This window comes from Hibiscus syriacus, unplaced genomic scaffold, assembly GCF_006381635.1.
Source record: "Hibiscus syriacus cultivar Baekdansim isolate YM2019G1 unplaced genomic scaffold, ASM638163v2 tig00110944_pilon, whole genome shotgun sequence".
In the NCBI taxonomy this organism is placed as follows: domain Eukaryota; kingdom Viridiplantae; phylum Streptophyta; class Magnoliopsida; order Malvales; family Malvaceae; genus Hibiscus; species Hibiscus syriacus.
The window spans coordinates 1,145,799-1,289,977 of record NW_024062925.1 but is presented as its reverse complement, the minus strand read 5'-3'; the positions used below and the strand labels follow the sequence as shown (position 1 = coordinate 1,289,977).

General features: G+C 34.6%; 3 protein-coding genes and 1 pseudogene across 4 annotated transcripts; 1 reads left to right on the top strand and 3 right to left on the bottom strand.

Annotated features, from left to right (window-relative positions):
• Positions 1-68,765: 68,765 nt before the first annotated feature.
• On the top strand, positions 68,766-82,383 carry LOC120147866 (annotated as a pseudogene).
• Positions 82,384-94,160: 11,777 nt separating this feature from the next.
• On the bottom strand, positions 94,161-109,106 carry LOC120147829 (serine/threonine-protein kinase EDR1-like). 2 transcript variants are annotated; one of them, XM_039161115.1, is made up of 13 exons: positions 108,661-109,106; positions 107,277-107,717; positions 107,008-107,111; positions 105,720-106,687; positions 105,062-105,102; positions 96,711-96,779; positions 96,494-96,594; positions 95,795-95,873; positions 95,552-95,650; positions 95,344-95,412; positions 95,180-95,229; positions 94,917-95,093; positions 94,161-94,560 (listed from the first exon to the last, which is right to left on the bottom strand). In XM_039161115.1, exons 1-13 carry the CDS (start codon positions 109,045-109,047, stop codon positions 94,455-94,457), a joined length of 2,691 nt encoding a protein of 896 aa, XP_039017046.1. In that variant the 5' UTR covers positions 109,048-109,106; the 3' UTR covers positions 94,161-94,454. The 2 variants fall into 2 exon arrangements, 1 of the variants encoding a protein (XP_039017046.1); XR_005518324.1 differs by lacking the exons at positions 94,161-94,560; positions 94,917-95,093; positions 95,180-95,229; ... (3 more) ...; positions 96,494-96,594; positions 96,711-96,779 and adding exons at positions 99,425-99,493; positions 99,593-99,720; positions 102,292-102,392; positions 102,509-102,577.
• Positions 109,107-113,571: 4,465 nt separating this feature from the next.
• LOC120147874 (glycine dehydrogenase (decarboxylating), mitochondrial-like) lies at positions 113,572-131,402 on the bottom strand. Its single transcript, XM_039161133.1, has 14 exons — positions 130,335-131,402; positions 129,992-130,237; positions 116,702-116,779; positions 116,520-116,620; positions 116,239-116,434; positions 115,999-116,124; positions 115,701-115,886; positions 115,346-115,612; positions 114,856-115,044; positions 114,612-114,689; positions 114,398-114,523; positions 114,219-114,317; positions 113,974-114,091; positions 113,572-113,784 (listed from the first exon to the last, which is right to left on the bottom strand). Exons 1-14 carry the CDS (start codon positions 131,172-131,174, stop codon positions 113,690-113,692), a joined length of 2,745 nt encoding a protein of 914 aa, XP_039017064.1. The 5' UTR covers positions 131,175-131,402; the 3' UTR covers positions 113,572-113,689.
• Positions 131,403-140,094: 8,692 nt separating this feature from the next.
• Positions 140,095-142,049, bottom strand: LOC120147824 (GATA transcription factor 21-like). Its single transcript, XM_039161111.1, has 3 exons — positions 141,854-142,049; positions 141,207-141,602; positions 140,095-140,602 (listed from the first exon to the last, which is right to left on the bottom strand). Exons 1-3 carry the CDS (start codon positions 141,980-141,982, stop codon positions 140,249-140,251), a joined length of 879 nt encoding a protein of 292 aa, XP_039017042.1. The 5' UTR covers positions 141,983-142,049; the 3' UTR covers positions 140,095-140,248.
• Between the last annotated feature and the right edge of the window lie 2,130 nt (positions 142,050-144,179).

Genomic DNA, 144,179 nt, shown 5'->3' with positions numbered 1-144,179 from the left:
CATATTTTCCTATTATTACATATTTTATCTAATAACCATATATTCACATAATCTTATATTTCATTATCATATGACTTATATTTGTTCTCCTATAACTCTTTATTGACAGCTATTTCCATTTCCATATATCACTTGACTTATCTTCTATATTCCTATAATTTCATAACTTATTTTATATTCTCTCATTAACACTTAATAGTGTTTTTACGTAAACCACATAGTACATACAAAACATATCAATTCATATAATCAAACATACATACACTTCATGTTGTTAGCATACTTATGATCAAGACTTAATGAGCTATTACTATAGGAAATAGACTTATCACAAGTCCAATTTCCATATAATCTTATAAAAATAAACTGCACTCACCTTGGCCTCACTATGTTCCAATCCACTTATGATTTCCTCTTTTTCGATCAAATCTTAACTTGATAATCATTCTGGAACTTGTTCATGTTCGATATCTACATAATCGTACATTGATACATATCAATATCCAATTGATATACTCTAATCTATCATTTCTTAGACCAAAAGAAAGGTATATTTCTATTTCCCCTTTGAAGTGCATCGATACATTCTACAGTGCATCGATGCACTACCCATGCATCATACACCAATCACATTCGATGTTTTCATTTTAAAGGGGTGCATCGATGCACTAATTGCATTCAATGTTTCTTCTTTAAAGAGTGCATCGATTCACATTGAATGTGCATCGATACACCTTGCCCAGAATTTGCATTTTAAGCCCGAAAACCATCAACTTTTCACTCAATTCTTCTATTTTAATCCCCTATCATGTCATTAAACTCAACTACCATTACTTAAACCAACTTATATCCATATAAACCATCTTTATCTTCCATATCTCATCATGATTCGTAAAATTTAAGAATCTTTCTAAACTTTCAACTTTATTATTAATCCTTTCTAACTTCATAAATCTCTTATTCTTATTGATGGCAAGTCAAATTCAACTTTCAATTCTTATTATAAACTCTATTTTAATATTTCTCCCAAGAACTCCAAATCTTTAATCTTCCCTAACTCCTTTATCTTTTGATTTTAAGATAACTTAAGCTTTTCTTAAGCTTAGTTATCATCTAATGATCATAACCCAACTTTAAATTTAACCAGAAATTATCTAAATAGAAGACTCGCCTTTTGTTCAAGCCTTCACGTATAAAGAAGGAAGAGAATAGAACTCTGGAACCTTCTCTCTTCCCACGTGGTTTCCTTATCTTATAAGGGAAAATAAAAATCTTCCTTGTCAAATGACCATTTTACCCTTTACTTCATTTAATAATTACCAACAATCCCTTAAAAATATTTACAAATAAGTCCTTGCATTTTCAATCTTTTGAAATCATACTTCAAAGTTATAAAAATTCCATTTTAGTCACCCACCCTGATTTTGGGATATTATCCATAGTGTGGAAACAAAGGTAGTAGACGTAGACTTTGGTTGAGAAAGTCGAACCACTCTAAATCGCTGTGCAATTATTTTCTATTTTTTGCAAAAACTTCCACCAAAAGTTTTATTGCCAATTCACCCATCTTGGCTATTTCGTCGATCCATTAACTCAAAAAATGTTTTTTGAAATAATTTTTACAAAGTATTTCGAACCATAATCGCTTCAAAATTGAGATTTCAATAGGGTAGTACCGATACTGCCTTAACAATATCGATACCCCCAAACATCGAATGTAAAATGGGTACCGATACCCTATACGGTATCGATACCATTGCATATAGTTGTACCGATACCATAGTCATGATACCGATACTACCCCTTTGGTTTTGACTCCGAGAAATAACAGAATGCAAATTTGGTACCTATACCATGACCGATATTGATACTACTTTATAGTAGTATTGATACTCATTGGACGGTATCGATACTACTATACATAGTAATATCGATACGTTGATTTGCAACGGTCGAAATATTTGAATTTATAACAGGTAGTATCGATACTCATGAGTGGAGTACCGATACCCATACGCTCCTAATAACTTTTTGTAGTGGAAAACATACAACAACAACTATATTGACTCCATGATCATTCCCAACGTTCAGAATTCATTCAAGGGGTTTTTAAGCAAGTGTTGAAGCCATTGATGATCAAGAATTGAAAAAAAACAATAGAGAAAGCCTTAAACTTATTGTTTGAGCAAGTCAAGTCAATATCCATTCAATATTCATTTTGCTTTCAAGAACACCATTTGTGCTCAATTGTATTTATTTTTTAGTGTTCTTTCTTTGTTCTAGAATTTTGCAAATAATCTTACCTTGTGAGGTCTTTCTTCTAAGTTTGTGAAATTTGTAATTTTCTCTTTGGGAGAGAGTGTCTCAAGAATTTGGGGTATAATTCTTGAGGGGGTTGTAAGGTTACTCTTTGTCCTCAAAAGAAAGACAAATTAGTGAATTTGTGGAAAATCCTTAGTAAGGATAGCTAAGGCAGTGGACGTAGACTTTGGTTGAGAAAGTCGAACCACTTTAAATCGCTGTGCAAATATTTTTATTTTCTGTCAAGCTTCCACCAAAATTTTAATATCCAATTCTCCCACCCTCTTGGCTATTTCATCCTATCGATTAACTCAACAAAGAGGAATTTAAATAGGCAAGAAAATCGGGCGTACATATATGTCTATTATTGACGTGGTAGTGAACTCACACCTTGCACAATGCATGGTCCATTTCATTTCGTACGTAAAACTGCCAAGTCAAATCAGCTACTGCCACGTCAGGAATATCTACGAAACTCGCTTTATGCAAAAAGCGAGGTGTCTACAACTTCACATCAGGAATATTATTTGCATGCCCATGTCTCTTCCATATCACGTCAAGAAGTTATTTTATTAAAAAATGAGACTTCTATTCGAATCTTATTTCAAGCAAATGAAAGTGAACAAGCAAACCATACACAAAAAGTGAAAGCAAAAATAAGGGAATTGATCAACAACTGTTTTAATAATAAGTTTATTTGACGTTTCTCGATAATTACATAGTTTGAAGCCATTATAATTTCATGCATATTTTGTTCTTTTTACATGATAATATATATTTTCAAAAGATGTTGAAAAGAGGAAGTGTTACTACTTTGTATACTATAATGGAAAAAAGATGCGTGATGAATCTCTCAGCATCGTTTTTCAATTCGTACATACTATGACGATAATGTAGTCGAAGAAATTAAATTATAAGAATTTGATGAAAGAAGTTAAGAACAATGTTCCATATTCTTGCTGGAAAAAACTTGAACATTGAAGTATCGACTACCAATATCTTTAGATCCTATAACCTACTTGATATATAACATCGAGGACGATAATGATATATGTATGATACTCGATTGTCACATACAATATTCATTAAAGGGGTCACTTGAGCTATATGCAAATTTTTAATATGATAATGATGTTAATAGTGTCCCAAATTAAGACGGTTTGATTTTGACTTCAATCCTAATAATCATGGTCTAACAACTAATTTATGTAACACCATCAACTTACTAAGTACAAAAAGTTAGGGCAATGACTTGGTGCATCATCGTCTTTGATGCTAAGTCATTCTTGCTTTGCTAGCTTGGACTTTGACTTGAATATGCCATAAACACGACTTTCAACGTACAATCCATACAATAGTGGTATAGGTGCATCATCTTCTTAGTAGAAAATGAGGTTTCAAAAAGATAAAGTGTTTGGCCCATTCGACGATTTTCAGCATCTATGGGGAGACATTCTTGTGCTGGTACTATCGACTTTGATCTTGGTAGTATGGTTCATGAGTGATCTCATGATCGATGCATAACTACTACTCTTGTTATCCCTGTGGTCGACGACACTGAACTATTGTAACACCTTAAACTCGATTAGGCCTAAAGTGCCAGACTAGGCTACCGAGGCAACCACTGATTTTCAAAACTTATTAATTTTCCTTTCAAACACATTAATGATATCATAAATAAAACATAAATAACTGTTATAAAAATATTTTAAAAAACCGGAGCTCCGTGACACATAATTTAAAACCAAAATAATACAGACTCTGAGTTTAATAAACTGAATACATGAGTAAGGTTCTATGAATACATATGCCCACTAAAACTACAATACAATACTTTGAAGGAGATGCTGGAAGTCCTACTGTGATGGTGCTCCACGAACTGCTCAAGATACTAACCGAAAGGAAAATATTTAAAGACTGAGCTTACAAAGCACATTAGTAAACTCGGTAATCTAGAGTAGCATAAGAATTTCATAAACACAAGCATGCTAAAGACATGCACTAAGCAGTATGTACATGCATGATCTAGATCAAGTGTTACCTACTTAAAGCTTTACTGCTCTATTACTGAAGTAAGGGTCTCACGCTTCCCTTAATCCTCTGCTAAGGGCCTTGCCATGAGTACACCTCTAAAGGGTCTCTAACCCTAATGATTATAACTACTACGCATTATCTAAATGTGACACTGATATTTTGTGCATTATCTAAATGTAAACCTGAACATAGTGTTCATTATTTGAATACAAATATGAACATATTGTGTATAATCTGAATTCACCCTAACTAGTATTTGGTCTCACATAGCCATTAGACACTAGTAAACTAAGGGAACCCAATGTCACATAGCATCGATACAATTCCCACTAACATACGAAAAGATCTCTGGTTCTCACATAGCCATCAAATAGATCACGGAGGGGGAACCCAGTGTCACATAACATCGGTATAATTCACATAGCTCGGTTTCACATAGCCTTCAAGCCAAGATTTAACATATTTAATGTATTGAACTGATACAAATATACAAACATGTATAAGGCTCAAAGGCCACACAACACTGTCATCGCTAACCCACTCCTCGCGAATGCTCGGGCCTCACGCCCTAGTTAGCTCATGAAGTGTCTCGCACACTGACAAAGTCCCACTAGGCAACTAAGCTAACCTATTTATACCCTAGCATAGATGGACTAATTAAAGTGGGTTATCCTCTGTCCGCGTGTGTGAGTACTATAAAATATACGCAGATAATGTGCAAGTATACACAATCGTTCAAGTAATATAATGATGAGTGAGTATCGTCTCCACAGGGATTGGTTGAAATTACAAAAGTTTAACTAAAGCTAAACACTAATCTATCTAAGTGTAGTTAGTCTTTATATATACAAATGTCACGGCAAATGAAAATGTGTATGCTGATGGATGCAGATGAATGGTTTGATGGTGTAGCAGATGGAAATGCAGTGGCAATATAAAATGTTTAGTGTTTAAAATGGTGCAATATCGAGGTAATGAAAATGGTAAATAAACAGTAAATAAACAACAAATAAAAAAAAGATAATCCTCACGCGACAAGCTCCAATGGAATGAATGGTAGGGATTGATCTAAGGATGCTAAACTTATCTCTCAGACATATTTAAGCTATCTAATCTTTACTTGCTCGACAGGGCTTTCCTAAAATGTTCTCAAAGGAACCTACAGAATAGGATGCCAAGGCATCTTCTCTCACTCAACGATGTTGGCCAGCCTACCCTATTGATAAAGACACCCTTTTTAGTCGTTGAAATCCTATCCTAGTCTCTCCCGAGATCTAAGGGTTTAGGTTATAATATTCCTAGGCTGGTTCAAAGCCCCTTGAAAATACTATAACCCATTGCTTATGAGGATCTTGTCTTGCGGTTCTCTCGAATACTTACAAGTATTTTTAGCTTAGGTTTCTCCCGAATACCTAAACTTCATCTAAGAAATGGACATTTCCATGCCTCTTACAAGCCTAGATGGTGAAGCATTCATAAGCAAGTAAATAAAGAACCAAAATAAACTTAAATATACAATTAAAATAAAGTCTAAACATCCATTAAACCAACCACCACCAAATAAGTTAGTTCATGGTGGGGTTTGAAATATCCAAACACAAAGTCATACAAATATTCATTCCAACAACCCACAAATAAATATAGAAATAGTAGCAAAAAGGAAGTGAGAAGTAGCCTTCGACGCGTCACCGGAGGTCTCCTCGGCCACCACGAACCATCTTAGCTCGCTAGCTCCTCTCAGCACTTAGCTCGCCACTCCTTGGAGCTTAATCAATGGAGGAAAACCCAAGGAAGAAGAAAAGGAAAACGAAATAAAAATCTATTTTTTTCTGCTCTATGCGTGTGCCTCTCTTCACGTGTTGTATATTGTCTCCCTTGAGGTGTAATATATAACAAAAATATCTAAGGGTAATGATGAGGTTATTGGGTGCAAAATACCCCTCATACCCCTATAATCACATGTAGCGCGTGAATCTTATCCTCCAGGTGGCAGTGGTCCCATAACAGCTCTGGCAGGCGGTTACAACAATCATTTCACGTGCAGAGCCAGCTGTCCTCGTACAGCTGTATCTTTTTGTCGTTTTCTACACCAGAAATGCCAAGGCATTTTAATCTGCTTTAGCAACGTGTGATGCCACATTACTTCCCATCTAGTCCTTTTTGCTTGCTATTCCATGCACACCACAGACAAACTGCACCTTTCCTTCAAGCAGCATCATTAAGAAATAAAATAGCACTACGACCACAAATGCAACTATATACAACTACATGATCCTAAAATGCCTAAAATGAGCTTTTAAACAAACAATAACTTAAGTGAAAAAGGCCTTAAAAGTAGCCTTTTTAGGAAGTTAACACACCCCCAAACTTAAGTTATTGCTTGTCCTCAAGTAATGGATAGCAATTATATAAGCAAAATGTCATGGCAATGTTCGATAATAAGACAGTAGGAAAAATTGGATTTCAACCCTAAGCAAAATAGGCTTCAACATGCTAGACTTGTTAAGAATTCAAGTACTTTTCCCTAGGTCAAGATCCTTTGTGGTAATGTGTGTGTGGTTGTATCCAATCTATACTTAGCAAACTTAGACAATTTCTACTCAAGTCCCTAGTTTTTGTCAAGGCATTTACTTATTCATTAAGCATATTTTCTTTACTCCCTTTTTGTTTTTTTTACTGCTGTTACGAAGGGAGTCAGCTCATCACACCTACTCTCCCACACTCTAGTGAAAGGAGCATACCTTCCACCTCGAGCTAGTTAAGTAGAGTCATCCCATGACTTCTTTCATTCACTCATATGCACATGGCTGCCATTATTAAAGAGAGTTCCAGGCAATTCCACGGCAAAGAGGAGTGTCCCTCTACAGCTATGCCTAAGTATTTATTCACAGTTTCATATATAAGGGAGTTGTTTTTTATTTTCTTTTAAGCACAATACCATATTTCAATGCCAAAACTAACTAGAGTTCCTTCATAAGAATTTTCCAAATTTTCTAAGTATAGAGAACATACAAATTGTGTAAAAGTTTTTCACAAAGCACCAAGCCCTAGAGTGAGTTCTATCATTCTCAACAGTCATTTACATTCATATTCTAGCCTAACAAGATCATCATCATCGGGTATCCTCAAAACATTCTATTAACTATCCTACCATTTACTGATGCCATGGCATAATACTACGCTAATGCTATCATGCATATGTCCTAGCAAGAACACTACCTCCCCCAAACTTAAGGGAAGCATTCTTCTCAATGCTTAAAGAGAACTAAATATAAACTAAATGCCATGAAATAAAATGCAAACTAAATGAAAATGAATGCAAGTGAGGTACCTCAATGTTTTTGTGGTGGTGTTGCCTTGGAGGTGCTAGCAGTTCCTCATCGGGTGCGCTTGCGAAGGGGTTCTGGGCTGGACTATGAAGAAGTAGATTAATAATACGCAATATTCTTACGTCTAGACGTGGTCTTGGTGCGTCGACCACTATGTGGTGCAGGAACGGGACTGGGTGTTTCTTCGACAGGGATAGTAGGCGGATATTCAGGGGTGTCAGAAATGTTGATCAGAAGTCGGGTCATCAACTGGAGGATCTTCTTCATCTTTTCAGGCTCTGAGATGCCTCGGCATTGAATGTTGGCAGAATTTCTTCTGGGAATCCAGGGAAATTCCGTTGACCGTGGGGAATAATTTCTTGAAACATGGATTCCACCACAACATCTCTATGCTTCACATACCCAAAGAAATTGCAGATATCACCGTGTAAAGTATGCAAATGAGTCTGTGTCTGCATCACAGCTTCCTTGAGAGCAAGTAACTTTGCCTCAGCATTAGTTCCTGCAGATTCTCATGAACAGGGTCTTTAGACTTGGGATTTTCAATTCCTAATAGCAGTGGAAGTCTAGCCTAGTAATGCCAGATAATCCAGGTAAAATTTCATCAAAAGCATTTTCCTTAACCTTTTTCTTACGACACAAACAGTAATTAAGTTAGGAAACACTAAAGCATTTGCCTTTTTACTCAAGCAGTCATGAACTTGCTGAACAATAATACGACCAATATTAATAGGACGGGATATCCTTATCGAATGTAAAAGCAGTAAGCGAGAAAGTGATACCGTCGTATTGTGAGAAGTAGGCATGAGTTTATGCTTAAGAAGTGATTCATAACTTGGACGCAGATGAAGACGTTCTCGGTTGACCGAGTATCTACTTGTTTGGTGCCCATTCCACTCAGTGTTTGCAAAGCATAAATCCTCAAGAATGTCATCATAAGTGTGGCTATCGGCTTCATTTTCAAACGCGGCATGCTCATCCACTACATCCTGCAAATGAAAATACCTATTAATCGTAGTGGGTGTAAAACGAATCTTCTTACCTCGGACGAAAATGGAATGTTGGTTGGGTTGAAATATTTGCGTAAAACTCCTTAACCAACGAAGCATTCACGAGCCCGGATGGCGCACGAACTTCTTCTACTTGAGCGGTGTCATAATGTCCATTACGTTGGGTCCAAAGCCGCCATCGGTCTCCTCAGTAAAAATGAAACCCAACTCGAAGAAGAGTTTACGGTTCTTGAAGTTTTAACCGAGCCTTGGCCTCGTCATCCTCAAACTGTTGCCAAACGGAAGCATTGGTTGGAGCCGGTCTTGAACGCACCATTTTCAGTGTTGTTAAAGTAAGAAAAATGAAAAGGAAGTATCTTTCAAAAGCTTTGTGAAGTTTCAGCTATGGAGAGAAGAGTGAAGAAAATGAAGAATATGAGAGATAAAAAGTAAAAGTAAAAAATAAAATAGAAAAGTTAAGGAAGAAAGAGAAAAGAAAAACTTAAAAATTTGAGAGGGAAAAAGGGGTGATATGACGGTTAAGAGATAAATTAGTGGGTGGGGAGGTTATGCGTGTATGGGAGGAAAATTGCCAAAAGAAATGATGATGATGGGAAAAAACTGTGGAGAGAGAAAATAAATGTCAGAAATAAAATAAATTAAAAAGAACAAAATCAAAGAATATCTCTCCCATTAATGCGTTGTCCTTTCCTCCATTTGGGTAACCGCTCCCTGCACGATTTGCAGCAATGTGGTCCCTACAAATCATATCAAAAATTAATTACAAAATAAAATAAAATGAAAGAAAATCTTAATTTATGCACAGACACAAATTCCATGCCGTTGCATCGAATTTTGGTTATTCTCTTAGCACGCTTCAGCATCGTGTAGACGTAACACGTCCTTGTTGTGCGGTGGTGGAACTCCATTATAGGCTTTCAGATGCTGGCCGTTGACCTTGAAGATCATCCCATTGTCTATTCTCTTGATGTCAACAGCTCCATGGGGGATAAACATAATGCACCTCAAATGGCCCTGACCATCGAGATTTGAGCTTCCCAGGAAAGAATTTGAGTCTGGAGTTGTAAAGCAAAACTTGTTGTCCCACATGAAAATGACGTGGCATCATTTCTGGTCATGCCACTGCTTGGTTTTCTCCTTGTAGATCCGAGCATTTTCATATGCTTGTGCTCTAAACTCTTCTATTTCATTAAGTTCCAGTAATCTTTGTTCCCCAGCTAGTTAGCATCAAAATTCAATCGCTTGATGGCCCAATATGCCTTATGCTCGAGTTCAACCGGGAGATGACAAGCTTTACCATACACTAGCTTGAATGGTGACATTCCAAAGGAGTTTTGAACGTTGTTCTGTACACCCAAAGTGCTTCATCCAACTTTGGCGACCAATCCTTACGCCTTGGGTTCACCACTTTCTCTAAAATCTGCTTGATCTCTCATTGGATATCTCTGCTTGGCCATTTGTCTACGGATGATATGTCGTGGAAATCTTGTGTCGAACTCCATATCTCTTCAATGCCTTGGCAATCAACTTGTTATCAAACTGGGTTCCTTTTTCACTAATAATAGCACGAGGTACTCCGAACCGAGTGAAGATATACTTGTACAAAAACTTGAGTACGGTCTTGGAGTCATTCCTTGATGTCGCTATTGCTTCCACCCACTTTGACACATAATCCACAACAAGCAAGATATATAATTTTCCTTCAGAAATGGGAATGGTCCCATGAAATCGATGACCCACACATCAAACAACTTATCTCCAAGATATTTTGCAGCGGCATCTCATGTCGTCTGGAGATATTTCCAATCCGTTGGCATCGATCACAAGCTTTGTAAAATGCTTGGGCATCTTTAAACAAAGTTGGCCAGTAAAAGCTTGATTGCATGACCTTAGTAACAATCCTTGCTCCACTAAAATGACCTCCACTTGGGGCCGAACGATAATGGTACAAAATATCACGATGTTCCTCTTCGGATACACATCGTCTAATGAGCTGATCGGCACAATGCTTGAACAAATATGACTCATCCCAAAGATAGTGACTTGTATTGTGCTTGAATATTTTTTTAGCCTGACTATCTAAATCAAAAGGCATAATTCCACTAACAAGAAAATTAACAAAGTCAGCGTACCACAAATTGCCGCGGCATATAAAAGTTTCTCATCAGGAAATTCTCTTGGATATATACTGTGTCATGGGATTCTGAATTGTTCTGTAGCCTAGATAAGTGATCAACAACTTGATTTTCAGTTCCTTTTCTATCTACCACCTCTAAGTCAAATTCTTGCAAAAGTAAGATCCACCTAATAAGTCTAGGCTGGGCATCCTTTTTGTTCACTAAGTATTTTATAGCCGAATGATCAGTGTGAACAATAACTCTTGTGCCTATTAGGTAAGGTCTAAATTTATCAAAAGCAAATACCACAACAAGTAATTCTTTCTCAGTGGTGGTGTAGTTCAATTGTGCTTCATTTAAAGTGCGGCTAAGTAATAAATAACATGAAAAATTTTACCTCGGCGTTATCCCAAAACAGCTCCTACGGCATAATCACTCGCATCACACATCAGCTCAAATGGTGATGTCCAATCGGGATGAACTACAATGGGTGCCGAGATCAGTTGTCTTTTTAGCTCAGTAAATGCGCTCGTCAACACAAAGGGTTGATTTTGTTGAAGCAATGTGCACAAGGGCTTAGAAATCTTGGAGAAATCTTTGATAAACCTTTATAGAATCCAGCATGTCCAAGAAAACTTCTTATCCCCTTTACCGAAGTTAGTGGTGGCAATTTTCAATTACTTCAATCTTCGTCTTGTCCACCTCAATACCCTTTTGTGAAATTTTGTGGCCTAATACAATGCCTTTAGTCACCATGAAGTGACATTTCTCCCAATTTAAGACCAACTCAGCCTCTTCGCATCTTTTGAGAACTTTTGCTAATTGCCGAGGCATCGTTCAAAATCGTCCCCACAAATAGAAAAGTCGTCCATGATGATCTCCAGAAAATCCTCAACCATGTCTAAAAATATAGCTTGCATACAGCGATGAAATGTTGCCGGGGTATTAAGAGTCCAAAAGGAATCCTCCTAAAGGCAAAAGTGCCATAGGGACAAGTGAATGTAGTCTTTTCTTGGTCCTCTGGTACGATGGCAATTTGATTGTACCCCGAGTACCCATCTAAAAAGTAATAGAATGCTTTGCCGGCTAATCGATCCAAATTTGGTCGATGAAAGGTAGAGGAAAATGGTCATTCTTTGTAGCTTTATTGAGCTTTCTATAGTCCATGCATATCCTCCATCCGGTAACAGTGTGAGTGGGTAATAGCTCATTATCCTCATTAGTAACCACAGTCGTGCCTTCTTTCTTCGGAACATACTGGACAGGGCTCACCCATGAGCTATTGGATATAGGGTAAATCACTCCATTATCAAGCCATTTCAGAATTTCTTTCATCACCACTTGCTTCATAATAGGGTTGAGTCTTCTTTGTGGTTCGATTAAATTGCCGTGGCAATCTTCAAGCAGAATATTGTGCATGTAGATCGTGGGACTAATGCCTTTCAAGTCGGCCATAGTCCAACCAATTGCTTTCTATGCTGCATCAAAACACTTAACAAACTTTGCTCTTGATTAGCAGTAAGGTTAGCAGAAATAATCACCGGTAAAGTCTCATTGCTACCTAAGTAAACATATTTAAGATGCCCTGGCAAAGTCTTAAGCTCTAAAGTAGGTACATGCAATAATAAAGGCTTAGGAGGAATAAATTCATCAAAATTCAGAGGTTCAAAATTTATACCTGATCTAGCTTGTAGTAAGCTAGACTGCTCCTCCAAAATTTAAAAGTTTCGGACTCCACTAAGCTTTCATCATCCACCCAATAATCATTTTCTGCTAGCTGAATGAAATTGTTCTTGAAAAGATGTTTAGTTTCTTCTTCAATCACTGAGTTCAATTCAAAATGCCTTGGCATTCTTCAGTGTCATCAACATATTTGAGTGTTCGAAACACATTGACAGTTACACACTGATCAACCACTCCCATGGTGAGTTCACATTTTTCACAGTCGATCAATATATGTCCAGTGGCTAGGAAAGGTCTTCCCAGAATAATCGGTGCCTTGGCATCAACTTCGTAATCCAGAATTAAGAAGTCGACTGGAAACACAAACTTATCCCCCTCACTATGACATCCTCGACTCTCCCTTCAGGTTTAACATGAGATCTGTCGACAAGTTATAAAATAACCAGGTGGGTCTTGCATCTCCTATGCCAAGCTTCAAGAATATAGATTTTGGCATTAAGTTGACATTTGAGCCAAGATCATAAAGTACCTTTCCAAAAAAATTAGCTCCAATCGAACACGGAATAATAAAGCTGCTGGATCATTTTTCTTTGGTGGCAACTTACTCAATGAATAACAAAATTTGTTGACGTGGCAACAGTCTCTACTTTCCTCTTCTTGGTACAGATTTCCTTCAGAAATTTGGCATACATCGGCATTGTTTAATAGCTTCCAAGAAAGGTACATTGATATAAGCTGATCAAGAATATCCACGAACTTCTTAAATGAACTTCATCATTATACTTCTTCAATCTTTTCGGAAAGGGTGGTGGAGGTCTATTTTCCTTGACTAGTAGTAGGAATTGCTTTTGCCTTGGCATCAGAATCTGGTGCCTTAGTAGAATCCTCCTCCTTGTCATTCTCATAAATGCTATCATCATGTAATTCAGTTCACCTTTGTCATTAGTGGGAATAGATTCTTCATGTTGTGCCCCACTAACTTTAACTTGTTGATTGATTTTGTTCCACTCCTAAGAGTTAACACATTGCAATACTCCTTTCCATGCCCTTTAGTGACTTCAGTATCACTTGGAAAACATCCTTGCTGACGCTCTTGCAATGCCGTAGCAATCTGACCAACTTGACATTCCAAAGCTCTCAAAGACGAGCTATGGCTTTGAAGTAAGGCGCCTTGACTATGTAGTAAAGCTCCTTGATTCTTATTTGAACTAGAATGGTCTTGCAGCATTGTCTTCATAGTAGATATGAACTCTTGAATCATAGCTTCCAAGGAACTCATGCTTGCTGAAGTTGAAGCTCCTTTGTTAGTATTATGCCAAGGCATAGAATTCTGGTAACTTTGAGGCTCATTGCGATTATGCTTCTGAGTAGGTTGATTAGCATTGTGGGCTCCTTGATTTCCCCATAAAAATTGGGGTGCTAACGCCATCCAACATTATAAGTGTTAGAGTAAGGATTATTGTTGCCTCGATTGTAATTGCCTACAAAGTTGATGGACTTGTGATTGCTCGGGCATTCGCTCTCGTGATGATTGCCTTGGCATAGCAGACATTCCAAGCTAGTTGTTTTCACTTCCTTCACCTCAGTAGAGCGTTGTAAGTTTTCATCATATTGGTGATAGTTGTGAGTTGAGCGGACACCGAATCCTTGGTATCTAACTTAAATGCTCCAGGTGCTCTCCTCCCACTCCCAAGTCTTGAGGAAGGAAACTGATAATCATTGTTAGCAATTCTGTCCAAGATAGCAAACGCCTCAGTAGGTGATTTATCCAACAATATCTCATTTGCCGAGGCATCCAGTAACATCCTCGTGGGTGCATTGACTCCATTATAGAAATGACTACTTGAGTTAATCGTGAAAACCATGATTTGAACACTTTCGAAGCAAACTCTTGTAACGATCCCAACACTCATACATGGATTCGTCGTTGCCCTAGCGAAAAGATGATATTTCATTCTTAGCTACGTATTCATGTTCGGTGGGTTGTACCTCAATAAAAAACTCTTACAAAGATCAATCATGATTCCATCAAACCGGCTGGTACACCACTCAACCAAGCCCTTGCTCGGTTACGCAATGAATACGAAAATAGCTTTAATTTCAGAAAATCCTCATACACTCCTTCTTGGCGAAAAGAATCACAAACTTCCAGAAAATTTTGAATGTGCTGCCTGGCATCTTCATTTGACATACCCCAAACTGCCCAATAGAATTCAACATGTTGAACATGACTGGTTTCAGCTCGAAATGTGCAGCTTGAATTTCGGGTGCAACAATCCCAGGATTCAGATCATCCAACATCGGATTTAATTGATCACAAATAACGAGCGGCCTAACAGCAGGATCAACATTGTCTAATGCCGCGGTATTCTGATTTCCATCATCCTGACCAATGCCTTGGTTTCCAATCTGATACATGTTTCCTCTAGCGCGTTGAGCACATCTCCTTGTCTAAAGAGTCTTTCAATCTCAGGTTCTATCGGTTCCAAAGGCTCTTCAGAATTTCTTCTAGGCATACACTAAATAAACCTGAAAAATAAAACAAAAATATGAAGTAAACTACAAAAAATAAAAATGCAAAACAAAATAAAATGCTCTGGAAAAACTAAATAACTTCAGGCTGCCAATCCCCAGCAACGGCGCCAAAAACTTGTCCGCGTGTGTGATTACTATAAAATATACACAATAATGTGCAAGTATACACAATCGTTCAAGTAATATAATGATGAGTGAGTATCGTCTCCACAGGGAGTGGGTGAAATTACAAAAGTCTAACCAAAGCTAAGCAGTAATCTATCTATGTATAGTTATTCTTTATATATACAAATGTCTCGACAAATGAAAATGTGTATGCTGATGGATGCAGATGAATGGTTTGATGGTGTAGCAGATGGAAATGTAGTGGCAATATAAAATGTTTAGTGTTTAAAATGGTGCAATGTCGAGGCAATGAAAAATGGTAAATAAACAATAAATAAACAGCAAATAAAATAAAAAGAAGATAATCCTCACGCGATAAGCTTCCAATGGAATGAATGGTAGGGATTGATCTAAGGATGCTAAACTTATCTCTTAGGCATATTTAAGTTATCTAATCTTTACTTGCTCGACAGGGCTTTCCTAAAATGTTCTCAAATGAACCTAACAGAATAGGATGCCAAGGCATCTCCTCTCACTCAACGATATTGGCCAGCCTACCCTATTGATAAAGACACCCTTTGTAGTCATTGAAATCCTATCCTAGTCTCTCCCGAGATCTAAGGGATTAGGTTATAATATTCCTAGGCCGGTTCAAAGCCCCTTAAAAATACTATAACCCATTGCTTATGAGGATCTTGTCTTGCGGTTCTGTCGAATACTTACAAGTATTTTTAGCTTAGGTTTCTCTCGAATACCTAAACTTCATCTAAGAAATGGACATTTCCATGCCTCTTACAAGCCTATATGGTGAAGCATTCATAACAAAGCAAATAAAGAACCAAAATAAACTTAAATATACCATTAAAATAAAGTTTAAACATCCATTAAACCAACCGCCACCAAATAAGTTAGTTCATGGTGGGGTTCAAATATCCAAACACAAAGTCATGTAAATATTCGTTCCAACAACCCACAAATAAATATAGAAATAGTAGCAAAAAGGGAAGTGAGAAGTAGCCTTCGACGCGTCACCAGAGGTCTCCTCGGCCACCACGAACCACCTTAGCTCGCTAGCTCCTCTCGGCACTTAGCTCGCCATTCCTTGGAGCTTAATCAACGGAGGAAAACCCAAGGAAGAAGAAAAGGAAAATAAAATAAAAATCTGATTTTTTTTCTGCTCTATGCGTGTGCCTCCTTTTACGTGTTGTGTATTGTCTCCCTTGAGGTGTAATATATAATAAAAATATCTAGGGGTAATGATGAGGTTATTGGGTGCAAAATACCCTCATACCCCTAGAATCATATGTAGTGCATGAATCTTATCCTCCAGGTGGCAGTGGTCCTATAGCAACTCTGGCAGGCGGTTACAACAATCATTTCACGTGCAGAACCAGCTGTCTCGTACAACTATATCTTTTTGTCGTTTTCTGCCCTAGTCCTTTTTGCTTGCTATTCCCTGCACACTACAGACAAACTGCACCTTTCCTTCAAGCAGCATCATTAAGAAATAAAATAGCACTACCACCACAAATGCAACTATATGCAACTACATGATCCTAAAATGCCTAAATGAGCTTTTAAACAAACAATAACTTAAGTGAAAAAGGCCTTAAAAGTAGCCTTTTTAGGAAGTTAACATCCTCTCACTAGTTGTTATCTCGCCCGTTCTCTCATTTAGAACGTTATGGGAAAACTTATTAGTCTATTACTACTATTTGTTATTAACATATTCTATTTTGGTCATTCGTTACTTAAAAATGCTTTAGTCACTTGACTCAATAGGATTCTCTACACATTTTGTGATTCAATGGTGATTATGAGTTTAGTGGTCATTGTCTGAAGAACTAGTTAACTTGATACCTGACTCAGGTTTATTACTGAGTAATGCCACTCTAATTGTTCTTATCGTATTTCCCTTCAATACCTCATGGATTGAAAGGGACGACTTACACTTCTCGGGTTCACTGAAGTTCTTAAAGCTCACATTTTTTGCTATTACTGAATCTGACTTATTCATTATACCACTTGTTGGTATATCCTTTGTAATGATCCTCGTCTTAACAATCGAATACGTCCTCGACTAAGGATATTTCGATGTACGCTAAATAAGGTTACATATATTATAACATACTCCTACGAGTGTTTCTAGGCATGTTCTGTCATTTATGTTCCTCACTGACTAAGTCTTACTATTATGGATCATCCTTAGCTCTTACGAGCCTTAAATGGGCCAAATTTAACCATCCAAAGTGAGTAGTACTGATACTCTACTTGCAGAATCGATACCCTAGGGTCAAATATTGATATCCCTATTAGTATCGATACCAAAAATGTATTTTGTTGTTAAAAAGGGGCATTATCAATACTTCCAACTTGAAACCTTAATTTTTTCCCCAATTCAACTAGTATCGATATTGTTCATCCTAATATCGATACTCGAACCCTGAAATGGTTATTTTATTCTCATAAAACACCAAAAATCACTTTAAAGGCCATGGTTTGATTCTAAATCATGTATTGAAGTTTTAGAGAGTTAACTAGGGTCTTAGGATGTCAAAAAAATACTTCCTTAACACATAAAAACATCTTTTATTTTAAAATCAAGTTCAAACCCTAATATATTTAACTACAAAATCTTATCAGTTTCTCGAAAATATGAAAGCTCATTGCTTAGCCACATTACTTTTCTTGGTGATTTGGATGAAACTCACATCTTTTTCTTTAGCTATAAAGAACCCAAGGCTTTGTTTCAATAAAACAATGTTGTTGAAGGATTTAGAACAAATTAAAGTATGAAATGGGCTTAAAAACTTACCTTTGTGTAACAGAAATTTTGGAGAGGAAAAATGAGATGATAATGAGAAGATAGGAAGCAATAAAGAGAAAAAGATGGTGAAGAGAAATAAAAAGCATTTCATCTTTTTAGGTAAGGAAAATTACTCAGTTGGTTCTTCCCATCTTTCATTGTTAAAAAATATCATTTTATGGTTAATTGGGCCCGAATTAACCTAATTAAGCCCAACGACTTAAATTAATTTTTTTGCGACATCTACTTACCTCTCCAGTAAACCCGAAACTACTAGCCCATAATTTGAGGTGTTACAAATATTCTAGTTTTAGGGGAAATTTCTTATAAAGAACTAGTTAGAAAGATCGACGCAATGGTGAAGAGTTAGACCCTTCAATGAAGAACCAGAAAACCTTGACATGCTGGAGGGTACGAATGATGATGAAATTCCACATGTTATGCCTCGTCCACCATCCCACTTCATAATAATTGAGATGGAATCTTTTAACACTCCAGACTTTCCGCAACTCTCACATCTTGATCAATATAACCAACGTGGTGATATCAAGCTCTATATTAGAATGACGTGCAGAATAAAAGAACTTGTTGTAGCTGCAATTAAGAACTATAATATACGTCGCTCGGTTACATCGATTGTAAAAAAATTAGATGTGAACCAGTACATGGCTGAATGTGTCCACAAGTATGAAGGATGTAATTGGAGGTTCGTGCATCATGCTTGAAGAGGATGAACAACATATGAAAGCTGATAAAATACGACCAACGTCATACTTGCACCACCAGTTGGCTCATTCAGGATCATCTAAACTTAGATGTTCATGTGCTTTATGATACCTTCATACCACTGGTTAAAGCAAATCCACATATAACAATTTCTAGTTATATTGTTGCAATTACATCTCAATTAACTACCATAAAACATGGTATGCTAGGTATCATGTAAAGTGTATGACCAATGAGAAAAATGGTACAAAGAGTTATGACCATGGCTGATATTGATGAAGAAAAACATATCGGGAATGGTTGTCAAACTATAAACTGTGATGGCATATAAAAACAATCGTGTCATACAAGGTATGTGCCAATTTCACAGCTATTTTGGACATTTTTTTACAGCGTGTTAATGCATTTCACCACTGCAAGCCAATGGTTCAAATCGATGACACTTGGTTGTACAACATATACATACAAATACTCTTATTAAAGTTGCACAAGATGTCAATAGGAAACTATTCCCACCGCCTTTGTAATAGTAAAAAATGAAGATATATACTCTTTGGAATTATTCCTTAAGTGCTTATACAAATATGTTCTATCACATGTTTTGCATGAGCGTTATGGTGGGATATGTCTTATTTCTAAAAAGGGCAAAGATCAGATATGTAATCGAACATATGAGACCGTCTTGGCAACCTCTCTATATTTATCACTGGTATTATTTACACCATATTGCTGCAAATTATTTGAAAAAGTTTATGAACAAATATGAACGTGTAATGGTGCTTTGAATGGGTATGTATTTTACTTTTTTGGAATTCAAATATCTTTTCATTTATTATTCATAATTAACTGTTGTGTTTTTAATGGGTAAGCCACTCACATTCTGTACACGAGGTTAAGGAGCTGTTTCAAGAATTGAGACATAGGAATCAAGAAGGCTACAATTACCTTGCTAAAATCTCGAGGGATAAATGGCTTCGATCATTTGATGGGGTAGATGATATGGTCGTATAACAATGAACTTGGCTGAGGCAATCAATTCATCATTGAAGGGAGTGTGACATTTGCCTATCACTTCTGTTGTCAAAGCGACATATTATCGGTTGGCAACCCTGTTTATAACCTTGGGAAGACAAGCAGTTGATGGATTGCAGGTGGCCACATAATCCACCCAGACCTCCATAGAAAATTGTAAACTTTCTGTAGTACTCAAACGTGATGAATGTGACATGCGTCTCTCACGAACAAAATAAATTTTATGTTTAGAAATATTCGAGGCCATTAGAAGACATACAACACAATTCATACTTCGTTAATCTATGTGACAACCTACAACTGTGGAGTATTTCAAACAATCAAATACTTGTGTCCACATATCATTGTTGCTTGTTCTTATATACAAGTTGACAATATGTAATTCGTTGATCCCATATACTTGAAACCGTATTGAATGTGTATCAGTATGAGTTTTCTCCCATTGGAAACGAAAGAGATTTGGATGAAGTTGACGATGAATCTACAATACGGACAGATTTTGCACTACAACGCGAAAAAATAGTCGTCCACGATCAACGAGAATTTACTGTAATGAGAATTTGATCGAACATAAAGAAAGAACCAGACAGTCGAGGCTATGCAATATTTATATGAATCCCATACACTTGAAGATGTCCTAATCGATCACCCACGTATCGATTAGTTTGTTTTGAACAAAGACATTTTTATGTTTTAAATATATAATTGAATCGAATATAATGTTAAAATTTGTTTAAATTATTAATTAAGTTTTAATTATTAATTTGTTTAAGTTATCCTTCAAGAATATGATTTTTACATTGCCCTGAACATGCCTATCAAGCCATGTTAGCTTATTCTTCATGTTAAAAACCAAGTTTCGGAATAATTTTGAATGTGATTTTAACTCCGCTTACAATGTCTTGTATGTGCCGATATTACTCTCAATTGAAAGATAAGTTACAATACTATGCCTATAATCTTATAAATCATGCAATTTTTCATATTAACTACCCGAAAACCCCCTAAATATGCTTACCAAACAATTTTAGCACTTTCTTCATGCACAAAACAAGATTTGGAACCATTTTCAACGCGATTTTTAATCCTCTTACAATATCTTGTATGTCTCGATATTGGCATCACCTAAAAGATAAATTCCAATACTACGCTTCTAATCTTATAAATTACAAAAAAAAACTAAGCTTAAATACCCAAAAATACCCGTAGAACATGACTATAAGCACTTTCGATTTGGTTGGAAAACTATATACATCACGTATTGGAAAACACAAGGTATGTCAAATACTACTCGCGATAAATTTCTCGGTGCATTTCAATATCTCAAAAACCGCATAACGCGAGGCCATTAATACCAATATTAAATTGCATTCTCTGAAAAGCGTGTCCACGTTGGACGTACCTCGCGCCTTGTACAAAGCAAGAACATTTCCTCGTGTTAGTTAGTACGCGAGTTAATCCTACATGTGCGTTTGGATGTATTTTTCTAACAAATCTAGTGTGGGGTACTTTTCCAAAAAAATAATTTTTGGGTTATTATTTTAATAACGCCCATAGGGGGAATTATGTTATATATGTCAATAATTTCCTTTTTCTTCCTCAATAGTCCCTATACTATATAAGGATTATAAATTTAATTCTTATATAATCTAATTGATTTTAGTTTTTATATTTTTAAATTTTAATAATATCATATAATATAAAGATAACATAATTAAAAAAATTAAATTAGAGTACATAAATTAAATTAATAACTTATGTATGATATAGAGATTAATAACATAATTACTCAGCAAATTTAGGATGTGTTTGTTGCTCAACATTACTTTTCAAAAAAAAAATTTGTTGATGAATATAAATTTGTCTCGATCATTGGTGATTTATTCGTTTTAATTTAAAAAGAGATATGTGATTGATGAGAAAACGACCATTGACCGATATTTTTTCTATATAAGGAATAAAATTATATAGAGAATATCTGAGTCCATCTAGAGAATATGGTGGAGAAAAAAAGTCTCTTTCTCTGCCGTGGTTGAAAAGTATTTATAATGACTCTAGTTAATGGTGTTAGACAATAGGTCGTTATGACTACTTGTATATCAATAAACTAAATAAATCTGATGATTAAATTCTTGAATTTCATATTGATAAATCACGTGAAATTGACAGAAATCTTATCCGTGCACTTAGCTTAAGGGTTATTAGTTCCTTAGAGTTGATAATTTCAACAACAACAAAACTATGAAGGTGTAACACTTTCAAAATCATAAATAGATAATGTTAAATATGTAACTTTTCAACTTAAAGTATAAAGATTAAATCAATAATTTATATACACGATAAAAAAATTAAAGGCATAATGGTAAAATTACTCTCAATGTTTGCACATATAGTCACTTTATACCTTTTTTTGGGAACATTTTATTCCCTAACATTTTAATTTTTGGTCAAAACAGACTCTGTTTGATGGAAACTGTTAGTTGATTAATGGTCAACATGTATTGCTAACATGACAGATGATATATCATCATTTTTTGGTAACATAGTAAATGCCACATCATTACTTTTTGCGACTTGACACATGTTACATAATCACTTTTGATTATATAAAATATATTATATCATCATTTTTTATGATATGATATGTCATATTATTAATTAAACACATGTAAAAATGTTACATCAATAACATAGATTGAATGTCATTCAACTAACGATTTTTATCCAACATGACCTGTTTTGACCAAAAATTAAAACGTTGGAAAGTAAAATACTTCAAAAAAAGAATAATAGACAAAATGATAATTTATACAAATATTACGATATTTTTGTTATTTTGCCAAAATAAAAAAATTAACATTTTCTTTCTCGTGATTTTGGGTCACCTTATTAAACATCAAATTTCAAAAGCATTTTCTTTAAAATATATGGTTATTTATGTTCAATTAATTAAAATAATTATCTTATTTATGTGAAGTGATTAGAGGAAGTGTCGATGGGTTTTTTTTTTATTTAACATTGAAATCGAGTTTGAGTTATGAGATCATCATTATTAAAAAAACTTTATTTAAATATTATCAGTTGAGAATAAAATTATTCTCAACCTATAAAATCGATGAGACTGTATGTGATTATATATTAAAAAATTCAATATATGAGTTAAAAAACTTCACAAACAAGTTCTAAAACTAATTTGTTTCCTTATATTGTTAGAATATAAGCTCTCCATATAGAAAAAATAAATGTATTTATAATTTGATCTAAATGTTTTGAAAGTGTACCATGTCAAATTCTATTTGGCATTGGATGCCTAAATCGTCGTTTAAACTTATGGAAATACATGAAAATGTAATGACTCAATTAGAACGTCTGAAAGTTTACGACTTAATTTGGAATCTTAATAACAGTTCAAGGATATTTGTTGCAGTTAACCTTATATTATATTTAAAAAGGTAAATTACCTGTTTGGACACCAGCTTTCAGACTTCTTTCATTTTAGTAATTGAAAAAAATCATTGCAACCACTATTAGAGAAATTTATCATTTTAATCAGGGTAAGTGTTCAATTGGTAGAGTTATAAAGTTTAGAGTTATTCGAATTGACGAATCTTATTTTATAACTCAAACTTTATTTTAAATTTTTGAGTTAAGTTGTTTAAGTTTAAATTTAATTATAAATATTTATAATATTGTGGTTGTAGACGTCGTTTTCGTTCGGACTTAAATTATTTATTTAATTATTATTATTTAAATATTAATAATATTTTTTCTTTTAAGCCTTAAACAAAACCCAATTACAACACAAAGCAGACCTTATCACCCGGGCCCAAACCAGATTACAACCGGCCCAAACCAATGTCAACCCAGACCCAAATGAAATCTAGACCTAGCCTGTCGCCGCCGCGGTCACTGTTAACTGAAAATCCCGTCGCCAACGTCACACCTCCGCCGCCTCCCGTCATCATTGCCTATAGGGAAGAAGATCCGGTCAAAAGAAACCAAATCAAACAAATATAACAAATAAAATCCCGAACTTTTTGGAGCCCATGCCCCTCTGCAGGAACAAGGTTTGGCTTGTCCCATCGCTGGAAACCCACTGCCTAAAGCTTCCCAATCTGGAAACATACCAAGCTGAATAAGAAAAGCAAAGTATAATCTGTCTACTCCATTTGCGGTAATGCGTGCGGTTCACGTTGAAAGCTGGCTGGTTGCTAGGTGGCTTGATGAAACGGATGACGGATCTCCGAATCCTTGGAATTTTTTAAGAGGTTCTAAAAATCTTGAAGATTTCTTTTTTGAGTAAAGTCAAAGATTGTTTTCCCCAAGACATCATGTGGAAAATCGTAACACATATGTCGTAGGATATCTTCAATTTTCTAAGTTGTATTCAAAAGAAGGAACCAGTCAATGGTTAATAATCTTTTCATCTCGGTACAACACGGTTCAAGGGCCGATGTTCGAAGACCTCAAGCACACAAGATCCGCTGCCTTCAATCAGTATGGTGGAACCCATTTTCTTCTCATCATATTAAATTCTTATCCCTTTGGTGATTGTTGGATTCTTCCTGATAAGGACGTCGAGGCTACAGAGGCGGGTGGCCTTATTAACTTGCCCGATACAACGACGGAGGTTGCGGAGTAATCCCGCCGAGAGTCATGATCCTCGGTTGCTGGAATTGTCGCGGGCCTAGGAACCCGTCGACAATTCATGAACTCAAAAGGCTTATCGCCCCTACAAGTCCCTAACTAGTGTTTCTTAGTGAAACTCGTCTTCGGAAGAAGAAAATGAGAAACTCAAGCTTTGGTTGGACATGCAGAATGCATCTATGCTGAAAGCTCTGCTCAGTGTACATGTTTAGTATTGCTTTGGAAGGAAGATGTTAGTGTTGAACTTATTGCTTTTTCCAACCACCACATTGACGTTGGAGTCCGGTGGGAGGATGAGTACTGCAGATTTACGAGTTTTATGGATTTCCTGACCATCGTCTTAAAAACAAAAGTTGGAATATTCTCTGCCGTAGACTCCTCTCTTCTTCCTTGGGTGGTCGGTAGAGTTTTCAATGAGATTCTCATGCATAACGAAAAAAAAAAGGAGGTCGACTACGTCTGGCCGAAAATATGGATTATTTCCAGGCACTTTAAAGGAGTGTGACCTCTGGGGCCTTAAACCTAGGAAAGGTTGGTTTACTTGGCACCATAGGAATTCTGCTACTAACCATATCAGAGAATGGCTTGAAAGGTTTGTGGCCTTGACTAATTAGCTAGAATGCTTCGGGACTCCTCTGTTACTACGATCATGACTTTTAACTCGGATCATGCGGCCATCTTCCTTGACTCACAAAGTCTTAAAACAATTAATTAAACACCTCCAGGCCCGATTATTTCAAGTTTGAAATGTGTTGGGCGCAAGAAAAAAATGTAACAATATTGTGGAACAAACTTGGACCGCTCCTGGATGTTTGGTCTTGGAGAAAGACTCGCCTGTGGGTCTCAGATTGAACAAATGGAAAAAAGATCTAAGGATTGAGGCTAGAAAACGGGAAAAAGAACTTCGTTCGGCCATCAATATCTTGGACAGGCACCGATCATGGACATCAACCTCTCTAACTTGAATACGGCTAAGGGTGAACTCAGGGACCTGATGGACAAAGAAGAGGTATTTTGGAGGCAAAGGTCTCCGGTTAACTGGCTCAAGGAAGGAGATCGGAACACTACATTTTTTCATGCTCGAGCTAACGGTCGAAAGAAGAGGAATTGGGTGGAAGGGCTCGAAACAAGTGATGGGAACTGGGTATCCCAACATGATGACATCTTCCAAGTGGCTACAAATTATTTTTCATTACTCTTTCAATCTTCTACAAGGGATGCTACAATTGAGATTCTTGACGCAACTAGGAAATGTATTACCCCAGAAATCAACGAGTCACTTTGTAAAGATTACACGATTGAAGAAGTCAAAGTTGCATTTTCCCAAATCAACCCCAACAAAGCCCCCAATATCGATGGTTTGCCGGATAATTTCTTTCGAACCCTCTGAAATATTGTGGGTAATGATGTTATTTCATTCGTCTTAGTCTTCTTCTTGGCGAGGCTAGCTTTGAGCAAATTAACCAAACGATTCTAGTGTCAATCTAGAAAATCGATTGCCTACATTCAATGAAGAATTTTCGACCGATCAACCTTTGCACGGTCATTTACAAGATTATTTCCAAAATATTACTAATTGTCTTAAGCATATTATGCCTACTTACATTTCTGAGAACCAATGTGCTTTTGTTCATAGAAGATAAATCTCTGATAATTGTTTGGTTGACCACAAACTGTTCCACTATCTTAAAGGCTCCAATAAGGGCACAAACAAAGGAACGGCTATCAAATTACACATGGAAAAGGCTTACGATAGAGTCAAATAACATTTTATTGCTAAAGTTATGAGAAAAATAGGTCTCAATAACTCTTTTATTGAGCTTATTATGAATTGCATCTCTTTGATCTCATATTGCATTCGAATAAATGGAAAGATTTCAGGTTTCTTCAAACTAGAGAAAGGTTTAGCAAGGTAACCCATTATCATCATACCTCTTTCTTTTTTGTTCACAGGGATTTTCGACATTATTACTAGAAGAACAACGACATGGAGTAATCAAAGGTGTTCGTGCAAGCGTTCGTGGTCCACACATCAATCATCTTTTCTATGCAGACTATAGCTTGCTCTTTATCAAGAACTCCATCATTGAAGCAAATCGATTAAAGGAAGTATTGGACCTATATGAATCATCTTCCGGGCAGAAGGTGTTGGGAAATAAACCGAGTACAAGTAATTTCCCTATAACCAGATTAGTGAGAATGGAAATAAAAGCGGAAAAATAATACCCGAAATTGATAACGGAGTTAAGACAATTTTGCCTACGTCTCCGGACTGCTGTAAATCTATTTCTAAAGAGAAAATTTACAGGTGTTTACAAAACACTCACTACTCACAAGAAAGTTCTCTATTATTGGGAGAAAGAAATGATTTTTGAGATGATTTTAAAGCTAAATGGGATAGGGTATTTATAGTTGAAGCTTGAGGATTATTCTTATAAATACCATAAAGTTCAATAACTCAATTTGGTGATTATCCCTTTATAATTTTTCAACAAAAACTACCCAAATTGTTGAATTATATTCAGCCGCCCCACTTGCTCAGCCGCCCATGTTTTAATTGTTTAATTTCAACAATCTCCCACTTGAAGACTGATTTTAATCCGTCTTCACACCTCGATCAATGCAGCAACATTTCTGGTCTTGTTATTCTAGCATTCTAACCGAAGCTGAACATAACTTCAGTTTGTTCGTAGTCACCGTCTTTGTCAACATGTCTGCCAGATTTTGAGCTCCACTAATCTTTTCAAGTTTCAAAATCCCATATTCCAGAAGAGACCCAATAAAATGATATCGCAATTGTATGTGCTTTATCCTGGAATGAAAAGACATTCTTTGCTAGATGGATAGCACTTTGACTATCGCAATACAAGACATTGTTTTCTTGTTTCTTGCCTAACTCTTCCAAGAAACTTTGGAGCCAAACCATCTCTTTGCTGGCTTCCGTAATAGCGATATTCTGCTTCAATTGTAGAGAGAGCAACTATCTTCTGTAGTTGAGAAACTCAACTCACTGTGGTTCCTCCTAGAGTATAGACATACCCTGTAGTGCTCCTTCTGATGTCAACATTTCCGGCTAAGTCAGCATCTACATAGCCTATCAGTATCGTATCTCCACCTTTGAAACAAAGTACTTTGTTTGTAGTACCCCGCAGATATCTGAGGATCCATTTGACTGTTTCCCATTGTACTTTTCCTGGATTATTCATGTACCTGCTAACAGCTCCCACTGCATGAGCAATATCTGGTCTGGTACAAACATGGCATACATTAGACTTCCAATTGCTGAGGCATACGACACCTTCACCATGTGTGCACGTTCTTCCTTCGTCTTTGGTGACTGTTATTTGGTGAGTCTAAAATGAACACCTAAAGGTGTACTTACTGGTTTAGCATTTTGCATGTTGAACCTGAAGAGTACTTTGTTGATGTACTCAGCCTGTGATGACATCAAAGTCCCCGACTTTATGTCTCTCTTAATCCTCATTCCAAGAATATGCTTTGTAGCTCCCAGATCCTTCATAGAAAACTGCTTCGACAATTCTTGCTTAAGTGTATAATCTCTTGCATGTTTGAGCCTGCAACGAGCATGTCATCAACGTACAATAATAAAATAATGAAGCTGTTGTCGAACCTTTTGATGTAGCAACAATGATATGCTTGACATCTTGTAAAACCAATGCTACTCATGAAACTATCAAACTTCTTGTACCATTGTCTAGGAGCTTGTTTTAAACCATACAAGCTCTTCTTCAACCTATATACCAGGTTTTTAATGCCTGCCTTTATGAAGCCTTATGGTTGCCTCATATATATTTCTTCCTCCAAATCACCATGAAGGAAAGCTGTCTTTACATCTAACTGCTCAAGATGTAGATTTTCTGCAGCTACAATTTTCAACATCAGTCTGATTGTAGACAGTTTCACAACTGGTGAGAAAATTTCATTGTAGTCAATACCTTCTTTTTGCTGAAAACCTTTGACAACCAATCTCGCTTTGTAGCATTTGCTCCCATCGTGCTCTTCCTTGATCCTGTAAATCCACTTGTTGTGGAGCGCTTTCTTGCCTGATGGTAATTCAACTAATTCCCATGTCTGATTTGACATAAGCGAGTCCATCTCATCTTTCATGGAAGACTCCCACTTGACTGAATCCTCCACTTGCATTGCTTCATAATAGCACTTTGGTTCACCATTGTCAGTCAGCAACAAGTAGTGCAAAGAAGGTGAATAACGCTGGGTTGGTTTAGGAATTCTGGAAGAGCGTCTTAGTTCTGGTGTGCCTGGTTCTTCTTGAACTGCTTTAGGACTGATTTGAACATCATTTTCAGAAATCTCCTCGAACTCAGCAAATTCCTTTGTTTCAGTTTCAGTATTGGAGCTACTTGATTCTATGGCTGCCCTGTCTTTGTACATCACATTTTCATTGAAAATGACATCTCTGCTTCTGATGATCTTTCGATTTTTGTAATCCCAAAATCGGTAACCGAACTCATCACCACCATAACCAACAAAGACACATTTATTGGACTTGGCATCAAGTTTACTTCTTCCAGCAGAATCTATGTGTACATAAGAAATACAACCAAACACTCTTAAGTGTGAAAGGTTTATTTCTTTCTTGCTCCAAACTTCCTCTGGTATTCTGCCATCCAAAGAAACTGAGGGCCCACAGTTGATCAGGTAAGCTGCAATGTTGATAGCTTCAGCCCATAGAAATTTGGGCAATTCGGCATGTATCCTCATGCTTCTGGCACACTCATTCAGAGTTTTGTTTATGCGCTCTGCTATGCCATTCTGCTACGGTGTCATAGGAACTGTTGTCTCCATCTTGATCTCATTATTTGCGCATAAATCTCTGAATTTACTATTTCTATACTCTCCTCCATTGTCAGACCTCAACCGCTTGACTTTCAAACCAGTATTATTTTCCACCATGGCCTTCCATTTTATGAAGGTATCAAAGACTTCTGATTTCTTCTTCTGAAAATAAACCCACACTTTCCTTGTTGAATCATCGATGAAGGTGACATAATATAGTGAGCCTGCAAGAGATGGAACCGGAGATGGTCCCCATACATCAGTATAAACTAACTCTAACCTTTCTTCCTTGGGTGTCTTGCCATTCTTTGCAAAACCGACTTTCTTTTGTTTGCCAAAGATGCAATCCTCGCATAGTCCGACATCTACATTCTTTAGATCCGACAGCTTCCCTTTTGACAAAAGTGTCTTCATCCCTTTCTCGCTCATATGGTCAAGCCTTTGGTGCCATATGTTTGATTTTCCATCAGCATCTTCTGCAGTAATGATATTCTCTAAATTTGAGGTTACATAGAGAGTACCATTCTTCTTACCACGAGCCATGACGAGTACTCCTTTGGTAATCTTCCATTCATAGCCTGAAAAGGTTGTGCTATATCATTCTCCATCAAGCTGTCCTGCAGAAATCAAATTTCTTTTGAGGCCTGGAATATGTCTCACTCTTTTCAGCTTCCAGGTGGTCTGGTTTGGCAACTTTAGTCGGATGTCTCCTTTCCCGACGATCTTCAAGGTTTCATCGTCAACTAGATTAACCTTCCCAAAATCACTACTGGCATAATTCTCCATGATTTCTTGGCATGAGGTGGAGTGGAAAGATGCCCCTGAATCCAAGATCCATGATTTAATCGGACTGTTGATGCTTAGAATCATGGCATCACCTGTCTCCTCTGTCATGTTGGCAGATTCCTGTGCGCCGGTATATTTCTTCAGTGCTCGGCAATCTCTTTTAAAGTGACCCTTCTTGCCACAATTATAACAGATCATTTTTTCCTGTTCTTGATTTTCCCCTTCTGGATTTTGATCTGCCACGATTTGAATTTCTTTCTGAAGTTCTCCCTCTAGACTCCGTGTGCAAGGCTGAGGAGGTTGATGCTTCACCCGATTCTCTCCATCGAATTTCTTCACTCAACACCAGATCTCGAACATCGTCCAATTTCAATTTGTTGTTTCCCGACGAGCTGCTGACTGCTGTAACAGTAGTATTCTAACTGTCTGGTAGAGATGATAAGAGAATTAAAGCTCAAACTTCATCATCGAATTCAATTTCCACGGAACTCAACTGGGTTGTGATTGTGTTGAGTTCATTTAGGTATTGAGCCACTGATGCCCCTTCCGCCATCCGCAAATTGAATAATCGCCTCATCAAATGAACTTTGTTTGAGGCCGATGGTTTCTCACACATACTGGAGAGAGCCGCCATAAGACCCGTCGTGGTATTTTCCTTTGCTATGTTGAAAGCAACATTTCGGGACAACGTCAGTTGGATAACTCCGAGGGCTTATCTATCGAGAAGAGCCCAGTCTTTATTTTTCATGCCCTCTGGTTGCTTTCCTGAGAGAGGTTGATATAGATTTTTCTGGTACAGAAAATCTTCAATATGCATCTTCCAAAAGCCAAAGTCTGCACCATCAAACTTTTTAATTTTCACCTTCCCTTCGTCTGCAGCCATCGCTCCCACTCGAATATGGCTTTGTTTGGATCGTTTCTGACAATTCTTGCGAGCCACCGTGTATTAGAACACCTCCGTTGATAAATTCGTATCGCCGACCAAAATTTTGCTATTCATAAAATTCACTATTTATATAAATAGTAACCTCGTAAAAAATTGACAAAATGTACAATCAAAAGCTCTGATTACCAATTGTTGGGAAATAAACGAGTACGAGTAATTTCCTATAACCAGATTAGTGAGAATGCGAAATAAAAGCGGAAAAATAATACCCGAAATTGATAATGGAGTTCAGCCAATTTTGCCTATGTCTCCGGACTGCTACAGATCTATTTCTAAGAGGAAAATTTACAGGTGTTTACAAAACACTACTACTCACAAGAAAGCTCTCTAGTATTAGGAGAAAGAAATTATTTTTGGGATGATTTTGAAGCTAAATGGGATAGGGTATTTATAGTTGAAGCTTGAGGACTATTCTTATAAATACCCTAAAGTTTAATGACTCAATTTGGTGATTATCCCTTTATAATTTTTCAACAAAAACTGCCCAAATTATTGAATTATATTCAGCCGCCCCACTTGCTCAGTCGCCCATATCTTAATTGTTTAATTTCAACAGAATGTAAACTTTGATAAATCCATGATCTTTTTCATCCTAACACTAAACAAGATGGCCACATAGCTATTGTTGATATCTTGAGAATCCAAGAAAATGAAACACTAGTGTGAAGAGCGATTCATTTGGGAACATCATAACACTAGTGTTTACTCCACCAAATCAGGTTATAATTGGTTGTTGTTTAACTCGGGAGTTGAGCTCGATCAATCACCTATATGGAGAGTTATTTCTAAGCTTCGTACCCTCCCAAAGTTTAAGATCTTTGGCTGGCGGTGTGTCATGATGCCCTTCCCTCGGGCCACAAGCTCACAATTGTAAGAATTGGGAATGGAATCAAGAAAGTGAGACTACCATTTATGCACTCAAATACTATAATTTTTTAAAGGAGGTGTTTCTATTTTCGTGTTTGGAATAGAATCTCATTGAATTTAATGCCTCATCCTGCAAGGTTTGGTTCGATAAGTCGTCTCCTCCCTAGATCACACTCTTTGTTTCTTTCTTTCTACTCCTTTGGAATATCTGGAATAGGAAAAATAGATTGATCCACAACAAGGAATGGCAACTGGTTAGGGATGTCGTTCAGGTAGAATGATTACTCGGTGGTGAGTACATGGTGGCTCAACATTTTCTCAGAAACCGAACTTCCCCTAAAAAGCAAAGAAATAAATGGGTAAAACTATTAACCAGAATATTTAATATTAATGTGGATGACATTTCTTTTCCCACACTAAAAAAGTTGCTATTGGTGTGGTTGCCCAAGACCACGATGACTTGGTGGTGGGAGGAGTTTCTCGTAAGTTGTCTGGTCTGTAGATTGTCAAATCAGCCGAGGCATTGGTTGTAACACCCTAAATCGATTGGGCCCTAAAGTGCCCATACTGGGACACTGAGGTGACCACTATTTTTAAAAACCTGCCTATTTCCTTTTCAAACATACTGAATGGTATCATATCACAAAAACATAAATAATTTTTGTAAAACCATTTTACAAAATGGAGCTCCGTGACATATAATTTAAACCAAAATAATACAGACTTTAAGTTTAATAAACTAAATACATAAGTAAGGCCCTATGAATACATATGTCCACTAAAGATATAGTACAGTACTCTGTCGGAGATACTGAAAGTCCTGCTGTGACAGTGCTCCACGAACTACCCAAGCTACTGACCTGCCAATGGAAACATCCGAAGGTTGATCTTACAAAACCCAATAGTATAATCACTAATCTAGAGCAGCATAAGAATGTCATAAATATAAGCATGTTGTAGATATGGCACTAAGCAGTAGGTATATGCATGATCTAGGTCAAGTGCTACCTACTTAGGCTTTATTATTCTACCTCGAACGTAGAAGTCTCACGCTTCCCTTAGTCCTCTACTAAGGGCCTCACCATGAGTACACCTCTAAAGGGTCTCTAACCCTAAAGACTGAACATACTACGCATTATCTAAATGCGAACCTAACATACTTTGCATTATTTGAATGCAAACATGACTATTATTTGGTCTCACATAGCTATCGGACACTAGTTATTAAGGGAACTCGATGTCACATAGTATTGAGTTAATCGATCGATAGAATCGGCGAAGAGGGGGTGAATTGGCAATAAAAATTTTGTTGGAAGCTTTTGCAAAAAATTGAAAGAAATTGCACATCGATTTACAGTGGTTCGACTTTATCAACCAAAGTCTATGTCCACTACCTTAGCTATCAACACTAAGGATTTTCCAACAAATTCACTAATTTGTTCTTTCTTTTGAGGCCAAAGAGATAACCTTACAATTCCCTCGAGAATATACCCCAATTCTTGAGAACACTCTTTTCTCAAAGAGAATTTTACAAATTTGCAAACTTACAAGAAAAACCTCACAAGGCAAATATGTTTGCACAATTCTAGAACAAAGAAAGAACACTCAAGAATAAACAAAATTGAGCACAATAAGTGTTCTTGAAAGCAAAATGAATATTGAATGAAAAATAGACTTGAAATGCTCAAATTTGAGGTTTGATGCTTTCTCTTTGATTCTCTCTTGATTCTAGTTGCTTGATGTTTCTTGTTATTGATCAATGGCTTCTAAGCTTGTTTAAATACACATTGAATCACTTCTGAACGTTGGGGATCATTAATGAAGTTATTGGAGCCGTTTAAGTGTGAAAACAATTAATATTTCTGTTTGGAGCGTGGGGGGAATCAGTACCCCCTCTTGGGGAATCGGTTCCCTAAGTGTAAAATTCAAATATTTCAACCGTTGATCAGGGGGAATCAGTTCCCTCCGAGCATACTGGAATTTCTCGGAGCCAAACCATTCAGGGGGAATCGGTACCCCCTTGGGGGGGGGGGGAATCGGTTCCCTCTGGACATACTGGAATTTTTGGCTTTGAGATGGTTCAAAATACTTTGTAAAATTATTTTGAAATTGTTTTAAGATTAAAACTTAATTTTACACTTGAGTATGGATTAAAAATGAAATTTGAAAGATTTGGAGTAATATTTTGATATTCGAATTATTATATCGAATATACTTAGAAAATCATTTTGGAAAAATCTTAAAATTCATTTATCTTAATTTGTTATATCAAAATATCAAAATGTATTCAACAATCTCCCCCTTTTTGATATAACAAAACATTTTGGTAATTTTAAGATTTTGAAATCAAGTTTTGAAATTACTCCCCCTTACTCTAACACTACTCCTCTTTAAAACGCTTTTAACATTTTTCCCCCTTTTTATTAAATCAAAAAGACTCATAAATGATTTTAAACAAGGTTTTGAAATCATTTAGCCAATTGATATATATATATATATATATATATATATATATATATATATATATATATATATATATATATCTTAAGCTGCTAAGATCACAATCAAGAGAAAAGTTAGCCATTAGTTTCATAATCAATATTCATAAACAATGTGACATGGCAAAATTGGTCATTTAGCTAACATGATGTAAATGATGCAATAATGAATAAATTTAACCACACCAAATATATAGAAATATAAGTTCAAACCATCCATAAATCCAAATAAATTCAAAGTCAATCAATCCACAAATTCAAAATATTCAAAATGTTAAAATAATAAGCTTTAAGTTCAAAGCACTAAAGCATAACATAGAATCAAGCATCCGTAGGAGGATCGGGAGGAGGAAAATGAGCTCGCATAGCGGCCATCTCTTGTGAGAGTGCATCAATGCGTTCATTCATAGAAACGTTGTTTGTGCACATCTCCCGGAGAATTTCCAATTGTTGAGCTCCCATTGTGGATAAATGAGATTCTATGGAAGTGAAGAGAGAATCCATGGAAGCATATCGGAAATCAAATGTATCCATAAAGGATCGAAAGTATGAAGGAATTTGATCCTCTGGCTGTGCTTGTTCCTCTGCTCGTGCTTGTTCCTCGTGCTGTTCTGGTTCATCGTCAGAGTCGTCAACTTCATGCGGTTGCTCACTGGTACGAACCTAAAGACCAGTTTCTTCATTGATCTTCCATCCCAATTTAGCTAAAGAGAATAGATTGATTTGGTTTTTAACGGGAAAGGAAGCATCAAGACCAACTCTAAGCCCAACCTTCTTAAACATATTACTAAGAATACAATCGTAAACTAAAGAAGAACACAAATTTTTATTGGGAACAAGATTTACAGTTTCGATAAGTTCAGCAAAAATAATCGGTGGAAGGTTAATTTTGTGATTATTTTGGACACAATGAAGCCAAAATAGATCTAAGGCTCGAAGAGTAGAGTAACAGCCTCTGGATGGTCGAAACCACCAAGAGATCATTAGGTGAAGAAAACGGTCATGAAGGTCTAGAACACTTGCACTATCCCTTCGCTTATACTGAGATCCTACCGTAAGTTTTTCATTGTCTAACCCTTCATTATCTAATCCTAATGCTTTGGCAATAAATTCCGAGTCATGATGAAAGAATCGTCCTCGAAGATAGGATCGGATCCCTATGGTTAAGGTTTTCTCTCGGTTTTTAATACAAACAACATTAGAGTAGAAGATACGAACAAGTTGATGGTAGACAATGGGTTCAAGCTCAAAGAGTTTGTCAAATTTCTACTCATGAAGAATAGGAAGATGACAAAAATTGATGTCTAGCATGGCTTGAAGAGATGGGATACGTTCTTCCCGGATTTTGTAGGACTCAAAGTATTGACAAAACCTATAATAGAGATTTTGTTTACGACCGGGTTCATTGAAACAGGAATTGAGAATGGTCATGTTTGGATCATCGGGATTAGGAATAGGAATTTGTGGGATAGGTGGAGGATTTGGAGGTGAGTTTGGAGGTTGGCTAGAATGACTAGAGGCGGCCCTAGAACGTTTATGAGACATGGTTTAAGATAATTAGAATGGAAAGATAACCTGCATTTTTAAAAACATATGTATGCAAAATAATCAATCCCAAAACTCAATTGAGTCCTCAATATTTCAAGGTTCTCTAAACCAATCCTAATGGGCAAAGTTTTAGAAAAACTTATTGAAAAATAAGGTTTTGAAAATCAATATATGTATAGTTTTCATAACAACAACGTAATTCAATCAAAACACAATAATTTGAAAAATAATTTTTTTTTATTTCGAAAATTTCAAAGAATTTTGGAAAAATCTTTTTTTTTATGAAATTAGTTGTATAATCTAGTTTCTAATCACTAAACAATCAATGCCCGATCAAAAGTTCAACCTATAATTAATTAAAGCTAGTTCTAAAATCAAAAATTGATGAAATAGAGGTTTTAGAAAAATACCTTGAAGAATTTCGGATTTGAGTGAGATTAGATGAAGTTTGCACGATTTTGTTGATTCCAACAGGTTTAGGAGATGATATTTGAAGAGAATTCCGATTAAAGACGTTGTTTTGAGGCAAAATGGAGATTTGAGAGATGGAGAGAGTGATAGGCGGCAAAGGAAGAAAAAAGAAAAGGGTTTGAGCAAATAGGGGTTCTGCCCGTGTTATATCCAGAACCTCCAGGGGGTATTGATTCCCCTACAGGGGGAATCGGTTCCCCTTCAAAGGGGGAATCGGTTCCCCTTCAAGGGGGTATCGATTCCCTCTGCACTAAAATGCTAAAATCTGATTTTTAAATACTCAAAATGCTAAATTAATTTTCTCTAGTGTTATTGGCAACTCATATATTGAAAATTAATCATGTTCAATCAATCAAATTTATCATTGAAAATTATTTGAACATAAAATTAATTTTCACCAAAAATCATAAACTCCCTCTAACTAAAAGCAATGAATGTAAAAAAATTACTATTATATGCATTTTTCATTTATTCTTAAAAGTGCTAAAATTATTTTAAACACTAAGTGAAGATATGTTAGTCAAACCTAATTCTCTCCTAAGTGTCCAAAATATTTCATTGTCTAAAGGCTTTGTAAAGATATCCGCTAATTGATGTAACGTATCAACAAATTCTAGAACTACATATTCCTTAGTGACATGGTCTCTAATGAAGTGATGTCTTATTTCAATGTGCTTAGTTCTAGAGTGTTTGATGGGATTTTTAGTGAGACAAATAGCACTAGTATTGTCACACTTGATAGGAATAGTACCTACTTCAATTCCATAATCAAAAAGTTGTTGTTTCATCCATAAAACTTGTGCACAACAACTACCGGCTGAAATGTATTCCGCTTCAGTGGTAGATAATGCAACACAATTTTATTTCTTTGAAAACCAAGAAATCAACATATTTCCAAGGAATTGGAAAGTACCAGAGGTGCTTTTCCTATCTAATTTGCATCCTCCATAATCCGCATCAGAAAAGGCATGCAAGCTAAAGCTAGAGTCTCTAGGATACCAAAGTCTTAAACTAAGAGTGTCCTTAAAGTATCTAAAGATTCTCTTAACAGCTAGTAAATGTGATTCCTTAGGGCATGATTGAAATCTAGCACATAAGAAAACACTAAACATAATGTTCGGTCTACTTATAGTTAGATACAATAAAGATCCAATTATTGACCTATATAATTTAACATCTACACATTTACCTCCTTCATCTAAGTCAAGCTTTGTTGAAGAGCTCATTGGAGTGTCATGAGGCTTGCCATTTTCCAGTCCAAATTTCTTGAGCATAGCTTTGACGTACTTAGCTTGATTGATGAAGATTTCATCTTTTCTTTGCTTGATTTGGAGTCCCAAGAAAAATGAGAGCTCCCCCATCATGCTCATTTCGAATTCACTTTGCATTAGCTTAGAAAATTCTTGGCAAAGAACATCATTAGTAGAACCAAATACTATATCATCAACATAAATTTGAACTACTAATAAATCTTTACCTTTATGCTTTAAAAAACAATGTAGTGTCAACCTTCCCTTTTGAAAAACCTTTTTCAATTAAAAAGTTTGACAATCTTTCATACCAAGCTCTAGGAGCTTGTTTTAAACCATAAAGTGCTTTTTTCAATTTAAGAACATGAACCAGAAATTTAAATCTTCAAAACCTGGAGGTTGTTCCACATACACTTCTTCTTTTATAAAACCATTTAAAAATGCACTTTTAACATCCATTTGATATAATATAAATTCATGAAAACATGAAAATGCTAATAACATTATAATTGCTTCCATCCTAGCTACGGGAGAGTATGTTTCATCATAGTCTATGCCCTCTTCTTGAGTATACCCTTGAGCAACAAGTCTAGCCTTGTTTCTCGCTATATTACCACTCTCATCAAGCTTATTCCTAAATACCCATCTAGTACCTACAGTAGATTTATTACTAGGCCTTTCAACTAATGTCCATACTTTACTTCTCTCAAATTGATTTAACTCTTCTTGCATAGCCATAATCTAATGTTCATCATTTAATGCTTCTTTAATATTCTTAGGCTCTATGCATGAGATAAATGGAACATAATTACAAATATTTCTAAGAGAAGATCGAGTTGTTACCCCTTTGGATGGATCACCTATAATCTCACCATCCTTGACATAGTTGTACTCTCTTGGATAAGATATTTCCCTTTCTTCAATGGTTGGATTCTCGAGAGGATCATAAGTTTCCTCATCTTTCGTTTCTTCCTTTGATGATGATTCTCCAACGTCATGTCTAACGTCATTTGTATTTATAATACCTACATCATCATTCAAACAAGAATCCTTCATCGGAAGGAGATTATCATCGAAAACAACATGTATAAACTCTTCTACAACCAAAGTTCTTTTATTAAATACTTGATAAGCTTTAGAATTTAAGGAATAACCCAGAAAAATTCCTTCATCACTTTTAGCATCAAATTTGCCAAGATTGTCTTTACCGTTGTTTAAAACAAAACACTTACATCCAAAAGGATGAAAATAACTAATGTTAGGCTTTTTATTTTTGAAAAGTTCATATGGAGTTTTCTTTAAAATAGGCCTAATCATTACTCGATTAATAACATAACAAGCGATATTTTTGGCTTCCGCCCAAAAATACTTTGGCAAATTGTTTTCACAAAGCATGGTTCTAGCCATTTCTTCTAAAGTTCGATTTTTCCTTTCAACATCTCCATTTTGTTGAGGGGTTCTAGGTGCTGAAAAATTATGGCTAATATCATTAGAATTACAAAACTCAGTAAATCCAAGCTTTTCAAACTCAGTTCCATGATCACTCCTAACACTAGTTATAGAGTAACCTTTTTCGTTTTGGATTACTTTTGAAAATGTGATGAATTTTTCTAATGCTTTATCTTTAGTACTTAAGAATATAACCCAAGTATATCTAGAATAGTCATCTACCAAGACAAATGCATATTGTTTTCCACCCAAGCTAGTAGTTCTAGATGGCCCAAAAAGATCTAAGTGGATCAATTATAATACTCTACTAGTTGACACTTCATTAATGGATTTAAAAGAAACTCTCTTTTGTTTTCCTTTAGCACAAGCATCACAGATTTTATCATTATCAAATTTTAGTTCAGGCAGCCCTTGAACTAACCGTTGTAAAACACTCATACTAGCATGTCCTAGTCTCCTATGCCATAACCAACTATCATGCTCATCCTTAGCAACTAAGCATAAATTAGTCATTTCTATAGAGTCTAAATGCACCATGTATATGTTTCCTATTCTATGACCAACAATCAAATCCTATTAGATGCAATATCAATGACTTTACAACCATTAGTTTCAAATATGACATTGAATCCCTTATCACATAATTGAATAATACTCAAGAGATTATGCTTTAATCCATTCACATATAACACATTTTTAATTTGTATGGAAGAGGTATTACCTATTGTACCTATACCTTCAATGTGACCTTTTGAATTATCACCAAAAGTCATTTCTCCTCCATTTTTGGCGTTAAGCTCTATGAACTGGCTTTTGTCTCCGGTCATGTGTCTTAAGCATCCACTATCAAGATACCATGAATTTGAATTTGTTTCTCGTGCCTTGTAGCAATGCTCCTTTCCCTACAAACATAGATTAATTTTTGATTTTTGGTACCCAAATTCTTTTGAGTCCATATTCATTAGTTTCTAAAATCCTTATCCCCTTTGGTATCCATTTATGAAGGACATCCTTATCTTTAGTAGTAATAAATTCTTTAGGAACCCATATACTCCTAACAATTTTACCATTCAAGGTTTGTTGCGGACTTCTATGATTGTAACTTCTAAAACTTTTCTTAGCAAAGTTGGATTTTGAATTCTCACATTTTTTAAAACTTTTTGTTTCAACCTTATTAAAAGAAGTTTTAAGATCATCAATCTTCTTTTGATGATCATCATGAACTTTTGAAAGTAAGTTATGCAAATCAGTATTTTTCTTTTCAAAATCATTAATTTTGATTTACAATTCTTTTATCTTACTTTCAAGCTCATTGTTGGTCTTGGATATAAGACTATTTTCGTTTTTCAATTTTGAAATATCATTTTTGTATTTTGAAAATAGAGTCTTATAATCCAAAGCCAACCCATTATAATCCTCTAATAACTCATCATAAGATAATTCATCCAAATCGAATGAGTTAGAGGTTACCTTAGAATCTTCCCCGATAGCCATCAAGCACAAGTTTGCAACTTTTTGTTCCTCTTCATCGGAACCTTCTTCATCGCTCCATGTAGCTACATGAGCCTTGTGCTTCTTTTTGGATTGACCCTTTTTCTTCAATTGTGGGCAATCATATTTGACATGCATCGGTTTTTTGCATTCATAGCAAATGATCGGGTCTTTCTCCTTCGATTCAGTTTTAAAGCCTTCATGACGTTTGAATTTTCTTCCTCGGTTAGGCATCATCAACTTTCTGAATCATTTGGAAAATAATGCCATTTCCTCGTCATCATCATCGTCATTCGAATCACTCTCATCTTTTATAGATTTGAGAGCAACTCCAATGTTTTTCTTCATCTCCTTCTCCTTTGGTGTCTCGTCAATCTTATCGAGGTCCACTTCATCTTCAAGCATCATTTCATGAGTGAGAAGGGAACCGATTAGTTCTTCAAGAGTTAAGGACGTTAGATCCTTAAACTCGATGATTGTCGTCTTCTTTGATTGCCACGATTTTGAAAGGGAGTATACTAATTTCCTCACAAGCTTTTCATTTGAAATGATCTCTCCATATGATTTGAGACCATTGAAAATCGTTGAAAATCTATCCGTCATAGCTTTGATATCTTCATTTGGTTTCATCCTGAAATTTTCATAGCTATGCGTTAGAATACTAATTTTAGATTTCTTTACCTCAACGGTACCTTCATGAGTGACTTCAAGTTTGTCCCATATTTCTTTGGCGGTTGTACAAGATGAAACTCTTATGTATTCATCTGGTCCAAGAGCACAAAATATGATATGGATGGCTTTGGAGTTAAGTTGGAACATTCTTGTCTCTCCTTCACTCCACAATCTTGGATGAGTGAGAGGCTTGATGTATCCTTATTCTCTGGCATTCCATGCTCCCATGTCACTTGCTTGAATGAAGTACATCATCCTATTCTTCTAATAGGTATAGTTAACCCCATTGAAGAAAAGAGGCTTATTGACGGGCATCGAATCGAGACCGGAGTTGAAGTTTGAAGTAGAGGCCACTAATGACTTTGATTATCGATGTAACTCTTCCCGAATCGACTCAAGAGGCGATTAAACCTTCAAATGAGTTAGGCTCTGATACCAATTGTTGAGTTAATCGATCGATGGAATCGGCCAAGAGGGTGTGAATTGGCAATAAAAATTTTGGTGGAAGCTTTTGCAGAAAATTGAAAGAAATTGCACAACGATTTACAGTGGTTCGACTTTATCAACCAAAGTCTACGTCCACTACCTTAGCTATCCACACTAAGGATTTTCCAACAAATTCACTAATTTTTTCTTTCTTTTGAGGCCAAAAAGATAACCTTACAATTCCCTCAAGAATATACCCCAATTCTTGAGAACACTCTTTTCTCAAAGAGAAGATTACAAATTTGCAAACTTACAAGAAAAACCTCACAAGGCAAATATGTTTGCACAATTATAGAACAAAGAAAGAACACTCAAGAATAAATACAATTGAGCACAATAAGTGTTCTTGAAAGCAAAATGAATATTGAATGAAAAATAGACTTGAAATGCTCAAACTTGAGGTTTGATGCTTTCTCTTTGATTATCTCTTGATTCTAGTTGCTTGATGTTTCTTGTTATTGATCAATAGCTTCTAAGCTTATTTAAATACACCTTGAATCACTTCTAAACGTTGGGGATCATTAATGAAGTTATTGGAGCCGTTTAAGTGTGAAAACAATTAATATTTCTGCTTAGAGCGTGGGGGGAATCGGTACTCCCTCTTGGGGAATCGGTTCCCTAAGTGTAAAATTCAAATATTTCGGCCGTTGATCAAGGGCGAATCAGTACCCCCTTGGGGGGAAATCGGTTCTCTCCGAGCATACTGGAATTTCTCAGAGCCAAACCATTCAGGGGGAATCGGTACCCCCTTGGGGGGAATTGGTTCCCTCTGGACATACTGGAATTTTTGGCTTTGAGATGGTTCAAAATACTTTGTAAAATTATTTTGAAATTGTTTTAAGATTAAAACTTAATTTTACACTTGAGTAAGGATTAAAAAATGACATTTGAAAGATTTGGAGTAATATTTTGATATTCGAATTATTATATCGAATATACTTAGAAAATCATTTTGGAAAAATCTTAAAATTCATTTATCTTAATTTGTTATATCAAAATATCAAAAATGTATTCAACACATAGTATCGGTGTAATTCCAACAAACATACTGAATGATCTCATGGTCCTCACATAGCTATAAAGTAAATCACTGAGGGAAACCCGGTGTCATATAGCATTAGTACGATTCCCGCACAAACTGAAGCATTGGCTCAGTCTCACATAGCCTTCAAGCCAAGCTTTAGAATATCTGATGTACGGAACTGATGAGACTATACATGCATAACTGACACAAATAGACTTGAGGTAGGTTTGGCAGTAAGGTCAAAAGATATTACGTCTATTTCGGATCAACACCCCAACCTACCTTGGATATGGAAAAACCTAAGGGTAAGAACCGAAATTGAACATTGATAAAAAACTACCCAATTGAACCAAACTAACATAACTAACCATGCAATTCTAAGGCTCACAGGCCACATAACACTAACATTGCTAACCCACTCCTTGCGAGTGTTCGGCCTCACACCTAGTTAGCCCCTGAAATGCCACGCACACTAGTAATTCCTTACTAGGGAAACTAAGGTAATCAAGGTATTCCTTAACATAGTTGGATTCACTAAAGTGAAGTCAACGTCACACTAGATGCTATCTCACTCGTTCTCTCACCTAGAACGTTATGCGAAGGCTTACATATTATATGAGAAATTGGCTATCTTGATATATGGCTCAAGTTTATTTCTGGGTAGCGGTACTCTATTTGATCTTATCATACTTCCCTTCAGAATCTCTTTAACTGAAAATGACGACTTACGCTTCCTAGGTTTACTGACATTCTCAAAGCTCGTGTTTTTCACCCCACTAAATTTGACATATTTATCGTATTGCTTATCTCTAAGGTGTTGTGTGAGTGATATAAATTGAACGCAAATTAGTGCAAGTATATACAATCAAACAAGTAATATAACAGTGAGTGAGTATCAGTTGCACAAGGATTGGAGGAATTTCCAAGTTAAGTTAATACACTAGTACTATAAATTCCAATGTATAGATATATGGTGGTATTAACAAGTGATAAGATGTTGTGGCAAGTAGGAAATATGGAATGTGAAATACTGTAACAAACAAAGATGTAAAGTAAAAATATGCTATGGCAATTAAATTGAGAATTTGGGTATGGAATGAGAGACTTGACAACCTCTCACAAACAAGCAACAATAAGGATAAACGGCTAGGGTTACTAAGGAATCATATGCCTTATCTCTAGAATGGTTCACTTTTTGAGTATGCTCGATAGGGTTTGCTAAAGTATTCCTAAGCTATATCTAGTAAGGAACCTGATAATGAAAATGTTACAACAATACCTCTCAGTGTAAACTATAACATAATAATATCAATTAAGTCCTACCCCTTTTAGTCGTTGAAACTCTTTCCTTATCTCTAAGGCGATTTAGAGTCTTGCCATCCTAGCTTAGCTCCATTGTTCATATAAATATAACCTAACTCTCTCGATATTAGGCATCAAAACTTAAAAAATGGCTAACTCTTGAAAGTTCTTAGAAATCTAAGTTATTAAACATTTAAACAATGAATAAAACAACATTTAAACACGGAAACATAAACTATTCATTAAAAACAAATCAAAATCATCCAAGTAAACCCACACCAAATTAGTTAGTTCATGGAGGGGTACAAATCTTCCATAAGAAAAACTTGTTCCATTACAAAACCACAAAAAAATTAAATAAAAGCATAAAGGGAAGAGTAAACTCCTAAACATTCGAGCTGTCATGAGCTTCCTCGAACCACCGTGAACTACCCTAGCAAACTAGCTTTTCTCAAAGGCCTATCTTGTTATCACCTTGAATTTTGGCCATGGAGGACACCATGAAAAGGAAGAAGAAAGGGAAAAAATGGAAACTTTATGTGCCACCCTTTCACTCATATCTCTTCTCTGATTTATATTCAAAATAAAAAACTCCTAACTCCCAAGTTATTTCTCTTAAATTCACATTAACCTCTGTAAGTTTCATAGATCTCTTAAATTCTCATAAATTCCCTAAATCCTCCTTAATAATGAGATATCCTTATTTTTATCTCTAAAAAGTGGACTATTCCCTTCACATGTATGGGCTGGGTGGGTTGACAGGTGGGATTCACGTTTGGTCTGGATAATACTATAAAATATCTTCAGATTTATGTGATTTTCTGCGCCCATGAATTTTTGTCTGAAATGTTGTAGCATTTTGTTATCTTTGTCAGCTTCAGAAGTCCTTCAGATCTCCATATCTAGAATGCTATTGTAACACCCCAAACATCGGGTCAGTGACCAAAAAGGTAAAAAATTAAAATTTAGTGGTTAAATTGGAATAAGTTGAGAAGTTCAAGGATTTATTTTAGAAATTTATGTTTAGGGCTTTTTAGAAAAAGATGGAAGATTGAAAGGCAAAAAGGTCTTTTGGCTGAAAATGAATTAAAAATTCATTTCTGAAGAGATATTTAACATATGGGTTTTTGGATAAAAATATATCTCTAGAAGCTTAGTTTTTTCTCATTCTCTACCCGTGAGCTCCATTTCAATGGTAAGTGATTTCAAGATGGTTGTTTCTTAAATTTTTTGTTTGGTTTTGAAGACTTAGGTGATATATAAGCTTAAGGGAAGTTTTAGTTGGATCAAAACTAAAAAATGAGTGAATTAGTGATGAATTTGTAAAGTGGGTTTTTTAAGGGAATTGTTGATATGGTTTAGTATTTAGATTCCTAAGGATAAATTTGACTTGTCAAGGGTCTAACTAAGGAGTTAGAAGTATTAAAAATGATTAAGAACATGTTTGAAAATATGATATGATTTTTAGTCTAAAGTGTTTTAGTGAGATTTTGGGTGTTTAGGGGTGTTACATTTAATGCTATAAGAGTTATGGTTTAAATGATTTTAAGTTCGAAATGAAGTCGTTTTTGTTTTAAAAGTGTACATGCCAACTAAGAGTTAAGTCTCTCTGATCTGATAAGGTAATTAGTATGATGTTTTTACTAATAAAATTGTGATTTGATCTTATTAGATGTCGGACTTTAAGGGCTCCCGAAGTAAAGCAGGAGATAGGAATGAAGGTAGCAGTCACTCACTAGCCCCAAGTAGGCAAGGTAAGGAACAAGAACCTTACAGAGTTCCTGTACAAGATCAAGGGATATTTTTCTAGACATTGGACGTAATTCTGACGTGTTTCCAGTCGTCTACCACCTTAGCTCCTAAGATGAATATGGCTAAGGAGCTTAGAAGTCTGGAAGCACCCGAATTTAAAGGAGAAGCTGAGGAAGGTCCCGTTGCTGCCTATCTGTGGCTTAATGATATTAAGATTATGTTAGAGAGATTACATTGTTCTGAATGGAGAAGCTGGATGGGGTATTTTCATTATTACGAGGACAAGCAAGAATTTGGTGGACGAATGTGACGATGCGAGCTACAAGGGACCAGGTGAAATGGTCGTTCTTTCTGGAAGAGTTTAAGAATAAATACATCGGGGATCAGTCAATTTGTCAGATAAAGCAATAATTTATGAGTTTAAAGTAAGGAATCGCATTGTGTATGAGTTCGAGTACGAGTTCAACAAGCTGAGCAGATTTATAGAGGAGTTGGTCCCTATGGAAAAAGACTCATGTGATTGGTTTGTGGAGGGTTTACGCCCTCGATTGAAAGAGTTGATGTTAGCAGTAAACCTCTCTTCATTCCAAGAGGTAGTGAATCGGGCCAAAGCTTTAGAGTAAGCTCAAAAATGAGAGATTCGGGGAGAAAAAGACCCAATGGAATAAGAGAGATGGTGCCTCGTCAAGTGCATCATAATCGAAGAAAAGTCAAGGTTCAAGTTCTCGACCTCAGACTAGATCAGAGTCAGTTGTATCCTCAGGTAGAGGATTCAATTCTAGAAGAGCCAGACAAACTCAATTAGTAGAATCAAGAGTGGAAAAGTCAAATCAATGTCCGCATTATGGAAAGCAACATGGTGGCGTATGAAGAAAAGTCTCTAGAACATGTTTTAAATGTGGGGAGGACATTTTATTCGGGATTGCCCAATGATGATCGGAGAGCATGTCCAAACGGAAAGATCCACTGCTATACCTCTGAGAGGTAGACGATGAGGTTGAGAAAGAAATCAGTCCGAGTTGACCACTCAACCTGAAGTGTGCTCTACGGTTCGAATGTACAACTTTAAGACTAGTGAATATTATGATGATCTTGAAATCATCGTAATTACTTTTCAGTTAGCTGGTAAACCTATTATAGTTTTTGATTGACCTGAGATTGAATTACACTTATGTTAGTAAGAAATTGGTGAAATATTTAAGAATTCAATTAGAACCTATTAGTAGTGAGGTGATTGTGACTAACCCATTAGGGCATAGTACTCAGGTGAAACAAATTTGTCGAGGGTGTCCTATAAGGATTCAGTGAATTGAATTCCCTAGTAATCTAATGAAATTACCCTTTAATGAGTTTGAGGTTATCTTAGGAATGGATTGGTTGTATCATTACCACGCCAATGTGGATTATCGATTAAAGCGGGTTATTTTGAGAAGTTCTGATGGATCGTGAGTTAGTGTGAGTAGTGGGAGACTTAACCCCTTAGCTAATGTGATATTGATAATGTCAGTTAAGAACTTAATGATGCAAGTATGTCAAGCTTTCATTGCTAATGTGATTGACTCTCGAGCCAAGGGAAGAAGGTTGGAAGACATTCCGACTGTCCGAAAATTTCCATAAGTATTTCCTGAGGAATTACCAGGATTACCTCATAATAGGGATATATGTGTTTTCAAATTGAGCTTTTTCCAGGATCAGTACCAATCTTGATGGCCCCTTATCGAATGGCTCCGAAAGAACTGAGTGAGCTAAAGACTCAGTTGCAAGAGCTATTAGATAAAGGATTCATCAGACCCAGTGTATCACCTTTGGGTGTACCGGTTATATTCGTAAAGAAGAAAGATGGATCTATGCGTCTCTGCATTGATTATCGATAACCCAATAAGGTGCCCATCAAGAATAAGTATCCTCTCCCAAGAATCGACAATTTGTTTGATCAGTTAAAGGGAGCTTCAGTATTTTCCAAGATCGATTTACGTTCTAGTTATCACCAGTTGAATATTCAAGAGAATGACATTGCAAAGACAACTTTTAGGATGCGGTATGGTCATTATGAATTTGTAGTTATGTTGTTTGGGTTAACAAATGAACCTACTACGTTTATGGGATCTCATGAATAGAATGTTTCAGCCCTATCTTGATCAGTTCGTAGTCGTCTTCATTGATGATATCTTGGTGTATTAAAAAACAAATGAGGAGCACGACGCTCATCTGCAGGTGATTCTTCAAACACTGTGAGATAAAAGGCTTTATTGTAAACTGTCGAAGTGTGAGTTTTGGCTATAAAAAATAACGTTTCTCGGATATGTGGTTTATGTAGAAGGGATTGGGGTGTATCCTCAGAAGGTAAAAGCTATTTTAGATTGGGAAATTCCAAATAGTGTGTTGGAAGTTTGAAGTTTCCTAGGTCTCCAAGTTATTATCGAAGTTTCGTCAAGAACCTTTTGTTGATATCTTTTCCTTTGACCAAGCTATTAAGGAAAGATGTATCATTTACTTGGACCTCTGAATGTCAAAAGAGTTTTGAAGCATTGAAGAAAATTTTGACAGAAGCTCCAGTCTTGGTCCAACTAAAATCTAGCAAGGATTATGTGTTTTTCAGTACTGCATCCCATAATGGATTGGGATGTGTATTGATATAGGAAAATAAAGTGGTGGAATATGTATCGAGGCAATTGAAACTAAATGAGAAGAACTACTTGACACATGACTTGGAGTTGGCTGCAATCGTGTTTGCACTGAAGATTTGGTGCCACTATTTATATGGTAGCGTTGCTTTATCTACATAGACCATAAAAGTTTGAAGTATTTGCTAACTAAAAAAGAGCTTAATCTAAGACAAAGAAGGTGGATCGAGCTAGTTAAAGACAAAGTTAATGTGGTAGAGGATGCTCTTAGCCGAAAGACTTTTGCAGCTCTACGTGTGTTACATGCCCGACTCGCATTGAAAGAAAATGGTACTCTAGTAGCGGAGTTGAAGTTAAAAACTTTACTCTTGGATTGAATTAAGAAACTTCAAAAGAAATATAATAAGGGTTTGGCCAGGATTGAACAAGTGGATAAAGGCGAAACTAAGGACTTTAAATTAAAGTCGGAATGATGCTTATATTATAGAGATAAAATTTGTATTTCGAATGATGAAGAATTAAAGAAGAAAATACTGTTAGAAGCTCGTTGTAGTCCTCTGACCATGCATCCAGGAGGGAACAAGATGTATCAAGATCCAAGAGGGTGTTTCTGGTGGCTAGGCATGAAAAGTGAAATATCAGAGTTTGTTGCAAAGTGTCTGATTCGTCAATAAGTGAAAGCTGAACATCAAGTACATTCTAGATTATTGCAACTGATCTCAATTCTTCAGTGGAAATGAGAAAGAGTTATGATTGATTTCGTAACAGGATTTCCATTTTCACCAATAAAAAAGGATTCAATTTGGGTAATTGTGGATAGCTTCACAAAGACTGTGCATTTCATACTTGTATGAACGGATTATTCAATAGAGAAGTATGTTGAATTATACCTCAAGGATATAGTCTGACTGCATGGAGTACCAATTTCAATAGTTTCTAATAGAGATCTCAGATTTACTTTGAGATTTTGGAATTCGCTACACAGGGCTATGGGTACTCGATTGAATTTTAACACTTCTTTTCATCCTCAAACCGATGGCCAATCGGAGCGGACGATTCAGATTCTGGAAGATATATTGTGAATATACGTGATGGATTTTCATGGATCGTGGGAAAAGTATCTGCCGCTTGCGAAATTTGCATATAATAACAGTTACCAATCGAGCATTAAAATGGCACCGTATGAAGCATTGTATGGAAGAAAATGTCGAACGCCGCTTAATTGGTATGAATTAAAGGATCAGAATGTTCATGGTCCTGATTTAATTAGAGAAGTAGAAGAAAAAGTTCAAGTGATCTAGCAGAATCTTAAAGTGGCATCAGACAGACAAAAGTCATATGTGAATTTGAAGAGAAAGGAAATTGAATTTCAAGTAGGTGACAAAGTCTTTCTTAAAGTATCACCTTGGAAGAAAGTACTTCATTTTGGGCGTAAAGGAAAACTCAGTCCTAGATTCATTGGACCTTATGAAATCTTAAAAAGAGTTGGACTAGTTAGCATTGCCACCAGAGATGGAAATGATCCACAATGTCTTTCATGTGTCTATGCTTTGGAGATATCGATAAGATCCTGCACACATCATCATACCGGATGAAATAGAAGTTTAATTTGATCTGACCTATTAGGAAGAACCATTACATATTTTAGCATATGAATCAAGCAGCTAAGGAACAAGACGATTCTGTTAGTTAAAGTTCTCTGGAGAAACCATAAAGCAGAATAGGCTACTTGAGAACGTGAAGAAGATATTAGGCAAACAATATCCCTACCTTTTTGTGCAATGAAAATTTGAGGTCTAATTTTCTTAATGGGGAAGATTTGTAACACCCGAAACATCGGGTCAGTGACTAAAAAGGTCAGAAATTAAAATTTAGTGGTTAAATTGGAATAAGTTGAAAAGTTCAAGGATTTATTTTGGAAAATTATGTTTAGGGTGTTTTAGCAAAGATGGAAGATTGAAAGGGCAAAGAGGTATTTTGGCAGAAAATGAATTAAAAATTCATTTCTAAAGAGATATTTAACATGTCGGTTTTGGATAAGAAAATATCTCTGGAAACTTAGTTTTTTCTCCTTCTTTTCCCGTGAGCTCTATTTCAAAGGTAAGTGATTTCAAGATGATTGTTTCTTCAATTTTTGGTTTGATTTTGAAGATTTAGGTGATATATAAGCTTAAGGGAAGTTTTAGGTGGATTAAAACAAAAAGATGAGTGAATTAGTGATGAATTTGTAAAGTGGGTTTTTAAGGGAATTGTTGATATGGTTTAGTATTTGGATTCCTAAGGATAAATTTAACTTGTCAAGGGTCTAACTAAGGAGTTAGAAGTATTAGAAATGATTAAGAACATGTTTGAAAATATGGTATGATTTTTAGTCTAAAGTGTTTTAGAAGGATTTTGGGTGTTTAGGGGTGTTATAACAAATCATAGCTTCTCCTTTTGTTCTCTTCACCTTCACAACACTAACAAAATTGAACCTTCCCCCTTAGAAACATCGGTTTTTGCATTAAAAAATGTTGTAAAAAACATTACCACCAAATACAACTACATTTTCCTATATGCAATAAAATGAGCTTTTAAGAAACTAATAACCCAAGTAAAAAGACACGAAATATAACATTTTTAAGGGTTATCAACTGGTTACCCCGATATTTGGTTCGGGTTCATTTCTGAGTAGCGGTACTCTATTCAATCTTATCGTACTTCCCTTCAGAACCTTTTGAACTGAAAATGACGACTTACTCTTCTTGGGTTCGCTGACATATTCAGATCGCAACCCATTTTATTAGTGAACCATGACATTCATGGATACAACCCATTTTATTAATAAAAATATTAACATTCCATATCGCAACCTATTTATTATTGAACCATGACATTGTTGGACGGAACTCATTTTATTAATAAAAATATTAACACTCTAGATCGCAACTTATTTATTAGTGAACCATGACATTCTTGGATCTAACTCATTTTATTAATAAAAATATTAACATTCTAGATTGTAATCTATTTATTAGTGAACCATGACATTATTGGGTGTAACTCATTTTAATTAATAAAAATATTAACATTCCAGATAGCAACTTATTTCTTAGTGAACCATGACATTCTTGGGCGCAACCCATTTTATTAATAAAAATATTAACATTTCATACCGCAAACTATTTCTGAGTGAACCAGGACATTCTTGGGCCCAACCCATTTTATTAATAAAAATATTAACATTCCATATCGCAAACTATTTTTTTAGTGAACCATGACATTTTTAGGCGCAATTATATTTCTTATAAACATTCATAACATTTTCAGTTTTTAACTTATTTTCTTATCGTGGGAAAATCCAATGCTCCTTCAGCTTAAACATTGGAAATATTTTAGACGCAACCGAAAATGTTAATAATATTTATAACATTTATTTTTTATAACTTATTTTTTTACCTTTATAACATTTTAGGTGTAACATATTATGTTACTATATTGATAACTTTTCTAGTTCTGTTTTATAACATTTTGTGTTCTGCTTTTAACTTGTAATATAGGTTTCTCAGTTACACCATCTAAAGTTATTTTAAAATAATTACAACCCAATATATTACAAATAAGTTAATATTTTAGGTGCCACTAAACGTATAGGTTTGTTCATATTTTCGATTGCGCCATTTTTTAGTCTTATATTAGTCTTTCGTTCCTTAGAATTCCCCTAAGATTTAAAGAAAAAAAGTACAAAATAAATCAATTATACCCCGAACAAGATATACACAATTATTTTGTTCCTTGTAATGATCGTTCTTATTACCTTTATTTTAAGGTTTTTTTCATCAACATGGATGATAATTTATGTTTGTGTTTTGTCCATTTTTTATCACTTATTTTAAAAAAACTTAACATATGGTCATTTTCGTTTTTATATAATTAAGATGTGATCACTTTCGTTTTTATTTAATTAAGATGTGGTAATCATGGGTTAATTGTTGTTAACAATTAACAGAATATGTGACGTGATAGTTGATATAATCACATATTTGCTCCCTGTTATTTACATATTCTCTCATTTTAGCCATGCTTTTAAATAATTTTGACATAAAATATATAGTTTTATAAAAAAAATAATTTTTAAGATATTATATATATAAATATATATGATTACGAATTTAAGTATTTATATACTAAGACACAAAATATATACATTGTGTTGTCTACTTTAGACCAGGCAATGGTCTTGGCTTAATGGTTGGATACTTGTTTAGTTTCCTAAGTGGCCAAGGTTTGAATCTTTTTTGCCCTAATTTACTTTCCTTTGTTTTCTTTCAACTAGAGTGTGACACATATCACTTTTTGATTAATGAAAATAAATATATTGAATTAAAATTGTTATAAAAAGATCACTTAATCCAAGAATAATATAGAAAATAATAATGATAATAAAATCATTATAAAAATTAAAGAGAATGAATGAGTTTACTGTTTTAAGATTGTTGACAGAAGTAACAATCTGAGATGAAATCAAACCTGAGAAAATCAAACATAGAAGTCAAACTTCGTAAAGTAAATCAAAATTAAATAGAAAGAAAAACACTCTTTTTATTTTTATCAGTTGAGATCGGAATCAGTTGGGGCCTATAGCTACACATTTTCCTTAAGACATATTTTCGGTCACTCCTTTGGTGCTCAAGTTCATTGGTCGTCAAACTCCTAGGATAGAACATCTTATGATCAACTACAGTAGCACATCTGCATAGATCACGAACCATCCTTACTGTTGACTATCATCGAAAAACTAGTGGAAAATAATATTTTTTAAAGATGAGAGAAAATATTTTTCAAGAGAAGACAAGTTTTTTAATTCTAAGATGTGAAAAACCTAACTGGTTTGCTCATTATTTATAGGAGATTTTCAAGAGAGATTTAATCCAACCAGATATCTTTTAATATTCAACTTTAAATAGATAATAATATCTTTTAATTTGAAATATTCAAAAGATAAAACTTCTTTTACCATTTAAAGTTAAATAGATATTATTTTAATTTGAAATATACAAAAGTACATAATTATCTTTAATATTCAAAGTTAAAAAGATAACAAATATCTTTTTAAATTGACTTATTAAAAGAGTAACTATCCTACTAATTTTCAAATTAAATAATTTATTTAATTTTCAATAGTCAAAAGGAATATGACATTTTTCATCAATTAAATTTACCTTTTTCCCAACAATCTCCCGCATGAATGAAATTGATGATATAATCAAAAACATTTTTGGCATGATGTGGTGATAGCCTCTACGATCGATAGTTGCATAGGATAAGTAAGTTTCCTCCTTTGAACCTTCTCTTGTGACAATATATTTGCTTTACTGGCTAAACAGTAGACGCGGTGTCCTTGAACTATTCTTTCGTTTGTGTAAACGTTGACATATTGTACACAACTACCCCTCTAACAAGAATTTAGTTCTCATGGATATGTCCTTAAGGCCATGGACATATGCATGGTTCTAAGAGATTTAGAGAGAATTATGCCCAATAGTCTCTTTGAAGCGGCCTCACTGCACTCTTACATAGGTGACTTATGTTGCTCTGCTCACCCAGCACACAATGTTCATTATAAGTTTTTGCTTAACCTATATCACTTTAATCATTTTTTACATCATAGGAACAAACTTGGGATAAGAAACCCCTATAGTGATCCTACACGAATTATGTAATTAGGTTATTCTTTGAACCTAGATCTTGAGATCTCCTGTCAACAAGGTAGGGGTTTCCTTCACATAATGCCTTTAAATTTCATGGGCTTTAGTTATATTCATTTATATTTTTTCTCAACTTGATCTCAATCTAACCTTTGGTTATCGAATCCACGATGTTATCCCTTGATCTTACAAAATCAACAGGGATAACTCCATTTAATATCACTTGTCTATGGTATTATGTTAACGATTCATATATCTCGACTTACCAATATAATTGCTAGTCACAGCATATTGTGGGCACATGTTTCAACCATTTAAGAATATCCTCCAAGAAATTCCAAATATTTTCAACTTATTCTCCAGACTTATCTAGAGCTTCAAACTTAGATTTCACTATGAATCTGGTTATAATTGTTTTCTTAAGGATTTTCATAGCACAATTTTTCCTTCCAATGTGAAATATATTCACTTGTGTCATTGATATCTTGAATGTCAAATTCCAACTAGCATTTATCCATCCTTCTAAATAATAAGATAGTTAAAGAAAATACAATCCATCATTTAGGATTTGTTTTCATTTGTTTTGGTAATATAGTCATTACTTTCTCAAGACAACCCCTACATTTTCAAGTGTTTACATGACACATGTTTTCAACCTTTTTTCATGACTCATATGGTGTCTTGTCCTTTTTCTTTTTTGGGACCTTATTTAAAAGGTAATTAGTTAATATAACGACTTCTCTTCTCCCCACATGTTCTGAGACAAATTAGAACTTCTTAGCATTGTGTTTATTTTTCAATTTTTCCACCTTGTTAACTCCATTTATTTTTGGACAGTATAGTGATGTCACTTCATGAATAATATCATGTTGTGCTCAAAGGTTTAACATATTCACCATCACTATCACTGTTTACCGTCTTAGTTTATTAAGTTGGTTTTCAACTTCATGTTTATAGAAAACAAATTTATTTATAACATCACTTTTGTTCTTTTAGCAAATACATATAGCAATACTTTTGTTATCATTAATACATGTAATAATATTTTTTTTTCTCTCTCGTTTGTACCATTATTAAAAATTTTAAGAACTTGGTCCCTAACAATTCATTAGTATCAGCTTCTTCCGTTTCGTATCTATGTTCCAATGTTATACATAATTCTTTTATCCACTTTATAGATAATATACACCTTATAGTGTACCCGATAATACATTCAAGAAGTATTTCAAAACTTTAGTGAATATTTACCTCATCCTCTCTAATGATAGGAGACTCATATGATATTTGATCGAATTCAACCTGACCAAATAAAACATATTACTTTATCATATCTTGAATTTCTATCCATAGAATTTTTCAAGTTTCTCATTATGACTTACAACCATCAACACCGTTGATTTGTTTTTAATTCAAAGTTTGAGTAGGAACCAAAGTTCCAAATCACAAATTAGGTGAATCACTAAGATTATCCATTATTTTGTTTAACGTATAATTAGAATTATTAATAATTCCAATAATAAACCAAAAATAAATTTTGATCTATTTAATTATCATAATTTAGTCATGAACTAAAATTCTGAAACAAATCTGTAACATAGTTGTTACATTCCCAAGATCTATATTAATAGAAATCAAATAATTTTGTTACGTGACAAAATTAAAATCTCAATTTATTTAAAATATGAAACAAAATATTCCGATAAACAAAAAATTAATGCTTGTTTATTTTTTAATTTTGTTATCGGAAAAAATCAAAATTCTGAAACAAAATCAGTAACCACAGTTACTTTCATGACAATTTTTATTATACAGATTTGTCCACTTTGAGAATTTAGCAAACCCGTTAAGACGACATAATAAATCCTAAAACGAATTTATTTGTTATCTTGTTTTACCACGATAACTGAATCATTTCAGATTAAATAAAGGTAGAAAAAAGAGTTTTGAATCATTTCGAATTAAAGGGAAATATTCAGATTTCACCTACCTGATTGACTTCATCGTTGTCAACCAAAACTTAAACCTTCAAGATTCAAGGTGTGCCCCCACAAAAGTGTGCAACCACAAAGATCTTGCAAAGATTGGAATCCAAATATTTGAATCCCTACACAGAAATTAATTAGCCATATCTCACATTAAAATTAAATTCAAAAATATTCATGAAAGAATTTGAAATTCATAAATTAAAAAATTAAAGAAAACTTATCTTTGGCGTAAATTAGTTTTGATTTTTGCCCAATATTTGTTTTGTTGAATTTTGGCACTTCCCTTATACAAAACAATGATTAAACTCAAACAAGTTCTATATCATCTCAGAAAATAAGAAAATCAACTCTATCTTAAGATTGTTAGAAAGAGATCGCTTAATACGATAACAATATAGAAATTAATAATGATAATAAAATCATTATAAAAATTAAAGAGAATGAATGAGTTCACTATCTTAAGATTGTTGGTCGAAGTAACAATCTGAGACGAAATCAAACCTGAGAAAATTAAACATAGAAATTAAACTTCGTAAAGTAAATCAAAATTAAATAAAAAGAAAATTACTCTTTTTATTTTTGATCAGTTGCAATCTGAATCAGTTGGGGCTTGTAGCTACATAGTTTCCTTAAGACGGATTTTCGACCACTCCTTTAATGCTCGAGTTCGTTGGTCTCTGTCTCCAAAGATACAACAACTTATGATCAGCTACAGTAGCACATCTGCAGATATCACGAACCATCCATACCTTCGACTATCACCGAAAAACTAGTGGAAAAGAATATTTTCTAAGGAGGAGAGAAAATATTTTTCAAGAGAAGACAAGTTCTTCAATTCTGAGATGTGAAAAACCTAACAGGTTTGCTCACTATTTACAGGGAATTTCCAAGAGAAATTTAATCCAACCAGATATCTTTTAATATTCAATATTAAACAGATAATAATATCTTTTAATTTGAAATATTCAAAAGATAGAACTCTTTTTACCATTCAAACTTAAATAGATATTATTTTAATTTAAAATATACAAAAGTATATACGTATATTTAAAAATAAAAAATACCTTTTTAAATTGACTTATTAAAAGAGTAATTATCCTACTAATATTCAAATTAAATAATATATTTAATTTATAATAGTAAAAAGGAATAAAAATTTAATATAAATATCCATCAATTAAATTCGCACTTTTTTAAACAAAAATAAAGTTAGTCCTCCAACCAAATGGTGACATGTGGCATCATTCGATTGGAGGATTAAATTTATTTTATTTTATTAAAAATAAGACAAAATTGAGAGAATATGTAAATAACATGACCAAATGTGTGATTATATCAAAATATTTAACTGTTGTAAACGATAATTAACTCGAGTGACCACATCTTAATTTAATAAAAACAAAAGTGATCATATCTTATGTTTTTTGAAATCAATGGCCAAAAGTGGACAAGTCACAAACATAAGTAATCATACGTGTAGTTAATCCTTTTTTAATATGAATTTGGGATAATTACAAGATAATATTTGTCTAAAGATTTCTATAAATTATTTGACAATAAACGCTCATACCCTTACATACACAGTGCTCGAATCCGATATCTTGGAGAATAATAATAAATTTCTTAACCACTGAAGTTACTTGGTTCAACCACTTTTATTTTTAAGGCTTGATCTTCTTCAAATGGAAAAAAACATTTAAATATATATTTTTGATAGTCTGCTGTGATTACAACATAATAAATAATTAGAAGTTTTTAATAACATATATACACTATGTAGGAGCAAATACTCAAATACATATTCTCAAGAGAAAATAACATTTTTATCGCTCAAGTCTCATATTAAATTTATAAACATTTTTCTTTTTTATTAATATGAGGTAAGTACAAGGCAATATATGTTTAAATATGACTCTCAACCACTTGACATTGAACGCTCACACTAGGGATGGTAAACGGGTACAATTTTATGGGTTTTACATTGTACTCGCTTCAATTGGGGTGGGGGTGGGTCTAAGTTTAGTGCATAGTGGGCGGGTGTAGATGTAAAAAGTCATACTCGCCATGGGTAGTGGGTAGGTGATGGGTTTGAGAACTTACCCTCCAGCCCCACATCCACTCGCCCCACATCCACCCAGTCACTAACTACTCACCATATAAATTTTGGACCATTATGAATTTAGATATAATTTTAGAGAATATTCTATAAATCTTAAGATTTTATAGAACATGGCTTGTAATTTAACCTAATGTTAGGGTATATACATTTTTAAAATTGAAGATCGTTGTTTCTCCTATCTCAAATTGAAGGGTATGGACGGGTACGGGCAAGTACAAACGGATATAAGATGGGTGGTGGGTATCCAATTGGGTAGTAGGGGTGGGGATGGATTTGAGAATATATCCACGTGGATTGGTGTGGATTTAAAATTTTTATCCATCGTATGTAGTGGGTGGATATGAAAATATTAGGTGGGTATGGGGATGGGGATGGGGTAAGGGGTATTCGCACCCCCACCTGTTTGCCATCCTTAGCTCATACCCTTGACAACCCTGGTGCTTGAACTCGGGATCTCAAGAAATAACAATAATTCCTCTACCACCAATGTCACTTGATTCGTTCTTTTAAATATAAGCATAACCAGCATCATAATTTTAATTTATAATCATAATCAATTATATTTAAACACGATTAATTTAATGAAAGAAATATATTCGGATATAGATCACTCATGTAGTATTTTTTATTAATATAATATAAGTGATAGTATTTGTTTTAAAGATTTTCAATAATTTGAAAATGATTGTTCAAATACTCGGGCATTCTCTAGTGCTCGAAATTAGGACATCTAAAGATAACAACTATTTATTTAACCACTGAGCTGATATATCTTAATTTGTGCCAATTATGTAATATTAAATTTGAATTATTCTAACAAAATTATGTAAACCTAAAATTTGAACATAAAATATCAAAATTCTCAAAAACTCAATATATCATTAGACTAATAGCTTAGTATCAAACTAATATTGTCAAACCCCAATTTAGGGGCTAAATGTTATTAATTTAAAGTATTGAATTAAATTCGTATTAAGGGAGAAGTTGGAGGATTTAAGGTGTATTTTTACCATTTTTTTAAGGAATAAAACCCCTACCTCACAAGTCTGGAGTCAATCAAAATCATGTTTCTTTTTTAGAAACCCATTTCTTTTCTCTCTACGTATTTTTCTTATTTTTTTAAGTTTTCTTTCTAAGATGATTCCACCATCATTTTGCCACCATTGAGTGCTCCGTTCGTCTCACCTTCGGTGTTAATAGATATCTTCCTTCATTCTATGTCGATTGGTGGTCATTGTTTTAACATCATCATCGACATGTGGAGTTTGGGAAGGGAGATGGTTCGACCACTATGAAAATCCAACTTTTTACTGTTCTTCACTGTGAAGTCATACCTGCACAAGAATCCAGAGCCGGTGATATTCAAATCTAGAAAATTTGGAGTGAATCCGGCCATTGGCAACCCCGCACATGCCCCATGCACCTCCACCAACGCGTGGGCTTTGTATACATCTTGAGGAGTTTTCAGAGTCAATCTGGATTGGTCCAGACCGCCCAAGCCTTGAATCGATCTAGTCGAGCTGTCCAGCCAAGTCGAGCCATTGACCGACGTTGACTGACCGTTGACCGGAGTTGATCGGGCGTTGACTTTTTTGAGACCATCTATCTTGATGTTTTTTGACATCTTGAGTGTGTTTTTTAGGCCCGTTTCACCAAATTCAAACCGGATAAGCTATTTTTCAGCGTTTTTTCTTGTGATTTGATCTGTTTTTCCCTATTAACATCCATTTTTGATGTAATTTATTTTGTCATGCATCCAAGATATTATAGGATGTGGAATTCAAGTTTAAAGGGTGAACAAATAGATTTTAAATGATCGATCAATGTGGTTCATAAATCGAGATAATACTTTACTACCTTTTCAAATGTTTTATGAAATATATTGGTATTGGATAATGCATGGATGAAAACGATTGGTCAATTATGTGGAGTTAATTATTGCTAGACCCGAATTAGTTCATGATAGAGTTAGTAAACTGAACAAGACTCATATTATACGCTTAAGGATTTGTGAGATCGATAAGGAATAAATCCAAGCTCAGTGAATAATCAGTAAATTAATTAATTTTTAGGATCCATAAATTCTGATTATTTTTGTTAAAGTTTAAGTGTCGGATATACATGAAAAAGAAATTATAAAATACCCCTGGGATGTAAAAAGATAAAGATTATCCCTGAAACTGGAGATAAACCTGAAAGCTACACTTGATCAGATAAAATTATTGTTTCACCTGTTAAAGGCTTGTTTTTGCCTAGAAAACCCTTATAATGGATTATGACCTTCGAAATAACAAAGGAATTAGAACTTAGATTCTTGAATAAACACTCGAGGATTGTTTTTACTGTAAGTAACGCATTTGACAAAATTAAAATAAATGACCAAAATAACATCGAGTACCAAAGTGACTAAAATAACCCCGAGTACTGAAATGACACAAATACCCTCTTGATTTGGATTAAGGAAATGTTTGTTGATAAGTTCTAAAAGTATCAGTAAAGCAATAAATATTGTAATTGACCTTAAAGATTTTCGAGAAGACCCAAGCACGTTGATCACCATGGAAATTATTGCAATACAGAAATGGAATAAAATCATCGAAATACTAGTTTAGTTCTTCAAGATATGTTCAGCCAGAACTCTGAAGGTGATCAGTTCAGTTATTGCGGTCATTGTTAGAAAGTAAATATTTGTAAGATATCTCAGTCTGAATGATTGACATGTATCGCAATGTTAGGGTTTATTCAATTCGAGTTGACCCGATATCCTGATAAATCGACATGAATCTTGATTATTGTAAATCATCGTATCACTCTAATTGGATTAAGTTACCAAGAATTCTTCATGAATTCAAATGTCAAAAATATCCCTAAAAGTCTGAATAATATAATCACTCCTATTATATCCGAATTTGAAATAATTTTGATGTAAGATTCCTGAATACCTTTCTGATGCGCCCAAAATCATAAATGGTTCCAAAGTATAAATTTCTATAAGTCTGATTTGATCTGTTAAAACTTGAACCTTCTAATATGGATCTTGTTTCTAAAATTCAATTAATTTATAGGAGTTTCTTGTTTCCCTTCTTAATAATTTCCAAGCGCCTCGAAAAATACTTGGATCCTTTAGAGTGTTTCCTATGGACAAAAATGTTTTCTCTTTTTTTATATAAAGTATGATTTCTGGTATCTAGTTTTTATTACTGGTTTCAGATCTCTGGTTCATGATTTATGATATTATTATCTGTTATCTGATCTATTTTACTGGGGTACTATCTGGGTAGGTGTATAGAGACTCTGAGGTTCAGCTAACTGGTAATTCCTACCTGTTATGATCTTTCATATTAGCCTCCTAGATCTTAGTGGTCTAGGGTAAGTCTTTATGGATACATGTATCTTCCATATTGGACTTCTATATCCTAGGGGTTTATGGTAGGTCTTTATGGATGCTTGTATCTTCCATATTAGGCTCTTAGATGCTAGAAGTCTAGGGTAAGTCCTTATGGATTCTTGTTCTGGTATTTTATATAATGTACGGGTGTAGGGTAGTATAATGATTTAAAAAATATGTTTTATTGAAATAAATTACTACTTTTATTAAATTATGATTACATTTATTTTGGTTTTGAGGGAACACACTAGACATCTGTTTCAATCTCCTGAACCTGGTCATCTGAATGTTTCCTCTGAACTATAAGCTATATGTTTATTATCTTATGAAATATCAATGGTACCTCAACTCAATACAAAAAACCTGTAGGTTCCTGAACCAATGAGAATTTTAAATGCTTGCCATTTATCTGTATGTCCTTTAGTATCATCTGGTAGTTATGTATTACTAAGCTTCCCAAATCTCACTCTTTTATTTACCATTCCAGGTTAACGAGTAGATCATGTATAGTTATCGACATCAACATTGGGAGTTCCTTCGGTGTTGTTGGTGAGTACGATACTTGTATAATTAGGGAGAATGTAGGTCATATTTGATTTTTTATACTGAGTCTGGAACTTGTATGATTTTAATTCTTTTTTTAATATATGAATGGTTTTCTGAACTAATATTTTATTTATAAAATTGTTTTATTATTTTACATATTATAACAATTTTTTTAAATTTCTCATCAGTTTTATTGTGGGTTACTCTGGTTTCCCTAATATGATACCTCAGATCGGATCTAGACACTCGTATTGGTCTAAGGGTGTTACATTTAGTGGTATCAGAGCGTAGGTTGAGTCGAGTCCTTCTAGGTATACCGGTCGGTCGACTGTCATAGGGTGTCTGGTTAGTATATGCTCCTAGATTATAGTCGTACTCTTCTATGCCCAAACTTCAATGTCTAGTTCCTTATCTGTAATAAGTATACCTAAATATATTATTCTTTATAACTCAATCTGTGCAGAAAAGGAATATTGTTAGTATTTATCCAGATTTTGTAAAGCGCCTCGCGGGTAACATACGAGTTAATTGTTCAAAATTTTGACTTGACTCCTAACATGAATTTGAATTTTGTTATTCCAAACATTTTGTGATGATAAGCTTGTAGCCAATCTTATGAGTGAAATCTCGAGGTTAAGAATCGTTGCCCAAACGGATTGAAGAGCAAGATACTTTGTATAAACTCTGATAAGGTGTTTCCCCCTTAATGTTCTGTATTATTGAACTGAAATGAAGAAGTCTTGGAATCATTCTTATTCCAATTTTCTGAGATGGAGACCCGATAATTGTTGAGCCTTAATATTTTGATTTTATGAAATTAAAGGAAAGTGATCTTGTATTTGAAAAAAGAGCAAAACTCGAGGTGATTTCATTACGTCCGAAAGAAAACAATTATGTCTAAACGTTGCACTAAAGGTAAACAAGTGTTATTCTGATTAAGGATTGATGATTTAAGGTCTGATTGGTTCTACAAGGATAATTCTGTTCAGATTCTTGAATTTTGATAAGGGAGAGTTTTGACGAGAATGTATGTTTAACTAGTTAAGGTCTGGTTAACTAGTTAAGGTCTGGTAGAGGAATCATAATCCTGTAAAAGCTACATGAGAGATCTAATAATTGATAAAAGATCATTATTTTCATGTCTTTTACTTGGTAAATTTCCAGGATGAAATTTCTGTAAGGATGGGAGAATTTTCACACCCCAATTTAGCAGTTAGATGTTATTCATTTAAAGAATTGAATTAAATTCATATTAAAGAAGAAGTTAGAGGACATAAGGTATGATTTTACCATTTTCTTAAAAGGGATAAAACCCCCACTTTACAAGTCTGGAGCCGATCAAAATTATGTTTCTTTTAAGGAAACCCATGGTTTTTCTCTCTCTCCATGTTTTTCTTTCTCTTTTTTTTAAGTTTTCTTTCCAAGATGATTCTATCGTCATTTCACCACCGTTGAATGCTCCATTCATCTCATCACCGGTGTCAACAGATTTTTTTCCTTCGTTCTGTTTCGACCGGTGGTCATGGTTTCAATATCATTGCCCGCGTGTGGAAGTTCTAGAAGGGAGAAGGTTCAGCCACTATGAAAATGTAACTTTTTGTCATTCTTCGTCATGAAGTCATACCTGCACAAGAATCCAGAGCCGACGATCTTCAAATATGGAAAATTTGGAGTGAATCTAGCCGTCAACGACACCGCGTATGCCCCACATAACGCCACCCATGCGTAGGCTTTGTCCACAGCTTAAGGAGATTCCAGAATCGGTATGGACAGATCCAGACCACCCAAATTGATCCAGACTACCCAAGTAGAGTTAAATCGGCCCAACCAAGCTACGAGTTGACTCGTTTAATTGAGTCAATCTGATTCGTCTAGCCGAGTTGAGCCGTTGACTAACCATTGACCAGAGTTGACTGGGCGTTGACTTTTTTGAGACCATCTACCCCTAATGTTTTTTTATATCCTGAGTCCATTTTTTGGGCCCGTTTCATCAAATTTAAACTCGGTAAGCTATTTTTCAGTGTTTTATCTTGCAATTTGATATGTTTTTCTCGATTAAGATCCTTTTTTAATGTAATTTATTTTGTCATACATTTGAGATATTATGGGACGTGGAATTCAAGATTAAAGGGTGATCAAATAGAGTTTAAAAGATTGTTCAACGTGGCTTGTAAATTGAGGTAATACTTTACTACCTTTTGCATGCTTTATGAAATATATTGGTATTGGATAATGAATGGATGAAAACGATTGGTCAATTATGTGTAGTTAATAATTGCTAGACCCAAATTAGATTCAGGATAGAGTTAATAAACTAAACAAGACTCATATTACTCAATTAAAGATTTGTGAGATTGATAAGGAATAAATCCAAGCTCAATGAATAATCAGTAAATTAATTAACCTCGAGATTCATAAATTTTGATTATTTTCGTTAAATGTTAAATGTCATATATACATGAATGAGAAATTATGAAAATACCACTGGGATGTAAAAGGACAATGATTATCAAGTTACTTTATTCAAATCCAGTATTTACATTTTGTTTTGCCTTTACATTCACGTTTCAATACACTACACACAATCTATTTTGCCACTACATCTCCATTTGTTTCCACATCATACTATCATTCCATCGCCACCAACATACATTTTACCTTGCCTCAACATTTACATTAGTACATACAATCACTATCTATACTTAGATAAAGTGGTTATTTACTTTGATTGAACTGTTAAATTTCTTCTAATCCCTGTAGATACAATACTCACTCATAATTATATTACTTGTTTGATTGTGTATACTTGCTAATATTTTGTGTCCATATTTAGTACTCAAAAAATGCAAACAAGTTTTTGGCGACGTTGCTGGGGATTGGCAACTGGAAATTAATTAGTTTTGTCATTGCATTTTTATTTTACGTCTTCATTTTTTTGTATAGTTTTACTTGTTATTTTCCTTGTCTTTTTCAGGTTTTTCTTAGTGTAAGACCAGAAGACATTCTGACAAGCTATTAGAACCAATTGAACCTGAGATTGAGAGGCTTTTTAAGAAAATGAGACGTGCTCAAGAAAACATGTATCGAATTGGAAATCAAGGTATTAGTTAAGAAGAATATCAAAATGTCGAGGTAATTTCGAATGTTGTGAATACAGCTAGGCCTCGTACTATTCGAGATCATTTAAACCTACATTGGATGACCTAAAACCTGTTATTGTAGCTCCCAAGATTCAGGCATCCTATTTCAAGCTCAAACAAGTTATGTTCAACATATTGGACTTGATTGGACAGTTTGGTGGTGCTCCTCATGAGGATGCAATGCAACATGTTTGAGTATTTTTGGAAGTTTGTGATTCCTTTCGACAACAAGGTGTGTATGAAGATGTGTTGAAATTGAAGTTATTTCCATATTCGTTGAAAGATCATGCCAGAGCATGGCCTAATAGAGTACCTTCTGGCTCGATAAAGTCCTGGGTAGACTTGTGTAAACAAATATTTCTATGGCATAATCCACCCAATATGAGTATTGGACTGATACAAAAGTTTGCTTCATTAGTGCACCAATCATGGATTCCAGGACTGGACTCAAGTTGTGATGTTCTACAATGGAGTTAACATACCCACTTGTATGATGTTGGATGCCTCAACGAATGGTACTCTACTTGACAAATAACCCAAGGAAGCATTTGACATTCTGGATAGGATTGCCAATAATGATTATCAATTCTTATCTTAAAGGCTTGGAGCTAGAGGAAAACACCTAGGACATTTGAGTTGGATACTAAGGATTTTGTGTCCACTCAACTTTCTGTCATCACCAATATGTTGAGGAATTTACAACGATAAAGTGAGGTGAAAGAAGTGAAGGTATCTAACTCAACATGTCTATTCTATTATGTCAATCACCATGAGAGCGAGTACCCAACCAATCAGGAGTCCATCAACTATGTAGGAGACTATAATCGAGGTAATAACAACCCACATTCTAACACCTATAATCCTGGATGGTTTCACCATCCAAACTTCTCTTGGGGAATCAAGGAACTAGTAATGCTAGTCAGCCCACTTGGCAGTAGAACTTCAACGACTCCCAATGTGTTCAAACGAATATGCCATGGCATAATTCTAACAAGGGAGTATCATCTTCATCTAACACAAGTTCTTTAGAGGCCACGATTCAAGATTTTATAGCAACCACGAAGATTATGCTACAAGACCATGCTACATCCATAAAAAACCAAGAAGCCTTATTACACAGTCAAGGAGCTTTGCTTTAAAGCCATAACTCATCTTTGATTGAGGGCCTTGGAGGGCCAGGTTGACCAAATTACCATGGCATTACATTCTCGCCCATAGGGTAGTCTAACTAGTGATACTGAAGTCACTAAGGCTCAAGACAATGAGCATTATGGTACATTCACCTTAATGAGTGGCACCAAAATCTACAAAGATGTTAAGTTTGGGAACGAGACACTTGGAGAACCCGATCATGAGATTGTGCACGAATATCCAGAGATACAAAAAGATTCATATTCGATGGAAAATGATGATGAGGGTTCAAAGAGTGCAACCAATGAAGACAAGAAAAATTTTACCATGGCAAAAGAAAAGCCCCCATCAGCAGAAGTTGATGACAAAATGAAAGCTACATAATTTTACCATAACAAATTTTTATGCACTAAAAATCACTTGAAGCTCGATGAAAAAGACGAAGAGGAGCTCAAGGATATTCCAAAGGAGATGAGTCATTCTATCTTAATCATAGCTACATCATATACAAAATTTGAACCTTTAGATTTCATTGAATTTCATTGAATTTACTCATCCTAAACCCCAAGTAACTGTCCATCTGTCTAAGCTGGAAATTCTGAAAGAGTTGAGGAATAAATGGAGATTAAGGAAAATTTCCCTAATGAGAAATTAGTATTTTTCGTGGCAATTTTGTGGTATTATGACAATGTCAATTTTCTCGTTAGTGGTGTTTTGCTTCCTTACTTGAATATCCAGAGAAAGAATAAGGCCATACACGATGGTGACTATTGTTATTGGGATGATCCCTACCTCTTCAAAGAATTTACTGCTCGAATGATTAAAAGTTTCCACATCAAAGAAGAGCAAAAAGAGATCTCATTCCACTACCATTTAGTTTCTTGCAGAGAACACTTTAAATGAGAGATGACTACCGCAAAGGTCCTACGATTCAGATGTGAAAGACACGAAATGTCAGGGTAAAATATTTTCAAGGTGGAATTGTTATATATGTGGGCCATTTTAGTCTATAATGGTGCTTCGATCTAACGTGACAAATCGGTGCTTTAGTTGCACGACATTTGAGTTTACCCGCCCTGTGAACCTAATTTCAATGCCACGACATTGGATTTTATTGTTTGTGCATAAATAAAAATAAAAAATATATTTTTATTGTTATTTTTATTATTTTTATTTTTATTATTAATGGATATTTATAATTAGTTTTGTACTATAGGGACCCACCAGTACTCAAACTTACAGATTGAGAGGTTACAAAGGGAAGAAAAGACAAAATTAAGGAGGTAAATATTCTTTTTACAATTTATTCCTTTATTTTGTTTTATTTCCATTTTTTTTGAATTTTCCTTTCACCCCTTATTTAATGTTTACAATTTACTTTTTCACCTACCCATTTCACATCATCTACTCACTTCTTTTCAACCGTCCACTCACTCTCTCTCTCCTTCACTATTTCTTTTAACTTTTCATCTCCTTCTTCTCTATTTCCCTTCACACCGACACCATGTAGCACAGCAAAAGCTCTCAATTTTTTATTTTTTTCCTCTCAAACTGGCAAAAAGTATGGTACAAACTCGACCCTCATGAGCTAAAGCTACTCTTCTTCAACAGTGTGTTGATTAAGCTGTGAAGGAGCGGTTCCAAAAATTTACGAATCAAAAACTCTTTTTTGAGTTGGGGTTCATTTTCACTAAGGAATAAGATGGTGGTTTTGGGTCGGACATCATGGACATTGTCAAGCCCCATAAATGGCAGAAGTTTGTGTGTATCTCGGCTCCGTCAATACTTCCTTGGTTAATGAGTTCTATGCAAACATCTCAAAACCAAACCAACATGACATCTTTGTTAGAGGTAAATATATTCATTTTACACCATCTGTGATCAATTGCTATTTTCATTTGCAGGGTGTTGTAGATCAGCATGCAGATTTTGAGAAGAAAATTGATAGTGCAATGTATGATGGGATATTAGATGATTTGTTTTTGCCAAACACCAACTACAATGGCCATCAAACTAGTTGTTATTTCGTCAACCGGGAGCGTCTCCAACCTCGCGCGAAATTATAGAACCACTTCATGAAACATAAGCTCATGTCGACTGCCCATAACACAACGGTAACCTTTCATCGTCTAATGTTATTACATTCTATTATGGTTTCTTGTTCCATTTATGTTGGCTGAATAATTGTTGAGCAAGTTCATGAGTGTTTAGGAAAGAAATCTAGTGCGTTGGCTTTCCCGAACCTTATCACGGCATTGTACCGAAAGAAAAAAGTGACTGAAAGCATATTTGACAAAAAATTTTAAGGAGTGACGGGCATCACAAGAGCACGGCTACCCATGCTGTTGGGATTGGTTAACCCTAAATCCAATACATCCAATACCAAGGAGTCCGAGGAAGACAAAACCCCGCAATGTCGAGGCAAGACTACTCGCCCTCGAAAAATATGTCCAGCAAATAATGACTCACTTGAGTGCTCTCACGGGTGATATAAAGAATTTCTTTGGCTACATCAAGTATAGGGATACTATAGTGGAGTCAATATTTCAAGAGATGATCCCTCATGTAGAACAGAATTTACTAGGTTTCCCGGATGAAATTCTGCAGACATTTGACGATGACAAAGCAACCCCTGAGCCTGATGATGATGATCCTATTGATTCTGAGCCCGTACCAGATCTTGTATCCTAGTCCCCTACTCATGACTTTCTTGTTGAGCTATCCCTTGCAGCTTCTAGTCCTGATGAAGCACCAATACATCATTTCACGCGTCGAACCGACAGTTTTATCAAGACTTTGGCGGGACATGTTAACACCTTCATTGCCCGTTATTACTCCACATCTTCAAAATCAAGCCCCACACCACTAAAGAAATGCACCAGGCGTGGAACTGCAAGCACCTCTACCGTGACACCACCACAGAAATTGAGGTACCTCATCTTCAACTCATTTTGCATTCATTTTTGCATAGCATGACATTACATTTAGTTTAATTAGTTACTTAGTTCTCTTAAGAATTGAGGATAATGTTTCTCTCAAGTTTGGGGGAGGTAGAGTTCTTTGTAGAACATGTGCATGATAGTAGAAGCATAACATTATGTCATGACATCAGTAAATGGTAGGACAGTTAGATGAAATGTTTTGATGATACTTGATGATGACGAACTTGTTAGGCTAGAAATTGAATGTGAATGACTGTTAAGAATGATAGAATTGACTCTAGGGCTTGATGATTTGTGAATTATTCTTACACGATTTGTATATTCTCTATACTTAAGGAACTTAAGAAGTTTTTATGAAAGAACTCTGGTTAACCTTGGTATTAAAATATGGTATTATGATTAAATGATAAATCATTGTTTAAAGAACTCCCTTATGTTTGAATTTTGTTTAATCATGAATAAATGCTTCGTCATAGCTTTAAAGGGACACTCCTCTTTGTCATGGCATTGCCCAAAATTCTCTTTAATAAATGGCAGCCGTGTGCATACGAGTGAATGAAAGCAGTCATGTGATAACTCTACCTGACTAGCTCGGAGGTGGAAGGTATGCTCCCTTTCACCTAGAGTGTGGGATGGTAGGTGTGATGAGCTGACTCCCTTCGTAGCATCGTAAAAAAAAGAAAATAAAATATGTATTAAGTGAAAAGGAGTATAAATGTCTTAATGAATGAGTAAATGTCTTGGAAAAACTAGGGAACTCAACTGGAAATTGTCTAGATTCATTAAGTATAGATTGGATACAATCATGCACACACGCAAACACAAAGAATCTTGACCTAGGGAAAAGTATTTGATTTCTTGATATGTCTAGCATGTTTAAGCCAACTTTTCTGAGGGTTGAAATTCTATTTTTGTATTGATTGTCCTATTGTTGAAAATTGCCATGACATTTTGATTGTGTTAATTGCTATCTATTTCTTGAGGACAAGCAATAGTTTAAGTTTGGGAGTGTGATAACTCCGTAAAAATGCTACTTTTAAGGCCTTTTTCACTTTAAGTTATTGTTTGTCTAAGGGTTCATATAGGTCATTTTAGATTCATGTAGTTGCATTTGTAGTGGTTGTGTTATTTTACTTTGTTAAGGTGCTATATGATGGGAAATGTATGGTTAGCTAGTGATGTACAAGAAACAAGGATAATAGGGAAAGCTAATAAAAATGTCGCGGTATCATATGTTGCTAAAACAGACTGCAATGCTTTGGCATTTCTGGCGCAGAAAAGAAAACAAGATATTTTCACAAGAGGATAATTGTCAAAGCAAATGTTTACTGCTTGTAACAGCCTGAAGGGGTCCACTGCCATATGTAGAGATAAGTTTCGCGCCCAATGAATGAATTTGGGGGTATGATGGGTATTTTGAGTGCAAAATTCCCAATAATACCCTTAGATATTTTTATTATAAAAGGACATCTTACAAGAGAGAAAAATAAGATCATCATCTTCTTGATTTTTCTCCACATCCACAGAAGATTTTTCTTCCATTTTTATTGGTGTTCCTCCATTAGCAAGCTCGAGGGAGTGACAAGCTAGGCATCCGAGAGGAGCTGGTGAGCTAAGGTAGTTCGTGGTGGCCAATGAGAGCTCCGACAGCGTGCGTCAAAGGTTTTTCCTCATTCCCTTTGATTTTATTTCTCATTTGTCTTATTGGGGTTGCAATGAACGAATGTATTTTATGATTTATTTCATGGATTATTCGAACCCCACCATGAACTAGCTTTATTTGGTGAGAGTTCACTATGTATGTTTAAGTTTTTTCTTTAAAGGATGATTGTTCTTTTTCTATGATTTTATTTGTTTTGTTTATGGTGCTTAATCACTTAGGTTGTAGAAGCTATGAGAGTAGTCATTCCTTAGGAAAATACTTAGTGTTTGAGAAAAACTAAGTAGCTCATCTTTAACGTTTGAGAGAAACTAAGGAGTATCAACATAAACATAAGGCTAGGATTTCAATCGACTAAAAGGAGTAGTGCCCGGTTGAGAGGTTAAATGCTAGTGATAATGCTGAGTTGTATTCTCGTGACATATTCTATTGAACTGATGGGATCCCTGCACCTGCTAATGCCAAGAGGTCCATGGCATTTTCAACATGTTGAGTCCCTTGACTAGAGATAGCATAGGGCATTTTCGTAAACTCTGTACGGCAAGTAAAACATAGAAGTTAGACCATCCTGAGAAGATAGACTTAAGTTTCCTAAGTGACTCCTATAATTGATTTTCATAGTAGCTTGTTGTGTGAGGATTATCAAGCCATTTTATTCAAATACAGCATTTATATTTTGTTTTGCCTTTACATTCTCATTTGATTACACTACACACAATCTATTTTGCCACGACATCTCTATTTGCTGCCACATCACACTATCATTCCATCTCCACCAACATACATTTTACCTTGCCTCAGCATTTATATTAGTACATATCATTACTAACTATACTTAGATAAAGTATTTTTGCTTTAATTGAACTGATAAATTTCCTTCAATCCCTGTGGATACGATATTCACTCATCATTATATTACTTGTTCGATTGTGAATACTTGCACATATTTCGCGTCCATATTTAGTACTCACAAAGCGCGAACAAGTTCCTCCGGCATTGCTGGCGAGTACGATACTTGTATAATTAGGAGACATGTAGGTCACATTTGATTTTTTTTTATATTGAGTCTGGAACTTGTATGCTTTTAATTATGTTTGTAATATATTAATTGTTTTCTGAACTGGTATTTTATTTATAAATTATTTTATGATTTTACATGTTATAACAAAAAAATTTAATTTCTCATCTTTTTTACTGTGGATCGCTCCGATGGCCCTAATGTAACACCTCGAATTGGATTTGGTCACCTACATCGGTATGAGTGTGTTACAAATATATGTCTTTTCTATAAGAAAAAAATGTTTAAAATCAAATTTTATGTAAAACGAATATTTAAAACCAAATATATCGTGATTCAGTCCACATCGCTCGGCACATATATATAACGATTTATTACAGCAACCAAGAGTTGATTATTCAAACATAAATGAGTAATGCATGTGATATTTTATTTTCAATTTAGTCAATCTAACAACTTACGCTTGATTGTTTTATTGCAATTTGCAAATAATGTTTTTAATACAGAACATGTATATAATTTAGCTATTTTATCATCACATATTGTGTTTAGGATTTAAGATTCAAAATTTTAGAGTTTATTTTGAAGGATAATTTTAGAACTTTAGAATTAAAATTTAATATCTAAAGATAAAAAAAATTAAAATATACTGTTTATATAAAATAAATTTTAAACAATATATATATATAACACTCTATAAATTAATAATGTCAGGACCGGAGAAATTTATTAATTTAGAGAGTTATTAATTTATCGATAAATTAATAATTATTAATTTAAAGAGTTTTTAAGTAATTATATTGTACATACCAAACAAAAAGGCAAATTAGTCTATGCCTCTTAGAATTACGTTGCAAGAGATGAGTTAAATTAATAATGAGCTCCAAATAGACTTGAACTTTAAAAGAAAACAGACAACTATTGAATCATATTTCAATAGAGTGTAATATATTTTTTTCAGTTTCTATGAATTATTAATTTATGATTTTCTTGGGACCGAAAATTATAAAGGGATCTCACGAAAAATTATTATCTTATTATTTTATCGAGTTTTTCAATTTTTTACATTGGCCCAAATCGGGACCAGACAAATTTATTATTTTAGAGAGTTTATTAATTTACCGAGTATTAATTTAAAGAGTTTCTACTTTATATTAAATAACAACTCATATAAAATCACACTGATCATAGGCGACTTTTGTTATTTATTACATTATCTTTACTAAAAACGATGTTTTATAATTAAATTATTTGTTTATATGTTTGATTCCATCTAGAAAGTGTATACAAGTTTAAGCAATTGATAACGATAAACAACGTTATCCTTTCCAAAAGGTTGGCTCATAAAATATATGGAAAAAAGCTTATTAATTAAGAAATAAGTTAATAGATGTTATAGATCAAATTAAATGCTAATTTATGAATTTGATCATTCATGTTAGATAGGGTACTTTTTTTAATAAAAATCCATGGTGTTAATTATTTAGTTATTTGGATTAATTAATGATATTATAAAAAATAGAGAGTCGATATATATATATATTAAATTAAGTATTTGAGCATAATACAGGGGCTAACACCACAATTTAACCAAAACGTTAATATTTGACAAGTACGCGTCAGCTAATATCATCTTTCCAGAAGAGGCAGTTTGTGTTTCGGACGGAGCGTGAACTTCATTCTATCGATGGAAGGCTTCTGTGTTTATTGCAGCTTCCTACTTTCAAGCTTGTGAATCAAGTAAAAGCAACAGATTATCGGTGAAAAAACGTTACATTTGATTCAAAATTAAGTTGTTTAATCGGTGGGTTTGATTAATAAAAAACCATTAATCAATTTTTTTGTTTTTAACCCTTAATTAAATCAATTTTTTTTGAAAATATTTTAACTTCAGTGACCAAAAATCTCAGATAATATACGATTTTGATCAACTTTTTTTGGTTTTGCGAAAATGACCAACAAAATCGCGTTGCATTTCGCGTTTTGATAATTGAAAATCGCGTTGCGATATTTGAAAATTGCGTTGCGATAATTGAAAATCGCGTTGCGATAGTTGAAAATTGCGTTGCGATTTTCCAGTTCGCGTTGCGATAGTCTACAGTTGTCGTTGCGATTATCCTAGTCTACAGTTGTCGATTTTCCAAATTCGTTGTGGTAGTAAAAAAAAAGATTTTGTTTCTTAAGAATTTTCTCTAATCCGTGCGGACGTGTCGAAGACACGTATTACCACGACCACGACCACGACCACGACCACGACCACGACCCGACCCGAGACGAGACGAGACGGACGACGGACGGCGGCGCGCGAGAGTCCCCCTTGTTCTCTATCACTCAACAAGGAAGTGGGAAAGCCAAGCCTTAAATACCATTCTCAATATTGTTTCCAATACTATGTGGGATTGAGCATTACCAACACTTGTTTCCAATACAATGTGATTATTCAGGAAACAATTAACAATTATGCACCTTAAAACAACTGAATCAGCAACCAATTGCATTAGTATTATACGATTAAATATGTCATAATTAAAAGTCAATCTACAATCAATCGCGATTATTGCAATTTTAAGCAAAACATTCAAAAATAATATCACTATTTAAGGATCAATCCCACATAGTATTGGAAACAAGTGTTGGTAATGCTCAAATCCCACATAGTATTGGAAACACTATTGGGAATGATATTTAAGGCTTGACTTTCTCACTTCCTTGTTGAATGATAGAGAACAAGGGGACTCTCGCGCGCCGCCGCCGCCGTCTGTCTCGGGTCGGGTCGTGGTCGTGGTCGTGGTCGTGGTCGTACGTGTCTTCGACACGTCCGTGCGGATACTATCTTTTTAGAGAAAATTCTTAAGAAACAAAATCTTTTTTTTAACTATCGCAACGAATTTGGAAAATCGCAACGACATTGTAGACTATCGCAACGTGAAATGCAAAATCGCAACGCGATTTTCAACTATCGCAACGCGAAATGGAAAATCGCAACGCGATTTTCAACTATCGCAACGCGAAATGGAAAATCGCAACGCGATTTTCAACTAACGCAACGCGAAATGCAACGCGAATTTGTGATAGTGGAGATCGCAATGCGAATTAGAGATCGCATTGCGATTTTGTTGGTCATTTTCGCATATCCAAAAAAAGTTGGTCAAAATCGTATATTATCTGGGATTTTTGGTCACTGAAGTTATTTTCTCTTTATAAAAATAACCGAAATTTCAAATAATATATATTATATATTTAATATTTTTAGTTAATTCGGTCGATTAATTCAAAAGCGAAGTTTAAACATTTTTAAAGCTAAGTGATATATAAATAATATATTAAAAATTTAAAAATTTTATTTAGCTTCGTTAATTCGATTAATTGACAGGGTTCTCAGATATCACCCGTCTTGCCAATGAATCTCGATGTACTTTTGCCTCTCGATTATCTATATGTGTTCATCTATATGATTTTTCCTTATTGATTATGAACTTACGATGCAGTTACAGTGAATGAAGTGGAGGCATTGTACCAACTATTCAAGAAATTGAGCAGTTCAATCATTGATGATGGGACGATTCACAAGGTAAAATTGAGATTCAGAAGCCAAACTTGGTTTCATTGCCATGAATCTTCTTTTTGATGGGCTGTTTTGTGTTGCAGGAAGAGCTTCTTTTAGCATTGTTCCAAACTCCATATGGAGAGAATCTTTTCCTTGACAGGGTAAACTAAACTTTCTGTTTCTTTGAATGTTGTAAAGGGAGTTTTGCTTGAATCTTTACTGTACTTCATATATCTAATAATCTCTCTCTACTTGTTGGTTTTTGATCTTTTTGATGAAAAGAAGAATGGTGTGATCGAATTCGACGAATTCGTCCATGCCCTCAACATATTTCATCCATACTCCCCTGTAGAAGATAAGATTGACTGTAAATTTTACCGAGAAATCATCTGCTTTGGATCAATATGTTGGTAATGCTCAATTTGTAACCTTCTTTTAAAGGATTTTAATTCTAAGTTTAATAGAATTAAATTATGATTTGGAAGTGACTATTTTGCCCTTACTATTTAGCCTATAAATAGAGGGTAATTTCATTTACTTTGATATATATTCTAAGCAAACATTTGCTTTGAAGCACTCCTCTCTTTTGAGTGTTGTTTGAGTTGAGAGAAGAGCAATACCACCAAGTTCACTCCAGTTTTCGGGTGTACGGAATTCTTGGAGATCCGTGTTAACCTCAGGGGGCTGTTCGTCCATTGCAGCGATTACACACATCGGGGCGAATTTGCTTCTAAGGCAGTGGATTACCACGACACGGTTATCATTATGATTGATTATTTTATTTAATATTTTCCAGTCAGTGCTAACGCCTCGTTTTGCAGCAGTCTATTTTACCAACAATTTAGAAGCAAATTCATTATACTGCTGTTAACACATGATTCTTACAAAGGTATGATAAATTTTGAACATCGAATATGGATGACACTGCATGAGATAGTGTCTTTACTTTGCAAAGTTGGAATTCATCCCACTTCTCGGAATGGTAAGAATCAAAAGGTTAGTACGAACAATATATCTAAACCATTTCAACTAAAAGCTTTAAATATTTGCAAATAGCTTTTGCAAAAATTATTAGAATGTTTCTAAACGTTTGTGAGGAATGCAATGTATGAATAATGCATGATTGGAAACAACTGTTAAGTATTATTTAATAGCTATACAAGTTTTTGGGTATTAAAATATTGTCAAGACAACTGAACGTTTAATGTAAAGTAAATGTTTGTATGGGTAAGGTAATATCATTCGAATGCATACTTTATGATAATTTATAGTGATTAGTAAACGGTAAATATGTTTTAAACCATGCGTTTGGTACTTAAGAGCTTTTAAGTTTCATAATTGTGCTAAGATCAAGAATTGCATGACATTAGCGTTAAAGGAATTAAAAATAGGTGCTTAAAGGCATTCGAAATGGTAATTTAACGTTAATGCATAATAATGCATATTAATACACGAGATTAAATGCATGAGATTGATGCATATACATAAAGCAATTAACTTGATTGCAATTCATTAAAATGCATGGTTATAAACTATTAATGCATTGATATAAAGTTATTATTTGAAAATAACTGTTTGATTCCTTGATAGTAGGAGGAAGCATAAAAACGTTTATTTGTTCAAAGGAGAAATATTTTATCACTAAATGTTTTTATTGAACGATATTTATAATAAAATAATTGAGAATTGTTGTTTACACTCTAGCAAGTGAATTACATTCAAGTATGCACTTATGAAAGAATTGCAGGTGAGAATTGCAATTTCTATTGGAAGTATGTTACATTTCCATGTCTTAGTGCAATGTGTTAATACAGTATGATATATCCAATTGCAAGGTACATTATAAATATTTTATGATAGAACCATATTATTTATAGCTTTTAATGAATTTCATAATGGCCATGAAACATTGGTTTTAGTATGGTTTATTGAATTGAAGAACAATTTTAATGGTTAGATTAGTGAAAGATTAATAACAATTTATAATTGTTAAAGGCCAAATGGTTATGGAAAATATTTATTAAAAGCTCATAAATATTTTGGGTTATGTTATTCAAAACATTGGAACGGTCGAATGGCAAAAGTTTTAATTTGCATGTATGATAGTTGATATGTGGAGAAAGGTAACTATTTATTTTCATGTGGGGGTAAGATTATTCAGTTTCTGAATATTAGGTGAAAATAATATCAACTATTTTATCATACTAATAATTTCTTTTGAGAAATTTATAAAGATAACATGATGATTACAATTTTGGAGAATCATGAAGATGATGATGCAAAGAATGAAGTTGCATGCATGGTGAGAATGAACAAGTCTAATTGCAATTTTGATTCTACCTGCGAGGTCAGTTTATTTAGACTTGTTTCCTATTAATTCATGCCTTTTAAATACATGAATTAGATTGCGTGAGCCTTTAAGTTAGTCTTTAAAACTTAGTGGATACTATGAAATGAGATAAAACCACTAGTAAAGACTAAGGTAGTACTACTAAGGCTAAGATGATAATGTGAGCCCAAAAATATATATGCTTAATAAGATACTATTTTGAGTAAAAGTATCAAGCATAATTCTTTAAAGAGATCTTATTTAAAGAAAGAGAAAATTCACAAATGATTTATTGGAAAGTAGTGTGATGAGTATGAAAGTGCATGTCTAGGATTGGTTCTATGAAGACTTGGTACTTAAGTGTGCCTAGTGCACCACCTCTCTTTCATAGAAACCTACCTGGTGCATTGTTCATAACTATGCTCACTATTCCAATACTATGACAAGATAAAAACTCTTAAAACTTAATGCAGAAGTTAAAAGAGTGGAGATTAATTTGGTTGAGTGAAATACCAAATTTAGTCATAGTAAATAAAATATATGATGATCTCTTTAAGGCTAATATGTTGAATATCATGAATGAGAATATGATAGATTCTATTGCTACTAAAAGTATATTGTAGCTATTAAATCTCAAGTGATTTTCCTAAGTAGAAGAAAGAACAGAGATTATCTATTTCAGAATTTGTGCTAAAATCTCTTGTTTTAAACTTGAGATCATTTTTTTCTGATGTTAGGAAAAATAAAAATTCATTTTGAATGAGGAAAAGTCATAAAGAATTTCATATTAATTTATGCATTTTAATCTTAATGATTTGTAACTTCTCAAAACTTTGAGAACATAATTATGTGTAAACAAAACTTGAGTTTGTTAAAATATAATTTTATGGTTAAAACTCATAACAAACTTTACTCTAGTATGATTGAGTATTTGTTTACACGTTTTTCAAGACACTTATAGATATCCTAAAATGTTAGAAATGTGGGGGTGTCTTAAAATGTAGATTAAATGCATAAACTCAAATAGAAAATATTCTATCAACTTCTTCTAGTATTCCTGCTAGGTCTTCTCAAGAAATTGATTTCAAGCCTAGAAGAAGTAAAAGGCTATTTGGACCAAATTTTATCACTTCCTTTATTTCTGAGATAAATGATTTAGACTCTCTTTCTGATCATATAGCTTAAATGTTATATGAGGATCCTAAAAAAGCTATAAGATCTATCGATGCTAGTTTCTAGAAAAAACGCTTTTAATGATGAACTAGAATCGATAATGTCTAATCATACTTGGGAATTAGTTGACTTGCCTAGAGGATTTAAACCAATCTGTAGCAAATGAATCTTCCGGAAGAAAATGAGACTAGATGGTTTGATCCAGTGGTACAAGGCAAGGCTAGTTGTCAAAGGGTTCACTCACAAGTTTGTTTTAGATTACTTTGATTCTTACTTCCCCGTTATGAACATCTCAAAGATCCGTGCATTATTTGCACTAGCCTCCATTCATAACTTGCAAGTACATCAAATGGATGTTAAGACTGCATTTTTGAATGGAGATCTAGATGAGGAGATCTATATGGGAATAATGGTACAAGAAATTTCATAAAACTATACTTAGTTTTGGTTTTGTTGTGAATGGTTCGGATGCTTGTGTGTATTCGAGGATGTTTGGTACTGATTGCATCATCATAAGTTTTGTATGTTGGTGACATGTTGATTTTTAGTTCTAACATTGAGTCCATTAACAAAACAAACAGTTTCTTGTCCACTAAATTTGAGATAACGGATTTGGGAGAAGTAAATGTAATCTTAGGAGTCAAAATTACCAAAACTGAAAAGGGATTTTCATTAAGTAAAGCACATTATCTTGAAAAAGTGTTAGAGAAATTTGACAGTTTTGATTTCATCCCTGTTCGAATCCTTGTGACCCTAGCATATATCTCTTTAAGAATAAAGGAAGTAGCGTTTCCCAAACATAATACGCTAAATTAATCGGAATCTTAATGTTCTTAATGAACTATACACGGTCTGATATTGCTTATGTTGTGAGATATACTCATAATCCGAGTGGTGAATACTGGATTGCTCTTAGATGCTTACTGGAGTATCTTAAGGGTACTTTGGATTGGAAACTTGAGTTTGTTAGCTATCCTGTGGTACTGAAAGGATATTGTGATGCCAACTAGGTTTCTGATAATGATGAGGTAAGCTCTACGAGCAGGTATGTTTTTACTTTAGGTAGAGCAACAATCTCGTGGAAATCATCAAAACAGACTTGTATTGCTCGTTCTACCATGGAGTCAGAGTTTAAAGCTCTTGACCTAGCTGGGCAAGAAGCTTAGTGGCTCAGAAGCTTGTTAGCAGATATTTCGTTGTGGGGAAGACCGACTACTCCGATTTCTTTGTTGTGTGATTCACAAACTGTGATATATATACAATGGTAAGAAAATGCACATTCACATAAGGCATGAATCAGTTAGACACTTAATAAAGAACTGAGTGCTCTCTTTAGAGTATGTGAAGTCGGAAAGGAACCTAGCAGATCCTTGGTCCTAGATTCATCGAGGGGGATGGGTCTAAAGCCCATTGGTTGAGAAATTCATGGTGGATACCCAACTTAGTTATCTAAGTTCCATGTGGTCAAACGAAACCATGGAAAGACTCATAGTGCACATTCCTACTGCCTATCCCTATGATGAATAATGTGCATGCCCAGGATGAGCTTAATTGCTCTTAATAAATTCATAGCCCAGGCTTTGGGTGGTCTTAGTGAGAAAGACTTGATGAATTTATCGATTTTGGCTGAATATCTATTCTTAATAAGTTCATAACCCATAGTTGAGTGGGTAGTTCTAATCGCGAAGGACTAGATGAACTTACCGCTTGAGAGGATGAGTTTTATTAAATTCTTAATGAATTCAAACCCAAGAGTTTGGGAGTTCCTAGTGAGAAGGACATATTGAATGGGAGTTCCTAGTGAGAAGGACATATTGAATTCACCGAATTATGAGGTTGAATATTTATTCTTAATGATTTCTTATCCCAGAGTTTGGGTGGTTCATTTTTAATGAACTTAAAGAAATTCACAATACCCTTTGTGAGGTTGAGCTATTATAAAAGCTCTTAATTATTTCATAGCTCAGTTTGAGTGGTTTATGTTGAGATAGACCTGATGAAATAACCTACGTAAGTGAGAAGGATTAGCCACCTTCTATGAAAAACGTTGGGTCGTTTTTCTAGTACACTTATTAGAATCCTGAGAAAAGAGGGCTAAACCTATATACACTTTTGTATATACTTTTTGTAGACACATCGAGGATTTTGGTGGATGAAGGGATTAGTTGTGTGTTATGAGTTTACCCCAATCTTAGAAAGTTCAAGACTAGTTTCACTTATCTAAGAGAAGGATTGCTCATCATCACTATGTACTAGTTATAGATACGTTCACTAGTGCTTAAGCAACTAATCTCGCTATTGTTCTTCTCATGTTTTAACTTCATGGCTCTCATCTTTACGAAAGAATTCTTTCGCATTAGTGGGGGAATGTTGGTAATGCTCAACTTGTAACCTTCTTTTAAAGGATTTTAATTTTATGTTTAATAGAATTAAATTATGATTTAGAAGTGACTATTTTGCCCTCACTATTTAGCCTATAAATAGATGGCAATTTCATTCACTTTGATATATATTCTGAGCAAACATTTGCTTTGAAACACTCCTCACTTTGATATATATTCGTCCATTGTAGCGATTACACACATCGGGACGAATTTGCTTCTAAGGCAGTGGATTACCACGACACGGTTATCATTCTGATTGATTATTTTATTTAATATCAGTCAGTGCTAACACCTCGTTTTGCAGCAGTCTATTTTACCAACACAATAAAGATCGATTTATATAACCGTATAATGTTAATTCCTTGCAGTTGCATTTAGGTTGTATGATCTGAGACAAACCGGGTTTATCGAACGGGAAGAGGTGAGTAGAACTCTGGGTTTTTTCCCCTTCGAGCTAGTAGTTTGACATGAATTTAGTATTCTACAAAATGGTCATACTTAACTGTTGGTTGAGTGCAGGTCAAGCAAATGGTAGTTGCCCTTTTGATGGAATCCGACATGAAACTGCCGGATGACCTTATTCGAGTCTATCATGGACCAAGTAAGCTTGCCGAATTAGATTTTCTTTGCTAGTTAATTGTGTAGTTTTCTGTAACATGAGATGTTTTTCCATATGTTATCCAGACATTTGCCGATATCGATGCCGACAAAGATGGTCAAATCAGCAAAGAAGAATGGAAAGCTTTCGTACTTCGACGTCCTGGCCTCTTGAAGAACATGACTCTTCCTCATTTAAAGTTGGTGAACCATCTCCTGTTACCTTTTATTTTACTGGTTTCTTTTCTATTTGCTCGTACGACCATCGTGGACCGATATCGTTTTTTTCGTTGATTCAGGGACATTACTACCACATTTCCTAGTTTTGTTAATTACACTGAAGTTGAAGAGTTGTAACATGAAGCAATCTTAGAGTGATTTTGATATATGCTTTCGGTAATAGCTAATGTATTGATGTGATGTGGGTACATGAATATATAATGTATATAGTTAATTTTGTTGTACGGTAGGAAGATTTCAAGGTGAGTGAATTTTGTAACTTGCTTGTGAAGGATAAAGGAAATAATGTATATAGTTAATTTTGTTGTATTGTAGGAAGATTTCAAGGTGAGTGAATTTGTAACTTGCTTGTGAAGGATAAAGTAACCCATGTTCGATTCCCCAGTAATCATTTAAGCGTCTAAAATTTTCTTTCCTCTAGAGAGTCACCCTCTGATTGGAGAGAAAAATATATTAAATTAAAATAAATTTAATCTTCAAATCAAATAGTGTTATGTGTCACTGATACCAAGTGATAATGATCAAATATTTTAACTGTCACATCAGCTTTCTGTTAAATAGTAACAACAAGTGGTTTAATTGAATGAATTTAAATAGTTAAGTGATTTAAATGATAAAATTTCAAAAATAGTGAACAAAATGAAAAGAGGTAATAGTTAGATGGTCACATGTATAATTTATCCTTTATTTTAAATAATTTATTTTTAATTTTATAGTGATTTTTTATTAGGCTAAAGTGATTAATTATAAAGTCTACACTGCATCAATTCTTCATTTTTTGTTTAGATTTTTAAAGCAAATGAGTATTATTTTTTGGATGGCCATGAGATTTGTTTGTTAGAATTGATATCTAATAATTTCATTTCGTTATCATCTTAAACTTTTTCCTTTTTGTCAATTTTTCTCTTTTCCCAATCTAAGATATATATATATATATATATATATATATATATATATATATTCTCATCTCCCCTGAATTTCTTATCCGAATATAAAACCAAATCCAATTTTAAAAATTAGATTATAATTTCATTTTCGAAGAGATGAATTCTAAAAATATAAAATTGAGACATAAAATATTTTAAATTTTCTTAAAAATATTAAAAAATAAAAGGGCATAGATCAAATTTATTATTAATGATGAACGACATAATGACTTGAACAAATATCACATTGGTTATAAAAGTAGTAAAAGATTATTTTGGGTTATTTCCACCTATTTTTTCTTAATTTTTTATTCGTTTATTTTAAAAAAATGAAAAAATAATATATAAAAAAGATGAACAGAAACAGGTCACATATCAAATATTGATGAAATGATTTTTTTAAACAAACTTAATAGAAAATTTTAAGAGAAACTAAACAAAGAGTTAAATATTTCAAACAGAAAAATTAAACGACACGTATAAAAAAGATTTAAGCACTCAATTTTTAAATAAACTTTCTAAAATATTAAATGTGAAGTCAACTCATGACTTACTTTAGAGAAAATCGCCTCAGTGACCAAAAATGCCTTATAATATACGATTTTAACCAATTTTTTTTGGATTTGCCAAAATGACCAACAAAATCGCAACGCGAAATAAAAATCGCAACGCGATCCCCAGAATCGCAAATCAGTTTCCAAAATCGCAACGCGATTCTTGAAAATTGCAATGCGATAGTACAAATTCGCATTGCGATTTTACAGAATCGCAACGCGAATATGAAAATCGCAACGCGAACACATAAATCGCAACGCGTATCCGTAAATCGCAACGTGTATCCGTAAATCGCAACGCGTATCCGTAAATCGCAATGCGTATCCGTATATCGCAACGCGTATCCGTAAATCGCAACGACAATACGTAAAATCGCAACGCGTATCCGTAAATCGCAACGCGATTTTTAAAGCGCCATTATAATCGCTACGCGTATTTTATTTTCAAATTACAAAAACGAATATTAAGACAAAATCCCGTAATCGCAACTCATAACCTAAAACCTAAATCACAACTCAGTCCCATCTCCATCTCTCACTCTCTACGGCGAAATCCGTCCCATCTCCGAAGATTTCCGTCCCCATCTCCGGCGAAATCCCTCACAACCATTCACGGTCAGAAATCCCTCACAATATTCAGAAATGGAAAATCAACCTCCGAGGGTTAGTTTTTTTAATTATTTTTATTTTGAAATTTTTGCATTATTGTAGGTTTTTCATATTGAAACTGATGATAAGTTTACTGGTCATTTCAATAATAGATTAACCATTTCACTTAGATTTCATTTCGCGTTACGATTCTCTTGTTGCGATTTTCATTTCGCGTTGCTATTCTCTCGTTGCGATTTTCAAGTTAGTATTTGTCTTTGTCTTTGTTCTATCTTTTGGTTGAAGTAATGCAATCCATTCAAGTTTCAATTTGCAGAAGAGTCGCAACGAGATAAATGAAAATCGCAACGTGAAATGACTATCTGCAACGAGAAAAATGAAAATCGCAACGAGAGAATCGCAACGCGAAATGAAAATCGCAACGAGAGAATCGCAACGCGAAACCAAAACCGCATTGCGATTTTCATTTCGCGTTGTGATTCTCTCGTTGCGATTTTCATTTCGCGTTGCGATTCTCTCGTTGCGATTTTCATTTCTCTCGTTGCGACAGTCATTCTCTCGTTGCGATTTTCATTTCAACCAAAAGACAAAACAGTGTTGCAATTTTAGTTTCAAGAATAAACTACTACTTTTATGTTTATTGTTTTTGGTATATCTTCACAGTGTAGTTTTGGTATATCTAACTTGGTATGTTTATTGTTTTGTAGAAATTTTTTTCGGCTTCATTGACATTAAGGAATAAAGTTAGCCTAGCCACTACAATTGCTTCGAAGCTTTCACCTGCACAAAGACAATTGTTGAGGAAACCTGCTTCGGGCCATGGCTGAGAGTACAGCATCCGGGTGGAGATGCTAATTTGACCCATTTGTGGCTTCAGACCATGACATCAAATCTACCTGACAGTATACAACGTGGTGAGGAAGAGATATGGTTTCATTTTCCACCAGCGTATACTTGTTTTGGGCGGAAGGAGTTCTGCTTAATCACTGGTCTACGATTCGGACACGATGATGTAGGCCGGTACACTCGTCATATCGCCCGCCCATCATGGTTATCTCGGGTTTTTCCGGATGAGTCAATGGAGAAGCCGAACCTACACGTCGACGACCTGAAGAAATTGTTTAATAAGAAAGCTGGTTTCACTCGGATGGATGACGTCGATGTTGTCCGAGTATGCCTTCTACTACTTGTGTATGCCGGCTTTTTAGGCAGAGAGGCCAGACAACCTATTCCTCGGGAGCTAATAATATTGGTAGAGGACCTGAATGCATGGAATCTGTTTCCGTGGGGTTCGTATATATGGAAAGCTACCTGGACTAAGTTGTCTACTGCCTTTGATGACCGCAAAAGTTTGCGTGGCGATGGTCGAAATACACTTTGTCAGGCTTTGTTTGGGCCTTTAAGGTAAGAATTTCTATATAATGTTTCTAAAATTATAATTAATTATTTAACAATTACTAATTTTGTTATTATATTGTTTGTAGATTTGGATATTCGAGGCTTTCCCCAGCATGCGTACATATGCAATAAAAACGTCAAATGATATTCCCAGGGCTATTTCCTGGAAGAGGAAAACTCTGTTGGATTGGGAAGACTTAATACCATATGCGACAATAAATAATGTAAGTTAACACAAATACTTTCATAATATATAAACAAGTTATTAATAGTAGACGTTTAACTTTGTTTGAGTTTTTATATGTTAGGAGGCCAACATTCCATTACAAAGACTGACACCCACGGAGGAAGAGCTTGCCACTGATTGGTGGCAAGCTAGTTAGAGTTTTTTTGATGGCACGGATGATGAGCAACATCCACTTCCTCCAATTCGAGAGCCATCACCTCACCCAGAGCCATCACCCGATCTACCCGACTATACACCTCTAGAACGAGAGCCATCACCTATCCCGTCACATCATCGAGCCTCTTCTCCACCATCACCTCATGATAGGCGACCGGTAAAGAGGCCACGACATTTATCTCCTTGTTCTCCACCTCCACGGGATGAGTTACGTGATGAGGTCAATGCCTTGCGTGAGGAGATCGGTACTCTACGCGATAACGATGGTGCATGGCGTGTGGAGTGTCAACTTTACGTGGTGAGGTTGCCGCTCTACGTGAGATGATAGTATCGTTGCAGAATGAGGTTCATACTCTACGCAACGAGGTAAGTTTAAGATTTTCCATATTTAACTTAATGATAAATTTACTCGTAATTTCACTTAGATTAGCCATTTCACTTAGATTGCTTAGTAAATTATTCGGTTGCTGCCAATTCTGCTAAACTGTGTATTCTTTAACACTGTGAAATAGTATTTGTCTTTGTTTTGTCTTTTGGTTGAAAGTAAATTTGTTCAGTTGCTGCCAATTCTGCTAAACTGTGTATTCTTTAACACTGTGAAATAGTATTTGTCTTTGTTTTGTCTTTTGGTTGAAAGTAAATTTGTTCGGTTGCTGCCAATTCTGCTAAACTGTGTATTCTTTAACACTGTGAAATAGTATTTGTCTTTGTTTTGTCTTTTGGTTGAAAGTAAATTTGTTCGGTTGCTGCCAATTCTGCTAAATTGTGTATTCTTTAACACTGTGAAATAGTATTTGTCTTTGTTTGTCTTTTGGTTGAAAGTAAATTTGTTCGGTTGCTGCCAATTCTGCTAAACTGTGTATTCTTTAACACTGTGAAATAGTATTTGTCTTTGTTTTGTCTTTTGGTTGAAGTAATGCAATCCATTCAAGTTTCAATTTGCAGAAGAAGAAATAGTTTACTTTCGCAACACGAAACTTAAAATCGCAACGAGAGAATCGCAACGCGAAATGAAAATCGCAACAAAAGAATCGCAACGCGAAACCAAAATCGCAACGACAAAATCGCAACGCGAAACCAAAATCGCATTGCGATTTTCATTTCGCGTTACGATTCTCTCGTTGCGATTTTCACTTCGCATTGCGATTCTGTCGTTGCGATTTTCATTTCGCGTTGCGATTTTAGTTTCGCGTTGCGATTTTGGTTTCTCGTTGCGATTCTCATTTCGCGTTGCGATTTTAAGTTTCGTGTTGCGAAAGTAAACTATTTCTTCTTCTACAAATTGAAACTTGAATGGATTGCATTACTTCAACCAATAGACAAAACAAAGACAAATACTAACTTCAGGTATTAGTTTGAAACATTTTTTCTTTGTTATCTGATGCATTTTGTGAACTATGATAGAATAATGACTTGGGTGAATACAATGCAAGTTTGAAACATATTTGTCTTTGTTTTCACTGTTTAAATATCATGTCTGTTTATTTACTGATTTTTGTATTTAATTATTTAGCGGCCTGATAGAGTGGATGCTTTACGTCGGGTTATGCTTGCACGACGGAGTTCACGCATCAACAGCGTGCACGTGCTATTAAGTCTCCGTACACCCCAATAGTGCGAAGACACCGCAAGAAGAAGCCCGACTCGCCTGTCATCCCTCAAGAGTCCACTCCTATCGTTGAAGAGGCCCCCCCTATCATTCCTCGAGAGTCCCCTCCCACCGTTCAAGAGGCCACTGTCATCATTGAAGAGGTCCCTCCCACCATTCAAGAGCCCGATTCACATGGCGTCATATGTAGGCTTCTTGAGAAACCCTCTGACGTGCCGGACATGATGGATTCAAGTTGGCTCTCGTATGAGTTACCGGCCAGTACCATACCGGTATCTGAAGAGGAGAGGGAACAACTACCGGACACAATTCTGGATAACACCTTTGGGCTAAGACCGCAGTTGATTTTATCTACATGAGCGGAGCCAGGGGTGTTTCACTGACATATGCAAGCTCACCGATGATATCTATTTGTTGCTTGATCGGTCTTGGTGGGGCGTATTATTAGGGGTCGAAGACAATGGCTATTTCGATGGGGGGGGGGTAAGTCTTATATTTTTCTTATATTTCAATTTGATTAATTTTTTTTTAAATTTATGTAAGTCACTAATATATGTCTTTTTTGTAAAACAGCATATCGATGCGTGGGTGACACGTCTTCTAATAATAAGAAAACTTAAGAAAAATAAAATATACGATATACAATTATGCCGACGTCTTTTAATGCCGTTCACTTGAAGAATGCACGAGATGAATCATTTGATTTGGGCAATGGACAAGCTAAACTTTATCCTGCATGGTGGGAGGTCGATAAGGTTAGTATTTATTTTAGATTGAGTTTAAAGGTTTATGAAATAAGTGCGCAAATGAATGAATTATTACTTATGATTGCAGGTGTTTATCCCTGTTTTGGAACGTAAACATTGGATTCTCGTCGAGCTTCAGCTCCCATCCCTTAAGACAATAGTGTTGACAGCATGATAAATTACATATCATTGGCTGATTTAAGAGATGTTATTAAGGGATGGAGCTCTCATTTGGCTAAATTCTTGGATGCGATCAATTATTGGACTCGTTCTGGAAACAAGAAGCCAAAGAAGCTCAATATTACAGTTATTAGAGACGAGACCGCGCCACAACAAACGAGCGGAGCCAGAGGAGATTGTGGTCCTCTCGTATGCTTGGCGTTGGAGCGTTTGACCGGGAAGCACCAAGTATCTACCTCCCACCGATAGAGATAGAGTTGCAGTAGGCTTGTGGTTTCGGCATTATATGGCTAAATTGATATATACGAGACGCTGCCTACCTGCATCCGCGTTATAAAAATGTCCATAAACAATTGGTAAGTTTATAGACTTTGGTTTGAAAATGTTTGGTTAAGTACCTAGAATTCAATAATTTGCTGTTTGTAGGTTTTAGATGTGTAGAAAGTGTGTTTGAGCAAATGTTTGGTTTCTGCAGGTTAATCTCAGAAGTGAACTACGTGAAAATGATGTATGGCTGCAAAAGTTGATTCAATAGTTTAATTGATTGTTTTTTGATTGTTTAATTGATTTGTAAAAGTTGATTCAATAGTAGATGATCGGAAATAAGAATTATGCTTATTTTTGATTGTTTAATTGATTTGTAAAAGATGATTTGTAAAAGTTGATTTGTGTAATTGATGCGAACATAATTCTTATTTGTGCTTGTTTAATTGATTGAAATGTAATGGTTGATTTTGTTGATTTCAATCTGCATTATGTTGAAGGCAAAAATGACTATCGCAATGCGAAATGAAAATCGCAATGCGAAATGAAAATCGCAACGAGAGAATCGCAATGCGCAATGAAAATCGCAATGCGGAATGAAAATCGCAACGAGAGAATCGCAATGCGATTTTAATTTCGCATTGCGATTCTCTCGTTGCTATTTTCATTTCGCATTGCGATTTTCATTTCGCATTGCGATTCTCTCGTTGTGATTTTCATTTCGCATTGCGATTTTCATTTCCGCATTGCGATTCTCTCGTTGCGATTTTCATTTCACATTGCGATTTTCATTTCCGCATTGCGATTTTCATGTTGGGATTTTCATTTCGCATTGCGATTCTCTCGTTGCGATTGTAATTTCCGTGTTGCGATAGTCAAATGCATGACTAATAAGTGATAACAACTGAATAACAAGAGTTGGTTAAGTCAAAATGGTTGGCCTGAGTCATTAATTCAACTGAAAATGTTAAAAGTTCACACATAAAATCCACATAATACAACGTTTGCATTTAAAAATCACCTAAGTTAACAGCCCCAAAAGGTGAAGCCAATTGTGATTGGGATTTTAAAGATGATTGCCTTTTGCTTGACACCATATGAGCTTTGGATTTTGATGAGGATCCATAATTTGGTAGAGGAAAAGATGATTTTGATGGCACTGGTGATCCACATGTCAACCTTGTATGACCACTTTCCTTGCACCGACTACATGTCGATCTCTTCTTCTCTTCACCCTTAGACGGTATACGATCGTGACTTTTGGTCGGCCAGGTAGCCTTCTGTCCATGGCTGGTGGCAAAACTGTTTGTAAGTCATCTGGTATGTCCCACTCAGAAGGATGTGGAATAGGTAGACAATCTCGGCATAAGTCTGTCGATAAACTTCTGTAGTGTAGCAATCCATAGCGTATGCGCTTGAATCATCTTGGTTTAAATGAAGAGCAACTTTATAACATGGCCACACGGATAACCAGATGTTTGCCATTTCATACAATACACGTCTTTGCATTTAGATCGACTAGCCCATTTAAGTTATTATCCAGTACTTGAAACAAAGTGTTTGAACATGGTTCAACTCTTCATGACGTTGACTTCACAACACGTTTCGTTATTTTTTTCAGTCCATGGTGTAACACGATGTTCCAATGTTCCTGTAAATTTAAATAAACAATACTTAGTAAAATATATAAATATGATAAGTTACGAATTCAAAGAAATAATACCTGCATGGTTTCTTTTCTTGTAGTACCACTGTTGAATAGAGGCTCGAAAAAACTCCATTAACATAGTAATGGGTAATTTCCGGGAATGACGACTTAGAGCGTTGATTGATTCTGCACTATTAGACGTCATGAAACCATATCTTGCTCCAAGTTGATGTACTCTTGACCATCTTTCAAACCCGACATCTTCTAGTGTTTGAGCACACTGAGGCAAAACATGTCTTAAACAATTTATATGCTTATTGAAATCCACTTCCCGATAAGCTTTTACAGCCTTCCAGTATGTCCATTTGTGCTTTTTTATACCAGCAGACCTTGATTTTAGATTTCTATACAAATGAACACCACAAAGTCCATGAAAAGCATCTGGGAAACACCTTCTAACAGCGTTGTCAATTGAGTTTGCCCTATCGGATATGATTGTCAGATTGCTAATAGGACCTATGCAATCCCTAAGATGCCCCATAAACCATGTCCATGAATCAGAGGTTTCAGATTTGCCAACCCCGTAAGCTATTGGCAATATCCCATTGTTAGCATTCATGGCTACTGCTAATAAGTTTACTCCAAGGTATCGACCTTTCAAATGTGCTCCGTCAACTATAATAACTGGGCGCATGCAAGTAATAAACGAACGAATCTACAAAATAATATACATAAGAAATATAATCATTTAAATGTGAAATGCATGTAACTAACAAAAATGAGTCAACAAAATTATATTGATTTACTAACCGTAGCACCAATGGCGATAAACAGCAACTCAAAGCGTCCATCTCTATCTTTTTTGATATGAGTTACCGACCCAGGATTTTTCAGCTTTAAATTGTGACAATAAGCCGGCAGTTGGGCAAACGATGCTTCTGGCGACCCTCTCAACAATTCCAAGGCATAACATTTGGCTCTCCAAGCTTGAGAATATGATATACTAATCTTGAACCGAGCATTCATGTCAGTCATAATTTCATGTCCCCGATATACCCTGCCATTCAAAAACATTAACTCAGCCAGAAAACCACCCAACACCTTTTTGTTTGCCTGTCTATGGTGAGGAAAAACTTGGGTTCTTGAACATGTATGTTTATCAATAAAAGTCCTAACTTGAAACATTTCGCAATCTTTTATTCTCTTTGCAATCATACGCCACGTACAGTTTTTGTCAATCATACACCTTGTTTCGAAACGATCTTTGCTTGATTTGTTAACTTTTAGTTGATAGCCATCTTCCACACATTTCGTATACAAAGCTATCTTCAAGTCCTTTGTATCAAAACAATCATCTTTCTTGATACGAATAACTTTTGCGTAACAATCAACTGCTTTCTTTACCAACTCTTCTTCCGGTATCTGAAGTAATTCTGGCATATTCCAGTTATACGCCCGTGGCATTTTCCTTTCTTCGGGGACTTTTCTTCTTCTTTTTCTTCTTCAGGATTATATGAATTACAGAATGGATGTTCAACATGTTCATTCACAGTCGTAACTTCCTCCTCATTATCATCAACAATACATTCTTCGGCAACGGCTGTTTCATCATCAAAATTCGGGTATTGACCAATATCAAATCATTACACGCAGGGTCTGTTTCTTCTTCTGAAACATCATCAAAATCCGTGTATTGACCAATATCAAAGTCCGGATATGACCAAGACCAAATTTCGAATACTGACTAGTACTCACAATTTTTTCTGTTGGCTCATCATCATCTAACTGGTCAATACGAAAACCGGAATTTGGTGCTGAAAGTTGATTGGGATTTGGATTAGAGAAAGGTTGTGGGTTTTGAGAAAAACTTAGTTGATTACTACCCGCTACTGACCCAACAATACTACTTCTAGGTTCAACAACATACAATGTAACATCATCTTGTGAAACACTAATGTAAGCAATGAATCGTTCAACATCTTCATTGTCGGTTAACAAATAAACTTTACCATTTCTCTGATAAGATAGCCTAAATCCACTTAGGGGCTCTAAATTCAATTTATTTGAAACACGTAGCATTAGAGTTTCATAAGTTAACTTTTGTAAAGACAATTTTAGTTGAAGATTCATGGGTAAAGGCATATATTGTAAAACACCATGAACATTATCCCATGACCCTCCAAAACACAAATCTATCCAAACATGATCAACATTAGATGATTTCATGGTTGTAAATTAATTTACTAAACAGACGAGCTGCGAAACTAAAACCTGTTGCCGGATTGGGAAGGATGTCGTTGGATATAGGAACGGATGTCGCCGGAGAGAGTGATAGATGGAGATGGAATGAGTTGCGATTTAGGGATTTAGTTTATGATTTGCTGCTGTTGCGTAGTTATATACCCAAAATTTCAGTGTTGTGATTTACAGATTCTCGTTGCGATTTACGGATTATCGTTGCGATTTACGGATTATCGTTGCGATTTACGGATTATCGTTGCGATTTACGGATTATCGTTGCGATTTACAGATTCTCGTTGCGATTTACGGATTATCGTTGCGATTTACGGATACGCGTTGCGATATACGGATACGCATTGCGATTTACGGATACGCGTTGCGATTTACGGATACACGTTGCGATTTACGGATACGCGTTGCGATTTATGTGTTCGCGTTGCGATTTTCATATTCGCGTTGCGATTCTGTAAAATCGCAATGCGAATTTGTACTATCGCATTGCGATTTTCAAGAATCGCGTTGCGATTTTGGAAACTGATTTGCGATTCTGGGGATCGCGTTGCGATTTTGTTGGTCATTTTGACAAATCCAAAAAAAGTTGGTTAAAATCGTATATTATAAGGCATTTTTGGTCACTGAGGCGATTTTCTCCTTATTTTATTATCCTACATGATATGATCCTTCACTATCAATATATAAAAAGAAACTCATAATAGAGTATTATATGATAATACTATAATTTAAAAATCAGTGGCGGACTCATGTTGCCACACATTTATTCTGAAATTTTTTAAAATTCGAATTTTCATTTAAAAAATTCAAAGTTTATTTCATTAGTATATGTGTTCTTACCTTGAAATTCTATGGTGCACACCTTAAAATTCTATCATATCAAAAAAAAATTATATTATTTATATATTTATACCCATCCTCAAAAAAAAAATTCTACATCTACTACTGTTAAAAATGATCAAAAAAAAGTTCAAAGGAATAAGGTCCATGAATCATGAACCATTCTGGGTGAGGGACCCACATCACCGATTGTATTACTCTGTTATTAATAATATTCATTTTTACTTTTATTTCCAAACGAGTGGCGGGAAATATTTTAGGTTACACTTGTTTCTACGCTACCATGATTCTCGCGTTACCATCAGACTCACATCAAATCAATTTAAATTCGAGCCATTAAAACAGTTTGGAGTATGCTATTTTGCATATAATAAGAACCAAGCATACAATACTCTTTTCTTTCTTTTACCTATTATGGTTTTTTCACATGGGGAATCAAATGTTTACGAGTTCCAAGAATTGGGATTTCTTTACCCAAAACAATGATCTTAAAGATCAATAACTTGGCAGACTATTTATTTCTTTTTCTTCTTTGTTTTTTTTCCTTTTTGGTAACTTTCTTACACTTGACAAAGGCTCTACCTATTCATGATACTAAAACACAATTTTTCAAGAGGTATCCTCAATGGCTTTACTTTAAAGAGGATTGAATCCACCCTATTTCTAGGATTGGGGAAGTATGCCGATCCCCCACTTCGAATGAGCCGACACTTTCCCCGACTCCTGGCTCTAACTTTCTTTGCACCTTAAAAAGAAAACTGGCTGCCTCGGTCTCTGACCAAGGAAACGGCTAATTGAGTACTTATTACATCAAACACTGTGTACCTTATCATTCTATAATTTGATTTTTTGAGTTTTGCCTTTCCATGTACAGATGTTGAAGTCGCAGTTGACGGGACATGAGCTGTGCGAATGACGGTCGTAGATGTGGCTCCCTGGAAAAGAAATTAGAAACAAGGAAGGATCAATGCAAAAAAAAAAAAGATTACAGACCATAAAGAACAGCGAGCTCATTGGTATCGTTGATGTTGGTACGATACACGGAAATCACGAGCAATGACTAAATTATACAAGCTGACTAAGAATGCTATCGAGAGTTTCGTTAAAGTTTACAACATGCAAAAGACTGCCATCTTTGCAGATGCTTATAGGAGTGCCCAAGAAACTCGAGATCAATTTAACATTCAAAAGAAATTAGTTGAACTGTTGAAGCAAAGATCGGACGAAATGATATTATAATCATTCTCATTATATAGGAAAAAATGCGACATAAATAGCATCTAGAACTCACGTTTGCCAACAATCACGAATGATCTGTGCAGCCACCCGATCAATGTCTTCAGGGATTTCTAGACGTCTATTTTGGAATCCAACAGCTCCGACAACTTGCATTGGATTCAAACCTTTCCAGGGAATGCGTAAAGTAGCCAATTCCCATAATATCACACCGAAACTGTACACATCACATCTGCAACCAAATCAGTCTGTTTGTATAAGAAACAGAATAGATATGTCAGAGTAAAAACATGCTATTTTACTGTTAAACTGACATACTTCTCATTAGCCGGCTCATTCCTTAGTAGTTCCGGTGCCATCCATTCAGGCTGCAGTTCAACGAAAGGATTTTACTTCAAGAAAAGGATATGATGGATTTGGATAAACAGGAAAGTAAGACAAACAAAAAGTGAAGATGGAGGATTATCTTTTAGTAATATTACCGTTCCAGCAGTAGACTTTGAGGATAGGAAAGTATGATGCTTCATGCGTGACAACCCAAAATCACAGACCTAAACAGAGAAGCAAATCAGGAAAAAAGAATGTGAAAGGCATTTTTCAGTAGAGAATGCAGCAACCTGTTAAAGTTGCTTAAATAAACTACGAGCAAAATCAAGACGTTTGGAAGGAAATTAGTTCTGAGATACGCACCTTTACGACCCAGTTCTTATCAACAAGGAGGTTTGGTGTTTTCAAATCTCGATGCACTATAGTAGGATTGCTTGTGTGCAAATAATCCATACCTTTTGCCTACAAACAATGAAAATGGTCCATCAACTATTTGAAAACAAACATGCAGGGAGAAAAGTGAAAGGAAAGGGGCGAGTTGAGAAAGGTTAGTGCATGAAAAGAAGCAAAAGAAATGAAAGTAATTTATTCACTTGTGGTTACTACCACATCAATAGCCATTCGCATTCTTCTTTTCTCGTCGAGTTGAGGATTGGATCGATGCAGAAGCTTATTCAAACTTCCCCTGCATAACAAGGGAGGGGCAAGAAGAAATTAAGACAGGATGACCAACCTTGTCATTTTAAATTAATCCATTTCTCGATACAAACCAGATCAACACTAGAGAGGTTCAGAATTTTATCTGAATAAAAATGAAAACTCAGAAGAGAATGATTCATCATCTTCATACACAGCAAAGCACAAGATGCAAGCACCGAGTACCTTACATTGTGGTACATGTATCAAAAACATAAGGAAAAACCATGGACAACATTCTGATCGGGACAGAGCTATGTTGCTCGGACTCTTCATTTTTTATTAAGTACCCGTGCCCAATACTCATGTCCGACACTTGGATATAGGGTATGACCTCCAAGGATCCTTCAAGCAGAGAGACTTGGAAAAATCAAGCTATACCCGTCTGTCACTTACACCCGAGTCCGAGCAACATAGGGACAAAGTACAAGATTAAGATTAGTTTCAGCCTTCATTCTTTAAAACTAGAAGGAAACCAACACGAAGTTCAAAATGGCCGTCACACAGCCCATAACAAATAAAAAATAACGTGCAGACAGGGTTCATTCTCTGATTGTTAAAGATAAAGAGTAAAAATATAACTATTTGGACTGTATAAAGAAAATCAACCTGGGGAGAAACTCTGTCAATATAGAGAAATTAGGAGAACGAGTAACAGCTCCCATGAAAAGAACAACATTTGGATGCCTCAACCTTAGCATGATTTCAACCTGCACAGGGTAATCAAACACCGATGATCAATAAAGTCATTCAGCTATACATAAAAGTTGAGCCGACAAACATGAGAAGAAATAAACATATATAAGAAGTAACTTTCTGGGCTCACTTCACATTTAAACTGAACTAATGCATCACCAGAGAAGTCTTGATCTAGAAACTTCTTCACAGCAACCTCCTGAAGAGAAAACAAAGACAATTAGACAAACCCCAAAATGTAAAAACCATTAGAAGACATTAAAGAGAGGTTTCGAACAACCCATATAGTTTAATCAATCAATAAAAGAATTATTTAATAGAAATTGCTGCTGATCTCTTCGTAGACTTGCCACAGCAGTTGGAGATTTTGTTAGATTTTACTAACTTCACACCACATATTACCAGAATTACTCAATCACATTGATCTAATCTTTTTTCCTGCTACAGAACTTGGCATAAACAATGCCAATGTCACGACCAGGGATTTAAATAACGTTCGCGGCCGTGTTTTCGATCTCGTTTATCGCGATTGAGGACATAACAGATGTTATTGCGGTCACTGTAGGTGTCGCGTTGTGAATATTTTTAAATTTCGCATAACTTATCCTAATACATAATAATTATAATTATAATTATAATTATAAAATCTCATTTTTAATAATTTTTATAATGTTTTCTAAGCGAAAATGACATATATATTATATAGTTTAATCAAATAGAAAACTTTAGAAACTCAGTGATAGAATAAGATTACTAAATCAAATAGAATTAAAATAAAATTATAAAATTTAAATTGCAGAAATTTAGATTACTAAAATTATGACTAAATTAAATAAAAACTAAAATTTACATTCTAAACTAAAGATTAAATTATAAATTTTAAAAGATGGGACTAAATTATAGATTTTAAAAGATTGGAGGGAGTGATGGCAAATAAACAAACTATTTAATTTTTTAATTGATTTTAAAAATTTTAAAAATAAAAATAGGAGGGTGAGAGTGGGACGGGCAAAAAATATTAGTTCGCATGAATTCCTTGGAATTAGGGGGAATTGAAATCTAATTCCACCACTTTCTCATGTTTGGTTCAAGTTTTCCAAGTTATTGGAATCCCTCGTGGCTTCAACTTTCCATCAAATGAGGGAAAGTAAATTTCATCCATTCTATGATGAAATTCAATTCCTTTGTTGAAGGGAATTGAAATTTGATCATACTACCCTCATCAATCTTTTGGTAACTTATTCATATATTGAATAAAAATATTTTTTTTATTTCGGGTCGGTTTCTAATTCATATATTCGGGTCGGGTCGGGTGAAACTTTATTTTGGTCGGGTCGGTTTTTTAAGTGTGATGTTCGGGTCGGGTCGAGTTCGGGTTTAAGGTGAAAAACACCCGACCCGAAAATATATATAATTTTACCTTATATATTTAGGAATAATTACAATAATACCTCTCTATATATAATTTTTTTCAATTAAGTCATTGTTTTTATTGAATAAAAATAATTTTTTTATTATTTCGGGTCGGGTCGGGTTTCTAATTCATATATTAAGGTCGAGTCGAGTAAAACTTTATTTTGGTTGGGTCGAGTCTCGGATGGAGGTTCCCTTGTTCTCGGGTCGGGTCAAGTAAACCAAAAACCCGACCCATGGCCATCCCTAATTGAAATGATTTTAACTTATGATGTTTATTAACATGATTTTTATAATTTATTGAAATGAATAATCAATTAATAAAATTAAAATTTAATTTTTTTTAAATTTTTATAATATATTACTACATGTAATTTATAAAACAAACTAAAATTAAACAAAAAAAAACAAGAAGGACAATTATGTCATTTTACATTACTGAAATCAAATTCATCTCACATGTAGGGGTGTAAACAAGCCGAGTCGAGCTCGAGTATCGCAAAGCTCGACTCGAACTCGAAAACTTTAAATGTAAGCTCGACTAGACTCGAAAACTCGCGAGCCTAAAATTTTCAAACTCGACTCGAACTCGAAAGATAATATTGAAACTCGACTCGAACTCGAATATGCTCAAACTCAAAAAAAGAAATTCAGGAGCTCGATTGAAGCTCGAGACTCGAGCTCGATTGAAGCTCGAGACTCGAGCTCGATTGAAGCTCGAGACTCGAGCTCGATTGAAGCTCGATTCAAGCTCAAACTCGAACTCAAACTCGATTCAAGCTCGAACTCAAACTCGAAGTTGAACCTACAAAAATCTTATATTGCATTTAAAATATATAAATAATTTTCCCTTTAATCAACCATCACCAATACATTATAATATGAATGTATGAACTATAAAAAATATAAAAAATAAAAATACAATTACAAGAAACTTAAGATAATTAATATATGGTGCAAATCCACTAGGAGGAAGCCCGAGACAGTACACTACCCACGTGAACCCACCGAGGAAGACCCATGCTGGTCAGCCATCCACCGAAACCAATGTTGCTGTCGCCCATACTGGCCATGCTCGAATCCATGCCCTGCAGACACACAAAACAAGGGACAGAGCACCAAGCACAACAAGGGACAGAGCCTGCAAATGCTGGCCATGCTCGAATCCATGCCATTACACGTCATTTAGAAACAACCTGTTAAAAAAAGACTAATAGGTATAATAGAAAACGAGTTAGTTTTGTTTGTCTGGACTCTGGAACAAGTGGGTTGTCGGGGTTAGGATCAGTCAGTAAGGAGCAGATTGAGAGCAAAACCTGTTTTTCACCAGTGTTAGTTTTGTTGACAATGTTTATACATTGTACTATTTTAACCATGATATTAGCAGGAGTAAGGACAGACCTTGGAAATGGTCAGTGCAGGGCTCCATTGTAGGATATCAAGACAAATGCTCTCGTTGCTGTTGATGTTTGGATGGAAGACCTTGGTTCTAAATGCAACCTATACAACAAAACAACGTTGTCCATGAAAAGAGTGTGTAGAGTATCATACGAACAATCATCAACACTAGAGTAAAACATCGCGGGTGAAGTAAATTACCTTAGGAGGCTTGAAAGGGTAGTCCGGAGGAAAATGAATCATAACTAAAAATACACCTCCAGCATAAGGGTTATCGGAAGGGCCCACAATTGTTGCTTGCCAATGAAACATGTCTTGAGCTACAGGACCTATTACAAAAAAAAAGCATCCAAAGGTTACCTAAATGTCATCCATTGATGCACAAGTCAAAGTTCAGATAATAATAATGAACAGTCTGAATCGGATCAAGCAATTCTAGTATAGGAACCGAAAAGCTTGTCGATTAAATCAAAATCAAGTTGGAAGGCAAACAGACTACATGAAGATCAAGGCCTAAGGAAGGGATTTGCTCATTTTTCATAATGAAAACCTTCATTTTCAACAATAAGCAGCCCTAACGTATATAAGGGTAAACGAGCTAAAGCAAATACAAGGAGTCAAGTTTGGAGCTTTGGGGTTTTAAATTTTTAATCGATTTTATTCATAAGCTAAAACTAAGTACGCAGTTAAAAACAATGAAAAAGGTAGGGTAAGCAACATAAACAATGAGATCAAAGTATGGTATTGTTGGTAAAGATATATTGACGTTAGGCGGTAGAAGATGAAATGTTACCAGCACTACAAGAAGTGGGTGGATCTTTCTACAAATCCTTGAGTTCCTTCAAAATCCGCTTTGAAGCAATGACGCTCGAACAGAAAAGAATGCAACAGAATAGAGGACAAGACAAAAATTCTTTCTAGATGGACAGGAGCCAGGAGAGAAAAAAAAGAAATGAAAAGAAAGCTAAAAATATAGAAGGGAAGAACAAGTTAGAAAAGTATAAAGCTTTGAATTCAAGGATCAAACTTTGAAGGCAGAGAGATCTCTATCCTCTTCTTCACCCTCAAATCCCTTGACTTTGCACTTGAAGCTTCAAACTAAGACACACAGAGAGAGCAATTTTGCTATTAGGGCTGTGCGGCTATGTTTGGTATTTTGTGTGCGTGAGTTTAGTTTAGGTTTAGTTAAATTTAGGTTTCATATTAATTTTTTGGTAAATTAAGTTATAGTCCCCCAAACTTGAGCACGCTTTTGTAAATCCTTAATTTAATTCTTGATTTGTATGTTGAATTTTACGTTTATTTAAATTTAGTCATTAGTTTAATATGTATATGCATGTTTAATAAATTTATAGTTTGGTATGTTATATTTTAATTTTTGTATTTCAATCACATTTGTTTAAATTTTCTTATTTGTTTTAAATGTTCAGGTGTCATTTATGTTATTTTTCATTTTATTTTAGCTTAAACCGAATAGTATCAATTGCATATAAGACCCTATAGTTTATGCGCATTTTGTATTTAAGTCATTGGTTTAATTCCAATTTTGTAAGTTCAATTTTACATTTACGTGAATTTAATCATCATTCTAAAGTTAGTATATTTAGCTTAAATTAGTCCTCACGTTTAGGTTTCTCTTAATTTAGTCTCTGTTTAGGATTGTTTTCTTTAATTAGTTGTGTATATTTATTTTGCATGTTGATATATTTATGTATAAGTATGCTAATGATTTATTTAGGAGTCACATAACATCATTTTACATAATTTGTATGTGACTTTCATGTGCATAACTTAACTCCTATCATATAATCGGGTATAGGGATTAAGGTTTAGGGTTTAAGGCTTGTAGTTTAGGGTTTAGGATTTATGAAATAGATTTTAGGGTTCATTACAAAGACATTAATTAATCGACTTAATATCGATTTATGAGGTAAGTACAATTTAGGGTTTAGGGTTTAGACTTTATGATTTATGTTTTAGGGTTTAGGGTTCATTATAAAAGATATTAATTAAAATTTGAGGGTAGTTGTATTATATAATTTTTAATATATTTTTAAAATGTTATAATTATCAATAGTGTATTTTTAATAATGTAATTTTAAAAAATCTAAAATTATAATATAATATTTTTTCGAGCTGCTCACGAGCTTTTCGAGTCGAGTATCGAGTAGCTCGTTTCGGCTCGTTAAAAACTCGAGTCGAGCTCGAGTCGAGTTCATTCGATCCGAGTATTTTTTCGAGCCTTGATCGAGTCGATCTCGAGTAGCTCACGATCTGTCTCGTCTCATTTACAACCCTACTCACATGTCTGCGAACCAAACAGAATATGGAATTGGATTCCAATTCAATTCCTGCCAACCAAACAGAATATGGAATTGGATTTCAATTCCTGACATGTGAATAAAAATGAAAACTCAGAAGAGAATGATTCATCATCTTCATACACAGCAAAGCACAAGATGCAAGCACCAAGTACCTTACATTGTGGTACATGTATCAAAAACATAAGGAAAAACCATGGACAACATTCTGATCGGGACAGAGCTATGTTGCTCGGACTCTTCATTTTTTATTAAGTACCCGTGCCCAATACTCAAGTCCGACACTTGGATATAGGGTATGACCTCCAAGGATCCTTCAAGCAGAGAGACTTGGAAAAATCAAGCTATACCCGTCTGTCACTTACACCCGAGTCCGAGCAACATAGGGACAAAGTACAAGATTAAGATTAGTTTCAGCCTTCATTCTTTAAAACTAGAAGGAAACCAACACGAAGTTCAAAATGGCCGTCACACAGCCCATAACAAATAAAAAAATAACGTGCAGACAGGGTTCATTCTCTGATTGTTAAAGATAAAGAGTAAAAATATAACTATTTGGACTGTATAAAGAAAATCAACCTGGGGAGAAACTCTGTCAATATAGAGAAATTAGGAGAACGAGTAACAGCTCCCATGAAAAGAACAACATTTGTATGCCTCAACCTTAGCATGATTTCAACCTGCACAGGGTAATCAAACACCGATGATCAATAAAGTCATTCAGCTATACATAAAAGTTGAGCCGACAAACATGAGAAGAAATAAACATATATAAGAAGTAACTTTCTGGGCTCACTTCACATTTAAACTGAACTAATGCATCACCAGGGAAGTCTTGATCTAGAAACTTCTTCACAGCAACCTCCTGAAGAGAAAACAAAGACAATTAGACAAACCCCAAAATGTAAAAACCATTAGAAGACATTAAAGAGAGGTTTCGAACAACCCATATAGTTTAATCAATCAATAAAAGAATTATTTAATAGAAATTGCTGCTGATCTCTTCGTAGACTTGCCACAGCAGTTGGAGATTTTGTTAGATTTTACTAACTTCACACCACATATTACCAGAATTACTCAATCACATTGATCTAATCTTTTTTTCCTGCTACAGAACTTGGCATAAACAATGCCAATGTCACGACCAGGGATTTAAATAACGTTCGCGGCCGTGTTTTCGGTCTCGTTTATCGCGATTGAGGACATAACATATGTTATTGCGGTCACTGTGGGTGTCGCGTTGTGAATATTTTTAAATTTCGCACAACTTATCCTAATACATAATAATTATAATTATAATTATAAAATCTCATTTTTAATAATTTTTATAATATTTTCTAAGCGAAAATGACATATATATTATATAGTTTAATCAAATAGAAAACTTTAGAAACTCAGTGATAGAATAAAATTACTAAATCAAATAGAATTAAAATAAAAGTATAAAATTTAAATTGCAGAAATTTAGATTACTAAAATTATGACTAAATTAAATAAAAACTAAAATTTACATTCTAAACTAAAGATTAAATTATAAATTTTAAAAGATGGGACTAAATTATAGATTTTAAAAGATTGGAGGGAGTGATGGCAAATAAACAAACTATTTAATTTTTTAATTGATTTTAAAAAATTTAAAAATAAAAATAGGAGGGTGAGAGTGGGACGGGCAAAAAATATTAAGGCTCTTGGAGTGGAAAACTCCAAACCTTTCTTCTTTTATTCTCTCAACACTCAATTCTCTCAACTCTTGACTCCCAAATTTTAAGGTGATGTTTGGTTCGCATGAATTCCTTGGAATTAGGGGGAATTGAAATCCAATTCCACCACTTTCTCATATTTAGTTCAAGTTTTTCAAGGGAATTGGAATCCCTCATGGCTTCAACTTTCCATCAAATGAGGGAAAGTGAATTTCATCCATTATATGATGAAATTCAATTCCTTTGTTGAAGGGAATTGAAATTTGATCATACAACCCTCATCAATCTTTTGGTAACTTATTCGTATATTGAATAAAAATATTTTTTATTTCGGGTCGGGTTTCTAATTCATATATTCGGGTCGGGTCGGGTCGGTTTTTTTAAGTGTAATGTTCGGGTCGGGTCGAGTTCGGGTTTAAGGTGAAAAATACCCAACCCAAAAATATATATAATTTTACCTTATATATTTAGGAATAATTACAATAATACCTCTCTATATATAATTTTTTTCAATTAAGTCATTATTTTTATTGAATAAAAATAATTTTTTTATTATTTTGGGTCGGGTCAGGTTTCTAATTCATATATTAAGGTCGGGTCGAGTAAAACTTTATTTTGGTCAGGTCGGGTTTCGGATGGAGGTTCCCTTGTTCTCAGGTCGAGTCGGGTAGACCAAAAACCCGACCCAACCCGACCCATGGCCATCCCTAATTGAGATGATTTTAACTTATGATGTTTATTAACATGATTTTTATAATTTATTGAAATGAATAATCAATCAATAAAATTAAAATTTATTTTTTTTTAAATTTTTATAATATATTGCAACATGTAATTTATAAAACAAACTAAAATTAAGCAAAAAAAAACAAGAAGGACAATCCTATCAATTTACATTACTGAAATCAAATTCATCTCACATGTCTGCGAACCAAACAGAATATGGAATTGGATTCCAATTCAATTCCTGCCAACCAAACAGAATATGGAATTGGATTTCAATTCCTGACAGATTCTAATTCCTTCACAGATTCCAATTCCCTCAGAAATATTCCAGCGAACCAAACGCCACCTAAGGCTCTTAATTTTTTACCTTCGATGAAAGTCTGTTCTGTTACTCCTCTTCTTCACCGACGGTAAAGCATAACCGACGTAAGATTTTCTTCCAAAATAACTTTGTTTTGCCAATTTGTCTCCTCTCCGTTTTAATCATTGTCTCTTTGGTGAGCCTTGATTTTTAAACTCTTGATAATCAATATGCTCTCTCTCTTGATTTTTTGGGTGTGAAATTAGGTTTTCTTAATTTTTTGGCAGTAACAGTGGAATAACGTTAATAGCGTCCTGTTATCGACGCTATCCACCTTTACCCGTTAGATTGTGGACTCGATGGACCGCTATCGACGGGAATCTACTACCCAACTTGAAATTCGTTAATATCAGTTTTGGACGGTGGCGTTACCGCGAAATAACGGCCGCTATAACGTTTGCGTTCCGCTATTTGAATCCCTTCACGACTCGGTGAAAGATTAATAAACCTAGGAAATTTTGGCATGTAGCAGTAGCACTGTTATTGTGGTAACTGTGACATCTAGTAGTATGTTATTCCTTAAAGTTCCATGAAATGAAATGTAGAAGCAAATGTAACTCACAGTGCCATTCCAATCTGCTCGGTAGACCTCACCATATGATCCTGCAAGGCAAATGTTCACTTATTATGGAAATATGGACTGGTAGAGAACAATCAAGTCATGTTCAAGCAACTCAGTCAAAAAAAGAGGTCATGTTCAAGCAACTACTACATTCTATGATTGTAGATATAATTAAATATGAATATAAAAAAGAATTCAAACTGAGATAGCTCCTATTCTTAAATCAACAGAACCAAAAAACTGGCATAACCTATTTCACAAACAACATTTGCAGATATCTAGAAGACTTGCACAATCCTGCGCAGATAGTGTGAACTATACCGGATTGACCTCTAGAGGTGTGGTAAACCGAATGTCAGTTTAGGCAGAGATATAATATACTGATAAATGATAGATTAATCTGAGATTGGAGAGTAGGATGCACAGTCAAACAATTAATAGATTTTTGGCTGATTAGATTCAGATTTTCATATTGTACGTCCAACCACTATAAACAGAAAAACCAGGACATCCTACCAGAACTTCTTTAATTGGGTTACAAGCTGTATCACGTTAATAATTGAAATATGCTACCCAGAACTAAAAAGAACAATGGAAATTGGCGCGACAGACATGTATTAAAAGGAAAAATACTTATTGTGCTGTTATGAAACCTTACCAATACCAATGCGATCACCAATTTGAAGATTCTCCCATGGAATTTCCCATTCCGAAACTTCTCTTAGTATAGGGTAAATCTTCTCACTGCGACCATTGCTACCCAGATGCAAATCACTATCTGTGCTTTCAATCATTTCCAATGCAGATTCTTCATTGAAACCAGTACCAAAAGTCCTTTGTATTAGTTTCTCATCCATGGCCAAGACATTTTCTGGCTGTATTTGGAAAAACCCATTAGTAAAGAAGGAAGACTTACGAACTTGTATCCAACCATCAGCTGAATTACCAAGAAGAAATCCCTTGTTTGAACCACCGTATATAACATTAGAATTTATCACATTAGTTTCCAACTCCCTTTGGTGCTTAGCCATTTGCTTTTGCCTCATATTGGAATTAATATTTTCTGAAGCAACCACATTTGTCTCTTTCACTACTTGTCCAGGCATACTTTGTTCACTAAGATCCTGAGAACTAATATCCATGAACAAATCTGGAGGAGGTGATGCACCACTCTCCAATAAAACAGCATGCAATTTCTGAGCAAACTCCGGGTCCTTTGCTGCGCTAATAACATACTTCGACACATTTTTAACCTTTCTCTTTTGTGCTGATGAAGGTTTTTCATGAATGCCAGAAAAGCTATCACTATAGTTAGGTGCTGAGGAAAGAAGCTTCCCTAACTCCTGTTCAGTTCTCTCAGCAGCATCTCTTCTGGCAAGGCCCCTTCCATCTTCATTTGTCTGACTGCTCGCAAATTCAGCTGCCCTCATGGCACCAGTTTTAATTCCCATATTTAGAGCAGCTGAAGCTGCCAAATTTTCAATTTCTTTGTCAAATACCAAACACGAACCTTGAGAGGCTTCATTAAAGCCCCTTACATCCAGTGCAGACCTTAGGAGCTGACAGCTTGGTACTTCAGCAGGAATCAGTGTTCCGGGAGCACCCATCAGATCGATAATATATTCACTGCATTATTTCAGATAATCGTACATCATCAAAACTTGTGGCAACACAATATAAAAAATTTCACATTGGCTTGACAACAAAACTGCATAAAGCAGAAGACAGGATGGCACTAAAAAAATAAATAAACAGATGTGTATTTAGCATAAAAGGGGAAAAATATCAACCTAATAACTGGTTCGGACAATTTTTTTAACTTGTATGACAACATGCTGAGGAAAGTATTAGAGAAAAAAGACCCCAATGTGCACAAATTCTAGAAATGCAATGATTGGTTAGTAAAATCAAAGAATAATTTCTAGATGCCAGCAGGAGGATACTACCTTCCATTGTTGATTCTAACCAAGTTCACTGCTCCATCGTCTGTACCAGTGTAATAGCTCCCTTTGACTAGCATGCATGGGAGATTAATTCTATCAGCTAGAACCTAGAAGCGGAAGCAAGAGAGAATTTCTCTTAAAAGGCACACACACATTTATCACCGATTCAGGGTAAAATGCAAAAAGGGGCAGGATAATCTGACTAGCTAAAAAGAAAACACACTCCTTTCATGGGCTAATTTTAACATTATGGAAATAAGATGATTTAAAACCTTAAACAGCAGGGCTCTGTGGCGCGAAAGTCCAACATCAAGTCTTCCCAATGGAAGAATGATATTGTTAAGAGAATTCCGTAACTCATAACTTCTCAAGGTCCACATTCGCAACATTTCTTCAGCACCAGCTACTGGCCCACCCATTCTGTTGACAACCATTTCTGCAATTTTCTGAATCAAGTCACTCAAAAACAGGCCATGGCCTAAAGCTAGGGACTGCACATATATGTTATACACTCTTTTCTCAAGTGCTTGCAGTTCAGGATCAAGCAACCGGTTAACCAAAATTACTTCATAATCAACCTTTTCTGACACTGATACTGCTTGAAGATCAATCAAAGATGGCATCTTCCCTTCCAGACCAAGGGATGAGGCAATCCCATACACGTCATAAAATCCATCCACAATTTTTTCATTATAGTTTACCACATTATAGTTCTGCAAATAACACACAACATACGAATCAGTTTTCCTCAAAATAAAAAAGAAGAAAAAAAATCAACTAATGAGTCCTGGCACTTGTCTCACAGGTGACATGAACAGGAACCTTTCAGCATGTACAGCTAATCTGAGGAAAGGCAAGTGATTTAATAGTAAAAAAATCCATAATAAAAACTAATATCAACTAGTATTCATATCCTTATCAGCATTTCCTAAACAGTATTCTACTGAAATAATTGAACCAGAAAAATAAAATAGAATCATAATAACAGGAAAGGCAAGTGCAACACTAGCGTTCCCTACTAATGAAACAGGAAATATATAAGTTCTCAAAAAAACATTCATGTAAAGTTTCTGGCAAGATACCTTAAAGAAAAAAGAGCTTCCCAATTAGCTATAATTAAAAAGGTCTCTGGCATAATATAGCAGAGCTTAAAGATGAAAGGAAACGTTCAAATAATAGAAACACACCCTAAAGCTGGCAAGTGACCGGCAAAACTTCAAGTAGTAAAGATGAGCAATTATAGGATAAAATCAATGAAAACCAAGAAGAATGTGTCAATGCTATATTTAGCATAACTTCAATTAATAGAAGTAGCAGGATTAATCAAGCTTGACATGCAAATCAAAAGCATCTGTACGGAGAAACAATAATAAGAAATTTTTAACAGTTGAGTTTTTTTTTATCAGAATCAATCCATGAATAATGGAGAACACAAATGGAAAATAAATAGACATACTAGAAATCATTTAATGAGAACATATGAAATGCGACCAAAACATATAAAAGTAATAGATATAGTGGCATTATCAACAGAATAAGGAGGAAAAGGCTGTTGGATATTAAACCGATTCAAACAAGAACTGAAATTCGGATAACCTATAAGTGAATAATATAATATTTTTTCAAATATATTTGTAACAAGAAATCACATATTACCCGATAACGAATCGAGAGTAACTCGACAAAAGCGTTGGCGTCGGAGCCGGCGCCGGCGAGGCTAATTGTTTTAGCAGCGTTGATCTGAGCCGTCTCGGGATCCGAAGCACTGATCGCCAACGCCAACTGCAACTGAAACTCTTCTTCCAATAAATTAAAATCCACTTCATCCCCAGCCGTCCGATCTCCCCCGATCGATTCAACGACCCCGATTCTCCCCATTGTACCCGAACCAATTGAAGACGCCGAAGAAGAAGAAGTTCCTTGTCCCGTCACGTTAGGACTCGGACTCGAGCTGATCACCGGCTGCACTTCCGCCAATCGTTGGTGCTCATTTAAACCACCGCCGATGTGGAGTTTCCGCAAGAGATGCTTCATTTTCGGCATCGATCATCAACGACGACTTCTTTTCCGTTCGCCGCTTCTTCTTTCGATCTCTTTCTCTCTCTCTCTCTCTCTCTCTCTCCTTCGAATTTTTTTTGTTAAAAATTGTATTATTGTTATATCGGTGTTTTCTATTTTTTATTGAATTCTATCTGCAGTCTTAACCTACGCCCACTAGTTTAAAAGCATATTCGCTTAACCTGCGCACTCTTCTCCGCTAAGCTACCCGTAATTGAAAAGACTTAAATTAACCGCTCACCCATTCCCTCCAATTCACACAAAAATAATTTTAATTAATTCTACTTCTTCCGTTACTGATACTATTTGTATACATTTAACATCTTGCTATTAATGCTATTTAATGTGTATATAATTTCGAGTAAATTCGGATTATCTTATTAATTTTTGGTCTATTTGTCGTTTTGTTTCATTAATGTGCTGAATTTTCGAATCTAGTCTATTTATTTTAGTTTAGTATAATTTGATCCCTAATTTTTAATATATTATTACGTTTAAATCAACAACATTGTTCATTATTGTTAAATTGATGAGGTAGACTTTTTTTAAAATAATCTTATTGTTAGACTAAATAATTTATTATTAATTAGTTAGGGTATATTATATTTTTATATATCATTAAATGTTTTATAAAAAAATAATAAAATATCAAATTAAAATGAAGGGATTGAATCTAAAATTTAGTTAGGGTAAAAAAATCTAGTGCTATAAAAATTAGCTGACTCTATTCTCATATGTAATGGGGTAAGGGGGAGGTAGGGTAGTAGGTTGCCTCCAACGTCAGGTTGAGAGCAGCTTCCGTAGAAGATCTCCGTTATGATAATTTTACCTAATATATTATATAGTTCAAGTATGGAAGATAATTCATAACCCTTTGAATATAACTTCTTAATTTTTAATTTAATGTATGAACCAACTTATTGGTGGTTAAAGGAATCACTGTTGTTCCTAGAGGCCACAGGTTCAAGCACTAACGGCTGTAGCAGCAGGGTGATAGAGCGTTCATTGTCAATAAATATATTTTTTATAAACTCAAAAATTAAATTTATTTATGTTATTTTTAAGAGTAAATTATAATGACAATCTCTAAATTTTTAGAGTGTTTTTAATTTAATCATTTGATTTTTAAAATTTAAATTAACATGGTTGATCCTCGCTAAATATTATTTATATTTTTTTTTCAAATTTTTACTAATAAAATAATGATATAAATATTATCTTATTAAAAGATATTAATTTATTAAAAAATAATATATAATATATTAAATCAACTATTGTTAATAATAATTGACGAAAATAACTAAAATGAAACTAAATTAAATATTAATAATTCTTATATAAATTTTAGAAGTCCGAATGATGAAATTGCAAGCAGACTAAAATTTTAGAGGTATTTGCCATTTTTAACTTATTAAACAATCCATTCGTGCATCCCATCAATTACTTGCACATGCATTTTACTTATTTATTAATTAAATTTTAAATATATTTTTGTGGCGAATAGCCTTCGATCCATGAACTGTCAATTGCTTGACCAAAATAAATAAAATTTGTTCTAATAATTAATTAAAAGAAGAAGTTTAACTAACAAAATTGTTTATTAAAAAAAAACAAGTTGGAGTTGTAGTTTGAGATTTTGAGAACCTTCCAAGAAGAAACTTTTCTAATGGGTTAAAAGAACATTTCATCCTTAAACTCTGTAATATTTTCTTAGGTTTGTCCTGGAACTTATTGGAGCACTATTAGTCTGAGCTTGGGATTTGTTTTTTTCATGTTTACCACATGTCACAATGAGATTGTGCTACAACATTAGAATGAGAAAATTTATCAACTTGCAAACGATTGTTGTGGATTAAAAATTATTTATGGGATCAATTTAGAAAATATTTTTAATTTTAAGGACTAAAACATGTTTTATCCCTTTTTGTAATATATTGACTTGCGGAACAAGCTGGCAAACAACGGCATGTGCCTCGAGGCTTGCTAAGGTTGCTCCAACTCCCATAGTCCCATTCCCACATAATATGTTTTCAGGTTAAGTTTAGCGGCGGCGCAAAACAATATTGTTTAATTAATCAATGTTATTTTTATTTTTGAAATTCTTTAATAAATATTAAAATTAATAAATTGTAATATTTTCATTTTTGTGAATATATACTTTTTACATAAATTGTTTTTTTCATTCACATTGAATAAACTTTTATTTAAAATTATATGAATGCGTTCGTGATCCAGAAATTGTTGCACAAATTTTGCCACCTAGTCGATGCAATTATACCTAATACCTAACTTTACGAGTTATGCACAATGCGCATTAAAATAATTTGAATTTTTAGGATAATTTTTCTACGCTCGACGAGCACAATAAGTATTATTAATTTAATTTATAAAAATTTAAAATTCTAAAAGATTTAACGTATAATTATAAATTAATTAAGAAATTAAAAGGTAAATTATTTAAAATAAAGGGTAATCTATACCAGTAATCACCTAACTATTGTCCCTTTTTATTTTAACCATCATTTATGAAATTTTATCAATCATGTCACTCAACTATTTAAATGCATTCTATTAAGTCATTTGTCATTAATATTTAATAGAGAAGCTCATGTGGCAGTATAATTACACATTTGGTCACTATTACTTATATATTCTATCAATTTGATACTAATTGTAATAAATTAAAATAAAAAAGAACTGATTTTATTCTTTCATATATAATAATGATATATACATGGAGTATTATTTAGCCATCAATCGTGTCTTTGCCATTATCAATTCAAGCACTATATCTTTCAACATATAAATATTGATTCAACAACAACTTTTATATTTATTTTAATGTAATATGTATATTTTTTACTTTAAAAAATTATTAGAAATTATACCGCCACAAAAAAAATATGATAATAATAAAGAAAGGAAATATATAATAATAAAAAAGATATCATTTTAAATTATTTAATTTTCTGGATTCTGGGATGTGGTCAAATGGTTGAGAGTTATCTTAGAAAATATATCATCTTGTACTTACTCTAAATTAATATGAATTTTAAAAGCTTTTTCTTATAACATGTAAATAAAGTTTCTCAACTAAAAAAAGATTAATTATGTATTTAATCACTTAAATATAACTTTGGTTTGGTTAGGTTATCTAATTATTTGTTTTTTCAAAATATTCACTAATGTTAGGTTTTGATTTCGTTTTGATAATCTATTGTTAAAAATTACCATAACTATTGACTTGAAATTTTTTATTTTTTCAATGATGATTTGGCATTATCTTATGGTGACATGTTAACATCACCGTTAATTTTTTAACGATTGTTGATCAAAATAAAATAAAAAATGTAAAGTTAGTGATTATTTTGAAAGGGAAAAAAACAAATAGTTTGGTGACTAAAACGAACCACACGAATAATTAGGTAACTAAATATCTAAATTACCCTATTTTTTATTCAACTTGAATTTTTGCTACAATTCTTTTTATAAATTCTATCCTAAAATCAATTCTTTATTTTTTATACTTTAATCAAGAATTTATTCTCAAAATACTTTTATAAAAAAATAAAATTATAAATATATCTAATGATTTTATATAATATTTAATTTTAATAAATTAAAATAAGGACCAAATTGATAGAATATATAAGTAACAATGACCAAATGTGTAATTATACCAAATATTTTAACCGCCACATCAATTTCTCCGTTAAATATTAGCAGCAAGTGGTTTAAATGGATGTATTTAAATAGTTGAGTGACCTAATTGATAAAATTTTAAAAATGGTGGTCAAAATGAAAAAGGATAATAGTTATGTGGTCATTAACACAATTTACCATTTATTTTATATTTTTAATTGATTTATAATTATATATTTAATCCTTTAGAATTTAAATTTTTTACAAATTAAATTAATGATACTCATCGTTAGTGGTACTTATCGGTGCTCGTCGAGTGTTGTAGATTTTTTTTCAAATTTTTATTAATATATCTTTAAAATTTTAACCACAATATAATATTATCTCTTTGGTTATTTTACTGAAAATAAAAATATAACATTGGTAGGATACGGAGGATAGGCAACTGAACTGAATTAGAAAACCCGTAATTTGACGAATGAATCCAACTTTAAAATACTCAATTGGTATTCTGGATAAGCTTTTGTTTGGATTACTCAATTTGTATACACGACTTTATACCTGTCAATAAATGTTTATGAACTAAATAAATTTAAAAAAAATTATATGTTTTGAGTTTAATTATAAAATATGTATATATTAGCATTTTTTTAGTTAGTTTTTAATAAAAAAAATTGATGAATTTAACATTATTGTGCTTGTATTTTGTGGCTTTTATTCAGCTGGGCCGATGGAATCATTTATTCTGAATCAAATTGTGGTTTGGACTTAATTGGTTCGAGCAAAGACAACCACCGCATAACCATAGCATGAGTTGCAATTGGCAACAACCTTTCTTTGGTTATTGAAGCAGATTAATTACGCCAATCAAATGAAAGTCACAGCTTAGATGAGCATATGCAAATAGTGGAATAGTTTCTGTACATGAACATGAAAAGATGTTGGTTTCAATGTCAACATAGATCAACGTCAACATAGATGAGGACTAGGCATTAGCTGCCGCCTCCTCTTCGACCATCTGCGATACCGGAAGAAGAGTGCAGATGACATTACGGTCGCCGTATACGTTGTCAACACGTCCTGATTACAACAATGCAAAGAGTTCAGTTGTGAGGATAACTAAGCAGGCTAAGAAAAAATATGCAAATTCATGCTCGAAATACGAATTCAATTTTATGCCTAGAGCCAATTTAATATCGTAGAGGTTACGCGAAAAAGTATCGAAAAGCTAATCAATTACATGACCATGACGAGGTTGTTCGTACGTACCCGTAGTAGGCCAGAATTTAGCAGTTCGAAGCCAGGGCGCAGGGAAGGAGGCGTGTTCCCGAGAGTATGGCTTAGTCCATGCATCTCCCATGAGCACATATGGTGGATGAGGGGCTCCCTGCAAGCAAATATAAAGCTCATGGATAAAATCTCTGTTTGCAGCTGTATACTTATCGAACAATAAATATTTTGGCCCTCGTTTGAAAAAAGGGAAATGAAAATGGTTTCGGAACAAGCCATTTCACCTTGAGAACATTGTTGTGGATATCAGCCTTTCCATTCTCGATTTCAGCAATTTCTTCTCTAATGGAGATAAGAGCATCACAGAACCGATCCAGCTCAGCCTGTAACAGATATCGAATACAGGTATCAGAGAGAAAAAAGATGGATATTGAATGTTTGTTGAACATTGGTGAAATCATACCTTGCTTTCACTTTCGGTAGGTTCAATCATGAGCGTGCCAGGAACAGGCCACGACATTGTAGGAGCATGGAATCCGTAGTCCATAAGACATTTGGCGACATCTTCAGGCTCAATTCCAGCAGTATTCTGCAACGACGGTTGGTTTGCAATCAGCCGAGAACACAAACAAAAGACTACAAAGAAAGAAAGTTCAAAAACTGTGTACTATAATCACCTTAAAACCTCTCAAGTCTATAATGAATTCATGAGCAACCGTTCCATTAAATCCGCGGAAAAGAACGGGGTAGTGTTTCTGAAAACACAAAGCAATTAGTATAAGAGGAAAACGAAAAAGTGGATGCTATCCAAGGAGAAATAACTCATAAACTTGTGCTAATAATTATTAGTCATTTTACTATAATAAATACCGATTTTCTACCAATTATAAGCACAGAGTTTCAAGGAGAAAAGGCAGGTACCTCCAAGCGTTTAGCCATGTAGTTTGCATTCAGAATAGCTATCTTTGAAGCATCAGTGAGACCCTTAGATCCCATCATGGCTATGTAAGTGTACGATATCGGCAAAATAAGTGCAGAGCCCCAAGGTGCAGCAGAAATGGTACCAAGAGGGTTAGATTTGTCTGGTGCTGGGATACCTCCCGTAGGTACCTACAGTACGTTTACGAAGAAAGCAACATTGGGTAGGAATATCTTGTGGCAGAGAAATCAACCGCTAAATGCCGTTTGCAATGTAATGTAGTGGTAAATTGTAATCACAAAGTCATTGCTAATAACATGACGTGCTCAGAAGTACAGGTGCGATTATGTCTAGATTTATGATAAGGCTGATAGCAATCCCAATGATAAGAAATGAAATCCGGCACAAACAAACTTTTACGAAGCAATTATTTCTTATGGAAACTTAAAGATTCATAAAATGAACATGAAAAAAGATGAACAGAGGATATACCACAGGGTGTGAAGGCAAAAATGGTGCTAGATGCTTCTCGACACCAATTGGTCCCATGCCAGGTCCACCACCTCCATGTGGAATGCAGAAGGTTTTGTGGAGATTCAGATGGCAAACATCTGCTCCGATAAAACCCGGACTTGTCAAACCAACCTGAGCATTCATGTTAGCCCCATCCATGTAAACTTGACCTCCATTGTCATGGATTATTTTACATATCTCATCGATCCCTTCTTCATACACTCCATGTGTTGAAGGATAAGTAACCTGAAACGGAAAAACGATATTTTGGATTTGCAAGGGCATTTACCAGGACTTTGAGATGAATTGTAGCATTGAAACTAATCATTCATACCATAAGAGCAGATAACTTGTCCCTGTTAGCTTCAGCGGCTTTCCTTAGTTCTTCAACATTGATGTTACCCTTGGAATCTGTTCCAACGGGAACAATTTTCATTCCACACATGGCAGCACTTGCAGGATTTGTCCCATGTGCCGAAACTGGTATGATACACACATTCCGGTGATGGTCGCCCCTTGACTGCAGCATTTGTCGGGTTTATGCATCAGCATAATAAATAAAAAGAATTGTATTTGTGAAGGATCCCCTTTCTTTTAGTGAAGAGGAGTACAATCTGGTTAGTGTCACTTACCATATGATATGCACGTATAACCATTAGTCCGGCATACTCCCCAGCAGCACCGGCATTAGGTTGCAAAGAGAACGAGCCAAAGCCGGTGATCGTACATAATAGTTCACCCAAATTACTGAACATTTCCTAATAGAACAGAAAGCCATAATTCATCAATAAACTAGAGAACTAAATGTACTCTTTACTACATGAGATTAAAAACGAAATGTATCAACAAGTTCCAGATGAAGAGATGTTCACCTGATAACCCTGAGCCTGCTCTGGAGGTGAAAAAGGGTGTATATCGGAGAAATGAGGCCAAGTCACGGGCATCATTTCAACTGTAGCGTTTAGTTTCATCGTACAAGATCCCAATGGAATCATACTATGGCACAGTGAAAGATCCTTAGACTGTAATCTGTGAATGTATCGAAGCAACTCGTGCTCTGTGTGATACCTGAAAAGAACAAAAAATAAAAGTTAGGGTAACACATTTGATTTGTTTGCTACAAGTAGCTCGTCTTTTTATGACCGTTTCATACGTGTTAAATATTGGGTGTGTAAGATATGGGCTTTGTCGTTCTGTTCCGGAAGGAAGTGCAGTCTCGGCCTCAGGTGCAAGAGATGCAGCAGTGAATGAGACCTGAAAGTTAGATGAAGGCTAAAAAGGCAAAATAATACAAATGTAGACATTATTATCATGAAAAAAGTTACTACCACTTACTGGTTTTCCACCGGAAAATACTTTGAAAAGCTTGTCCACATCTAAAAAAGTCGCTGTTTCATCAAATGAAACAGTGATCTGCAAATCAACCATGTTCCGGTAATCACACTGTCATAACCATTTTTTTAGGTAAAATAATTAAATATTATTTTAAAAACGATTATGACTTTAATTTTGGAAAAAATGGGTGATTTTGAATTGATTTGAATAAAATTAAAAAGAGTCGCCAGCAACCTTTGGGTTAGGTAGGTCGAATACCTAAAAACGTCTTTTAAAACAATTTTAAGAAAAATCATTTTTTAAGACAAGATTCGGTCTGCGTTACCAAAGATTCATTTAAATGGATTCGGGAGTCGGTTACGTGCGGGGAAGGGTAAACACCCCCACAACGCCCAAAATTGGTACTGTGTCGCTTACACATCGTTGTAAATGGTGGAATTTATGAGTCGAATATAAAGTTAAAATGTGATCTATTTATCGAACGTTGATTAATTTGCTTCGAATTAAATAATTAGAGAAAATTCTTTAACTCGAAAAGAAATCTCGAAATTAGCAATCCTTCATCGGGAAAGCTAACTCGACTATTTCTCATCCATAAAGAATATTTCCCTCTTGATAAAATGTGAATCGAATATAAATAAAATTGACGTTTGCATACAACAAAATAAATTGATTAACTAAAAATGTGAATTGAATACAAATGCAAATTTTGAAATTGACATTTACATAAAATAAAATAAATTACTATTTAAAATAACACACATTGCATCATTTGCACAAATTAATTAGTGAAATATACTCGACTTGTTGCAAGTTCCTATGTCGTTAAAATGCCGTATCGGATCGCACCACTTCGACCAAGTGATACTTTCCACGCTCATTCTACGCATACGTGTTCTTAAAAGTATTTGGACAATATTTAAATAAGAAAAATGGAAATAAATAGAAATAGAAATATGTGAAATAAATATTTACAACAATAAATTAAGCATATTTAATTACATATGGTACAAATAAATACATAACATGAAAAATGTACATACATAGGGGATTAAAAGAATGTTACAACCCAAAATATAATGGTCAAAAAGTAAGTATTTAATAATTACAATGACTAACATGGTAATAACAAATTAAAGGGCTAAAACAGAAAAATAGAAAATTAAAAGACTAAAATGGCAAAAATAGAAATGTAGGGACTAAAATAGTAATTAAACCGAATGCAAACTAGTGACTAAAATAAACAGATTTACAAATCTTAGAGTCAAATTTGAACATCAGCCAAAATATACAATATACAAAATCAGTGACTAAAATGAAACTAATACAAACATTGTGGCCAAAGTAAAATATGAGTATAATAATATAACATGGGTTAAAATGTAAACATGCAAACATGGCAAACCATAACGCAAATAAAATAAAATAACTAAGCTTTATAGACAAGTGACTAAACTGTGTAAATTGAAACTACAGTATCAGAAACATAAAATAGAGAAACTAGATTAATCAATGGCTACAATAAAACAGAACAAATCAGTGGTCAATTTTAGAATAAACAGAAACTTAAAGATTCATACAGTAATTATACCAAATACCAAACAGTGACTAAATATAAGAAACATAAATATCATGGCCAAATTCTAACATTCACAAGAAAAACAACACATAACCAATGACTAAATTGAAATAATTATAAATACTATGGCCAACGTTCAACATTAATAATAATAATAAAACAAACAAGTACCAGACCAAATACCAATATTGAAACATTAAGGCTCGAAATAAAATAAATATAATTTTATTTAATGACTAAACCGTGAGGTTACAAAGCAGAAAGGACTAAAAGTGGGATTATCCCTTAATATGAAAACACGGAAACCCCTTTGGCTTAAACGACGCCGTTCTGGTCCACGTATAAATGACCAAAATCAGGCCAAAATTCGGTCTATGCCTCATTTCTTTCATTGCTTAAAAACAGAGAGAGGGAGAGAGAGAAAACTCTCTCAACCTTCTCAACGGAGAAGAGATTTGTCCACCGCCGGCTACGCCCGCGGCGGTGCTCGCGGCGGCGAACGGTGGCCGGAGATGGAGAAAACCCTCCAAAACCTTCCTCTCTTCACTCTCCACCTAGATCCCCAACTATCTCGACCTAAAGGTAACCCTAGCTCTCTAAATCTGAGAGTTTTACCTTCGAAAGTTTTGACAACCGACGACCGTCGGGCTTCTCGACCTCCAAACCGTGGTGAGATCCTCTCCTCTTCTCTCTTTTTTTTTTTTTTTTATTTTGGGTTCGAAACTCTCTGGATTTTTATTTCCTACCCCCCCGAATCCTTTTTCCCTCGCATGCTATTTTTTGCTTCATTTATCCTTGATTTTTGGTAGGAATAATGATATCTATGTATAGGGGACAATTTTCCCGATTTATCGGGATTTTAGGTATTATTTTAATGGGTTTTGGATTTGATTTAATTTGTGACTGATTTGGGTGATATTTTGCATTGTGGATGACACTGGCGACGTGGGAACGGCGGCTGGACCATCGGAGTGGGCCGGAACAGTAACGGCGGCGTGGCATCCTTTCCTCTGTTGGGGCGGCGGCGAGGGGAAGCTCGGCTGAGAAGCTGGAATGTCAAGCGGCGGCGGCTGGGAGACCAAACGGCGGCTGAGCTAGGGTTAACTGCATTTAGGGTTTAAAAACCCTAAATGCAATCTGGGATTGGTATTGGGCCTGAACCGGGTCTGGGCTCCAAGTCTTGTAATTCTGGGTCGGGCTTGGTATCTGATGGGCTTCGGGTTTGAGCCTGCAAAAATTTGTAATATATTAAGAACAATAAATAAGCATAATAATAATAATAATAATAATAATAATAATAATAATAATAATAATAATAATTATAATTACAATTAGATAGAAAAGACTCGGACAAAAACGGGTGTCTACAGCTGCCCCTCTTTGCACATTCTTGTGTTAACAAGAATAGGGCAAAGACGACAAGACATCACGTTTTTGTCTGGTTCTCTCCCTTTTAAACTTAGAAATTGGATAATGTTGGTTGTTGGGGACGACACTGCTCATACATGATGAAGAGTTCTGGTCGTCTAAAGGAAGGGCGATAACACGGTTCCTACGTGATGAGGACGGCTGGTTAACTGTGGTTGACACGGCTTCTACGTGATGAAGAGATCTGGTCAGGGTATGACACGAATCATACGTGATGAAGAGTTCTGGCCATCTTTAGGAAGGGCGATAACACGGTTCCTACGTGATGAGGACGGCTGGTTAACTGTGGTTGACACGGCTCCTACGTGATGAAGAGATCTGGTCGGGGAATGACACGGCTCATACGTGATGAAGAGTTCTGGCCATCTAAAGGTGATAACACGGTTCCTACGTGATGAGGATGGCTGGTTATCTATGGTTGACACGGCTCCTACGTGATGAAGAGATCTGGCCATCTAAAGGTGATAACACGGTTCCTACGTGATGAGGACGGCTGGTTATCTATGGTTGACACGGCTCCTACGTGATGAAGAGATCTGGCCATCTAAAGGTGATAACACGGTTCCTACGTGATGAGGATGGCTGGTTATCTATGGTTGACACGGCTCCTACGTGATGAAGAGATCTGGTCTGGGGATGACACGGTTCCTACATGATAAGGACGGCTGGCCATCTTTAGGAGTTATGGTTTCAAGAGAAACCAAATTAAAGATTTGTTTCAAAAGAAACAAACCCAAAGATTTGTTTCAAGAAAAATAAACTCAAAGATGATATTTTTAAAAGCAACTATCTCAAAAGAGACAAAATTCGTTTAAAGGGAATTGATCTCAAAGATCAGTGTTTCGAGAGAAACAAACTCAAAGATGTTTTTGTTTCAAGAGAAAATGTTTCAAGAGACAAAATTCGTTTCAAGGGAAACGACTCAAAGATGACATTGAAAGGAAATTGTCTCATGCGAGACAAAATTTGTTTTGATAGAAACGATCTCAAAGGTGGGTATTTTCAAAAGAAGTTGTCTCGAGAAATTTTTTTCAAAGGAAACAAACTCAAAGATTTTTTCTCAAAAGAAATTGTCTTTAAGAGATAAAATTTTGTTTCAAAAGAAACAGACTCAAAGATGGATTACATCTTAAGTGAGACCAAATTTGTTTCAAATGAAACAATCTCAAAAGTTAGTTTTTCATTAGAAACTGTCTCAAGAGAGACAATATTTGTTTTTAAAGAAATAGACTCAAAGATGATTTTGTTAAGAGAAACAAACTCAAAGATTTTCAAAATGAACATATTCAAAGATTTACTTCAAGAGAAACTGTCTCAAGAGATACAAAATTCATTTTAAGAGAAACAGATTCAAAGATTTTTTTTTTCAAAAGAAATTATCTTAAGAGAGATAACATTTTGTTTCCAAAGAAATAAACTCAAAGATTTTTTTTTTTGTTTCAAAAGAAACAATCTCAAAGATTTTTTTCACAAAATTGTCTCAAGAGACAAAACTTTGTTTCAAAATAAATAGACTCAAAGATTTTTTCAAAAGAAACAACTCAAAGATATTTATTCAAAAGGAACAAACTCCAAGATTTTTATTCAAAAGGAACAGACTCAAAGATTTATCTCAAGAGAAACTGTCTCCAGAGAGACAAAATTCGTTTTAAGAGAAAAAGATTCAAAGATTGTCGATATTGTTTCTAGGGAAACAATCTCAAAGGTGTTTATTTTTAAAAGGGAAACTGTCTCACGCGAGACGAATCGATTTTGAAAAACTCAAGTGATATTAATTTTGTTTCAAGTACAACAAATTTAAATTTGTATCTCAGAGAAAAATGTCTCAAGTGAAACGAAATTTGTTTCGAAATAAACAACAATATCAAGTGAGATTTTGTTTTAAGTGAAACAAATTCAAAATTAGTATCTCAAAGGAAAAATGTCTCAAGCGAGACGAAATTTGCTTTAAGATATAGTCTCAAATGAGACAAAATTTGTTTTTAGAGAAATTGTCTCCAGCGAGACAAAGTTTGTTTTTGAGAAAACAATCTCAAGTGAGATCAACTTTGTTTAATGTGAAACAAATTCGAAATTTGGATCTCCAAGGGAAAAGGTCTCAAGCGAGACGAAATTTGTTTTGAAAGAAACAACAATCTAAGGTGAGATTAATTTTGTTTTAAGTGAATCAAATTCAAGGTTTGTATCTCAAAGGAAAAATGTCTCAATCGAGACGAAGTTTGTTTTAAGAGAATTTGTCTTAAGTGATACAAACTTTGTTTTTAAAAAAATTGTCTCAAGCAAAACAAAATTTGAGAAAACGATCTCAAGTGAGATCAACTTTGTTTAATGTGAAACAAATTCGAAATTTGTATCTCAATGAAAAATGTCTCCAGTGAGGCGGAATTTGTTTTTCAAGAAATTGTCTCAAACGAGACAAAATTTGTTTTTAGAAAGCTGTCTCAATCGAGACAAAATTTGCTTTGAAAGAAATTATCTCAAGCGAGACAAAAATTTGTTTTAAAATTCTCAAAATTTGTGGAAAAATATCTCAAGTGAGACAAAAATTTTGTTTTAAAATAGATACGATCTCAAAAGAGATCAACTTTGTTTAATGTGAAACAAATTCAAAATTTGGATCTCAAAGGAAAAATGTCTCAAATGAGACGAAATTTGTTTTGAAATAAATTGTCTCAAGCGAGACAAAATTTGTTTTTAGAAAAATCTCAAAGTTTGTGGAAAAATGTCTCAAGAGACTGAATTTTACTTCAATAAAAAACCTCAAAGATGATAGATAGTCTTCTTGTTCCTGTATGTTGAGGAAATGTCTTGATTGTTGACTTCAAGAAGTCAAATCATTGCTTCTTCAAGTTAGGGATTTCTGGTCATTTCTGAGCTTTGATTTCCTGAGAGATCAAAATGATGTATTTTTGACTGACTATCTTGGATGTTATGATGGATGTCAAGATGAAATTTATTTGATTTTTTTATTGAATTTGTCCTCCAGCGAGGAGAAAAATGTCTTTAATACACATGATGATAAATGTTTGATGCAAATTTATGTATCATGTATGTATGTGTATGTATGTTTTCTCAATCCGGAAGGAGAATTGTTACGAGAGCAGTCTTCACTCTATCATTGATTCAATTTGTCTGTATTTCCACCAATGTGTACTCTTACAAACCTTGACCTGAGACCATTTGTTTATTCCATCAAATTTTGCCCTAAAATTTAGCTTCTCTTGCCCCAGCTTCGATCTTGAGCTTCAGATAGATATTTTTTTTTGAATTCCAAGATACGCCTCCCAGAGAGATTATCTTGTTTAAAAATGTTTTTCTTCTTCTTTTATTTTCAAAAGTCTGAAAATATCAATAGTTTTGAAAAATGTTTAATCAAAAGTTTTGAAAATATTGCTCCTTTCAAGGTTTCTCAATTGACAAATCATAAAACAAGAGTTCATTGGATATCAAAGAATTAATTACTCTTTTAATCCTTCAATAAATTATAGCTATTTGACAAGTGTCAAGATCAGTGCTATCTTTGAGAGATGGTTAAGTAAGGAAGGATAAAAAAGTCTCAAGTGGTTATTTTTGGTCAAAAGTATAGTGTTCTTATTTATTTGATGTTCTCTGATCTGATGGAGTAGCTTCTGTACTCAGTTATTGGAAGTGTTCTCTGACTCCCAACTCTCATGTTCTCATTCATGTTGTGTGATGCCTCATCAAGGGATTTGAGCAATCGTCTCCTATGTAATAATCTTCATATTCGAGCCGCCCTTTCAGGTTTTCAACTCGAATCCTCCTTTGGTTTCAAGACGTTACTCAGAATTTTACGTCTTTAACCCCCCTTTGTTATTTTTCTCTATCATGCATTAAAGATTTTAGAAAATCTTTATAAGTAAAATATTAATCCTGATAGGCGGGATGAAATATGAGGATAGTCTCTTCCGCTTAGAAATCCATGTATGATTAGAAGGGACTTGTAAGGCACGTAATGTAGGCCATGGTTCAGGGTTATGAAAGAAAGGGATAAAAGGCCCAAACATGTGTTTTAAGGGTATTTGAACCAAGGATCAATTAACTCTGATGCCTTCAATCTTGTCTTGCTCCATTTGAATATGCTCGTATGAGTCCTTTGTCTTCTCTTGATGTTCTATGATCTTCTGGTGAACTAATTCTGGATCAATCTCATAGTTTGAAACTTGATGTGCCATTTGAGTCGAGAGACTCTTTGTATGTGCTCTTTGTCCACTTTCTCTTCTTTTTTCCTTTTCACTTTGTTTCTTTCTCTTTGCTTTTCTTTTCTCTTCGCTTTAATATGATCTTTGCACTGTGTATTTGGTTCACCTTTTGGTATCTTATCTGGATCAATGATCTTCACTTATACGAGCAGATTTCCTCCAACTTGCCCCCCAATATGGAGGGTGATCCTTGATTAGGGTTGAATCAGAAGAAAATATCATTCAGGCTCAAATGGGGACACAAGGGATATATTTTCTCCTTTTGTGAAGGGGTAAAGAAAGAAAGCCGTTCATCATCTCATACACAGAAGTCCTTGCAGAAGAGGTATCCCCAGGGGATAAAGTTTCAGGATTAATTTTTATTTAAATGAAAACAGTAATTAATGCATGATAGAATTATTTTGAATGAATTTTATTTTTTCTCTTCGCTTCTTGCTCTCAACATGTCTCAATTGCTCATGCTCGTCTTCAGAAAATTGATGCGAGATGCCCCACACTGTGTCTTCTTTGTAGGAAGGTTTATGTTCAAGTGAACATCTTGTACTCAATGCCTGTAAGTTTTATTGGTAGAAAACGTTGGTTTTACGTCTAAGAAGACGATGGTGACTTTATTGGCTCAAAGAAAGGTATGGGTATGACTTTTGTGTCTCAAAAAATAAATACAGTGTCTCAAGGTGGAAAGAATGTTTCAAGGTCTCAAAGAGATAGAACGTTTCAAGGTCGAAAAGAATATTTCAAGGTCTCAAAGAGATAGAACGTCAAAAATTGGTTATTTGGTAGTGACCAGGAATTATTTCGGGTAAAAATCGTGAGATTTTATTTTAGGGTTTTAGACAGGATAAAATAGGTCTAATCTTGCCATATGTCAAAAATCTATAATTCTTGAAGAATTAAAAGAATATGTAATTCATTCGATATTCAAAGAACTAAAGATTAAAATTTGTTCAATTATTTAACCTTAGAAGGTAGCATCATTTCAGTCATCAAAGATTAAAAATATTTAAGCAAATATTGAAGAAAGAACAAAAACGAGTTCAAACAAAACAATCTCTATGGATGCCAGTGGTTGATGCAATGACTTATCTGGCTTAGTATTAGGATACCCCTGAATAAATCAGATTATGGATTTTGTGCTTTAGTGCCTTGCAGTTCTCAGTGGAATGTCTGGAGCTTCTTAGGTGGAAATTGTGTACTGAATCAACATCGTAGACCTCAGGGAACGATGACTCTTTTCTCGAACCATCCTGGAAGACTCAATCGAACAAGCTTCTATCGTGTTGATTTCAGCTTCTTGCTTATATTCTCAATATGGTCACGTGATCAGGATCACTTCCACTGACTTCTCCCCAAATTGATCCCATGTTTTTATGAATGATGCATATGAAAATGCTTAAAAATAAAATACATATGCTTAAAATGCAAAGATGCAAATGAAGATGCAAAAATGTTGATCCCAACGATGAATATCGTAGAATAGTCTTCACCAGAAATAAAAGTTTTCACATTACAAGACAGTCCACTTTACAGACATGCTTTCGCTTAGATGGTTGAGTCTGAAGTGGATCACTGCTTCATCTCGGATCTTCGTCCTCAATAATGATGCCCCTCAAGCGCTCTGTAATCTGACTCCGTTAATGCCTCGGTGGTAATGAGGTCGGTGTGTCGCTCTTTGATAACTAGCGATGAAATGATTGTAGATAAGACTCCACTGCTAGATTACTCCTTGAATCAGTGGATCATCATCTCAGTATTGAATGATGCACGATCTTCGAGCTCACTGCTTCGTCTCGGATCTTTGTACTTGGAACCGATGCCCCTCAATGCTCTATAAACTAACTCCATTAATACCTCGGCTATGCTGAAATTTGTGCTTCACTCCCTGATGGTTAACGATGGAATAATTGTGGATGAGAATCTACTGCTGGATTACTCCTTAGATCAGTGGATTATCATATCAGTCTCGAATGATGCACGATCTTCGAGAAAATCTCATTCTTGTACTCTGGACTTCTTTTTAGCCCTCGATGCATGTCTGTGTATGCGATCGCTTGATTGAAAACTTTTATCTCTTCTTGTGATTCTCTCGAATATCCCCTTACGGATCAACACTTTTGCATTATGATGATGCAATGCAATGCAATGCAATTGACAAAATGACACAAACAAAAGAGAGGAAATAAGTTAGTATACACAAACAAAAGAGAAAAATAAGTTAGTACATGTAAAATAATTGATACAAATAAAAATGTAATTCAGAGATGGATATAACACCTACCCCGTCATGATATCTACCCAAACATGCTTTCAATTAATAACAATCCTACCGGACATGCTATCTACCCAAAATGATCTATTTCAAGAAATTGGTCCTAACCGCATGGTATCTAGTTCGCATGCTTTATTCGGAAAAAAAATATATTCTACAAATTTAAAAGGTTAAGGTTTAGAATCGTTCCTCCTTCGTGTACACCTATTTTGGGTACCTACTGACGGACAAAGGTTCGGTATGACTCTACCTAGGGTGATCGTTCGACGGTTCACTATATGCTTGGTTTCAGCTCTAACGGAAAAAAAAGGGGACTCGAATTGTCCTTGATGTCGGTGCCCCCTTGGGCTGCCAGACCCTCGATCCTCACCCATTACAGGTTTCAAACGGAACGAGTTCAATTTGAGGGGATTCACTGTCTTATACCCGTACGAGGAATAAATCCCTACGAAGGTATAAGGTATGTATCCCATGGGTTATTTGCTAAAACTCATACGAAGAATAAATTCTTACGAGAGTAAAGCATTCACCCCAACTAATTTGGATCGAAGCTCGTGTATAGAGCTTATGTTATGCCAATGCGAGTGATGTGTGTGAGGAGGAACATACCTACCTTTGACTCAAAATGAAAAGAAAAAACTCGACAAAAACTTGGACAGAGCCTGAAAGCAAAAAAGATAAAATGTTAGTATGATAATTAAAAATGAAGCAATTAAAAACTTCAATAAATGGATCATAAATTAACTAAAAACTAGAAATCATAATTTCCACCAAGATGACAATATGTAAACGACATACAGCCTAACTCTCAAAAAAAAGAGGTCCCCAGCAGAGTCACCAAGCTGTCATAACCATTTTTTTAGGTAAAACAATTAAATATTATTTTAAAAACGATTATGACTTTAATTTTGGAAAAAAATGGGTGATTTTGAATTGATTTGAATAAAATTAAAAGAGTCGCCAGCAACCTTTGGGTTAGGTAGGTCGAATACCTAAAAACGTCTTTTAAAACAATTTTAAGAAAAATCATTTTTTAAGACAAGATTCGGTCTGCGTTACCAAAGATTCATTTAAATGGATTCGGGAGTCGGTTACGTGCGGGGAAGGGTAAACACCCCCACAACGCCCAAAATTGGTACTGTGTCGCTTACACATCGTTGTAAATGGTGGAATTTATGAGTCGAATATAAAGTTAAAATGTGATCTATTTATCGAACGTTGATTAATTTGCTTCGAATTAAATAATTAGAGAAAATTCTTTAACTCGAAAAGAAATCTCGAAATTAGCAATCCTTCATCGGGAAAGCTAACTCGACTATTTCTCATCCATAAAGAATATTTCCCTCTTGATAAAATGTGAATCGAATATAAATAAAATTGACGTTTGCATACAACAAAATAAATTGATTAACTAAAAATGTGAATTGAATACAAATGCAAATTTTGAAATTGACATTTACATAAAATAAAATAAATTACTATTTAAAATAACACACATTGCATCATTTGCACAAATTAATTAGTGAAATATACTCGACTTGTTGCAAGTTCCTATGTCGTTAAAATGCCATATCGGATCGCACCACTTCGACCAAGTGATACTTTCCACGCTCATTCTACGCATACGTGTTCTTAAAAGTATTTGGACAATATTTAAATAAACAAAAATGGAAATAAATAGAAATAGAAATATGTGAAATAAATATTTACAACAAATAAAATTAAGCATATTTAATTACATATGGTACAAATAAATACATAACATGAAAAATGTACATACATAGGGGATTAAAAGAATGTTACAACCCAAAATATAATGGTCAAAAAGTAAGTATTTAATAATTACAATGACTAACATGGTAATAACAAATTAAAGGGCTAAAACAGAAAAATAGAAAATTAAAAGACTAAAATGGCAAAAACAGAAACGTAGGGACTAAAATAGTAATTAAACCGAATGCAAACTAGTGACTAAAATAAACAGATTTACAAATCTTAGAGTCAAATTTGAACATCAGCCAAAATATACAACATACAAAATCAGTGACTAAAATGAAACTAATACAAACATTGTGGCCAAAGTAAAATATGAGTATAATAATATAACATGGGTTAAAATGTAAACATGCAAACATGGCAAACCATAACGCAAATAAAATAAAATAAAATAACTAAGCTTTATAGACAAGTGACTAAACTGTGTAAATTGAAACTACAGTATCAGAAACATAAAATAGAGAAACTAGATTAATCAATGGCTACAATAAAACAGAACAAAATCAGTGGTCAATTTTAGAATAAACAGAAACTTAAAGATTCATACAGTAATTATACCAAATACCAAACAGTGACTAAAATATAAGAAACATAAATATCATGGCCAAATTCTAACATTCACAAGAAATAAACAACACATAACCAATGACTAAATTGAAATAATTATAAATACTATGGCCAACGTTCAACATTAATAATAATAATAAAACAAACAAGTACCAGACCAAAATACCAATATTGAAACATTAAGGCTCGAAATAAAATAAATATAATTTTATTTAATGACTAAACCGTGAGGTTACAAAGCAGAAAGGACTAAAAGTGGGATTATCCCTTAATATGAAAACACGGAAACCCCTTTGGCTTAAACGACGCCGTTCTGGTCCGCGTATAAATGACCAAAATCAGGCCAAAATTCGGTCTATGCCTCATTTATTTCATTGCTTAAAAACAGAGAGAGGGAGAGAGAGAAAACTCTCTCAACCTTCTCAACGGAGAAGAGATTTGTCCACCGCCGGCTACGCCCGCGGCGGTGCTTGCGGCGGCGAACGGTGGCCGGAGATGGAGAAAACCCTCCAAAACCTTCCTCTCTTCACTCTCCACCTAGATCCCCAACTATCTCGACCTAAAGGTAACCCTAGCTCTCTAAATCTGAGAGTTTTACCTTCGAAAGTTTTGACAACCGACGACCGTCGGGCTTCTCGACCTCCAAACCGTGGTGAGATCCTCTCCTCTTCTCTCTTTTCTTTTCTTTTTTTTTTATTTTGGGTTCGAAACTCTCTGGATTTTTTATTTCCTACCCCCCGAATCCTTTTTCCCTCGCATGCTATTTTTTTGCTTCATTTATCCTTGATTTTTGGTAGGAATAATGATATCTATGTATAGGGGACAATTTTCCCGATTTATCGGGATTTTAGGTATTATTTTAATGGGTTTTGGATTTGATTTAATTTGTGACTGATTTGGGTGATATTTTGCATTGTGGATGACACTGGCGACATGGGAACGGCGGCTGGACCATCGGAGTGGGCCGGAACAGTAACGGCGGCGTGGCATCCTTTCCTCTGTTGGGGCGGCGGCGAGGGGAAGCTCGGCTGAGAAGCTGGAATGTCAAGCGGCGGCGGCTGGGAGACCAAACGGCGGCTGAGCTAGGGTTAACTGCATTTAGGGTTTAAAAACCCTAAATGCAATCTGGGATTGGTATTGGGCCTGAACCGGGTCTGGGCTCCAAGTCTTGTAATTCTGGGTCGGGCTTGGTATCTGATGGGCTTCGGGTTTGAGCCTGCAAAAATTTGTAATATATTAAGAACAATAAATAAGCATAATAATAATAATAATAATAATAATAATAATAATAATAATAATAATAATAATAATAATAATAATAATAATAATAATTATTATTATTATTATTATTATAATTACAATTAGATAGAAAAGACCCGGACAAAAACGGGTGTCTACACACACGATATATAATAATATATTGATTGAATAACTATAGACAAAATTACACTTACGGTTTTGGCATCAACAACCCGAAGGTTAATCCCACTATTGTATGCAGTATCAGCAATTGAGTGGGCATCAGCACATGTAACTTTCACAGTACCAAAGAAGGGAAGGCCCTGGACTTCCACGGTGCCAAGTTTTTTCAGTCCCGAAGCAAACACCTCAGCAAGACCATGAACACGATGTGCAATGGATTTTAAGCCCTCAGGTCCATGATAAATCGCATACATAGCAGCCATGTTTGCTAGTAATGCCTAGATGAAACAGTATATCGAATCAAACAATTCATTCAAATACAAACAGAATTATGTATTATGAACATGAATCACACATTAACGATGAGTCTCTTACTTGAGCTGTACATATGTTACTGGTAGCTTTATCTCTGCGAATATGTTGCTCCCTGGTTTGCATTGCCATACGCAAAGCAGGCTTCCCATAAGAATCAACACTAACACCGATGATTCTTCCCGGCATCAACCTCTCATACTCTTGGGAAGAAGCCAAAAATGCAGCATGAGGGCCACCGTACCCCATCGGCACACCAAACCTCTGTGCCGAGCCAACAACAATTTCTGCTCCAAGTTCACCTGGGGGCTTCAACACTGTCAATGCCAACAAATCGGTTGCCATGACAACCTTAACACCCTGAGCATGATCATTCTTAACAAACTCCCCATAGTCCAAAACCTCGCCCTCGGTACCAGGATACTGAACCAAAACCCCAAAAACATCACCAGAACTGTAATCAATATCCTTAAGATCTGCAGTAACCACTTTAAGATCAAAACCATCGGCTCTAGTCTTACAAATCTCGATTGTCTGAGGGTGACAATTATTAGCAATGATGAAAGTCTTTTTCTTTCCTTTCAGTATATTGTTACACATGGCCATAGCCTCAGCAGCGGCAGTTCCCTCATCGAGCAGCGAAGCATTCGACATAGGCAAACCGGTGAGATTGGTAATCATAGTCTGGTAATTAAGCAAAGACTCAAGCCTCCCTTGAGATATCTCAGCTTGGCAAGGAGTGTATTGAGTGTACCAAGCTGGATTCTCCATTATGTTTCTCAAGATCACAGGAGGAACATGAGTGTTATAATAACCCATCCCAATGAAAGACTTGAAAACCTTGTTCTTTGATTCCAAATCTTTCATGTGTGCAATCATTTGGCTCTCGGTTATACAAAACATGTGATCTACAGCTCATTTCACCATTGTGTGATTGCTTGGCTTCATTCACCAAGCGTTTCAGGATTGCCCCGTTAGCCAACCTCCTTGCCCTATCCATGAAAGAGTCCTGGTAATGGAAATGCAAGGAAGAACAAATAAAAGAAACTTGGGGTTGTTGAGAAAAGAACAAAAATAAACTTAAAGCTTTAAGTTTTAAGTTTTATTTCATGAATGAGAATGGGGAAGTGGGTTGGTTGAATCTTCAGTAAATTATTTTGTCTCTAATATGTACTGTTGTGCTTAAAAATAATCAAACAGTATTTGAAAATTTAAAAAAAAAAATCATATTTTTATGTGAAAAATTAAATAATCTTGTGGGATTCAAGGTGTATGCTGGTGTATGATGGATGACTCTGTATCTATGAGAGAAAAGACAGATCTCTCTTAAGCTATAACACGTCAGATACTCAGATTCCAATATGAAAACTAAAAAACAAAAACGAATGGAAGAAATTGCTGTTACGGAATACGGTTATCGGATTGAATAAAATCATAGTTGATAATTTGATAAAAAAATGAAGATAAAAGAGACACCAAAGTTACGTGAAAACCCCCTAAATAATATAGGGTAAAAACCACGGGCAACGGTAGAAGAATTTCACTATAAGAAAATAAATTACAACTTCTCTCGATCTACCAAGGAGAAAACAATGATAATTCTCCCTTGATAAAAAGGAGAAAATAACTCTCAAGAAGCTCTCTAAATTCTCTAGTATTAGAAGAAAGCTAGAATGCTTTGGGATGGTTTTGAAGCTAAATGAGCTAGGGTATTTATAGTTGAAGCTTAAGGACTAATTTATAAATACCCTAAATTACAATGACTAAAAATTGAGATTTTACCATTTAATTTTTTCAACCAATTTTCGGTGCATTTAATGTGCACATTTTCGATGCATAAATGCTAGCTTCTTTCGATGCAAGTTGCACTAACTTTCAACAATCTCCCACTTGAAGATTTGATTGGAACAATCATATCTTCAAACAATTCTTTCTATCTTGTACCATCATGTTACTTACGTTTCTGACAGGCCACAAGAGGATCAACACCAAGTAAATTTATCAGCATTGATCGTTTTCGTCATGAAATCTGCTATGTTGTCTTTGGTATGGATCTTCTGCATATTTACCGTCCCTTTTTCCACCTTTTCACGAATGAAATGGTACTGAACTCGTATGTGCTTTGTCCTTGAATGAAATGTTTGATTCCTTGCTAGATGCAAGACGCTTTGACTGTCAGAAAACAAAGAGACATACTCTTGATTGTGCACAAGCTCCTCCAATAGCATCTTCAACCAAATTGCTTATTTACTGGCTTGTGTAGCTGCTACATATTTTGTTTCTGTTGTTGACGTAGCTACAACTGACTGCAATTTTGAAACCCAGCTTACAGCTCCACTAGCAACTTTGAACACATACCATGTAGTAGATTTGCTTTTTATCCAAATCCCCTGCATAGTCAGAATCTACATACCCATTGATTAGTAAATTTGATCCTCCATAACATAATGCAACATTTGAGGTCCCTTTGATGTATCTCAAGATCCTCTTTACTGTATTTCAATGCTCTTTGCCTGGATTCGCCATGTACCGACTAACCACTCTCACTGCTTGTGCAATGTCTGGTCTTGTGCATATCATAGCGAACATTAAACTTCCCACTGCTGATGCATACGGTACTCGAGACATTTACATCCTCTCTTCTTCACTATTAGGATTCATATTGGAGGATAAATTTGAAGTTAATAGGAAGAGAGGTAGAAATTGGCTTACAATCTTGCATGCTGAATCGTGACAAGATATTCTTCAAGTAATTCTTTTGTGAAAGCCAAATCTTCCTATTACTTTTGTCTCGGTGAATTTGCATCCCTAGAATCTTGTTTGCTGATCCCAAGTCCTTTATTTCAAATTCCCTAGCCAGTTTTGCCTTCAATTCTTCAATATGATCTTTGTTGGGTCCTGCAACCAACATGTCATCCACATACAACAGCAATATAACAAAATCGTTATCACCAGACCTCTTGAAATAAGCACAAGGGTCTGCATTAAGTCTGTTGTATCCAAGGCACATAATGAAGGAATCAAATCTCTTATACCAACACCTCGGCGTTTGCTTTAGACCATATAGAGATTTGTTCAACCTGCAAACCAAATTCTTCTTTTCTTTTTCTTCAAAACCTTCAGGCTGGAGCATGTAAATCTCTTATTCAAGATTTCCATGAAGAAAAGATGTTTTAACATCTAGTTGCTCTAGATGTAAGTTCAATGTAGCACACATTGCCAAAACTACTTGAACTGTTGTTAGTCGAACCACGGGAGAAAATATTTCATTGAAATCAATACCTTCTTTTTTAGCATATCCTTTGACCACCAGTCTTGCACGATACCTCTCAACTTGATCGTCACCATTTCGCTTGATTTTGAAGACCCATTTGTTACCAGTTGGCTTTCTTCCTTGTGATAGTGGCACAAGGTCCCATGTATTATTTTTATGAAGAGCTTCGATTTCTTCTTGCATCGCCATCATCCATAGTGAAGCATCTGAGCTGTTTATTGCCTCTTGGTATGTTGATGGCTCACCGTCCTCTGTTAAAAGGCAGTATGCAATATTTTCTTCTATAACATAATCTGAGTGCCAATTGGGACGTCTTCTCACACGATCTGATTGACGAGTTGTTGGAGCTTCAGAACTCTCTGGTTCTTGTTCATCATATGCTGGTTCTGCTTCAGAAGAATCTCCTTGTTCAACATCCTTTTCCACATGTATTTGTGTAGTCTCTGACTTTTCAACGCTACCATCTTCTTCTTTTCTTTGTAGTTTATCTTCTACAAAGATAACATCTCTGTTGATGATCACTTTGCGGGCAGTGAGATCCCACAAGCGATACCCCTTTACACCATCAGCATACCCCAAGAATTTGCATTTCCTGGATTTTGGATCCAGTTTTGAGATTTCTTGAGAGTTGTACATCACGTACACAGTACTTCCAAATATATGGAGGTTTGAATAATCAACTGATTTACCAGTCCACATCTCCATTGGCATCTTCAGCTCTATTGTAGTTGATGGAGTTTGATTCACCAAATAACAGGTGGTATTGACTACTTCTGCCCAGAATGATTTTTCTAGGCTTGCATCACTCAACATTGCTCTTGTTCTTTCTAACAAGGTTCTGTTCATCCGCTCTGCCACTCCATTTTGTTAAGGAGTGTTTTCCACTGTGAATTGTCTTTTGATGTCTGTTTTCCTGCAAAATTCATCAAATTCTTCACTTGTGTATTCTCCTCCATTATCTGTTCTGAAATACTTGATCTTGTTTCCAGAATCAAGTTCCACTCGCGCTTTGAAGTTTCTGAAAGTTGAAAACATATCTGACTTCTTCTTAATAGGGTACACCCAACATCTCCTGGAGTAGTCATCAATAAATGAGACAAAGTATTTTACTCCGCCTAGGGATGTAACTGGTGCTTGCCATACGTCAGAGTGAACCAATTCTAGAACACTTTTGCCTCTAGAATTTGATGTGTTGAATTTCAACCGGTGCAGCTTACTTGTTATGTAATGCTCACACAAAGGCAATGATATATTTGTTAAGCCTAGAAGTAGCTTTTTCTCCACAAGGACTATCATTCCTTGTTCTTACATGTGTCCAAGTTTTTGATGTAATAGCATTGCAGAATCTGAACTACATGAGGAAACAAAGGCTTCTGCTTATAGCAAAGTCTCTCCCTTCAGCATGTACAAGTTTGCTGCTATCTTTTCACCTTTCCGCACCACAAGCGCTACACGGAACACCTTCATGATTCCTTTCTGTGTTTCAATCTTGCTTGCATTATTATCCAACAATCCATAGGATAGTAAATTTTTCTTCAGACCTTTCACGTGTTGCACATCTCAAACAACTTTAATTGTTCCATCATACATATTCAATTTGATGGTTCCCACACCAATGATCTCTAAGGCATGATCATTGTAACTATACACAGATCCTCCTGAGACAGGTTCATAATGATGGAACCATTCTCTTCTTGAGGTCATGTGATATGTTGCTCCTGAATCAATGAGCCATATATCTGCAATCTTTTTCTACCTTCCATGGTGGTTGACGCTTCACAGCATAGAGCATCTTCATCATCTGAAGTGTTTGCGGTATTGCATTGTGGATTGGAGTTTTTATTTAGACTCCAATAATCCTTCTTCAAGTGACCCTTCTTTCCACAGTTGTAGCACTTTAAATTCTTCTTGTTCCTCGACTTCGATCTACCATGTTTGTGACTGCTGCTTTGGTCACGTTCTGTTGATCTCCCACTCGTCGTTGTCAACGATTTTGCCTGTTGCAGATTTACTTGTCTTTCTTCCTTGTACTTGCACCGATTTTCTTCTTGTAGAATAGCAGCTGCAACGTCATCGAAGACTAGACTGGTGACATTACTGTTTGTCAAGTTGATGATGAGTTGATCATATGAATCCTATAGACTTTGAAGTAGAAGTTCAACACGTTCTTGTTCTCCTATTTTACAACTTAAGAATGTAAGCTGAGAAAATAAAGTGTTCAGTGTATTTAAGTGTTCCGTCACTAAAGTAGATTCTGGCATACGGAGAATGTATAATTTTCTCTTAAGGAAAATTTTATTGTGCAGCGATATGGTCTCGTACAGTTTGGTGAGATGATCTCATATCTCCTTAGCTATCTTCTTCTCCTTGATGCTTGACAATACTTCATCTGCTAATGCTAGATGAAAGTTTGCCATAACATTCCCGTCCATTTCGATCCATTTGTTGTCATCTGTAAAATCTACCGGCCTTTCACTGATAGCTGCTAGACATCAGTCTTTCCTCAGGATGTCCTTCATCTTCAAATTCCACAATGAGAAATTTATCCCATTGAATTTTTCAATATCAAATTTCGTTGTCATAACTTCTTTTACGGATAACTCCCACTATTTCACTATCGTGAATAGTTCTCTTGAACCTTTAAAGAATGGGTAATAACTTTTTACTTTCTTATGTTGGAGGATCCACCTTTTGGTGGCAACCACAAAGACAATAAGCAGATATTACACACTCTAATCTGGCTCGGATACCAATTGTTGCGGAAGACGGCTATTGGATTGAGTGAAATCACAACTGATAATTTGACAAAATAAAAATGAAGCTAAAAGAGACACAAAATTTACGTGGAAAACCCATAAATAATATAGGGTAAAAACCACGGGCAACGGTAGAAGAATTTCACTGTGAGAAAATAGGAATTACAACTTCTCTCGATCTACCAAGGAGAAAACAATGATAATTCTCTCTTGATAAAAAGGAGAAAATAACTCTCAAGAAACTCTCTAAATTCTCTAGTATTAGAAGAAAGCTAGAATGCTTTGGGATGGTTTTGAAGCTAAATGAGCTAGGGTATTTATAGTCGAAGCTTAAGGACTAATTTGTAAATACCCTAAATTACAATGACTAAAAATTATGATTTTACCATTTAATTTTTCAACCAATTTTCGGTGCATTTAATGTGCACATTTTCGGTGCATAAATTCTAGCTTCTTTCGGTGCAAGTTGCACTAACTTTCAACAATTGCAGGGAAAAAGATTGAGATTCAATGAATCATATTTCACTGCAAAGTCTCCGCTCAAACAATACTCAAGAAAGTCTCTTATTTAAGCATAAATAATTTATTGATAGTTCAATTTTTTATTTTTAGTGTTTGATAAATATCTTTTTGAAAAAGTTTATTGTGAAAAATAGTTGAAAATAAAAACGCCCGAAAAGCGATTTAAAAAAGTTGATTATAAAATAAGATGTTAAATGAGATATTTAACCTTATTTTTTTTCATAATTACATTCTTACCATAAAATCTAATATAATAAAATAGCCTTCATCGTAATATATTTAAGTTGAAATTTTATTTTATTATTTTATTTTTCAGTTGTAGATTCTCAAATATATTTTAGTTAAGAAAATATAGTAAAACATGAAAGTAAAAAAATGTAGTGTTTATATTTTATACAAAATTAATTGTATGTATCAAACATGAAAGTAAAACAAGGTTAATATTTGTAATTAAATTAAAAAAAATTATTCATAATTTTCAAAAAAAACTCCCTAATTTTCTTAAGGAATTTTTAATTCCTTATAAAAGCATTTCATCTGAATAATTTCACCTCTAATAGAAACTAAGTATCATACTCTTATTTTTCATTTTACTCGTGTCAATTATTAACTACCAGTTAAATTTTACCAAATACTTTTATATAAACAATCAATCAAATCAACTTTCTCAAATAAACTAATCAAATCAGTTGTTTAAACCAACTACTAAAATTAATTACCAGCTAGCAGTTATTTGCAAACGCTCAATTGTTTTGTCTTTTTGTAATTTTTCTGTTTTGTTTTGTTTTGTTAATGGAGTTTGGGGATTGTGTGTTGGCAATGTATGCTTCACACTCTCATTATCCTGAATTCATGATTTATCCTCAGCCTCCACCTCTCACTTGTGTCTACCTGCAACTGCAATATAATAAAATCATAATAATAATGGTATAATTTCAGTTTTAGCCCCTATCACACTAAAATATATCAATCCCTTAATGCTATCTCAGGGTATAATGGACTATTAGTTATTATCACTAGAATTTATCTTCGATTTACATTTTAGGATCGGGTCTCTATTATTTTTTTATTAGAAAATCTAGATCTCTCTTAATTTCTATTCATATTTACTAATAATTATTGATTTAATAGATATTAAAAATATTTTTAATCTTATACGTTTATAGTATTTTTTATTAATATGACTTTTAATATTTGAAAACAAATGAAAATTTATCATTAATATTAATCTTAAAATTGAGCGGGGTTTGAAATAGTTTACTCTAAAAACATATATAAATATGATTATTGTGGGTAAAAAGATTTTAAATAAATGTTAATGTATGTTTGAATTTTAAAAATGACAATCTTAAAAAAGGTAATTATAAATTTTAAATATAGGTAGTAATATATATATATATATATATAGGAAAATTCAAAAAAATCTGAATTTTAAATCTATTTTTCATTTTTATCTATGATTATATTAGTGGGAGAAAGTATTGATGTGAAATTCCCCTTCTGGTCTAGGAACGAAAGAGATCCATTGATTTGGTGAAGGTTATATTTGGAAAAAAGGAAAATATGGGATAGATATGAAGTTGTAACGGTACGTGTGACCAAACTGATAAGAACATCATCAGAATTTGTTCTTACCTTTTCGGGGATAGATCCGGAATCAGTCGGTACAATTTGGACCCTTTGATTGAAATTGGACGGTCGAGACTTAATTGATTATTTTAATCATTTTTGGAAGTTTAATGCTTTGATCATCGAATATTACACATTTGTTTAGGCAAAAACAGGAAAAAAGAAGAAAAATCCAGTCAGTGCGCTAGAATGTTTTGGCTCGAGCTTTTATTTACGACTCACTGAGTGGTGTATCTACTTTGAAAAGTACATTTTTAACATCAATTTTAAATACATAAATTATAAATGAAAATATTTTTCACCATATGCGAAAAAATTTGTTTAGCCAATAATTAATTATTCGTGTTTTACTTAAATGAGTAGTAACGAATTTAAAAATATTTTTGAAGATGAGTATATATATATATTAATACAATTTTTTTTATATGATATACACAAATAAAATTTTATGATGGACATTTGTTCTTTCTGGATCCCATTTTACATCTATCAATGATAAAGAGTCTTAGTAAGTAAAGTAGCGATCGATTTTGCTCTGTGAAAAAGATGAAAGAATAAAGGAAAAAAAAAATGGAGAAGAAGAAGAAAGTGGAGAGGAAGAGGATCCTCTCACTCGTGATTGATAAATATTTATAATAATTTTAGTTGATGGTGTTAGACATAAGATAATTATAATTACTTGTATGCCAACAAACTAAATAGATATGATTATCATATCTTGAATTCTGCTTTGATGGAACATGTAAACATGATAGATATGTCTTGTATATGTACTATAGTTGGTTCGGAGGTAATGAAACTCTTGTATCCAAAATATATGGATTCCTTAAAAACTTTGATAAATGAAAAATCAATCCGAAAATCTCGATTAACGGAGAACTTACAATTTTTAAAAATGATCTCTGAAAATATAAAATTTATATTTCTCAAAAATAATATTTTTATGGATATTGTTAAAAATAATATTAAACTAGCTCTAATATTAATATTTTTATGTTTTCATTTCTTGTTTGAAATTTAATTCCATCATGTATGAATATTTTTCATAATCTAACTTCCAATGTAATATAATTAATAGTGGCTTCTGAAAATTACATCAACACTCAGTAAAGGTGAGTTGAGAAGATCTTACCTAACACAGAAGTGAATATGAAAAGGAAAGGTTGATTCATTAAAGAAAAACAATTGACACATAGCATGCTATCATAATTGAAGGATATGTGCTACATGGAGAGATATTTCATTTATGTTTTTTTCTTTCTTTCTTATTTGTATTAATTGATTATAATAATTATATTTAACTTGTTATATAATTATATATAAGAAAAATTCATTATTTAATTAATGATCTTTACAAAGATTTTTAATTTGTTTTATTATATATCTTTAAAAAATCTTAAAATAAATTATTAATGTCACATTATAATAGATTATAATTACCTATGAAAAACATTTTATCACCAATATATTAAATAATTATTTAACATATAAATATAACTATTTTATATATAATGTTATATGATAAAAATATGTTCATTAATAATAATTAAATAGATTGTAAATAAATATATATATTTTTATAATTTTATATACAAAATAACCAAATATGAATATTTATAATTATGTTATAAAATGAATAAGATGTTATAAATTTTCATTATTTCATATAAGCTGAGAATCACTTTGATTTGGATACATAAATAGAACTAATCACTCTTTAATCTCTATCCCTTGGGTCACACAAAACAAAAACAAAAACTAGTTCAAAAAAATTATTTAGTGACCAAAACATCAATTCAACCATGAATAAGTCCACAGGAGAGCTCCATTAGGAGAATCGCAGCATCTTCAACGTCCTGAGGAAACACACGCTGCAAAGCTGAGTTCTTGCTCAAACTCAAAGCAAATTCCTCGAAGCAAAGCTTCTTTTGGATTTGTTGATGATTACAATGAGAATTATGATCCGAAGGTGACTTGAATAATTGTTTTCTGAATTGCCCAATTCGTGATTTCTTTTCCTTGTTGTTCTGCACCTTAATCTTCAGCGATATTGCTGCACCGGTTGCAACTCCGGCGGCGGTTTCCGCCGCAGCCGCTTCCATTGCTCGCCGTGCCTTCCTTTGTCGAATCCCACAAGCATTGCAAAGAGACTGCACAAAAGTTTTCACATCTTAATTAATTTCTGATTTTCATCCTTGTACTATACTCAGTTTTGGGATTTAGTCCCTATAATCTCGTTTTACAACCGTTACGCTTTAGTTCAAATCACTAACACTGTTAAAAATAGTCGACTAAGCATTCAAGTTGAATTTTGAATGAGGACTATAACCATAATTAATCATATACATAGATTACAGGTTTTATTCTGTTACTAGTCTATTTACCTTGCATAAGTTGCGTATTTAATTTCTATACTATAATTTAATCAACTTTAGACACTGTATTTTTTGAATTCATAACTTTCAGTCATGATATAAATGATACAAGGACAATAAGATTAAATTACATAGACTTACCGAATAATTAAATTACATAGACTTAGAATGTTCGAATTGGAGCATAAAACATGGACTAATAACATAATTTGACAGAATAGATTCAATGAATATTGTTCAAGTAAGAATCAAAATTTAAAAATTTAAAAAAGTATAGGATTAAAAATGATCGAATTAGAGTATATGGACTAAATCCGTAAGTTATGCACGGTATGGGACTAATAAAAGAATTTGACCTGAATTATATAGTACTACTTACTTTGGGACCTCGAGGGCCACTTCTCCAAAGAGGTGTCGTCGTTGTGTTACAGTCGGAGCAGACTCTAACGGCGTTATTATTGGCTTTACCCAAAGAGTAGTCGGTTTCGCCGTTATCATCCACTCGACGTCGAAGCTTGTCTGTAAATTTAATTGCTTTACGGTGATCTGTTGATCCATTGCTGCAGTTGGAGTTCATCATCTTCTTCATCAGCCTCATGTTGGAGGACATCCATCTCACTGATATCCCATTATGATCTCCTGCACTTCCATAATCCCCAAAGGATGAATTCCGGCCATCGATTGTCCTGTGATCCCCCGTGGATTGAAGTGAAGAAGAAGATGACGATGATGAACTTGCTTGTTGATCGCTTGATCCACCATCATGCTTTTTAACCTAAAGAAATATGATAATCAAAGAGATAAGATCATCAAACGTTTACATCCACATAAATTACATGTACCAAAAGGCACCTAAATGAACCTAAAACTATCAAAATCACATAAAATGCAAACACAAACACCAAAAAAATACCAAAAAACAACATAACATGAGGATCAGAAGTTTTGATGTCGGACAAACAAAAAAACCCTAAGGGTGGATTATTTAAGCACAATTAAAAGGAAAATTTATGTTAGGGCTCTTGCCTTGTGAGAAGTGGCTTGTTGTTCGGTTACGGAGAGAAAGAGTTGAAGATCACGGGGTTCTTCTTTTAGATCCACAAAGGGAAAATTTGGGGTTGGTGGTGGGTTAAGATCATCATAGAGTGGTGTCATTTCCAAGAGATGAGAGAGAGAGAGAAAAGGGCAAATGGTCCTAGTTAATGGAGTTTAAGGGTCTTTATAAAGGAACCATGAAGGGCTTAAAAGAAGAGGCCAGAAAGGCATTCACGTGACTTCATGTTACCCAAACAAAACAAGATAAACCATGACAAAGTTAAAAAGCAGGTTTGGAATGCTACTACTCAAACCCTAAATGGCCCGTCTACACGACAATACGTAACCCCTATCTGCAACCCCTTTTCCCCTCAAAAACATTTTACAAAAGGTAAATGGTTAATTTCAAGTCCTCAAATTATGGCTCGAATATTAAATTAGTATCTAAACTGCAAAACATTTCAATTGAAGTCTTCAAACTAAAGTATGTTTCCAATATCAATAATCAGTTGGTCTATTAGGATAAGGCACTAGGTCCCTTAAGTAAGGTCAAAGGTGTTGTGGAATTCGGGTTGATTTCCACCAATAATAACAAATTCATCTTGAAAATTATTATCTAGGTGATTAGTGTGAAAACAATTGTACTAAAAATCACCCCAAGGTAGATTCACAGGAAAGAGGAGGGGTCACAATGGTCCCTCTTAAAACCCACTTTCCTTAGACAAACTACCAAGATAAGTAATTTTAATAGGACAATAATTAACAACAACTATACCCGACAATAGCTATTAAATAGACATAAAGAGAACACCAAAATTTAACGAGGTTAGGCCAAAATTATGCCTACCTCCTCAGACACTACTAAAATAATATTTCACTAGTAGAGGAAATATTACAAAGAGAGAAAGAGTACAAATAGCCTTTAATAGTGAAGAAGGCTTATATTTGTGGGATACTTAACTAAGGAGGAGAAGGGCTCTATTTATAACAAAAGAATTTCCCCTCCTCCTTATACAAAACCAATGTGGGATATTTGCCAAAAACCAACAAATCTCCACCTTGGCAAATTCCACACACGTCTCTCAAAAAAATCCAATCTTCAATAGTGTCTGCAAATTCATCTTTCAATTTATAACAATATTGACCAATTCTAAACAATGTTTAAACTTGACCGCAGTTACCACTTTTGTCAACATATCAGCAGGATTCTCAGTGGTCCGAATCTTCTGGATTATGACTCCACCTTCTTCTAGAATCTCTCGTACAAAGTGATATCGAACATCGATGTGCTTCGTCCTTGCATGGTAAACCTGGTTCTTTGCTAAATGAATAACACTCTGACTGTCACAATGCACTTTCATGTGCTTCTGTTACATTCCCAATTTACCAAGCAACCCTTGAAGCCAAATTGCCTCCTTCACAGCCTCTGTAACTGCCATATACTCTGCCTCTGTAGTAGACAAAGCCACTATTGACTGTAAGGTGGACTTCCAACTGACTGGTGCCATTGCAAAAGTAAACACATAACCAGTAGTTGATCGACGCTTGTCAAAATCACCTGCATAGTCTGAATCACAATACCCAACTACACATTGACCATCTTGTTTGTCTTGCTGAAAGACCAAACCAACATCTACGGTGTTCAGAATATACCGCAGAATCCATTTCACAGCTTGCCAATGCTCCTTTCTAGGATCATCCATATACCTGCTCACAACCCCAACTGCCTGTGAAATATCGGGTCTCGTACACACCATTGCATACATCAAGCTACCAACAACACTTGCATATGGAACCTTTGACATGTATTCCCGTTCTGCATCATCCTTAGGCATGGATGCACCGAGCTTGAAATGAGGAGCAAGAGGTGTACTAACTGGTTTTGACTTCTCATTCATGCCAAAAAGTTTTAGTACCTTCCTCAGATATTCTTTCTGAGACAAACAAAGCCTCCCCAATTTCTTATCCCTTGATATCTCTATGCCTAGAATCTTCTTTGCTTCACCAAGATCCTTAATCTCAAACTCCCTGTTCAATTGATTCTTTAGTTTTGCAATTTCTGTCTGACTCCTGGAAGCTATCAGCATATCATCAACATAAAGAAGAAGATATATATAGGATCCGTCTTGTAGCTTGCGTAAATACACACAATGATCATATTTGCTTCTTGTGTACTTCTGCCCTATCATAAACTTGTCAAATCGCTTGTACCACTGCCTTGGAGATTGCTTCAATCCGTATAGCGATTTTTCTAATTTGCACACCATCTCTTCTTTTTCAGCAACTTTGAATCCATCTGGCTGTGTCATGTAGATTT

Coding starts and splice junctions, on each gene's coding strand:
- LOC120147829 (XM_039161115.1), bottom strand. CDS start 109,047: ATGCCGAAAATGAAGCATCTCTTGCGGAAACTCCACATCGGCGGTGGT. Junction 95,651..95,794: donor TGCGAATGGCTATTGATGTG/GTAGTAACCACA, acceptor CATTGTTTGTAG/GCAAAAGGTATGGATTATTT. Junction 95,230..95,343: donor CAAAGTCTACTGCTGGAACG/GTAATATTACTA, acceptor GTTGAACTGCAG/CCTGAATGGATGGCACCGGA.
- LOC120147874 (XM_039161133.1), bottom strand. CDS start 131,174: ATGTTTTGTATAACCGAGAGCCAAATGATTGCACACATGAAAGATTTG. Junction 130,238..130,334: donor GTAACATATGTACAGCTCAA/GTAAGAGACTCA, acceptor TGTTTCATCTAG/GCATTACTAGCAAACATGGC. Junction 116,621..116,701: donor TATTTTCCGGTGGAAAACCA/GTAAGTGGTAGT, acceptor TCTAACTTTCAG/GTCTCATTCACTGCTGCATC.
- LOC120147824 (XM_039161111.1), bottom strand. CDS start 141,982: ATGACACCACTCTATGATGATCTTAACCCACCACCAACCCCAAATTTT. Junction 141,603..141,853: donor AACAAGCCACTTCTCACAAG/GCAAGAGCCCTA, acceptor ATATTTCTTTAG/GTTAAAAAGCATGATGGTGG. Junction 140,603..141,206: donor GTGGCCCTCGAGGTCCCAAA/GTAAGTAGTACT, acceptor ACTTTTGTGCAG/TCTCTTTGCAATGCTTGTGG.